Below are 137,247 nucleotides of genomic sequence, written 5' to 3' on the forward strand. Positions count from 1 at the left end.
GGAGGGAGTCAGAACAGAATGAGATTGTGACCTAGGAGGGGCGTTGGAGGGGGTGGAAGGATAAGGGAGTGGCAGTGGGGGTCAGGGAGGGGAGGGCCCCCCGGGGTCCACCCTCCTGTGGCTCTGACCCAGTTAGCACTTCCCACGCACGGACCAGTTGGTCAAGGTTGGGGAAGAGCCCCGATGAGCTGCAAACAGAAACACAACCCCCGGGTGTTTTCTGGAGAAACAGCAGAGCGACGCGGAACGGGGGGTGGGCAAGGAAAGGAGCCGCCGGGGCAATTTTGGGAAACAACCGTGATTTGGCTGCTGTCGCCCCGGGCGGCTCTCCCGGCGGGCGTTTGCTGGTCGCAGGCCTGGAGAGCGAGGTCGGGGTTCTGCCGGAGGACCCTTCCCGGTGTGCTCACCTGGCCGAACTTGAGCGCTGGACTCGTCTCCTGTAAGGACATCGATCTCACCGCCTGGACTCCGCTCTCGTGGCCTCATGTAACCTGATCACCCCCAAAGGTCCCTTCTCCTCACACCACCCCGGGGGTTCCGCTGCCAGCGTATGGACAGGCGGGGGGCACGAACGTTTGCCTCACCGCGTCCCCTGCAGCTGAAGGCGAGGGGATGCCAGCTCCGCCTCCAAGGGCTTCCAGGGCCGAGTCTGTGACAGTTGGAGCATGATAATTAATGGATTCTAATGCACGCAATAAACAAGAATCCACGATCCCCCTGGCTGGCATAGCTCAGCGGATTGAGCGCGGGCTGCGAACCAAAGTGTCGCAGGTTCGATTCCCAGCCAGGGCACATGCCTGGGTTGCAGGCCACGGCCCCCCGCAACCGCACATTGATGTTTCTCTCTCTCTCTCTCTCTCTCTCTCCCTTTCCTCTCTAAAAATAAATAAATAAATCTTAAAAAAAAAAAGAATCCACGATCCTTACTGATGTACCTAAACAACCGAACGTGCAAACAAGCGAGGAACAGTGAAGGCCCTTCCCTACAAGCGGCGTTACCAGGAGGGAACGTAGACTTCTAAGGCGTGGGTGGGCGCCCCGCACCACTGCCGCCAGTTCAGGCCAGGGTCCTCGCGCCTGGGAATCAGCGCAAAATGTTTACACGGTCTCCAAGCACCTCCCCGCCCCAGATACTCAGTAATTACGAGGGAAACCTGGGGCGCACGCCTCCAGGGCGGGCCAGCTGGGCAGTGTCCTGAGGCGTCCACCTGCCCGAGACACACAGGAAAGAAACCGTGGTGGAAATGCAGAAGGGAGGCCGGAACTAGAATCCCGCCTGACGACAGCACTGTGTGTGGACAGAAACACAGAAACATACTCGAGCCTCTCCGTCCCCAGCCCGGAAGACTACCTGCGCCCGGGCTCCTGTCTCTCTAGGTCCCCTGGTCGTGGGGCGTGCACACCTGAGGGGGGCGGTGTGCTCTGCCCCCAATGCTGCAGCCCTCACGCCTCCACCACGCAGCCCGCAGTCCCCCCTCTAAATAACTTATTTTTAGGTCTTAAAACTTACTGGTGCAGGGGGTTGAGAAGTGGGGACTGTCTGCCCCACCCATCCCTCGGTCCACTCGCTTACAAAGTTCTGCAGAGCTCACCTCCTGGGCCGCCTTCCGCAGGCGCCCTCCCCGGCGACAGCCCACAGCCTGGTAGGCAGGGCTGGTGCCTCCCCAGGCTCCCTGTGAGCTGGGTTCGTGCCCCTCTGACCCGCGTGCTTTCAGCTGCCTGGCTGCTCTGCCTCCAGGGGAGCTTGGGGCCTCTCCTCCGCACAAGTTCTCACCCGACTGTTCGCTTCCCACCTGCCCCAGTGCCTGGCGCCCAAGCGCTCGCCCAGCAGACGCGCAGGCGCACGAGACTCTTTTCTTTTTCTTTTTTTGATGGACACAATTTGGATGCCATTTTTTAAAAAAGATTTTATTTATTTATTACTACAGAGAGGGGGAGGGAGAGAGAAAGAGAGGGAGAGAAAGACTGACGTGTGAGAATCCATCTGTTACCTCTCGTCCTTGCCCTGGGACAGAAATTGCAACCCAGGCACGTGCCTTGACTGGGAATCGAACCGGCGACCTTCCGGTTCACAGGCCAACACTCAATCCACTGGGCCACACCAGCCAGGGCTTGGTTGACCTTAAACTGTGAAATACGTGGGAGCATCACTTGAAGGAGTCCGTCCAGAATCTCGGGCTTGGTCTGGGAGCCTGCGCTGAACTTCTCTCTCCCCGCCAGGGGCCGAGAATGTCTTTCCCCTTGGCAGCGCTGACGGAGGGGCCTTCCCTCCGGGAAACCTGCCCTTCCTGCAAGCTTGCTGCTTACCGCTCAGGGTTGGGGTTTTTTCCTTCTCTCTTGCTCCCTTGGAGTTTCAATCTCTGGAACTCGGTACTGCAACGACGCCAGATGATTTCTGCAGAATCTGTTTGGCAGTGGGAGGGAGGGGCCCGAGAGTTTCCATATTGAGCCTGTCATGTTGACAGAGGAAGAAAGTTTCTGTATTCGCTTTTAACTAAAAAACAAAGCCAAGCTGTTAGATTTTCAGGGCATGGATGAGACTGTAAGCGTTCACTCAGGTCTAGCATTTACACTCATACAATGTCACCCCTGGCAGCAGCTTCCCTTAGGGAGACGGAGAAGCACTGCATGATGGTAGCAGAGCTGCCTCCGGCACTCTTTGCTGCAGTCCACACAGGTGGGCGTGAGCCCCCCCCGCCCCCATGCATGAGCTCAGGTGTGAGAAGACTGGGGTGTGGGAGCTGCTCTGGCTTAGAAGCCCCTCGCCCTTGGCAACCAGTCTGCCTTCTGGTAGTTACCTGAGTGCATTATTAGATCTCTGCACGCAGTGAAAAGAGCCTAAAGGTACGGCCTCCTGACAAGTGTCTGGAGGGTATTCATGCCTGTCAAACCAGAAGGAGTTTCCCATTCAGAGGGCGTTTGTGATACAATGTTATTTTATAGCAGTTCACCATCCACCTTCATCAGCTTTCTAGGACAAGGTAGGAAGCCAACCGGAAGCGCTATTTGTCAGGTGGAGGGAAAGAATGGGTTTGGTAAACCTGCACTCAGAGTCAAGACCTTGCAGTATTTGGTGCCCAAGCTCAGACGGGTTTCCCATGGGCGTTGGGTCAAAACGGTGTGGAGACTCTTGTCCTAGAGAAATTTAGTTTCTGGTGGTTTACAACTGAGATACTTGTCTTTCCTGAAGTACTATGTAGCTACAAAGTATCTGCGAGATTAATTCATCTTTGGGAATTTGTTTTAAGTCTGGGTGTGTTCATGTGCTCTGCAATGGGGACAGTTATTTGAGATTGCTTGCCCAGCACACACACGCACACACACACACGCACACACTCACAATTTTTTGCAGTGATTACATGCAGCTGAATCAAATGAAGGTGTTTCTAGCCATTTTTTGGCTTCTATGTTTTAGATGAGTATTACATTAGTTATTACACAAGGAATGTTTTTTAAACACTTTATTATGAAAAGCGTTAAACATAGAAGTTGAAAAGTTTTAAAGTAAAATTCTCTTGTTCACCAAGATTCTACCATTAGGTTTGCTGGGGATCATCGTGCTCTGTTTTCTGAAACCCCTTGGGATGTTTCCGCCACTCGCCCTGCAAACTGATGTGCTGCGTTTGGAGCTGCTTGCCTGTGACCCATTCCGTCCAGGTCCAATGTTGGAGAAAGACTGACTTTCAAAAGTAAAGTTTAGCCCTGGCTGGTGTAGCTCAGTGGATTGAGCGTGGGCTGTGAACCAAAGTGTTGCAGGTTCGATTCCCAGTCAGGGCACATGCCTGGGTTGCAGGCCATGACCCCCAGCAACCACACATTGATGTTTCTCTCTCTCTCCTCCCTCCCTTCCCTCTCTAAAAATAAATAAATATTTAAATTAAAAAAGTAAAGTTTAAACATTTAAACTTTTCCTTTAACGTTTTATTAAAAACTGAATTTGTTGGGTGACGTGGGTTAATAAAATTATGCAGGTTTCAAGTGCACATTTGTATCACGTGTTGCACTGTAGGCTGGCCACCCAAAGTCACATCTCCTTCCGTCACCATGCATTTGACCCCTTCACCTTTTTCTATGTCCCCCGCCCCTCTGTCCCTCTGGTACTGACCATACTGCCGTCTGTGTCTGAGTTTTCCGTTTGTTCACTCGTTGCTACTATTAACATATGATTACACTGTTTCCTCACCCGCTCATCCAGGAACCCATCTCCCGCAGGGAATGTCGCGATTGTTACTAGGATTGCCACTGGAGTGTTATTAACTGGGGTGAGCGACTCCATTTCATGCCTCTCCATGCTGCGCATTTTCTCATGCCGTGTCTCTAAACATAACTCTTACATTGTAACTTCCATTATTAGCACCCTTCCCTACTCCCTACGGCTTCAGAAAAACGCCTTCTGGCCCTCGCACACCTTTCCCGCTCATCGAGCGAGAGTGAGCGCCTTTTTTATTGAACAGTCCAGTCGCCACAGGTGCCACTTCCAGTCACCAACCACACAAGCCGCCGGACACCTGGGAGCCTCTGTCAGCCTTCCTTCTGCCTGGAACGGCCCTTTCCTTTCCCCGTCACCGCACACGCACTGTCATGGAAGCAACGTTTGCAGCCTGTGTGTATCTGAAGATCCAGGTACATTCAGCCCCTGCCCCGCCCCCAGCTGCGGAGAACCCAGACCCGCCTTCTTCGGACACAGGGTCCCAAGTAGCCCTCAGCCTTTCCAAGTCACCGTCTCGTCCCCAATGCCCTTTACTCCCGTCACTTATGAGTGTCTCCTTTGGTGACATCCTTGCTGCTCAGAAATGAACACTCTGGCTCTTATTTCAACCTGCTGTCCATCAGTAGGCGAGTGGATAAAAAAGCTGCGGTACACTCACACAATGGAATACTACTCAGCCGTAAAAAAAAAAAAAAGGATATTTTACTCTTTGCGACAGCATGGATGGACCTGGAGGACATTGTGCTAGGCCGGTCACGGACGGCAGGAACTATTATATGATTTCACTCACGTGTGGAATCTAATGAGCAAACTGAGCTGACAAGCAGCATGGACACCAGACTCCCAGAGAGCAGGACGGCAGCTGTGGAGGAGGGGGGGTGCCGGGGTGGAGGGGTTGAGCGAAAATGGGAAGAAAAGAAACTCGTGAACACGGACAACAGTGTGGTGGTGGCCGTGGAAGTGGGCGCACGAGGCATAAATGGTGATGGATGGAGACTTGGTTTGGGGCGGTGAACACACAGTAAGTACAGTGTACACATGGTGCGCCGTGCAATTGTGCACCCGGAGCCTGTATAACTTTTGTTAACCGGTGTCACCCCAGCAAACTCAATAAAAAGGAAGAAATGAACTCCGTTAAGCGAGTCTCAGGGCAGCACTGAGAGGCGGACTGGGTGCACCGGGGCCCGCGCACCTGCCCCGCCGCGTCCACCTGCCCGACCGCACACCCCGGCAGAGCGCATGCGCGGCCTGCGGTCGCGCGCCCACGCTCGGCGCCGACGCCGCCCGGGCGCGCGCTCCCGCCCCTCCTCAGTCCGCGCCGCTGACACTCCCGCTCCGGCTCCTCGCCCCACTGTCCCAACACAGAAACTAAAGTCGGTCCCTGCTCCGCACGCGCGGCCTACTCGCTCCCGCTGCCCACCGGAGAGCCGCCGGCCGTAAGGCACGCCGCCGGCTGCTGAAAAGCGCTTGCGACGGACAGACCCTGGGGCCAAAGTACGGCCGCGGCCGCTCCGTGTCCACGTCAAACGTTTGGGTCTGTGGAGCCGAGCAGGGTGGCCGCCCGCCCGTCTCCCTGCCCTACTCGGCCTCGGCCTCTCAAAGAAGGCGCGGAGGCGCGGCGGCCTCCGAGGGGCGGGCCGCTGAGGCGCCTTCCGGCCGCCCTCCTCCCGACGTGCACCGCGGCGGCGGCGGCGGCGGCGGAGCGGCGGCCATGTTGCAGTAGTTTGTTGTTTTCCTGCGGAGGAGCAGGGCTGAGTGGCCGCGACCCGCTGCCTCGCTCGCCGCGTCCCCCGTCTGGGCCCGCCGCCCGCTGCCCCCCAGCCGGCGCGGCGCGGCCGAAGCCGGGCGGAGCAGCAGCATGGCGGCCGCGCTAGGAGCGGGCGGAGGAGCCGGCGCCGCAGGTACGTGAGCGGCAGCCGGGCCCTGCCCGCCGCGCCCCGGCCGCGTCCCCGTGCGCTGCCGCGGGCCCCCGCCGAAGCATCCGCTCGGAGCGCAGGGCCCGTGAGCGGTGGTGGCTGGGGGCGGGCCGCCGGGACCCGGGGCGGGCGGGGGTGGTCGCCGCCGGGTGGGGCTTCGCTGACGCGTCGGGGTGGCAGTGCAGCCCAGAATGAAAGGCCCGCCGTCGGGAGGGGACCCGGTGACACGGCGGCGTTCCCGAGAGGTCATCTCAGCCGGCCGCGCTTCCACGTGAGTCCACGCTGGTCTGGTGGAGACCTGTGAGCGGCTCACGGCGGCGTTTCACGTGACGCGGAGCGGGGACACACAGGTGCCGAGAACGGGGCCGCGTCCCCGGGCAGTCGGCCTCGGTCGCCGAGCGGAAGTGGTTTTGACGGGACACCCGACTCGCGCGGCTCAGAAAGTCACCTTCTGGCGGAGGCGCGTCGTGTGGACGGAGGCCGTTCCCCCCCTTTCCTAAGCGCGGAGGACTGCTCGAGAGGGACTTCTCGCTGAGTCTCGAGGCCGACACGGGACGCGCGGAGGCGAGTGTCCGCGAGTGTCCGCGGGCAGCGGTCGTCCTGGGAACCGGGAGACCCCCCCCCCCCACCCCGCCCCCGGGTGTCCGGCCCGGGGCCTGCCGTGGCCTGGTCACCGGCCCGGAGCTCGGGCCGGAGCGAGTGCCGAAGCCTCTGCGCGGACACCGCCGCCCAAACGTCGCTTGGTGGCCGGGTGGGCCGTGGGCCACTTGCTTGTCAGGTCGCTGCTCCCCGAGTTGGGTCTGTCGGGCTTCTCGAGTTCCACCGTGAAGCCCGGGGGTTGCCTGCCTCGCTCGGGGAGCTCTGGGCCGGGCGGGGGGCGGTCGTCGTGCTGCGTTTATATCTGTTTTTGTGTTGTTTTTGTTCTCAGGTTTTGGTCTGGGAGCCCCTGGGTCAGCACGGCTTTATTTTTTCTTTTTTGGAGGGCGGGGAGGGACGCGAGGGGGAGCGAGGGCCTCAGGCGGCCCGCGGGCGGCCGCCCGGTCCGGGGCAGGGCGCGCGTTCCTGTGGCTTTACGGTGTTCTTCACTGGTTGGTGGCCTGTGGGGCGCTTTCGCGTGGACGGCGGGGTTTCCCAAAGGCCAGGGCCAGCGGCTTCGGGATGTGGGGCTCGGACGCGGCCTCCCGGTCTCACGCTGCCGGACGTGAGACACGGGGAGCAGAGCTCTCTGGTGTCCGCGGGAAGCCCGAGCCCGGGCGGCGTGGGCTCCTTTAGGTTCCCCGCGTTCTTCCGGCCGCAGGCCCCGCCGACGCCCGGCCCCAGCCGCTCGCTCGAGCTTTCGTTCTGGGTCCAGTACGTCCACCGCCCGCTCCGTCCGTCTGTCTCCCGGCCCCCTGCTTTGCTTCCGACGCTCCCTTCAGTGTGTGCTGCTGTTCGGCCGTTGCCCTGTTTTCATCCTGGCCCACCCCGGGGGTCGGTCCCCCCGAGGGCCGCCGTGCCCCCTGGGGCCTGCGCCCAGGCCCCGCTGTCCCGGCGGGACATCTGGGCGGGCGGCGTCTCCCAGCGGCCCCTCCGCAGCTGAGTGGCCTCGGACAGTGGCCTGGAGCCCGGTGGCCCCGCGGTCCTTGCTCACTGGTGGGCAGGCCCCAGGGCTTCCGGCCCGGAGGCTTCCGGTCTTGGAGCTCCCGTGTCCACGCCGGCAGCGGGGCTGGGGCTTGCCTCTCCGCTGGGCCTTCCGGCCCGGTCAGTGCCGTAGAAAGGGCGGCGCCGGAAGTCTGCGGCCGCGAGCTAGCCCGCGGCTTGGCGGAAGGATACCTCCTCGCGTGGGCGCATGCGCGGAGAGTTACAGCCGGTGGTCGTAGCCGCTGTGGTGAGGCCCTCCAGAAGAGTGGTGCCGCTGGTCTTCTCCGTTGGCCGTGCAGGAGATGCCCCGCTTCCCAGACACTTTTAAAATATGCTTTTAAAGGGCTTCACGTATTTATTTTTACAGAGGGGGAGGGCGGGAGAGAGAGGGAGAGAAACATGGATCGCTTGCCTGTCGCGCGCCCCCCAACGGGGGCCGGGGCCGTGGCGGTGGCCGCAACCCAGGCCTGTGCCCGGACTGGGACAACGCCCGCCCCGCCCAGCCGCCCCAGCCAGGGTGGGACTTTTACATGTTTCTGATAATCTTGAGACGGAAAAGATAGCCTCAGTGTGGTAACGTATTTCTTTTCCAGTCTCTGGTGAAATTATATCTTTTTTCCATGCATTGTATTTATTTTTTGCTTATTTATTTTTTTCTGTTGAGCGGTTGATCTTTTTCTTATTTTTAAAGAGTTCTTTCTTTATGTTTTCTACAGATTGCGCTTGTTTTTAGACAGGGGAAGGGAGCGGGTAAGGGAGAGAAACATCAGCGCGCGGTCGCTTCTCTCGTGCGCTCCACCGGGGCCCTGGCCGGGAGCCCAGGCGTGTGTCCCAGCGGGAGTGGAACCCGCGGCCCTGACTTGGCAGCCGGCGCTCAGTCCCCTGAGCCACACCAGCCGGGGCTCTTTCTATGTTCCTCGCAATTTTTTTCGTAGTGACGTTGCCATGCTCAAAGCTTCTCTATCCTGTAATATTCTGCGTTTCTTTGTTTTTACTTTTCAAACATTTTTTAGCTTTTATTCACGTGGGATTTTATTTTGGCATGGTGTGACTTTGGGACCTCTGACGGTTCTGATACGATTTACTGAATTCTCCATGTTCTCCACCTTTATAATAAATTCCCATTCGTAGTTTTAAAAAATTGTTGCTTCGTTGTGTATGTGTTAAATAAACAGAATTTTCTTTTAGGGAAGTTTTTGATTAGCCCTGTGCACTTTTTAAAAAGTGAACTTCAAAATTGTTATTTATCTTCTATAAAAAATTCTGAAATTTTTATTAGGATCACATTCGGGTTTATTAACGTAATTTGGAGATGATCAGTATTTTTCCCCAGTGGGCTCCTCCATCAGCAGTAAGAATGTGTCAGGTGGTTTTTCTTGGCCTGTCAGTCACCTGCCGGGGGCTCACGGCCGGCCTGCTCGGGGCTGCGGGCTCACGGGACAGAGCACCAGACTCGCCCCCAGGGGGACTGCCGTTGCCGCAGCTTTCCTTTCACGCTCCTTTCGTTTTCTGTTCTTTAAGTTCCTAGATGTTTCATACTCGTTTTCATGGTCAGGTATGGTGCAGCTTTGTTTCTCCTGTTCTCAAATCTGTTACTGATCTATAGAAAAGTTTATTTTTTGTAATTGAATTATAGACAACTGGCTTATTAGAATTTTGTTTTAATAGTTTGGTGCTTTAGAGTTTCTAGTCACAGTCCTATCTGCAGTCTCTTCTAATATTTCTATCATTCCTTTTTCTTGCACTCCTTGTCCTGGAAGCATTCGTTGTCCAGCCCTCCGATGTAATGTCGAATAATGGTGATGGCAGGCGTCTTTGTCTTGCCGTTGTCTCCTGAGTTTAATGAGTATTCTTTTAATATTTTGCTGTTGAGTATGGTATTTCTGTGGTTTTCTGATACTTTTGGTTAGCTAAGAAAGTTTTTATTTTTATCCTCACCTGAGGACATTTTTTTCCTATTAGAGAGGGGAAGGGAGAAAGAGAAACACTGATACCTGAGAGAAGTGTCAGTTGGTTGCCTCCCATACACGCCCTGACTGGGAATCGAACCTGTGACCTTTTGGTTATGGGATGATGCTCTGACCAACTGAGCCACACTAGTCAGGGCCAAGAAAGTTTGTTTTTTTTAGTTGGGATTTTTAATTTTAGCAGATGCGCTGTCTGCATTTATTGGGGTGCTTTATGAGGCCCCCTTCTTTTACCTTTGGATGCAGTGCAGCAGATTCATAGATTTCCAGTGCTGAACCAGCCCTGCATTCTTGGATCTGAGACCTTGTTCTCCATTTTATTGTTGTTCCTGTGTCGTTGATTTCATATCAGGATTCACTCATGATTGGACGAGACTTTTGTACTTGTCTTCCTTTGTACTTGTGTGCGCACATGCTGTCCTGTTCTTCAGGAGGTAGGGTGGCTTCCTGGCATGAGTTGTGGTGCTTTCTGGGACAGTGCCCTGCCTTCAGGTCCGCCCTGGAGGGGTCGGCTGATGGCCCCCTGCCGCAGCTCCTGCTGCCTCTGGCAGTCTTTCTGTCTCCATTGTGCTGAGCGTTTGGTGGACATGCTCCCTAGTCTGGAAATGCTTCAGTTCTGGGAATTTTCCTCATTATTGTTTTTCTGCCTTTCATTTTCTCTGTTTTCGGCTTTTGAAACTCATTACTGGATTTTGATGCCTCATTTATGTAAAAAGCTTAAGGCTGGTGCGGCAGTTCCTTGAGATTGTTTTGGAAGTGTAGGTACCTTGGTAGGTCGTAAGGTCGGGTAAAAGACAGGACAGCAAAGACGGGAGAAGGGCAGGGATCGGGGCTGCGGCCTGGGGAGGCACCCGCGGCTGCTCTCCGGGGGCTGAGTGGGGCCCCAGCCCCGGAGGCCTGCCCTCGCCAAGGCCCTGGTGAGAGCCTTCCTCCTCTCTGGCCCGGGCCGTTCACCTGCAGCCCATCCACTGCGGCAAACGTGGGCACATTGTTCTAGACCTTTCGATGTTTTCCTCCTGTTTTTGAGAGAAAGTGGAACTCTATACTTATATGAATTCTATTTTAAAAACGTTGGCAAATAAGTGGATTAACAAAAGGAACCTAAGGGAAAGAGCACTCGTCCTGCAGGCCACCAGACCGCAGCTGCACGCCAGAGCGACTCCGCCCACGAGATTCAGCAGGTGCCCCTTCCATGTGGCAGTCCCCTGTGCACCGGGGGGTCCTAGCGCCTTTCAGTGTAGGAAATCAGAGGCTGTGTTACCGAGGCTGCTTCCTAAATCAGTTCAGGAGCTCTGCAGAGCCGAGACTCTGGGTAGACCTGAGTCGGAACCTGGGTTTGCTGTGTAACTGCGGTTTGCACCTCCGTGAAAGGAGGACTTGGGATGGGTTAAATGAGAAAGACCAGTGTGAAAGTGCCACCTTGTTGAAGGAAGATGGAGCCCATGTCCCCATGTCCAGTGTTGCTGGCGTTATTTGGGTTTTATCTGTCAGCCATGGCCCTCGTGCGCCCGTCACCCCCCGGGCTGCAGGTGCGGAGCCCCGGGAAGTGTGGGTCCCAGCTCTGCACGGTGAGCGCAGCGGCCACTGCAGGCTCCTCTGTGACCGTGCCTGGGAGGGGGGGAGAGATTGGTAGGGGGGCCTGCTCCCGTCTTCGGCGTTTCTCCCACCTAACAGTTCAGCAGCTGACCTTCAGTATTTCAGAAGGGTTTGTTTTCAAAACGGAGAGCCTAGACTCATGTGCAAAGAAACCTCTAGACTCTCAGTCACGATGGGAACACCCAGTGGGCCGGGCTCAGACTTTGCCCTTTGCAGGCTGCCCAGGAGGGCAGGGAGCTCGGGGTCAGCCTGGCAGCTTCCCGTGGAGGCAGAGCCCTGCCACCCTCAGGGCCCTCCGGGACTGGTCTCCCGGCACAGGAAGAGGTGGCTCTGCTGCCGCGCAGACAGGGGCCCGGCATGCAGCAGCATAAACCACGCTCGTGCTGCTCGAGGTCTGTCCAGGGCCCTGTGCGAGGTTTGAAAACAATGCCTGGAAATTATTTTTTCAGCAGCATGGTATGTGGGTGAGATCGTCTGAAAGTTTTGCTTGGCCACTCAGAATTGAGCGTTGCACTGTAGGGCCGATGTGCTCACTTCCCAAGAGCTTGGTTGTTACCCTGCCCCTTTTTCCTAGTTAGTACTTAGATAAAGGCTCTGGGTGTCCTCTCCAGTGAAATAGGGAATTTTGACCCTGGTAGCGATTCAGAACACACGAGCATCCTGTGAGGCCCGCGGAGGACGGCCGAGAACCTCGCACCGCAGCGGTGGGTGTCAGCCGGTGTGCTGGCCGAGGGTTCAAGGCACGCGGCACCTGCCTGTTCCCTCAGTCAGGCGCAGGGACCTCTTCCCCTTCGGACTGTCAAACTGAAACATGACAGCAGCCGGCACAGTAGCTGTCTGTCCGGAGTGGGTGCCCTGGTTGAACTGTACCTGTGTATGTAGGTCACGTGATAGAGTTGCACCTTATTGGTCATGTTGCATAATAAGGTTACTCCTTGGTCCCAGAAGTCCTTATACACAAATATAGGCACCTGCCTGGCTTTCTAAAAAGTCATTTTGGAGCAAAAAGGGTAGGCTGCCGTTACTATTATTTTGGTGAATCAAGACTAAACTTACTTTTGTCAGATCGGCCAAAAATACTCTTTTCTGGTGTGCGCAGAACTTCAGGACCGCAATCACTTCGCGTGTGCCAGGAGAGGAGAGAGGTGGAAGCGCTGGAGGAGAGCGCAGACCGGCCGACGGGGTGCAGGCCCGGAGCAGGCTCCGCGTGTGCCCTGCCGTCTGTGCCGCCCCTCTGCCCGCGAGGCCTGGACGCAGCTGGGGACGCCGGGCGGTTGAGCTGGCACGCCGCGTTCCAGTCACATGTGCGCACACGGGCAGTGGCCCGGGGTCAGTTTGCTGACCCTTGGACTAGGCAATTGCTAGAACCCTGTTGCAAGTTAATATTCTGTAAGATCCTAATGCAAGTTCCAGGTTCCTCAAGAAAATGAACAAATCGTGAGAAATCCAGGAGAAAGAGTTGGGTTCATTTTAGATTCTTAATTGACACCCTTATTAAAACAACATTTAGTGCAAGGGCATGGGAGAGTCTGCAGACAAGGGTGCCGGCCGCTCTGTGCTGCTGAGCTAGCCTTCCCGGGTCTTCGGGGGCACACCGCCCTTCCTCGAACCCCTGGCTCACCCGGGCAGTGTGTTCCGGCACTTCTGCTCTGTGGGAGGGGTGGAGAGGGCCTGTCGGTGCGCTGGAGGGCAGCGGACGGGGGTGGGGGGGCTGCTGCAGGTGTCCTCAGAGTGGGGGGCGGCCGGGGCTCTCGTCCGAGTTTGTTTCCGAGTTCCACGTCACAGCCCTCCCCCCGTCTGTTTTACCTTCTGCACCCCGGGTGGGGGAGAATGCACACTCTTGTTCTTGCCTCAGTGGGGGGGTCTTGCGATGGCTGCATGCACATGGCTGCCCTCACCACCACTGCTGTTCACTTCTTCTGGGAAACCTCTTCCTGCCCGGTGCTGGAGCGGTATCTCACTGAGTTATGTCTACGGTTTTTCCCTGTTTACTGGGCGTCAGGAAGCGAGATGGCTTTCTTTTTCAGAGAAGCGGTGTCCGCTCGCCCTTTCACCAGCACCTGGTCCCCCCTGCTTCTGTGGGTTTTCCCCTGAGCTCGGGCTCCAGTCCTTTGCCTTTGAGGCCCTGGCTCCCAGGAGCTGCTCCGGCCTTCATTACCTCCTCTGGGGTCACCTTCCGGCCAGTGCGCGCACCTGCACGGGGTCAGCCAGCTCCCATGCTGAGAAACACCCCCCACCGCCCTCTGTCGGGGGGAGTCCCCTTCCGCATTTGCTGGCAGGGTGGGCCACCCCTGCATGAGGCAGCCACCCTCCTCACCTCCCTCTTCTGTACCCCCTGCTTTGGCATTCCCAGTAAAGTGGGTCACGTCCGTGTGCACTGGGGTCAGTGTGTCTCTTCCTGGTAGAGTGTGACCTCCTCTGGGGAGAGGTTTCTGTCACCTCGTGCACCCCGGGGGCTGAGGGTGTGCGCCGACGCCTGGGATGTGTGAGGCCCAGGCAGCACCTGCTGGGTAATGAAGACTGCGGGGTTCGTGACCTCAGTTCTAGTCGCAGCTCTCGTTGCTTGCCTTGCATTCCCTTGTTTTAGGATTGTGTCATAGCCACTGCTTTTGGACATGTTCTGTGTGTGTGGGCGGGGGCGGGGGTCTCTCTCTATGGAGAAGTGTGTATTTGAATTGTTTTGGCAAGATCCCGGCTTCTCGTTTTGATTTTCGTGGGACTGACCTCCCTTCAGGAAGTATCTATGTGCCGAGACAGCAGTGAAGCCCCCTCTGGAGCGTGCACCCGGAGGGACAGGGCTGGGCCGGGCCCCGCGATCCCCAGCCCTAGCTGTCTGCTAGACTTACTGGGTGGCTCTAAACGACAGACAGACAAAAAAGAGCCTGCTCAGTCAGATCGGGGTGGGGCCAAGGGTTGTATACTTTTGAGCAATGTTTGTACGTGATTGCTGTGAGCTGGCCTGGCATACGGATTTCCTGGCCTCAGCGGAACTGGGTGTCATAATTTATTAGCCGTGTCTGCCGAGGGTGATTGTGACTAAGTACTAACTTCTTCACTGAGTATCAGTGTGACAAAAGCTGTGAGCAAAACTCTGTGTTGGTGTTTTCCTACATGGGATCCTCCTGTGTCAGGACGTGTGGGATCTGGTGGGGGAAGAAAAAGTAACACGGAGATCCTTTAGAAAGTGTGAGAAATGCGGCTTTGACCGCAAGTCCAGCAGGAGGCAGAATGGAGAGCGGTGAAGATAAGTGTTTGATTCTGTTTGTTTTTCTCACAGGTTTGGTGACTTGTCAGAACAGTCCAGAGGCATATTTTGTTTGACCCGCAGATTTAAAAAAGAGTTGAACTAATTGCTTAAATTTAACAGGAAAAAGTTTACGGTCACAGATTTCCCTCCAAGGATCAGTTTTGCTGCATCCTGTGTCTGAAAGTATTTTCTTATTTCCCTAGTTATTTCTTGTTTGGCCTGTTGGTTGATGAAGTGTTTGCTGTTTAATGTGAATATGAATGTTCCAGCTTTTGTTTCATTATTGATTTTTTTTTGTTTGTTTTGTCCCCCGCCCCAAGACTATGCTTTGTACGATGGGGACCTTTGAAGTTGGTTGAGAACCGCTTTACGGCCAGGCGTGCACACTGCAGCGTGGTCTGGTGTGCCTCGTTGGGGTTGGCCGTCTCTGTCAGTCTGTTCTCACATTCACGGGTCCTCCTGCCCGTTTGTCTACCGGAGGGCCCGCTGTTGAGGTTTTCATCGCAGTTCCTTTTCAGTTCCAGAATTTCTCTTTGTTTTTTTTTAATGATCTGTTTATTTAGATCAGGGGTGTCAAACTCATTTCCACCAGCAGCCAAATCAGCTTCACAGTTGCCTTCCAAGGGCCGAATGTAGTTTTAGGACTGTGTCAGTGTAACTGCCCCTTAGCTGGAGGCGAGGAGCTCGGCCCTGCCGCCGGGCAGAGACAAGGTTCCAGGACGGATAAAACCAGGTGGAGGGCCGGGTTTGGGCTGCGGGCCTTGTGTGTGCCACCCGTGGTTTAGATCGTCTGTCTGATGCTCCATTGTCGTCATGCCTCCCTCTAGCTCTTTAATCATGGTTTCTTTAGAACTTGTCCTCTGCGGTTTTCATCTCTGTAGTGCACCTGAATCTCATAATTTCTCGAGTGATTCTTTTCTATTTGATGCAGGCCTTTAGGGTCAGTTCCAGAGACCTTCAACAGTCACCCCATTAGCGGGAACTGACCAGTTTCCTGGGCGGCGGGCGGTGCGGCTCCTGCGCTCTCGCCTGCTGGGAGTGCAGCTTGGCAAGCACGCCGACGTCCTCCATCCTTGGGGCTTCAGAGAGCACCCGCAGCCCCAGCTGGGGACGAGAGGGTGGCCCCCCTCCCTGCACAGTCTGGCCTGGCCGCCCTCAGGGGGGCTCTCTGGGGTGGGCTCTCTGGGCGCTGCCGCTTCCGAGGCCTCCAAGCTGCACGCGTGTGTGTCTGAGGTGCACACCTTTGATTCCGAGTCTCTGATTTTAGGGTAATGAAAGTAAATTTAGAAATGGCATGAGGTATGCTGTGTGTGCAAAATACGTAGTGTGGAGAAAATGTAAAATATTTGTGTTTTTGTACTGATTACATACTACCATGATTTTTTTGGATATCCTAGGTTAAATAATACATTTTAAAATTTTAATTGTTAAAGTTTCATGCTTTTTACTTTTTAAATGTGACTACTAGAGAATTCTTTTGCTTTTTTTTAAGTCCTCACCTGAAGGTATGTTTACTGATTTTGGGGTGGGGGGTGGAGAGAAGAGCATCACTGTGAGAGAGAGACACTGGTTAGTTGCTTCCCATATGCGCCGTGACTGGGGATTGAACCTGCAGCCTGTGTGTGCCCTGACTGGGGAGCCTACAGCCTACTGGCGTATGGACGATGCTCCAACCAACTGAGCCACCCGGCCAGGGTGCTGCTAAAGAATTTTAAAGTCTAATCGATCCTGGAACAACTTGGGTTTGAACCTCACAGGTCCACTTATATACAGATATGTTTCAGTAAATACGTAGTTGGCAGCCTATGTCCTCAGGTTCTGGTCTGCAGACTCAGCCAGCCACAGACGGAAAGCAGTTCTCTGACCCGTGGTTGGGAGACAGCAGGGGCAGAGGGTGGGCTGTGTGTGCTGTGCTGGGCCGTCTCCCACGGGGGCCTGAGCCTCCCTGGATTTCGGTGTCCGCAGGGTTTCTGGATCTGTCTCCATGGGCTTGGGGGGGGTAACTGTTGAGTTTTGTCAGAGGCTACCGTTACACTCGGATTTTCACCCGCATGGCGGGGGTGGGTTTTGGCACCCCAGGTGCTCTGTGTGCGTGTGGCTTGTGTCGTGCCCCTGTTGTCTCACAGCTCCTACGTCATCCTCACACTTCCTAGCGAGGGTCTTCCTCCTCCCTGACTCATTTGGAAACAGCATAACGATTAGAGAGAGGGTCACAGCTGTCAGCCAGATCAGCAGTTCTTTTCTTTTTGGTAGCTGTAGCAGAAATATAACTGGGTTCTCTCAGCGGTCTCTCATGCCTAGTACTGTTCAGTAAATTGATTTTCTTCGGGTAGCTATGTACTTTAAAGTTTTCGAATGTTAAAAATGGCAAAAGTATTTATAAGAGTTATGCGTGGACAGTGTCATACCAGAAATCCCCCAGAGAAAGGTGGCGTCGGTGTCGAGGGTGTGGGGTGGGCTCTGTTTTGGGAAGACTGACTCTGGCGGCCTCTCTCGCAGATGATGACTTCGACCAGTTCGACAAGCCCGGAGCGGAGCGGTCCTGGAGGAGGAGGGCTGCGGACGAGGACTGGGACAGGTACGCCCCCTGCAGGCTCACGTCCACGCTGATGTGTCTCCTTCTGCCATGTGACTCTGCAGAGGTCCTCTCTGCACACAGTGTGGCGGCCGCCCTGCGTTCTTCCTGAGTGGGCTGGGGCGCGAGGGCGGGTGCTCGGGGAGCGGCTGTGCCGTGCGCAGGGCGGCCAGCGGGCACTGGCTGTCTCATCTCGCTGTCTCTGCATTGACAGGCCGGGCTTGGCGGGCACTCAGCATTGTCGGAGTTCTCTGCCGGGCTTCTTGTTGTCCACGTCCTTCCCAGTATTTGGTGGACGCCAAAGCTTTTGCCATTCTGACGTGCACTCAGTGGCGTCTCGCTACCATTTAAGTGTGCATTGCCCTGGTTCCTAGTGAAGATGAGGATGTGCTGTGTCTGTTTAGGTGCACGTGTGTGCACGTGTGCATGCCCACACACACACATGCACTCAGAGTGTGCAGACAGCCCCCGGGAGTGGCGGGTGTCAGTTCAGGCAGCAGTGAGTTTTGGCGAGGGGCTCGAGCAGGGGTGGACGGGGGTGGACTGGCAGAGTCTATGGGCCAGAGCCGGGGCGGTGGCGTTGTCAGGTGGGGAGGATTCCCCTGCACACACGTCTCACTAAGTCACAAGCTGTGTGGAAAGTGGGAAAGGGACCTTGGCCTGCGATGGGGAAGTCTGCTCTGAAGGCTAGCAGCCCTGACCACAGAGTAGCCCGTCTCCACACCGGAAGTGGGCGTCCCCCCGCGTCGGGGCAGCTTCTCCCAGCCCTCGCCCAGTCCACTGCTCCCAGGGTGTCTCCCTGGCCTGGAAGGCCGACGCAGAGCCCAGAGCCCAGGAAGCAGCGCTGGCAGCCTTGTGTCCGAGATGGACGCGAGCCCAGTGACCGCGCAGTGTATCTCCGCCGTCTGCTCCTCGGGTGCTCTCCTCTGTCCGTGCTCTTTCATACCTGGGTGGGTTTTGGGGGTGTCTCTTCTTTTTATTGATTTTAGGGATTCTCTGCAGTCGGGGAAATGTATGTGCTGATAGAGATCCCCTCCGAGTGTGGCCTGTGTCCCCTTGCGCAGCACACAGCCCCTCAGCAGGTCTCTGTCAGTAACATGAGCGAGTGTCCCGTCCTCTGCACGGCGTCGTGTGCCCTCACTGACGTGTGAGAGTGTGTGTCTGCGAGGAGAGCGCAGAAGCTCTGGCCGGCGCCTGGTCCGCTTGGAGTCCCTGTCCTGGGACAGTGCCCGCTGCCCCCTTTCAGAGCGTGGCCGTGCCGCGGAAGGCTGTGGACGCCGACACGCAGACGCCGACACACAGATGCTGACACGCGGACGGCCCTCAGTCACTCTGACTCACGTGCCTCTCCCCTTCAGCGGTGTTTCGTCACGTTTCCATTGCTTCAGAGTTTGCATTTTGTTGAGTGTTGATGCTCTCAGTAGTTTTGGTTTTTAACTTTCCTGTTTAATGGAAAACTAAGCTTAGAGGTCTGCCAGAGCCACCTCCTGTAGCAAAGCCTCTCGGACTTACAGGACCTGTGTTCCCTGTGTATTTGAAAACAAGTTTTCATTGTTAATAAAGGAAAGTATAGCAAACACAACATGCAAGTACCCAAGCCCGAAAGCCCTGGGCAGATTCCCCAGCCACCCACAAACTTCCCGGTGTATCATCATGACACGCCGTTGTGTCTCTCTTTCTCCCCAGTGAACTGGAAGACGACTTACTCGGAGAAGATTTGCTCTCTGGCAAAAAGGTAAGAAATACGGGTCTTCCTGAAATTGGTGAACGGTAGTAATTTAATTACACTTAGAATATAGGAATACTCATGCACCTCTGCCTGGGATGCATTACTAGAAAGTTGGGTGTAGATTAAAATTTGGTAAACTGAATTATTTTTTAAGCGCACTAAGAGCTGTTAGTAAATTCTCTGATGATGTACACCTCAGGCAGTGCATCCTTTAGTAGTTCCTGCACCATCCACAGCGTTTCAGCAGGTACTGAGTTTGAGAAAGTGACAGCCATGCAGCCACGACCTGCCTTGAAGGCACCTAGCATTCGGGGCTAGTGCTGGGCACACTGGGTCTGGAACTCACTGTTTGGGAGTGTTTGCAGATGAGCTGGTAGGGAAATGTGCTCAGACATGCAGACAGTCTGGTGTTTATGATGAGGGTCTGAAACCTAGTGTGAGTTCCTCCCAACCTTTCTGATTAACTGGAAACTTGAAGGCTGTTATCATTAATGTGTATCTGTTTGTATATTGTGTGTGTATCACTCTGCCAAAATAGTTTGAACATAATAAAACATATGTTAAAAATAGAAATAAAAAGCCAAAGATTAAAGTGAAATAATAATTTTTCATTTTATTATTAACAGTGTGAAAAAACACTTGCAATTCTCATTACATATTGATAGCTGTTTTATTTTTTAATTAATTAATTAAATTATTTCAAGAGAGGGAGAGAAACGTGAGTTGGCTGCCTCTCGCAGCACGCCCCCAACTGGAGCCCCTGCCCACAGCCCAGGCACGTGCCCTGATTAGGAATCAAACCGGTGACCCTTTTGGTTCTCAGGCTGGCACTCAGTCCACTGAGCTACACCAGCCGGGGCTAGGTAGTTCTTGTTTGAATTGAAGTATAATTGACACGCTAGTTCTTTATACTTAGTATTTTGAAGTTGTAAGGTTGTGGTGGCTTCTTACTGTCAACATTTATACTCAAGCTTACACTTTCAGGTGATCGGGCCACATCATTTGTCAGATTTTTTATTTATCCATTTATTTATTTTTAGAGAGGGAAGGGAGGGAGAAAGAGAGAGAGAGAAACATCAATGTGCGGTTGCGGGGGGCCGTGGCTTGCAACCCAGGCATGTGCCCTGACTGGGAATCAAACCTGCGACACTTAGGTTCGAAGCCTGCACTCAATCCGCTGAGCTACGCCAGCCAGGGCCATTTGTCAGATTTGATTAGGTTTTCCTTGTAATCTCATCTGTAGTCTAGTTGCTGAGGAACTCGTACTAGGAGAAGCACAGGCGTGCCACTTTCTTGTAACTTGCTGTGCTGCACTATCAGCACTGTCTCTGGGAGGTGAGTGTGTCGTGGGGTCCTTTTGAAGTCACTTTCCTGCCTCTGTCCTGTTTCTTACTGCACCCTGGCCGGCAAGTGCCTTAGGATTGGCCGTCCCTGACCTTTTCTCCCTCGAGGGGCTCTGCCAGCACCTGTGACTCTGAATAAGAATTACTTTAGTTACCTGCAGACCCATTTGGTCTCACGGAAGTCGGGGGATACAGCAGGCTGGGAGGTCAAAAGCCACCAGGGAGCCCCCCCGCCCCTGCATGCCCTGGCGTGCGGATGCCACCCGTGTGGGGTGCTAAGGGCACCAGGGCCGTCCTGCCTGCTCGCGGTCGGAGAGGCGGCTCCCCAGCCCCGTGCTCTCTGCCAGTCTCTTCCGCCGTGGGCGGCGCGGCGGCTTGTTTAGTTTTAACAGCGGCTGGCATTCCTCTCTCCGTCCCCTCCTTTCTGACGTGAAATAGATACCTTGTACCTTGTAAGAGTTAGAGTTCAGTAATACAAAAACAAGTGATGAAGAAATAGGGGTGAACCCTCATGACCGAGGTTTTGCCCTGTTTTCTTTCCTCCTACAGTTTATTGATTTCAGACACGGGAAGAGGGCGGGAGGGCGAGAGAGAAGGAGAAACATCTATCATTTTCCTCCCGTCCACACGGCAGCCGGGGATCAAACCCACAGCCCTTTAGTCCATGCTCCAACCAACTGAGCCACCTGACTAGGACTCCTTTTATTCTTTTTCCTGTGCTTAAAAATATGCGTAAAACATTGTTTCTTTTAAATGTATCCTTGTATCAATGCTTGTTGTCCCTAAATGTTACTTTAAAGTACTTTATAATGGCTACATATTATTTCCTTGTTTGTGTACACTGTGGTATACCTAGTTGTTTATATGTGTATTGGGGTTGTTTCCGGCTAATTGCTTATGACTTTTGGGGGGCGAAACACCTTCTCAATGGAAAATTTAAAGCCTGTGCAGAAGAAGAGGGGACAGTGTCACAGGACCTCATGCACTTGTCACCTGCGTCAGCAAGGTTTAGTCGAAGGCCTCATCTTCACCCCCCACCCCCCACCCCCGCGTTATCCCCACGCGAGCCTCAGATGGTACAGTGACGCTCCGGTACGTGAGCAGGCACGGTGATGGCGTTCACTGCGCAGGTGTTGCCGAGATCGGAGAGTCTTTCCTCGGGCGGGTGGTTTCCATGAAGCGGAGTCTCTGGCCTGAGGGCACACGGGTTTTAGCTGCCTGGCTCCTGTTGCCAGGCTGCCTCCCAGGAAGATTTCCCGCTCCCGGCACCCGTGTGTGGGTGTCTTTCACCTTCTCGTTCCCAGCTTCGATGTCACCTAAAAACAGTCTTTGTGGTGTGGCAGATGGAAAACGATGTCTGGTTGGTTTGCTCTCTGTCTGATTGCTGACGAGGTTGGCCGCTGGGCCAGGCACCTCCTAGCCTGTTCATTGCAGGTCTGCAAGCAGACCCCAGGTGGCGGGGGCACTGGCGGCCCGACCGCCGCCTTTTCCCCACTCGGGTTCCCACGAAAGATATAGAGATGTAACTTTGTCGTCTGGAGAGAGATTCTGGGCCGCAGGCGGCCCAGAGCGAGTGATGGCTTCTCCTTCCACTCAAATCCACGTGCTGCGTGTAGCAAGCATGTCAGATGGACAGGGACAGCTTGAGGACAGGTCTCTCTGTGTCAAGAAGGGAGGGACTGGGGTCGAGTTTTACATTGCATGCGGGACAGAAATGGAGAGATTGCGGAGGCCTGCTGTGGCAGGCTGGCCTGACCCGGTGGGAGCTGGTGGAAGAGCGCGGAGGTGGGGGTGGTAGGCTCCTGCCCGGCTGGGCCTCCGCCTGGCGCTCCTTATGAAGATAAATCTTACAAAGATTTCCTTCTGCGGCGGCTGGCCCTGGACCCGGGTTCTTCCGGGCTCGGACACCTGCTGCCCCGTGCATGCACCCCTGCTGCCCCAGGAGGCTCCTGCATTCCTGGGAGTCCTGGGGACCCCCTGGAGAGAACCGTCCTTTCTCTTCCTTGCCGCCCCCCCCCGCCCACCGTGGGAGGTGTGGCTAACTGTTTGGTGAGCCTGGGAGAAGGGCTTCACCAGCGCGCCTGGCCGCTGCCTCTTACTCTGTCGGGCTCTGTGTGCCCTGCTTTCTGGCAGACCATCCTGAGCAGAACCTGCCCTGGCTTCTCCCTCACCCCAGTTCTTTGGGAGGCAGTGGGAAGTGAGTTTGGGGCCCCAGGATTGAGTCTGGTTGTCCGTGCCAGCCCTATCAGTACAGTGGACACGGGGACTGTTGTCTGCCCTGTCTGTGAACTCATCAGGTTCAGAAATGACACGGCTGAATCTGCAGAGCTCAGAATTTCTGACGCTTACTGCTGTGGGGTCCATGACCAAGCGTATTCCTGTTTTTGCTTGGCGAATAATTTGTTGGTGCACCGATTTTTGGCAAAGAAAAGTTCAGCTGAAAAACTCGAGGAAGCAGCCTCTGACTGAATGAAATTTGGCTTTCACTGAGGGTTAATTTATACAGAGTTCCTGAAAGCGGTTTCGTGAGCTAACGGATTGGGCAGCCAGACCTCACGTCGCCCGTGGCAGACCCCGTTCACACCTGCTGGTGCGGTCCTGCCGCTCAGAGCCGGCCCAGCCGGGAGGCCAGTGTGCAGGCAGCTGGGCGAGCCTCGTTGGGGCTGTTGAGCACTTTGCTTCGTTCCCCCCAGCGCCAGCCTCCCTCCGAGTGAGCGAGCCACCGCGTCTGTGTCTGGTCTGACTCTAGTGTCCGCGAGTAGGTGGGGCCCTTGGGGCCGGTCAGAACTGCACTGAGACTGACGTGGTTTTGCTCTGGTTGGGGGACTCGTTGGCCGTCATACAACCCGCACACCGAAAGGCTGAGGGTTCGATGCCCCGTCAAGGCGCAGGCCTGGGCTGCGGGTTCAGTGTCCGCTCAGGGAGCACTCTGATTGGACAGCTGATGGAAGTTCCTCTCTCTCTCCTCCTTCCTCTCTCTCAGGTGACTCAGCATATACTCTGGTGAGGATGGAAAAAGTTATGATAGGTTTTTGGTTTTCATCAAAAATACTGTAATGGAGACTATACAGACGGGTATGAAGGAGCCTGTTTTTATAAGCTATAAAGATGCCAGGAAAAGGCTGCTTTGTTTCCTTCATCTTCAAGCAGCAAACCAAGTCTTCCCCCGCCCCAGTGTTTGTGTGGGAGCAGGGCCTTGATTGTCTTTTAGAGGGGCAGTGGTAATTTGTCCATCCCATAGAAATAGTGTCACGTAGGGAAGGGAAGTGTGACCTGGCCCCTTCTCCCTGTCCAAGATACCGGTGAGTATTTTACTTAAAACCTGGACCTAGAGAAAGCTCACCAGTGGGCGGAGTCGCCGGGCTGCCTCTGTTAGGGACGCCTGAGGGCGTGGGGCGTCGGGAGCGGGGCCAGCACCCGAGCAGGCACGAGTGTCCCCACACGCCCCTGGTTGGAGCCTTTGTGCAGTCTGTTGCCATTTCCGGGTGGTGACCCAGCTGTCTAAAGTCTGTTCGCTTCCAGAGTTCTCCTCTTCTTTCTCTTTAAAAAGTCTTTAGATTTTGGGTACTAAAATTGTTAAATTTAGTGAAGTCTTAAGAATACCATTTTGTTTGTGTAGGTGCATGGCAAACATTTTTGTGGGATGTCATCAAAAACTTACCCCTCCCCCCTTTTTGGTTAGAATTAGAATAAGTATGATCATTATGCTTGTTGCTTCTGTACTTACTTGACTTTGCATCTAAAAACTAGCCTGGGGTGGCTAGCCAGTGCGCTCTGTGTAGGATTTCTTGATTTTGTCGCTGCTTGTAGCAACCGTGAAAACTTCCTGAATGGCAAATGTTTTCATAGCAAGGTTGGAAACAATCCAGTCAACATGATTTTGCACTTTTGTAACACGTCTTTTTATGGAAGTGACATGCATTAATGAGATTTCTTATTTTAATTAGAACCAATCTGATTTGTCAGATGAAGAGCTGAACGATGATCTTTTACAGAGTGATAATGAAGACGAAGAAAATTTCAGGTACTCACTGTTAACTTCTTAGAAGTGTTCTTTCTTTAGCTGAGGTGATAAGGACTGTTTGAAATCCGAGACTCTACTAGGGACAGCTTCGTGTGGTGTGACCTGCAGCCTCGGGCCGCACTGTGAGTGGAACACCAGCGCGGCTCCGGTAGGAGAGCCCCGCACGGCCTCCTGCTCAGAGCGGCCATGAGACCCTTGCTGGCCGCGCGCTCAACGGCCTGGCCTGTGGCGGTGACCGGAGGGCGCAGAGGAGCCCCTCTGCCCGCTGCGCTCCCAAGCTGGGCGCCGCCGCCGCCCCCCATCCGGACTTGTGCTCCCTGGGTGTGAGTCACACCTGGCTGTTTGCCGTCTGGGAATTGCCACTGCGGACATGCCTTCGGTTTCTACTTCAGACTCCAGCCGGACGTCTGAATACAATTGCTGTGGTCCGCCTGGGCTGCCGTGACGACACCGCAGCCTGGGCGGCTCGTAAACGGCAGGCTTCACCTCTCGAGGTGCGGGGCTGCTCAGGTTCTGGTGAGGACCCACTTCCTCGTGCTCAGGGGGCACCTTCTCACCGGGCTCACACGGGACAGCAGGGCTGAGGGGCCCTCTGGGGTTCCTTTGACGATAGGGGCACTGATCCCATCATGGAGCTCCACCCTCACACCTGCAGCACCTCCAGAAGCCTCCGCCTCCAGACACCATCACACCGTGGGCTGCCCTCGAAACACACTTGTCCAGTTTTTAAGCCACATGTCTGTGAGGTGCATTTAATGTTTTGTTATTATTAGGTGCTTAATGTGTAGGACTTAGATTTATCTGCAAAATCTTGCATTTTAGGTGTTATCTTACATCTTATTGTTGGTATTCACTTTTTAAAAAAAATTATTTTCGGAGAGAAGGGAAGGAAGGGAGAGAGGGAAACATCAGTGTCTGGTTGCCTCTCACACACCCTCTATTGGGGACCCAGCCCACAGCCCAGGCCTGTGCCCTGACTGGGAACTGAACCACCACACTTTGGTTCTCAGGCTGGTGCTCAGTCCACTGGGTCGCACCAGCCAGGTGGTATTTGGCTTTTGTGACTTAATAGGTAGAATATGATTTTTTTTTGCAGTTTTAAAATCCCCTGTATGTTACTCAGAAATAATGAAGTAATGTTTTTTGTATTTGTGACTACAGTAAACTTTATGTATTTGAATATTGAACGGTAGTTTTACTTCCATTTTCAATATTTTTATATAGGAGTTTATAATTTGCACCATAGATTAAAAAAAATTCCATCTATGGTTTTCTGTTTAAAGAGCAATGCTCCTACTTTTTCCTTTGAAATATTAGAAAGCAGATGCTAGCCCTGGCTGGTGTAGCTCAGTGGATTGAGCACGGGCTGCGAACCAAAGTGTCGCAGGTTCGATTTCCAGTCAGGGCACATGCCTGGGTTGCAGGCCATGACTCCCAGCAACCGCACATTGATGTTTCTCTCTCTCCCTCTCTCTATCTCTCTCCCTTCCCTCTCTAAAAATAAATAAATAAAATCTTATTAAAAAAAAAAAAGAAAGCAGATGCCATCTTTTCCATTCTGGTGGTTAGAGTGAAATACACTCTATTTGCTTTCTGCTTTCAGTCCTGAGCTTCTGCTGGTCAGACCTGCTTTCTGGTCTGGTCGGTCTGCTGCTCTTGGTCAGAGAACCTGCAGCTGCTGATCGGGCGGGTGCTGTCTCGTCGGGGCGTGTGATGCCGGCTCGGCTCTGAGCATGGGCTCTGGCTCGGCCATTGGTGGAGTCCGTGTGTATTCACAAGAGCTGAAATAGCTCTCCCCCCTTCAAGGTTCATCGTCTACCACTGCGTTGACATGCGGACTCAGTTCCGAGCTCCACTCTGACTGGCTCCTCTCTCTGGGTGTCTGTCCTCTGTAGTTCTCAGGGCGTCACCGTCAGTCTGAAAACCACCTCTGGCATGGTCACATCCTACGAGCTGTCCGACCACACGCACGGCCAGGCCGGAGAGCAGGAGTCCGAGTATGAGCAAGGAGAGGACGACCTGGGCTACCCCAAGGCCGACGGGTCTGCGCTGTATGCTCACGAGTACCCGGAGGAAGGCCAGTACGAGGGCCAGGAGGCCGAGCTGGCCGAAGACCACATGGAGTACGTGGAGGAGCCCGAGGAGGAGCCGCTGTACAACGACGAGGTGCTGGACATCGAGATCAATGAGCCTCTGGACGAGTTCACGGTGAGTCCTCCCCTTTGTCCGCCTCGGACTGCGGGCTGCCTGCCGCCGGTTCCGGATGGGTTAGAGTTAGAGATCTCGTCCCTCCCTCGGGAGGGAGTGAAATTAGACCCGATTATCACTGTCTGCCAGTTTCTTTATCTGAGCTATGACAAAGTTTGTGTTGACAGCTTGTTCGGCTGCAGGCGATGCTCCTTTGTCACTCTGGAAGGCCGCAGGAACGGTGACCTTGAAGAGTGCGCCCCCGAGGAAGCGAGCGGCTTTGTGTGGCCGAGACACTCTGTCGATTGTTAGCAGTACTTAATGCGGAGCTTTCATCCAGCTTTAGACAGGATCTGATAAAGTCCTTCGCAGGTGAAAAGATTATTGACCTGCTAAAGACATCTTGGCGGTGCTAATATCCCACAGTGATTGATGTCCTGCTCATTCACCCTTCCTACACTGGAGACCTGTCCAAACTCGAATAGAGAGATGGGAGGTCGCGTCAGGGGGCGGCCAAGGGGTTTGCTGTCTGTGATCGGGAGGTGAGATTGTGCTGATCTGCATTTCAGAGAGGTGGTTTCCATAGTGGTGCTCTTTTCTGAAGTATCAATGGACAAAAAGACACTAGTGATGGGCTGTTCCTCTGTCTGTAGCAATTCATCATGGAAAGAGATCTTGTCCCTGCTTTTATTTTTATTAGTATTTATTTTATGCCGAATTTACTCCCAGGCCCTCAGTTTTTCTTTCTTCAGTTTCTCCCGGGATGTCTTTGTCTTCCGTGCAGCTTCCTCTTCTGGGTTAGCGCAAGTGCTCCTTCTTGGGGGGACCATCTCCGGGCGGTGGGCGAGCGGTGTGCAGGCGGGCCCGCCCGAGAGCGCGGCGAGTGCTGGGCTGCATCCTGGCACTCTGTCCCCCCGGATGTGCTCGGAGAATCTACACCGGAACCCTCCAGTGCAGCACCGCTCTCTGCACTTTCAAGCATGTGCAGCACAAACTCAGCACTCGTGTTGGGCCACCAACCCTGTGCCCACCCCCCAGCGGGGCCCGGGCACACCTACCAACTCCACCCTTGTATCGGTGGGCTGGGACACAGTGCTTCTTTAAAGTGGCATCTTTCAGATACTTGGTGGCTTTTTGAGTATGCACACCTTTGACAGCCTCAGCAGTTCCACAAGTGTTCTTAAGGTGAACATGGATATTTGAACATCTTGATTGGCATGCTTTTGTGGGGTTTTCCGCGTCCAGTGAAGAGTGAACCATCTTCAGGGGTCACCTCTGGTTGCTTTTGGGAAGAGGAAGAAAAAGTGTGGTTTGTCTTTAAAAACAAGCATTCAGTGAGCTTCACGAGGGAGGAGCGTGCCTCCACAGCTGCAGTGGGGCGTTGGGGTGTTCAGAGTGCAGGGCTTGTGCTGGAGGGCTTATGCTGGGGTGCGTGTCACGGGGGCGGTGGGGGTGGGGCGCGGAGCCCCAGGCCGGGGCCTCTGCCCTCGCGCCTTGTGTTCTCCTTCCGGGGAAGCTCCCGTTGGAGAAGAAAGTCAAAAACTGTGGGGTTTTGACCACTGAGGTACATATTCGAGAATGTATGTAATTTCTCAAGGGCTGTGGACGTGGTCCTCAGACTGTCCAGATTGTGCTGGAGTGTCTCAGTAGTCGTTTCTAGGTTTGGTTCTTTCTGAATGCTTTCCCTGAGGCAGACGCCGTGCGGGGCGTGTGGGGGTTTCGGCCGGCAGAGTCCCGCAGAAGGCGTGCCGGGTGCTCGCTCTCTGACAGCCCCGCGGCGGCTGCTCGGCCGTCCTCAGGAGTGCGGGCAGGCGCTCTCTGGGTCCCTGGTGTGGCTTTTGTGCACCCTCTTGTGTGGGGGGTGCCCCTTAGAGTGCTTCCTGAAAACCAAGCCCGGATCTTTTAAAACTGTGCCTAGTTATTCCCTAGTTGCGGCGTCTTATTCTTGCCACTGCCCATCAGCTGTGTGTCGGTGGGGCAGACTCCAGCGGTGGAGTGAGGCCTGTGGCGGGGGCCACCGGGTGTTCCCTCCGGCAGCACCCAAAGGTGGGAAGGTCCCTGCGTCCTGGACCTTTTGCTGGTCCTGTCCTTGAGAGTGAGGTGGGATTTGACGTACAGATCTGTACTTAGGAAGGAGATTATTCGTCAGGAGATTCTTGCTTTAAGCAGTCAGTTTGTTTAGGGCCTTCAAAACCAACGCGTGAGCCCTGGCTGGGGGGCTCGTCCGTTGGAGCCTTGTTCCGTAACCGAAAGGTGGTGGGTTCAGTCCCCAGTCTGGGCGTGGACGGGAGGCAGCCAGTTGGTGTTTCTTTCTCTCTTTCATTCTTCCCTCTAAAAACAGTGAAAGGGTGTTCTTGGGTGAGGGAAAAAAATTAACAATGAGATTTCACAAAACCTTGTTCTGTGAAAACAGTTTCTGGCTGACGGTGCACGCGCAGGGTAGCAGATCGGGCGTCCCAGGGAGAGTCCCGCGGTGCCGGCCGAGTTCCAGTGCCGTCGGCTGGACTCTGGGGAGCACCGAGCAGCCACGTGTGCTCCGCTCTCGGCGACTCGTGGGTGCCGACGGGTGGTGTCTGACTGTCGCGTCCTCCTCGGACGTTTTGGAGGTCTGCTCGCTGTGGAACCACGGCTGCCCCTCTGTGCTGCCAGGTCGGTCGGATGCCTCGGCCTGCCCGCCCTCTGTCACCGGCCCTGTAACCACGCAGTTCACTTCAGCGGGGGCCGGGGGTGCAGCTCCTCCCTGGGGTCAGATCTTCTTGTCACTTGTTAGTGACACTTGCAGGGGCCCTTCTTCTCCCTGGGATCGGTCCCTTCCTCCTGTGCGCCCTCTAGGCGTCCTGCCTGCTGGTGTCTCACGCAGACCTCCCCGTGTCTCATGTGGGGTGGGGTGGGGTGGGGAGCTTGCTTCTTGTCCGTGGTGCTCAGGACGCTCTTGCGTTGGGCCCTGCCGCCTTCCTCTGTCGCCTCCTGCTGCTGTCAGGGGGGTCTGGGGCACGCACGACCCGGCCTTGCTGCTCCCTGGGCCACGGGGTCGCCTTCTCTTCCGGCTCCTTCCTTACCACTCTCTCCATCCGAGCGAGCGGCCCTCAGGGCCCTGGGGTTTGCGGCAGAGCCGGCACCTGGCGTGCGCCGGGACGACGAGCAGCGCTGGGAAAGCCCCGACGCCCGGGTGAGCAGTTGGGGCAGGAAGGCACTGCCCGCGCCCTTCTGGGGCTGCGTCTGCTCCCCTGGTCGGAGCTGGGGCGGGGGGCTCCCGAGGTGCGGTGGTGGCGTGTCCAGTCCCACACAGACTCCCCAGAGGGCCCTCCGCGCGGCCGTACCGTTGTCCTCCTCTCCCCCACCCGTGTGAGGGTCTCAGTTCCCCGGCACTCGGTGTTGTTAGCCTTCCCCGTCTGCTGTCCGTAGTCTACACAGAACGTCTGTGCACACATGTACACACGTGTTCACAAAGTCTGTGTGCTTTCTGTGTAGCTCATAGTACCCGTATGTTCTAAGTCCATTGCAGACACACAGAATTAATATTTTCTCTAAGCCTGTGGCTTGGGTTTTAATTTTCTTAAAGGTATTTTTTCATAAGCAGAAAATTTTAATTTTTGTGAACACTAATTTTATGACCCAAGAAATCTTTGCCTACCCCAAAGTTGCAAATATAAATTCTCTGTTTTCTCCTGGAAGCTTTATCCTATTAACTGTTTCTGGCTTAGGCCCATGCTCTGTCTCAATTAAGGAGTGTCTGTGTGGCATGGGATTCATCATTCTCGGTGCGTTTGTTAGCTGTTGCACTGCTATCTGTCGGAAAGGCTTTCCCTCCCCCCGTGAGCCTCTGGCCTTACTGCTTGTGCTGAGGGTCAGTTGGCCGTGTGAACCTGCGTCTCTCTCCGGGGCCTCCCGCCTACTGCCAGTGCGCCACTGCCCTCATCGCTGTGGCATGGCCTCGGGTGGTGTGAGGCCGCCAGCCGGGCTCTGCTCCTGAGGGCTGTCTGGTCTTTTCCAGGGCCTTTGAATTTCCACGGTAGCCCTGTCATGGACTTGCCGGCGTCTACGCCACCTCCGGTCAGATTGTGATGAAGACTGCGTTGTGTCGTAGATCACACTGGGGAGAGCCCAACAGTCATGCTGCCCATTAGTAAACCCACTTCCATCTTTCATTGCCAACCTTCCTTTTCTTTCTTCTGCCTTACTGGCCTCACATTTGAGGCCTCTGTTCGGACTTGGCCTTGATAGTAGGGAAGACGTTCAGTATTTGGGCGACGCGGAGGACCTGTGCCCCAACCCCCACCGTGTTCAAGAGTCATCTGTGTGTGTTTCAGAGAGACGACTCTCAGCTCACGCAGCCCTCTTCTGATCCCTTAGGTGGAGATACAGATGCTGAGTAAACCACCTTAGTTCTGGTGCTGTCGTGTTGTCCACTCAGCTTGTTTGGAGAGTCCTTGAACCGTCCTTACTGCTAACGGTTGGATGAGAGACGGCTGTTGTGATGGAGTTTGCTTTATCAGTCATCAGTTTTTTCCTCCTCGGTGGCCTTTCTGCTCAGAGCGGGGACTGCACCAGCCTGTGGGCATCACCCGAGCTGCTCCCGGTGCAGAAGGAAGCTCAGGCCCCGCCCCGGCCCTGCGGCGCTGGAGTCTGCGCTGTGGCAGGAGGCGGCGCCCGTGGTGGGAGCCCGGTGCCAGTGCTGGAGCAGTGCGAGTGTGTGGGGGGGGCTTTGTGCGTCACTAGGCCCAAACGAAAGCTGTAGTTCACGTTCATCGTTTCATTTGCAGGGTTTGCGCTCCTGAAGGGGTGTCTCTGCTTGTAGGAGGTATAGCAACAAGTGTGTGCATTTGCAGCCGGCCCTCTCACGCAGCAGCTGCCGGGAGAGGGTGCAGCGACAGCGTCGTGCCGTGTCGTGTGCGTCTGCGAGTGCAGCAGTTCCATTTTCCCTCTGTCGTGAGTGCGGGACACTTAAACATGACGGACTGTGAAAATAGGCAGTTTTTAACTCTGTGAGAAGCATTTCCATGAACCGGCACTCAGCAGGCGTCTGTCCAGCTGTCTGACCCAGTACGGGGCGGGAGGCGACAGGCGTCGGGAGGACGCGGGGGAGCTGGCGGTGGGGAAGGGGCAGGCGGTGGGGAAGGGGCAGTCGCTGTGGCACTGGAGCAGGGCTTTTGGCGGAGCAGTGGCGCGGGGCGTGGGCCGGTGCCGGTGAGCAGTAGGGGCTGCGCGGTGAGGCTGGGCGGCTGGCCCCGGGGTGGCAGCAGACCCAGTGCCGGGTGGGCCTGGGGTTGGAGGGCGGCGAAGGGGAGACCTCCAGCGGTTCCCTGTGTGGTGGGCAGCAGTGCCCTGTCATCTGGTGTGTGTGACACGGTGGCGAGGTGAGCCGCGTGCCAGCGAGGGAGCCCCCGGAGCCCCGTGTTCACTGCGCTGACATATCTCACTCGGCTCCAGTCTGGGTCGGGCGCCCAGCCGGCGGGGGGTTGGGGACTCACGCGCGTTCCCTCTGAAGTGTGATCAGCAACCCGTGGGAATGTAATCTTTTTTTTTTTTACGATAGGTTAGTTTTTAATGTTTGAGATAATTTTGTTTTAGAATCAGCTCAGTGTTGCACATGGCCTTATATTAGGACATTATGAGGTGCCTTTACATCTTAAACGTAAAGAACTTACGTTCTTCCATTTTCAATTCAAGAGGAGGTGAGCTCACTGTCTTTCCCCTTTGTTGTGTGTGTCTGCTGTGTAGGGGAGCATGGAGACTTTGGAACTACAGAAGGAAATAAAAGAAGAATCAGATGAAGAAGATGATGAGGATGAAGAATCTGGACGATTACGTTTCAAAACTGAAAGGAAAGAAGGAACAATTATTAGGCTCTCGGATGTAACTCGAGAGAGAAGGAACATTCCAGAAACTTTGGGTAACTATTTTGTCTGTCTCTCATCTTTCCTCACTCCCATTCCAGCTTCTTCCGTAGCACTATTATGGGAAGACCAGCTGGCGTTCTTGAGCATCACAGAGGCCATCAGAGGGTGGTGTCCGTGTGGGCTTGGCGCCGGGCTGTGGTGCTGTCCCAGTCATTCTGCGACAGTGCAAGGCGGCCCGTGTGTGGGTGCGATCGACTGACCCACATCCTGCGCAAACCCTGCCATTCAGGATTGGCAGCAGGCTGCTGCTGGTCGCCAGAGCGCCTCTTCCAGGGCTGGCCCCTGCCCCAGGGCTGGCCCCTGCCCCAGGGCTTCTCCCAGCGTCCGCGGCAGAGAACAGAGCCGTGGTGTTCAGGCACGAGTGAGCACTGAGGCACCTGGAAGGCTCGTTAGCACGGGTTTCTGGACCCCCTCCCAGGTCTTCTGCTTCAGAAGCGGATGGCGGGGCCCAGTGCAGGCGCACTGCTGCTGCGCCCCGGTGGTGCTGCTCCCCGCTGCAGCTGCGGTCTGAGGGCCTCAGGGTGTGGTGTCCTGTTCTGAGGCGGAGGGGCCCGGGGAGGAGGCCGGAGGGCTGCGCCACCCTCTGGTCTTGGTCCCAATGACAACCAAGAAACTGACCCTCGATCACTACCTTTGTCACTTCTTAAAACCATTATCTGCACCCATTTTTGGTTAAGAACACGAGCACATAGCTGCGAGTGGTGGTGTGGTTCCCCGAGAGGACGCTGGGCCTGGAGATGCGCCCCAAGCAGCGGCGAGCCGGTCAGGCCGCGTGCTGTGGCGCTGAGCCCCACGGGGAGCTCGCTCTGGAGGCCCGGCGTTCCCCACGCCTTCCCCGGACAGCTTCTTCCTTCTCCACCTCGGCCCAGGGTTTTCCCGGGCTTTCCTCAAGTTAGGTGTCAAGTTGCCAGTCCAGGACTGTAGAAGTTTCTAAGAAAGAGGATTTGAACTTGGTCTTGGGAAAGGGCGATGACGAGAAGGTCTTACGACGTGAGAGGACAGCAGAAGTGTCCTTCAGCTGAGCAGGAGGAGCGCTGGTGTCGCAGGGCAGGCCCGCTGGGGCGCGCGCCTCAGGCCGGGGCTGGGGGGGCGGGGGTGTTTCCACTGTCTCGTCAGCCGGGCGAGGTGCTGCTGCATCATCGGGGGAGCTGATGCACCCAGTTGTCGAAACTGGGGCAGCCACACATTCTGAGCCGAGAAGTCACTAGACGGTCCCCAGTAAGCACCTCTCTCTCTGCGGCCAGCTCCCTGGAGGCTGTGCTGGATTTCCGGGGTCGCCCTTCCCTGACCCTTGCTGCCTCTGTGCGGCCCCTGGCCGTCTCATCCCTGCCTGCCTCCCCTGGCCCGGGCGTGGACAGCGGCGAGCTCGAGTGTGCAGCCTTTCACTCGCCCCCCCCCCCCCCCGCCCCCCGTCCAGCTGCCGTGCAGAACCAGACTGCCGTTTGCTCCTTCTGTCCTGCCGAGCGGACTGTGTGCTCTGTGAGTGCTGACTCGTCACGTGCTAGTCCCACTGGGACGTGGCTGTCGGTGCGGGAATACGTTTTCCTTAAGCGCACTTCAGAAAGGGACAGTGCAGCGCAAAACTTCGTTGCGCTGACCTGCATCTCTTTACTTCAGAATCTGGACGAGGTTCAGAAAACACTTAAAGGGAAATTAACATTTCAGCTGAAGTTACAAACGTAATTTCCATCCTGTCATATTTTGGTGACCCTTTGTGACAGCTTGTCTCAATTGGAGGAAAGCATTCTTACTTGCTGATTAAAGATGTCATTTGAAACCATTTTATTACTGGGGAGAGTGAAATTAATCCTGACACTTAGAACCGCTGGAAGAGGAATCGCCGATGCACTGCAGAAACAGTGCGTGCGAGCCAGCCCTGCAGCCGAGATGAGGGTGGGAGCCCGCGCTTGTCAAGAAGAAATTAAATTTTCCTTCCAGTGGGGCCTCGATTCATTGGGAGCGGGGGTTACCGTAGAAACCATTTCAAGGAAATGAAACGGGACTTAGAGATTTTGGAAGAGTTTGGAGCCGACTGTGGAGTCCGAGGGAGGAGACAGTGGTGACGTTCGTACCGCCCCCATGCTGCGGAGGGGGGCGCGAGGCTGCCTCCCGGGGGGCGCGAGGCTGCCTCCCGGTGTGCGCGCATCCCGCAAGGTGGTGCTCGCATCCCGCAAGGTGGCGCTCGCAGCCCAGCACTCAATAAAGGAGCCGAGTCGGGTCCGCCAGCCTTTCTCTTCGGAATTTAGGGTGACGTGCCCCTGAGGCTTCCTGAGGGCAGGGTCCCTGTGTTTCAGATCCCTAACTCGGTTAGGCGGGGGGGTGGGCTACTGGTGCCCCACACAGGTGGGTGGGTGCCAGTGGGCTGTTTCTCAGGTGACTGAGCTCTCCTTTGATGTGGCTCTTTGTCAGAGGGTGTGCATTTTAGTCTTTCTTCACATGCTAAAGATTTAAAAAAAATTTTTTCACAAAACTAAAAATTTGAAACGGTAATAGTAAATGCTTTCTGTTGTGTATAAAATTCACTCTAATTGTTTGACTTCGGGGTGATTGCATTAATAGTTTTGTTTCAAATGCAGGAGAGTCCGGAATTTGTTTTGTTGCATAAACTCTCTGAGTTGCTGTACCCCTGTGCACCAGGAGTGCATGTACCAGGGCCACTGGGACAGCCGTGTGTGGCGGGGGGGCCAGGCAGCCGGGCCCTGAGCAGTGCTGGCGGCCATCAGGGTGTACGAACATGGCGGCCCCTGCCCCGCAGCCGAATCGCATGCTCACCTTAGCTGTCCTCTGTGTACCAATGTCAGCGGTCCCTAGTGAAGGCGCCTCCCGGTGCATTCCCACAAGAGACGCTGGTGTTCCACGGGCAGAGTGTGCCCTCACTGAGCAGGTCTCACCAGTGGCCCCGGGGTCCTGCCCGCTCCCGTGGTGCAGTTGTCTGTTGTGGGGGCCACGCCGCTGTGCCGGGTTCCGCTGTCCCGGGCATCTTCCCCGCGTGGTCCCTGACAGCCTCCTTCCCGCTCTCCACGTGTTTCTGACGTGTGTACCTCTTTTCCAACAGAGCTCTCAGCGGAGGCCAAAGCCGCACTGCTTGAGTTTGAAGAAAGAGAGCGCCAGCACAAGCAGGGCCGCTACGGCTCCCGGCGGGGCGGACGGAGAGGCGGTGCCCTGATGTGCCGTGGCGTGGGGGACCAGCGGAGAGAGAACAGCGAGCGGGGCCGCGTGAAGGACCACCGCCCTGCACTGCTCCCCACGCAGCCTCCCGTCGTGGTAAGGTCACAGTCACGCTGCGAGGCTAAAGCCGGGGCAGACGGGAGTGGGCTCTTGTGGGCGTGGAGCTCTGTGCCTGGAAGTGAGGGTTAGTCGTCGGAGTAACGGCTGCAGGCTCCTTACAGTCCAGCAGTTTCATCTGTGGTCTTCCACGTTCTGTCCGCTGGGATCTGTGAGGCAGACACAGCCATTCCGCTCGCAGCTGCGTGGGAAGACAGCTGCAGTACGACCTTCTGGAGGGGCGACTGCAGAGGAGGCTTGCGGCGCGGGCCCCGTGGCTCGTGTCTGGTCCTCAGCGCGGTGCTGGGCTTGCCGTGGGCAGTTCTGCTGGGGCGGACGGAATCTCTTTCGTTGGGAACCCACACGAGGTCTTTCGGCCGCCATGCCGCCTCCTCGCCCTGAGACCCATCACACGCTCACTGCACAGGCGAACAGCTGCTCTGCCCAGCGCCTGGTGCCTGTCGGTGTGAGCTCACTCTGAGTTGGAGCTGTCTTGTACAACTCGTTGCTATGAACTCTGCTCCAACTTGTAGCTTTTATGCTTTAGTCCGTGTAAATCCGTACCACGTCAGTCGTCTTCACTTTGCTTCTAAATATTGATTCCTGCGATTCTGTCTTTTTTGGTGGTTTTTAGACGCACTCTCCAAGACTGATTCCTCCAGCACAGCCTCAGCCCCCGCCGCCCCCGCCCCCGCCCCAGCAGCAGCCCATCCGGAGCCTGTTCCAGCAGCAGCCCCTGCAGCCGCTGCTGCCCCTGCAGCCCCCGCACCACCCCTCGCCGCCGCAGGGCATGCACGTGCCGCCCCAGATGGAGGCCCCCCGGGTGATGATGACCCCTCCGCCCGTGACTCCTCAGCAGCCCAAGAACATCCACATAAACCCCCACTTCAAAGGGGCGGTGGTGACACCTGTGCAAGGTACGTGTCTCCTCTGCTGCTGTGAAGTCACGGCTCCTGTGGCCAAAGGCCAGTGTGGCGTCTGGGCGCCTTCCCCGGCACTGCAGCGCCTGCTGCTTCCCGGGCCCGCCGTTCCCTGAAAAGGGTCTGTCTTCGCGTAGGGCTGGGTGGGAAGCCCTGGGCCGAGAGGGCAGCAGAGGTGTGGGGAGAGTGCGGTGCGTGTCCACGATGCCTTGGGAGGGGTGTTTGTGGAGTGTGTCCGCCCGGGTCCCACTCAGGGCTCCCCGTGAGTCCCCGTGCTGGCTGGGGGTACAGACCCACCTTCACCCATGAGTTCTCAGTGACACCCCCCCCTCACCGTGAGGTCGGAGAGGCGGGGAACAGGCAGCTCACGTGGAGCACCTGGGCGGGGGCAGCCATGAGGGCCAAGAAGGCGTCTGCCCCTCCCCCCCACCCCCAAGCGGGGGCACCAGAGCTGGGGAGGAAAACAGCATCGTCCTTGGGACAGCTAGGTCTCCGTCAGAGCAAGACGGGAACGGGCTGAGGTGCTGGGGCCCGAGCATGGGTGCTGGGGGCCACAGACTTAGGATGGCAGAGGTGTGGTTGAGAGATTTCAGAACTTGGGAGGAAGCCCGAGTGCAGGAGTGTGGAGGGGTCGGCAGCCTGGAAGCCTCGTGAGGCTGTGCCGTGGAGTGCAGGACTGTGGTGCAGAGGGCCCCGCGGTTCCCCAGGCCGTGGGCCGGCAGAAGGTGCGGTGACAATTTTGGGAGGGCCGACAGCGTGGGCACACCTTGTCCCGGTGGCACAGGCCCCCTCTTTGAGGACGAGCGTTCCATCGGGTGGTGATGGGCCAGCTCGGGTGCGAGTGCTGTGTGTCCTTCCGATGCTCGCTGCTCCGGCTGCTGCGAGGACCCGCAGCTGATCCAGTCCGATAAGTACATGAGACAACAGAAGATGAAAATGTCCGATGTCAGACATCCAGAGTTCAAGGCTCGGCCGGCTGGTCTGTTCACAGCACGAGTTTTATTTAAGTTCTCTGAGAGGCAGGCACGGCTTCCCGCCTGCAGACCCGGCCCCGAGGGGCAGGCTGCAGACGTCCCGGGGGGCCGATGGAGGCCCTCCCCCAGCCGGGCTGGGCCGGGCCTTGCCCGCCCCCTCGCACCTGCCCTCAGGCGCGCCTGTCAGCCATGGGAGTTCACTGTGGAAATGTGGGCTCCTGCCCGAGCTGTTGTGTGAAGACGGAAGCCCTGCTCACCGCTCTCCCTCGATGGAGACTTCATGGGTTGCATGCTGTGCACGTCGTGGGCATTTCACACTGAACACACCGCGTGGACTTGCAGGGGCTGCTGGTCAGGGTGTGTGTGGCGTGTGGGTAACGCCAGGTGTCTCTCCACAGTGCCGTTGCTGCCCGTGCCGAGCCAGCCGAGACCTGCCGTGGGACCTCAGCGATTCCCGGTGAGTAGCAGTGGCTCTCCTGCGCAGGGGCTGAGCACACACTGCTGGGGGCACCAGTGCCACACAAGGGGGGGTAGGGGGGTGGGCGGTGTCCCGCTGAACCGAAGTTGAAGGTTGTGTAAACACTGACTTTGAGTTTTGCAGTGGAAAGTGTTTGTTAAAAGCTTTAGGTCAGTGGATTTTTGAGAATGGAGTTAGTTTTAACTGTAAAATGGTTGAGTCAGAGTCATCAGTGGCATGCCTTGCACCTTGCACAGCATGAGTTTGGGTTTTATCATTGCCTGACGTTAGCGAGGGGCCTCGCTTCGGTGGAGAGCGCGCAGTGGGCCCGTGGGTGTGGGTACGCCGCTCTGGGGAGTGCTGGCGAGGTCCCACCTTGCTTTCAAAGGGACCTCAGGGGTCTCAATGGCAGTTGATTTTGTATTTTAAAAGGAAGGTTTTGTCTTTTAAATATTCGTTTTTATAACATATCTTAACTAGAAGGAAAATATCTATTAAATACTTGTATCTGTGTAAGTAAATTTGGTTTATTTGCGTTTTGGGTTCGATTTGTAGTTGGTTCATGGTTTTAGTGAATTGATGAGGACGTGTTCTTCTTAAAAACAATGCTGGAAAACACAGGCCGAGCATAAAATTTTAACGTGGTTTGCATGTAAAACGAACGTGGTTCTGCGTTGGCTAGCCAACCTGACCTTCGTGAACTGCCTAGATGTGGCCCCAGCTTTGACGCCTCGGGAGATGTGTTCGTAGACGGAGTTCAGCAGACAGTTTTAATGACGGATCTAGATGTACAGTGAGATGATTATTCAAAAATGAAATCAGGATTGGGTTTAAGATTTGGAGTTTTTTAGGAACTTCTTCGATTTGTAGTAATTTTTTTTTAAGGATTTATTTATTTTTAGAGCGGGAATGGAGGGAGAGAGGGGGAGAGAGAGAAACATCAATGTGCGGTTGCTGGAGGTCATGGCCTGCAACCCAGGCATGTGCCCTGACTGGGAATCGAACCTGCGATGCTTTGGTTTGCAGCCCGCACTCAATCCACTGAGCTATGCAGCCAGGGCGATTTGTAGTAATTTTTTAAAAAGATTTATTTATTTTAAACAGAGGATAAGGGAGGGAGAAAGAGAAGGAGAGAAACATCAATGTACGGTTGCCTCTCCACACACCCCCTACTTGGGATCTGACCTGGCCTGCAGCCCAGGCATGTGCCCTGACCGGGCATTGAACCAGCCACCTTTTGTTGTGCAGGCCAGCACTCAATCCACTGAGCCACACCAGCCAGGGCTGTAATAATTTTTTATGAATTACAGTATGGTTTCTAAAACTGCTTTTTATAGATTTCATTCCCTTATATTAGCTAATCTTTTCTTTAAATTACTCAAATTTTAAAAACTGTGTTTTAAAAGTCAGGTGATACTTCATACAGTTCCCTATTCAGACTGTTGGTCTTAGTAGGTACACTTAATGAATCGCTGCCTCCCAGGCCAAGCCCGTGAGCGCTCAGGCGTCGGACCGCTGCCCCGGTGCGGCCGCGCGGCAGCCAGCGCCTGGAGAGCCCTGGCTGTTGTAGTGTGCGCTGGTCCCCGGGGCCGTGAGCATCTGCGTGAGGTTGTTACTGGACCTCAAAAACGGGCACTATAGGAAAAAATTGACACGACAAAGCAATTGTAGTTGAAGAAAAACATACAGTAATGTTGTATGTAATTGAGATTTCTGCAAAAATGTGTTTACTAACGTAAGAGCAGAACACCGTTTGCCATTTTCATCCCCTGTGTTTCCCCGTCGGGCGGACGTGACGGCCACACTGGAGGCCGCGGGCTGGACTCGCTGCGGGAGGGCAGTGACAGGGTGCTGTGCGGAGACTGAGCGGCGGCCGCCGCAGGGCTCAGGGCTGCTCTGGGCAGTCGCTGCGGGGCGTGGCATCAGGCGGTGTCGTTTCTGAGCCGGGCGCGTGCACAGATGACAGGAGACCGTTGCACCGCACATGCCTCGTGTGGCGTGGTGACCTGAGGGCGCTTCTTCAGTGCTGGTGTGCGCGGCTCTTAAGTGCGCGGCTGCTCTTTAGCCCCAGGTGCCGGGTCTTCGCTGGTCCCAGGGGCTCGGGGGTGTGGAAACACAGTGCTCCGCCTGTTTCCGTGGCCAGTCTCCTCAGGGGGGACGACTGGGCGTGGGGCCGGCACCACCAACGTGCCGCAGAAGCGTTGCATCTTTAAATCGTCCCTCAGAGTGCTGTCGAGACAGGGGGCTCACACCAGGTCACCCTCTGTCATCTTCCTCGTGCGAAGTCTTTCTTGAGTCTGAACGGCGGGATTGAACGGCTGCCGCCGCGGTGAGTGCAGCGTTGTGAGTATTAGCAGGTCCCTCCTGCGTGCCGAGTACTCTGCACAGTGCCGGTCCCCAGACCCTGGAGAGGGCCCCGAGGGGCAGGGAGCCCCGCCGTAGCCCCCAGGACCGTTTCCCCTGAGCAGTGCTGCAGGAGGAGGGGGACGGGGGCTTGTGCTCTCCAGAGCCCCTTGGGGATGGCCTCCTGCTGGCTGGGGCCTGTGGGCTGGGTCCTGGTCCTTGGGTCCACGTGCCCCAAACTGACTCTTGCTCTGTGAAACGTGCGCGCGCACACAGACACACACTGATAAAGCAGGTCAGGAGGCCGATGTCTGAGTTTTACGGAACTCTGGGCAGCCAGAGCGAGGTCCCCAGAGTCCCGTTTGTCTCGGCCTGAGCCCTGCAGTGAGTCCCCTCGCTCCTGGGACAGGGGTGCTCTTGTTGGCAGCTTCACCTCGTTCCGTGAGCACCGGGGTCCCGTCCGCAGAGAAGCTTCCGGGGAGTCCCAGTCACCCCGTGCCTGGGGGGCAGATGAGCAGCTGACCAAGCGCACACAGGAGTACGGCAGTGAGCGCCCCTGCTCCTCACTGGGACCCCCCCCCCCACCAGGGAGCAGTGCAGAGAAGCTGTGCAGTGCTCTCCCCCCCCAGTGAGCAGTGCAGAGAGGGTGTGCAGTGCTTCCCCCCCCCCAGTGAGCGGTGCAGAGAGGCTGTGCAGTGCTCCCCCCCCAGTGAGCGGTGCAGAGAGGCTGTGCAGTGCTCCCGCCCCCCCAGTGAGCAGTGCAGAGAGGGTGTGCAGTGCTCGCTCACCGGTTGTGCTCAAGGACACACGCGTGGACTCCTGCATCCGGCGCGGCAGGGAGCAGCTCCCCCCGGCCGGGGAGCAGAAGCCGCAGGCAGGGAGCGCAGGGCCTCTGGGTTCCCACATGGGGCAGGCGGCGGGGACCAGCTGTCAGCGGTGCTACGGTGCTTTCGTACACGCCGTTTTGTCTGACAGTCTTACAAGAACCTAAGAGGTTCTCCTTGCAGAACTAGTGTGCTTGGAGATCGGGCTAGGTGATGATACCGGCCCTTGATAAACTGCGAGTCCCAGGGACAAGCCGGCCTGACCGGAGAGGGCGCGGTGTCGTCTGTGACTGGGTTCTGTTCCCAGTGCCCAGTGCTGCTCCCAGAGGCCCCTTCTGGGTTCTGTTCTCAGCGCAAAGCCCCTTCTTTCTGTCGGCTTTCTGGTTACGTATTTGTCCGCAGGAGGTGTTTTGTTTTTAAAGTTTACCCATTCAAGAAGTGGCGCCGAGATCTGCATTCACAACATCCGACAGTGTCGCCTGGAGAGGTCGCCGACCTGGGGGCCCCCGTGCCCCGCACCGCTGGCTTGAGTGCAGCAGCCCTCCCCGTGGGAAAGGGTCTTGACCTGGGTGTTTCCAGACCCATCCAGCCATTGACCTCGCTTTGCTGTGTTGGGAAATGCTGGTGTTTCAACAGCGGCCAGCTAAGTACTAAGTAGTTTGGCTGCTGAGTAATTTCATCGTGATCTTTGTTTAAATTAAAACTAAAAATCATGTTAAAAAAAGACTTTTCTGTTTAAATCCATCTCCTCACCCGCTGCATCTCTCCTGGGGCAGACCCAGAGAGGGAGGTTCCCACTGGCGTCTCCCGTGTCGGCCCGGCGCTCACGGGGTCTGAGCAGTCCGTGCGCTCACACGCGTGTCGGAGGCCGCGCCCGGGACCAGGTGGCGGGGACCGACGGCTCCTGAACGCGTTCCAGGTGGCCTTCCGTGCAAATTGCGTTTGCCGAGACTGCTGCATCCAACCCGTCCTTTCTGACGGCGGGCCGTGCAGCTGTGCGCCCGGCCCCCTTCGTCTCGGACACGGTCTCTCTTCTGAACCCGCCCTGCTGTTACGACTTGCCCTCCGTGTTGCCTGTGGATAGCACCGACAGTGGGGACGGGACAACGCGACAGGCGTTTTATCAGATCGAGGGGTGGTAGCAGGGAACTCGGGGAGGCCCTTTGGCGGTGGAGGCGTCGGTCTTGCACGGAGAGAGTGCAATTTAAAGGAGAGGTGACACGATCACCCACCACCTCCACTTGCAGGCGGCTTCCTGACCGGTTGTGATGATGACCGTGCTTTACCACGCCGTCACACTGAACGGTGTCAGTGCGTCCCCATCTGCAGCAGGACGAGGAGCAGCCGCACACTGTGCGGCACTGACGGAACTCGGAGCTCGCTCACCGCAGCGCCCCGTCGGCTGGCCTTGTGTCCCCTCGCACACGCTGGGTGGGTGGGGGTGGGGTGGGTCACTCGGAGGCCAGGAGTGGGCCTGTGGGAGTCACGAAACCGGGTCCTGTTCAGTCCCTGAGCAGTTCACTTGCACCGTGACACGTTTGGTGGTCTGTTTTGTGTGCTCTGGCTAAGGAAGACCGTGCGTTGAAGTGAGAGCCTTCCAGAAACCCTGCCGGGGCAGACCCGTAGCGCCCTGCAGAGCAGCTGACACCGAGTGCAGCCTGCCCCCTGGGAGTCAGGAGCTCGCCCGGTGAAGTGCCAACAACACGGGCTACCAAAGCCTCAGACCTGTCGGCTCTAGTGACGTGCCCTGTGAAGCACACCGGCTGCTTCTTACTGTGTGTTTTCCCAGAGTTTTTGGAGACCCGTAGTTCTGTTGAGATACACATTTTTAAGTGAACTTTGACAGAGGCCCTGTTCTGTTACACAGCATCTGAAAGCGCCTCTTCCGAAAGATCAGGCTGCTTTGATCTGAGAAACGTGGTCCTGGTGCACAAGTCTGTGGGTTCAGCAGGTGTGTGCCGGTGTGTCAGCGCAGGTAAGAGGGGGCCGCACCATCCCCCACAAGCCTCACTGTGGCCCTTTCACTGTCAGCCCCTCCCCCCGCCCGCAGCCTCTGCCCCGGGCTCTGGGCCCAGGGCTTTGTCACACGCGTGGACCGTGGGGCGTGTGCCCTGCTCGCCCTGTGGCTCCGCCGGGCGCAGTGCGCTTGGGACTCGCTCGCCCGCGGGGCTGCCCCTGTCAGTGGTGTGCCCTTTTCACCGGGAAGCATTACTGCGTCTGTGGGCGCGCCTGTCTGTCCGTCCCCCGCGTGGACACTGGGGTCGCTTCTGGCCTGGGGCTGCTGCCAGTGAAGCCGCTGCGAGCATCTGGGTCTCCTGGTCTGGTGGGCAGGGGTGTCTGCAGGGGTCGGTGGGCTGGGGGCCATCTGTTGGGGACCTCGTGGAGGGCATGACAGCCCGCGGACTGTGCCCCAGCTGACAGAGCCGCTGCCGCCTTTGTGGTCAGTGCCGGTGAACAGGCTCCTGCCCCAGAGGGTGGATGCCAGAGGTCAGTGGCAGTGAATCCTGAGCGGGCGCCACACCCAGGCTCTGCACAGGCCTGTGTTCCGCCTGGGCCGGCGCCCTCTGCTCCCCCGCGCAGACTGTGGGACCGAGTCCGGGAGGTGCAGTCACTGAGGACCGCCTCCCGGGTGCAGTTTGTAGGACTGGGACCAGGACGGCCTCGTCTCTCCGTGGTGCTGCGCCCTTCCCTTCTCTCCGAGCGCTGACCAGCCACTCAGCGAACTGGGCAGCAGTCGGGGGTCTGTGGTCGAGTCGTCTCTGTGTCCGACTGTGACCATCACGGGATGGTGAAGGAGGAACGTTTGCTGTGTGGGGGCCGTCACTGGGCAGGCCGTCGCGGAGGCACGGGGGGCGGGGTGAGCTGCGGGAGCAGAGGCCCTTCTGTGAAGTGGCGGGAGTGAGCTGGCGTCGGCGCGTGCCAGAAGCAGCGCTTGGAGCTGCGTGAGGACGCTGTGGCTCACAGCGCGGTTGGGCCTCGCCCCCAGGTGCCCGCCGTCGTCTTCCCGCCACACGGGGAGGGCCCGTGGGCTTCCCGCCCCCGAGGGAACCGTTGCCTGGTGCCGGGTGCGGCTTCTCCAGGGCGCACGCAGCGTCTGTGCGTGTACAAGTGCCTGCCAGGAAAGTGTGGGAGCTGCCGCCTGAGGGAGGTTAGTCTGAGGAGACGCTGGAATAAGAGGATTAGCATTTTCACGGAGGACTGCGATTTCCATCATCAGGGGTCACTGCTGGTCTTTATTCTTTCCATTTAACCCATTTAATCAGAATTAACTGAGAGGCCTTCTTAAGTGTCTGTGGTTTCCTATATAGTTCTTTGCATTCTAAGTGAGATTAAGAAATGAAAACATGTAGAGGAAGGTTGTAATTTATTGAAAGATTCACGAGGCTTCAATGATATTGTTAAGGTATTTAATTAGTCTTATTAAAATAGACCAACTGACCCTTTTAGGGGAGCTGATAAGTCGTATAATAGCTGTTAGAGCCTCTTTATTCTCTGCATTATATGATTGACTTTGTGCTAAGCAATTTATGCAAAGTTTCCCTCTTTTTTTTGTAAGGGGAGTTATCAGTTCTTCCTCAATAGGATTAGTGGAGATAACATCATGTAATTAGCAAGAGATGCAAAAAAGTGAAAGTACAATTTCTGTAAGAATTATGTGAAAGAGAATGATAATTTCTTACCTTGGATTTTTTAAAGGAGATAAAGAAAAGCAAAACAGCAATTATTTGAAAGGATTAAAGTGGCCTTTTACGATAGGTAGAATCACATTAGTACTGAAGTTTCTGTTAACTGAGGTATTCATAATGCATTAACAGTCTTAAACTAATTCTGCATTTGATAGAGGGAGTCGGTCATTTATTACCCTTTACACCCGTGAAAAGGTGGCCGTTACGTAACGAGTGGTCCCCCCAAGAGGGCCTCTTGGGCCAAGTGCGTCAGGCTGGGGAATCACGGTGTCTTCGGCGTCGTGTGAAGACAGGTGGGTCCCAGCAGAAGCAGGGGCCACTGGCAAAAGAGCCCTCGATGCACCCAGAGTCTGCACGTGTGGTTCACACCTTGCGCTCTTTGTCGACTGTGGAGCGCTGGGTCACGTGCCTTCCACCCTGTAACCGGGATCGGGCCTCTCTTTAAAGGCAGAGGCACTCGCTCGGCCGGGCTTGCCGCTGGCCCGTGTGGGGCCGCACTGCCGTGCGTGGCTTTGCCCCCTGGGGTGTGTAGAGACTGCGTGTCACAGAAACCTTGGGGAGCGGTGACTCTGAACACCAGGCTTCTTCATTGTTGTGTGAAAGTGGGAGTGTTCTGGCTTGGTACGGCCGTTCTGTGACATTATCAGGGACCCTGTTTTTTTCTGCCAGATCGCAGGGGAAAGAGGAGGCCGGCGGTCGGGGCAGAAGGTGAGGCCGTCTCGTCCTGTCAGCCAGAGCCAGGCCCAGGCTCCCTGCTGCAGCTGCGGTGTGGGGCCTCTAGCCAGGCACAGTGCTGTCCTCCTCCCACCCGAGAGCAGGGGGAGGGGTGTCCGTGTTCACCACGCAGCAGAGCTGTGAGTGCCACCCCTCTGCGGGGGGTGTCCTTCTCTTTCAAAACGGCGGCGCTTTCGGGGTCTGACAGCTTAAAGTGTTCGCACCGGCCTCTGTGCCACACTGGCTTCTGCCCGCAAGTCCTTGAGTTCCGCTGTCCCCCTCGGCAGGCGCTCCTGGGTCCGACAGGGCCACCCTCTCCGAGCTTGGACTTGCCCTTTCTCTGCCCTGCAGACTTCTGTGTCTCCCTGCTGGTCTGTCTTTCCTGTTAGGATGGACTCTGTCGAATGACACTGTGTGTGGGCGGGTGAACGGTCACTCCCAGGCACTGCCTGCTGAGACAGGTGCAGTGTGTCAGGTGTGTGAGTCGTGGTTCGACTGTGGCCAGTGGGGCGGCCACCTGCTCCCAGCCCTGCTTGGTGGCACCGCCCTGCGTCCTGTGCTCTCCTCCTGGCTCCCTCCTTCAGAGCGCACCTGGTCCCCAGAAGGGGGCGCAGGCCGCCAGGGGAGGGAGGCGCTCTGCATCCCCACTCCCTCTGTGGCTTTGCAGGGGTGCCAGCTCAGCAACCTTGGTCCCAGAGGCGAGTCAGAGAGACAGGCTAGGTGCCTGCTGGCCCCAGGTCCCAGTGCACTGGGCGTGGGCCAGGGCTCCCCAGCCCTGGACCCTGCGGGCTGTTCACCTGGCCTCCCTTCTTTCACGTCCTCCCAAAGCTCCTCCCCACCACTGTGCTCTGTGGGGTGTTGGTGTTCTCGATTGTGGTGCGGGGCCTGGCCGAGCGTGGCAGTGTGCTGGTGAGAGACACCGATGGGCCGGCGCCTGGGGCACCCAGAGGTGGGAGTGGGGCTGGGGTGAGCGTCCCCTTGTCCATGCAGGCTTCCGGCTTGAGTGCAGAGAAAGGTTGCAGGAAGGGGCCTGTGCTGACACGTGACTGTCAGAAGTGGTGTGTCACTCTTAGGGTGGGATGCTGCCTTCACAGTGCCCTGTAAAATGACCGTGCCCAGTGAGCGTCCAGTCCACTACGGTGGTCGTGTTCCTCCACCTGCTCCCAGGAGAGAGGGACTGCCCACTCTCCCTGCTCCACAGGTGCGGGGCCCAAGGCCCAGAGGGGGCTGCCACGGGCTCAGGGCTGTGCCAGAGAGTGGGCCTGGGGCACTTGTTCAGTGGCTGTGGGAGCTGATGGGTGCCTTCTGGGTGCCAGGCCAGCCAGGAATCAGAGGCTGGCCCTGGGTACGTGCGACCGCTGACATCTGCGTGCCCATGTGCGCAGCACGTGCGTTAGTGAGAGACAGGATGGGGGCAAGATATGCGATCCCAGTGTATTTTCCCTTTAATACCAAAAAATGTCCTCCGAAGTTCAGAATATTTAAAGTAGTTTCCCAGGAAATCTGAAAGTGCATAGAGACCCAAGAAGTAATGTGCCCAGTTCTCAGGCAGCTTGAATTTCTTACTGAAAACTGACCCCCCCCCCCCCAGTCTGTCTCTCCGAGTCCTCGTCACTCGGCAGGCCCCTCTTCCAGGAGAGGGCGAGGGAGTCGAGGAGAGAGCGCTCGGCTCAGCCCCACCTGTGGCAGAGCCAGACTCGGCACCTGGCAGACCTTCTGCTTACGGAGGGGCAGGGGCCACCTTCGCAGTCCTGTCCAGCCTCCCTGCAGTAAGGAGACCTGGCGTGGGAGGGCGGGGCACCAGCTCTGCGGGAGGGAGCGGGGAGGGAGCGGGGCGAGGTGCAGAGCCCAGAGTGGCAGCCGCCTGGAGAGCAGGGCGAGCCCTGGGCTGCTGTGGGAAGATGCAGGTTATGAGTAGGGGCTCAGTAAGGGAAGCAGCGAGGACCAGCGGGGCCTCTTGTGTTAAGTAATGAAGAGAACCACGTTTATCAGTGGAGAGAGAAAGGCGGGAGCCTCTTGCAAGCGTCTTCTAATTGTGAGCAAGACCACAACTCGTTAACCAGACGTGAGCAGTGGAGCTGTGGCTGGCGGTGTGGCAGCCCGGTCAGTACTTTCAGCCTGGGGGTGGGTGTGCCACTCGGCCTCCGGGGAGAGGTCCGACCGGACGCAGGAGTGGAGCCGTGTCTCAGGGTGCCCTGCGATGATGCTGGGGGCGTGGAGAGACAGACCCAGTGCTCCCCAGGCCCGGCCCGTGGACCGCCCCCATGGCAGCGGAAGCACGTCCCCCACGGCTGCTGCAGAGGGGCTTCCCATGCGCCGCCGCGCTGCGCTGCGGGACCGGCCGTCTCCTGTGCGGGCGAGCACCCACCAGCTGGGGCGGCCGCAGTGAGGCCGGAGGGGCCAGCCCTCACTGAGAGCACAGCTGAGGCTGAAAGTGTCGCTCGCCATTTGTCTCCAGGCAGGTGTCACTCTGTACTGATTTGCAAGTGAAAAACTCATGGAAACTACCTAGTTTTTCTTTTCTAACAGATTTACATTTCAGTGGTTCTTGTGCCTTTACCTCGGTAGCAGGCTGGTAGCAGGCTGCGGGGCGCTCCCTCGCGGCCTCTCGGAAGCATGCACTTGATCTGTAGGTTTGCAGTTCTCCCTGTGAGTGGTTGTAGTGACTCTCATCCTGTCCCTTCTGTGCTCCCCTGTTTGAAACTCTCTCCTGGCGCCCCTCGCCCAGAAGAGGGACAGTCAAGTGTTCTTGAGACAGTCTGAAGTCGTTTGAAACAGCGGTGTCAGTGGAGGAGGTTTTGCTGCGGGTGAGTGTTGCTGACTCGTGGTCAGGTGGCGTGTTCGGAGGCTGGGCGGCCAGTCAGACCTTGCGAACCGGAGGACGGGCGGGTTTAACTTCTTTTTCCCTGCCCCTTATTTGTTATCATCAGAACCTTTTGAAGGTGATTTGAAAACATGTTTTGAGATACATGTATATATGAGAAAAAAGGTACGTGGAACTAAAGATAGGATAATGTTATATTTTACAAACAAATAAATCCTGAGACAGTTAATACGTGTTCTGTCTCAGTTACCTGGTGAAGTACGTGTGCAAATGCAGCCTAGTTGATTGACTTCAAACCAGAAATGGGCCTGTTTTTAAAGCCAGGGGCAAGAACGTGGCAGTGGCAGAAAGAAGGCAGGGTCCCTAGCACCTAGTGCCCAGTTGCTGAGGAGCAGCGTGCGAGGGCCACGCGACGGGAGTGTGTGCTCCAGCACGGGGTTGCCGTGGTGGAGACATGGAAGGTGAAGACTGTCTGGGCGGGAGTGTCGTGTCGGTCAGGCCCCGGCCACCGTGAGGGAGCGTGTCCCTGTGCTGGGCCAGAGGAGCTTTCTAAGGAAGCAGTGTGACTGCACACCCTAGTCTCACTCACACACCCTCCACCTCTCAGTTCCTGGCCTTACCCAGCGTGTTCATTGATGCCTTCGGTCCAGCTGCCAGGCACGGGCGAGGGGAGATTGCCGCGCTCCCACCTGCGGGAGCGCGCAGGGACTGAGCGCGCAGTCTCCACGGCCTTTCTGGTCCGCACACGTCACCCGGTGCCTGAGGCTGTTTGTGTGAACGTTCGTGCTCGGACGAAATTTCTTCATCGTCATAGCCACGGGTCTTACTGGGTTGTGTTCACGCTCGTGTTCCTTTTGCACCACTCTTACAATGCCGTGAGCAGAGCACACCCTTAGAGTGGGCAGGCGAGTGCAGTTTGCACAAGTGTGTGCAACGTTACACACTGATGTCCCAGTTAGAGGGACAGCTCATTGTATTAGTAATAAAAGGACAGAAAATGCATTAGAATTTTATGAGAACAGAGTATGGTTTTTAAAGGTTGAGAAATAATGGCTGAGTTTCAAAGAATGAGGTGTTATTAAGTGAAACTTATTTCGATGATGTGAAATTAATGAATTCTCTCTGGAGAAGGGAAAATAACTGTGAGGCTTTCACCTGCGTACAAAAACGTGAGGCTTTCTTAAGCAAATGTGTGTTTTTAAATCTTTGAATTCTTGAAAGGCTAACTGGAAAACGAAATGATTTTAGTTCTATCTGTAGAGACCACTAGTATTACTAAAAGAATGTTAATCTGTAAGAGTTTGAATTTTCCTATCCAGTGCAATTCAACTGTGTAATATTCCTTTTGTAGTAATGTGGTTCCTTAAACATTTCACGTTTTTCTGTTTTGTCAATTTTTGTTTTAGTATAAATTTTTTTTCAGTGAGACCCAACTATATGCTGTCTGTAAGAGAATCATTTTTTAAAAGATTTTATTTACTTATTTTTAGAGAGAGGGGAAGGAGGGGAGAAAGAGAGGGAGAAATATATCAGTGTGTGGTTGCCTCTTGAGCGCCCCCTACTGGGGACCTGGCCCACAACCCAGATCTGTGCCCTGACTGGGAATCGAACTAGTGACCCTTTGGTTCGTAGGCCAGTGCTCAGTCCACTGAGCCACACCAGCCAGGACTCAATTTCTTCTTTTAAAGTAAAGCAGGTTCACAGCTGTAGCTTTTGGTTGTGTTGTCAAGGTAGCAAAGAATAACATGTTTGAGATCAATGTCAGGAACATCAAAACTAGAAATTTCCCTTTTCGGGTTAATGTGCAAGAAGGTCAATAATTGCATAGATTTCAGTAAGCTTAGTAATCTTGAGGTGCTGTGGACATAGAAAACGTGGAGTTAATTTTTAGAGGCTGCACTTTTTGACGTGTGACTCTCATGGCGGAGTCACTGGGTGATGCGTGCACATACCTGTGGAGGGGGCGTGGAGGTGAGTCATGTGATGTTCTCAGGGGAGAACTGGGAATCCTGCGGGTCATTTTCCTGCCTTTCATCTTCCTTCCCTGCTGTGCCGCAGGGCCCTCCGGAGTTCCCGCAGCACACCCCTGGACCCGTTCCCAGCAACTTCAGCCAGCCCCCACGGCTCCCGCTTCAGGACCAGTGGAGAGCGCCACCCCCGCCCCAGGAGCGAGACCCCTTCTTCTTAGGAGGTAAAGGATGGCGCGGAGTGGTGACCAAAGCTGGGGAGGCGAGGTGCCAGACACACTTGTTTCAACTGAAGTTAGCTCCCACTAGGGGATTTTGTTGAGAGTATCGGATTTTTGTGCCCTGGCACTTCCTCCTGCCATTTCTAGTGCTAAAGCTGGACAGGACTGGTATCTGAAGTGTGAACCCCTCCGACACAGGAGGAAAGCAGTTAGAGAAGATGACCGGTGAAGCCGTTGAGAAGTGGAGGGAGGACCTAGGGCTCTTTTCAGACACTCGCGCCTTCTGTGCAGCCGGGGGCTGACGTCCCGGTGCCTTTCAGTTTCAGGTGACCCTCGCTTCCCGAGCCATCTCTTTCTGGAGCAGCGAAGCCCCCCGCCGCCACCGCCGCCGCCCACGCTTCTCAGCAACAGCCACCCTGTGCCCGCGCCCAGTCCTTTGCCGTTCACTCAGCCCGGACCAGCGTTCAGTCAGCAAGGACAGCAGCCCGTGTTCCCCAGAGACAGGCCTGTGAGGCCCACCCTGCAGCCCCCAGGCCCCGTGGGCCTGCTTCACTTCAGCCAGCCGGGGTCCGCGGCCGCGCGGCCTTTCATTCCCCCGCGGCAGCCCTTCCTGCCGGGCCCCGGGCAGCCGTTCCTGCCCGCCCACGCCCAGCCCGGCCTGCAGGTATGCGGGGCCGGGGTCCTCGCGGGGCGGGGGAGCACTGCAGCTGTGCGTCTCAAGTTTCCAAAGACGGGGTATCATGTTTTTACTCTAGCCTGCTGAACACATGGGTTATTCAGAGAGTAAGGCTGTTGATTTCACATGCACTGTTGACTGCAGCCATCTCTGTTGATGGTATTGTTTATTTCTTTATTAGTCACAGGAGAAATGGAAAAGTGTCAGTTTGGGGGAAATGAAAAAATTCAGTTTAAGATTTTAAAATTGTATTAGTGGCTGCACGGCTAACATAATTAGGACATGTTTTGATAACACTTCTGCCCGCCCCTGGGAGAAGTCGTGCGCGGTGTACGGGAGGGGTGAAGCTCTGTCAGACGGCGTGCCTGCAGTCCGAGGGGGAGGCTTCTCCCGGAGGGAGGGGTGCCGTCCAGCCCTCCTTGTGGGAGGGGTTGAGTGCCCCCTGCTGATGGGCTGTGCCCCCGGCTGCCTCGGCCCCTGACCCCTGCTCACGGAACATGCAGCCCTTGCACTTGCCGCGCACTGTCACACTGAGAGTGGCGGTGAGCTGCAGCCAGCTGTGTGGGGCACGCAGGGCGTGTCCCGTGACAAGAGGAGAGCGACGGCTGCTCGGAGTGTGAACGCAGAGCAGAGTGGCCTGTCGTCGCTGAAACTGGCACAGTGACGGCATCCTCACGGCAGAGGGACTCCAGGGGGACAAGGACGTAGAGAGGAGACTAGATAAGCCCGACGCCTGGAACAGTCACCACTGACACCGGGTGCTCGTGTTTCCCCGTCTGTCCAGGGCACCCGTCCACAACCTGCTGCTCTGCGGTGGCCGGCGGGTGGGGTCCTGTCAGCTGGGGACCACGTGCACCTGTGGCGATGGGGATCCTGGGAGTCGGGGCGGCCCCTGTCACTGCACCACGTGCACCTGCTGCCCAGGCTGCTTTTACAGCAGGACTGTGTCCACACGTTCTTAGAGACATTGCTGCAGGAGACCCCCTAGAGGTTGTTTGCGTCCTTAGTAAATAGCTTCCTTAGGGCACAGCCTTGGAACTTTGGGGTTAAAGCAACTAAGGTCAAATAGAATACTGCCTTCAGCAGAGCACCTGACATGAATTAGTGGCACTTGAAGTTTCTTTCTGGCGTTGGGGTGTTTAAAGGAATGGCTAAATTGCAATGTCACAAGTATATGCATTTGTGAACTGTTGTTTCTCTTTCTTTTGGCACCAAAGGGACCCCTGCATCCCCCACTGCCCCCTCCACACCAGCCACCACCGCAACCCCAGCAGCAGCCCCCTCTGCAGCCACCCCCGCAGCACCCGCCGCCCCCCCAGCCGCAGCACCAGCCTCCTCACCAGCCTCAGCCACACCAGCACCACCACCACCTGTCCGTTCCCCCTCCGCCTCTGATGCCTGTGGCGCAGCCCCAGTTCAGGCCTCACGTGCAGACGGCACCGCCCCAGCAGAACAGCGGTCGGACGCAGTGCCCCCAGCGGCAGGGGCTGCGGCATGTGAGTGTCTGCTTGTCTCCGGCCGTCTGCCAGTGATGTCTCTCAGGGCACTGAACTGGGGGGGCGGAGCTCGTGGACTGGAGCAGTCTCCAGCTCTGAGTTAATTAATGAAACAAATGTAGTGCATTGTTCTGCAGTGCCTGCATGTTTAAAGCCTGTTTAAAACCTGCTTAGGAAATTGGTCGTCTTGTCTACAGAAATTGATAGCCTCTCTGGTGCCTCGGAGACTCTGTCCGTGTGGTGTGCTTCTGCATCTCCCTTTTGTGTACCTCCGTACTCCTGTAGTGGTGAAAGTCATATTTAACAGACATGTAACTTCAGAAAACAGTGCCGGGTAATGGTCACCCCTCTTTGCCATTGCCAGTGGTTACTTTTTTTATCCTCACTTCAGGATACAATTATTGCTTTTAGAGAGAATGGAAAAGAGAAAGAGCAACATCAGTTGGTTGCTTCTCGTACGCACCCTGACTGGGGCTTGAACCCACAACCCAGTTATGTGCCCTGACTGGGAATTGAACCTGCAACCTTTTGGTGCACTGGACGACGCTCTTAACCAACAGAGCCACCTGACAGGCACTAGTGCCTTGCTCTTTGACTCACAGATGGTCTCCGTCTCCCTGGGCTCTGAGTGGGTCAGTAAAGGAGCTTGGGGGCAGGTGTTGAAAGTCCTCCATTGCCGGGCACCCCTGCAGGCCCTGGGGTCCCCGGTTTACCCTGGGAGAGTGCCAGCACCTGACCTGTGAGGCTGCTGCACTCACGGGGCCTGCTGGCAAGTGCGGGGTCGGTCACGACCAGAAACACACTGGGCACTGCTGCTTCCAAAATAAGAGACAGTAGTCACTGTCCCTGCCTTATTTTCCATGAAATAATCCTTTTATAAAGAACCCATCTAATGGTTAGCCTTCTGGGCTGTCAGGTGCCATAGGTTTTCCTTGTAGTGCTGTCCTTTGTGACTTGGAGCTTCAAGCATGTCACTTAGTTCCTTTTAATCTCAAATTTTCTCATACCTGCATCTTTCTTTCTTAAAGTAACATTGAGGCTAAAGTGGGATGACATAAGAAAGGACCCCCAGGTCAGGGGAGATGGTGGTCCGTCCCTGGGTCTCACTTGGTTGAAGCGATGGCAGACCGCATACCCGGCCTTGTCTCCTGACGGGTTGGCCCTGTGAGGGGTTGGAGAGTTCAGGTCCCCCACGCCCCGTCTGTGAGCTCCCCCCAGGTGCTGGGTCTCTGTTAAGCATCCCAGGGGTGGCTGTGGCCGGTGGTTCAGTGGGTCGGAGCGTCTTCCTGTTCACCAAAAGTCTACCAGTGTGATCCCCGGGTAGGTCACGTGCAGGAGGTAACCAACCCATGTTTCTCCCTCACATTAATGTTTCTCTGTTTCTCTCTCTCATCCCCCTTTCCTCTTCCTCACAATACACATATCCTCGGGGGAGAATTAAAAAAAGTCCCAAGGATGAACGTGACCACGTGTTTCCTCTCGGATAAAACTCACGGGCATCTCTCTCCTCCAGGGAGTTGCTTTTCTAAGGACACTGACCTCATGCTTGGTGCTCGTCCCACCCCCCGCACTGCAGGGGACCCAGTGCTGGTGCTGCTTCTCTGCAGACAGGGTCCTCTGTGCCCAGGCTTAGGCCCCACCTGCAGCTCCCTGGTGTGAGCTCCACCCAGGAGAGCCTGTCTGCCTGTGGGGAGTGCCCCCTTGGCGGTCCTGGTGCTCCACTGCGGGGCGCGCTTCTCTGCTCGGGGCGGGGGCAGACAGTGCTGACGAACAGGAGGTGTGTCTGCCCTGAGAGAGAACGCACTCACTGGCTAGAATGGTTTTCAGGCGCCTGTGTCTAGTAACGAGCCTGTCTGTGGTCCTTCTCCCAAGTTTCCCGTGGTAATTGGGATTTCTTTCTCGTTGCAATAGAATACGACGTCTCAGAATGTCACCAAACGGCCGTTGCAGCAGCTGCAGCCAACTGCTCCCAGAAACAGTAACTTGCGCGAGTTACCCATCGCGCCCTCGCACGTCATGGAGATGAGCAGCAGCCGCTGCGCCTCCACGCCGGCCTCTCACGGGAAGCCGGCCAGCAGCACGCCGCCCCCCGCGAGGCCCGGGCCGGGGCCCAGGAGCACGCAGGGGAAGGTGGATGTGAAGGCCAAGCCCGGAAGCCCTGGGGGGCAGCAGCCCAAGGAAGAGGCCAAAGCGGAGCCAGAGGTAGGCGCTGTCGTCAGAGAGGTGCTGGGCTCCGACGGGAAGCCGCACGGCTCACAAGCGCGTGCCTCCTGCTGAGCTCCGACCCCCGAGGGCCGCTCGCCAGGTCTTTGCCCCGCGTCTCTGCTGGGCCTTCCTCTCGGCCTCCTGGCCGTCCCGCAGACGTGCACTCCGACCTCCCCGGCGCCGGCACAGCGGCGTCCCGCACGGACACGGCTGGAGCTGTGCGCCACAGAGGCTGTACGCTAGGGCTCAGCGGGCTGGTCCCCGGGCCCAGGCCGGGTGGGGCGCAGACTGGAGAGGGCGGACGCTTCTCGTCACACTCAGCCATGTTTCCAGCCCCCATGCAGCTAGGGATGGTGCGTAGATCACGGGTGTGGCTGTGTCCTGTGGCACTGTGTGACAGGACCCGGTGCTGGGCCGGGATGGGCCGCGGGCTGTACTTAGCTGACCCTGATACACGCCGTTGGTGCTCTGTGACTCTCGCTCGGTTCCCATGGTGCACGACGAGGGGACGAGACTGCTTGGACTTTCGGCCTTCTAACAGGAGTCTTGCAGGGGTGGGGGGTGGGCATTCTTAATTGTTGCATTGTTACTGATTTTTAAATACGTGTAAATGTAAGATTGAATGGTACATACAGGTCAGTACGACGTGGTTTCCACTTGAGATCTTACTTGCACCTTGAATGAGTTTCTGCCACTTGCTAATGTTTTGGTAGGGCTGGTGCAGCATTAGTAGTGCTGGTCGTGAACTTTGTGATGGGCTCTTGTTCAGTATCAGTGGGGTATGGCTGAGACGGACCCATTGAGGCCACTGGTTGTGGGGCCTCTTTTCTAACCCAGAAAAGAAGTGGCTATGCTTGTCTGAGGCTTCTGGGCAGTCGAGGTTCAGTCCCGGGCTGCTTCCCAGACGCACAGAGACAAGCCACGGGCAGCATCTCGCACTGTGGGTGCTGACGCAGCGTAGCATGGGGGAGAGACGCCCTCGGGGCGACCCGCCCCTGCCAGCACTGTGGCCCTGAGCAAGTCACTTCACTGCTCACAGCCTTGACCTTCCTCACCGTGGGGCGTGTGTGCCTGGGACGAGATACCGTGAAGTTCTCTTGGACTGGAGTAAGTCAGCGTCGGGTGTGACCTCCATACAGAAGGGCGGTGGCGTGAGGAGCCCCCTTTGGTGGAGGCACAGCGAGTCACGGTGTGTTACTTGTGGGAAGGCCAAGCAGCACGGGCTCCACCTGCCGGCCAGTCGAGTCCGGAGGGGGTGGGCTTTCCTAGGAGCTGGGGTGGCCGCACGTTCCTGACCAGACGTGTGTGTGAACACGGAGTCGAGCCCTTCCTAGAAGAAGGGTGGCCTCTGGCTTTAAAACAACATATGAAACAACAATGTAGATGTGTAGACTTGATTGGGGCAGCTTATAAAAAGATACCTTTGCTGAAAATTGCATCCTTTCAGTTTACGTAGCTGTCGTTCATACTGTAAGCCGAGTGGGTTCGGAAAAACTGAGTCAGTGCGCTTCACTCCATGACAGCAGGGTCTAAACACCGGGGCAGCAGTGCCACGGCGGGCGGCCCCCCGTGCCGCCAGCTCAGCGGGGCCCCTCGGTGGGGCCGCCCCCACGGGGGCCGCCTGGCCTCCCTGCGCACAGGGACTCGCGGGGGCCGAGCCTGCGCTCTGTCTTCAGCTGCCTGCTTTCAGCCTTCTGTGCACGGGGAACGGACCGGGAGTAAACTTGTTTACTTCTCACACGTATTCGGTGTTTCTTACAGCTGATTTTCTTACGTCCACACAATTGGTGATGATACAATGAAAGACACACCTGTTCACCAGCCTTCCCACTGTGTTGTGGGATGCGCTGGAACCCCTCCTGGGGGCTGGGGCACGCCTCTGCTCCCCAGCAGGCTGCTCCCCCCGCCACACCCAGCACCCCGGCCCTGCGCCGTGTGACCGCTGCTCTCCTGTCACACCTGCCTGGGGCCCTCACCTGCCTTCAGATGTGCTGTTCCGTGTCTGCCCTTGACCTTGCAGTTAGATGATCGACCTGGTCAGAAGTGCTTCTAAAATGACAAGCAGGCCCCTGCGAGGGCCCGGCTCTGTCCTGTAGGTCAAGGGCATGGGCTTTGGGGGCCTCAGCAGGGTCTTCAGCTACATTTTGGTTTTAATTCCCAATTCTTAACATTTATTAATATCTGAGCTCTAGGTAGATTAAACCTTATTACATTCATTTGTGAAGGGTCTGTGAATCCAGGGTAGCTGTGACTGCATTTAAAGAAAATTACTGTGATTTTTAACAAATGCTTAACTTTTAATAAACTTTCCTGGTTTCACGGTTTTGATGAAAGAAAGTTACCAGACTTTCTGAGATTTTGGGGGCAGACTGTAGAATGGCCGGGCTGACTACTAAGCTTTCCTTACGTACCATTAATATTCCAGCGCTGCCATTGGCAGCATTTTGATTCTGAGGAGTGTGTGAGTTCAAGGTCAGAGAGATTGACTTGTGCTGTTCATTACAGCCAATTATTCTGTGACAAATGAGTTTGAGATCAGACTGAAATTCTGTACGAAAAATCAATAGTTCTAATCAGGCCCTTTCAGGTCATTTATACCCACCTTTTGTTGGCCCGTCAGAGCAGAGCCAGACAAAGCCTGTGTGACAGCGTGGCCCCTGCTGTGGCCACTGCCACTCGGAGCGTATTTTGATATCTTAAACGAGTGGTTTAATTGGATTCAGACATGTAAATGAATGGAAATACACATCCTTTCACTTTGTAATATTCTGATAAGATTTTCCAAATTAGCTTTAGCTGCGTAATTTTTTTCCCTCCCCAGGGGAAGGAGTTATACCTAAAGTCTGTAAGCAGATTTTGAATAGTGTCTTTCAAATTTTGAAGGAAGGGTTTGTGAATTTTGCTCTTCTGGAGTTGGTAGAGATGACAGGAGTGGCTGCCTGGCCCGGCGCTGCCCAGTAAACAGCGTGCGTTCTGTCTTCCAGTTCCCCGAGGAAGACGAGGAGACGAGGCTGTACCGCCTGAAGATCGAGGAGCAGAAGCGCCTGCGGGAGGAGATCCTGAAGCAGAAGGAGCTGCGCCGGCAGCAGCAGGCCGGGGCCCGGAAGAAGGAGCTGTTGGAGAGGCTGGCGCAGCAGCAGCAGCTCTGCGCCCCCGCGGCCCCTCCGGAGCGGGAGGAGCAGCCGGTGGCACCGTCCCCGTTGCCCACCAACGGGAACCCCTTGCTGCCCTTCCCTGGCGCACCGGTCCGGCAGAGCGTGAAAAACAGACTTCTCGTGAAGAGCCAGGATGCCGCTCCTCCAAACCTTCAGCCCAAAACCCCCAACTTCGTGCCGTCTGGTGCTAGCATGCCGTACCCGGGACAGGCGGTGAGACCACTGAAGCACTTGAGACACAAAGTCCTGCAGGTGCAGCCTGCGGACGGGGACGCGCCGCCCTCAGCACAGACTGCCCGAGGGACGTCCCTCCAGGGCCGGCCCCCGGACGCCAAGCCCAGCGCCAAGAGGACTGTCATGCACCGGGCCAACAGCGGTGGCGGGGACGGGCCACACATCAGCTCCAAAGTCAGGGTGATTAAGTTGTCAGGCGGGGTAAGTGGAGAGGTCACCACGCCTCCGGGGTCTCTGCACCCTTCCCTGGGAGCACCGTCCTTCCCGGAGAGGGCGTGCAGTGGAGGGGGGGCAGGGTGCCCCGCGCAGCCCCGAGGACGGCGGGCCTGCCCTCTGGCTGGACTCTGCTCCCCTGGGGCCCAGGCGTCTGTGGGTCTCAGTGGACGGCCACGTGGGGACCCCTGGCTCAGACCGTTCTCAGCGTCAGCTCCTTTCTGGAGACAGTGTGTGGTGGTCGCCCAGCCTGTTGTGAGCGTAAAGTTTCCTCTACCACAGAGCGAGTCATTTGTTGTGTGCAGCTTTCGGTGCAGTGAGCCCTGGGGCACGAAGGGAGAGCACACTGGTCTTCCCACTTGCCGTCCGCGGACAGCTCGCCCCGGGTCTGTGTCCTGGAGCCCTTTCCGCAAGCAAGGCGGGGTCGTGGCCGCTTCCAGGACGGGCCTATAGGCATGTGCTTGTGGCAGGCGGTCCCATCAGGGGGCAGGAGTGGGGTGCGTGCTCCTTACAGAAGGGGGCTCTCTTGCTGTGGCCACAAGGACTCCTGAAGCGTGTGCTGGACCACCCACGTGAGCATCCGCTGTCACAGCGCTCCCAGCGTGTGCACTCGTCTGTGAGCTGGGGCGGAAGCGGAAGCCGGCCGGTGGTGGTGGTGACCGGACAGACTGCAGACGGCAGCCCCGGCGGGGCTGGGGGGGCGCTGGCCGGGAGCACCCCCGGAGCGCCGCTTACTGGGTGCGGTGCGCGGCGCTCTGCCTGCGGGCCCGGGGACCGAGAGGGCACCGCGTCTTGCCGTGTGGGAGGGGCTCCCGCGGGTAATGCACACCCACGTTTTTGGCCCAAGCTTTCAGGAAAAAAATCTTTTAACTTTTAGATTCAATTTTTACTTATTTATATTTAGAAACAAAACCGGTTATCATGTTCCAGAGTATTATTTTGCATATGGATGTCGTTATTGCTTTCTGGACTCACACATGTAACACGGAAGCATAAATGAAAGAATTAAAAACACTTATATAGATACAGAACTAGTATTAACCGTGTATAACATGCATTCTTGTTTTTCCCTTAGAAATTTGGGCAAGAAAGTGTGCATTGTACACAACAGAAGAGGATAGTTTTTCACGTGCTGTAAAAAAATTTGTGATTGGGTAGTATGGATTGGAAATTCCACATTCAGTAAGACCCATAATTGTGTTTCACTTCAACCTGCTGCTTCTCAGTGCCACTCATTGCGATTCGAAATACTGATTAGAGTGACTCGTAGGTGGCCTGTGTCCCCCAAATTATTTTACCGTTGTGCACGTGCTGTCTTTAGACAAGGAGGCGGGCTTCGTCTCCAGGGTCTATGGCCTTTGGCTTTTGACTTTGTTTTCAGCTCACTTTGTCAGTGTCTCGCCTTTCCTCTGGAGTTGTGAAGGGGGCCTGGGGTCCAGGTCGGGAGTGGCCCTTCCCACGGCCCCCGAGGTCGGTGAGACGTGAGAGCCAAGTGTGGGGGGGCACTGGCGGGCCAGGTGTGGGTGCGGCTTGTCTGTCCAGGCGCAGCTGTCAGACCAGCCCGCGCCTTCCCTCTGGGGGAAACGTGTCCCTGACTGAGGCTCCTACCGTCTTTACCTGCAGTGGGGAAGAGTGTCGTTTACATCAGGCGGCATCCTGAGGCCGTGCTGTGTGACTTCACAGAGCACAGGGCAACAGCAGAGGAAGCTGACACGGAAACGGGTGTCTGCCAGACGCGGAGTGGCTCTGGAGCTGTGTCTGTTCCTAAGCGTGGTGAGCTGGCCAGCAGGTCTGGGGTCGGCATGCGGATCGATCCCACCAGGTCCTCCAGCAGCGTGGCGGCCGCTCGGACCGTCCGAGGATAGGCGGCCCCCTTGTGCTCCTCTGGACTAGCATAAGCAGCGTCTCTCCATGCCGGGCAGGGGGCGGGGTGGGCAGGACCTGTGTTTCAGAGAACATAGTCATGGTGGTGCTCATTCCAGGTGATTCAAAAGGAAGCCGTTCAGTTAGGAGTTTTCTGTGCACAGTTCTTCCGCCACTTATTCCTGTCCCCTCTGGTCCCTCGCTTCCCCGTGGGCTGTGGCGCTAAGGCCCTGGGCCTGGGCAGTGTGGGGCGGGGCCGGCAGTGGCAGGGAGGCTCTGCTGGGCCTGGCGTTGGGGAGGGCCGCGGGTGTGTTGCGCCTGCGCAGAGAGCTCTGTGTGTCTCGGGTTCGTGCTGAGAGTGGTCGGTTGCTAACATAATTAATTCCCTTGTCAGGCCGTTTTTTGTGTTTTACTGTGGCGTCTGTGTGCCCTGTTTGCGCAATGACACACTGCACTGTCTTTATGAGGTTCCCAGAAAGATCGGCCCGGAGTTCACTGGGCGGGGGCGGGGGGGGGCGCCCCCCGCAGTTCTGAGGTTGCTGATCACAGTGCCCTCTGCATCGGCAGCCTCCCGGGGCAGGGGCAGGGGACAGAGCCGGGCCCTGCTCCTGCTGGGGGTCCAGTCAGGGCAGCTGTCCTCTGGGCTCTGACTTCTGCATACAGGCTGGAGGGGCCTCGCGGCTTCCTCGGGGTCCTCTCGCCGTGCTGCGCCCGGGAGGTGACAGTGCGGCGGTCCCGGGGCCTGTCCTGTCTGCCCCGCTGCGCTCCTTAGCACCGAAGGAGTGACCTCTGGGTTTGGTGTGATGGGGCGCTCCGAAAGTGAGGCCGCCTGAGTCCCGGGCAGGGCTTGGAGTCCGCCCTCGCGCTGCCCGTCGGCGTCGATGCGTTGTCTTACCCTCCTCGTCCCTCCTCTGGGTCGCAGCGAGCGCGTCACAAAGGACGTCCTGTGGCTCCTTTCTTGGTGTCGGCTCTCACAGTCACGGGACCGTGGTCCTCTGCGTTCCCAGCTCCTAGCCGCTCTTCCCTCCCTTCGCGGGCTCCCTTTTGGGTCCCGCCTGTTGTGTGCCCCCGGGAACCCCTGTTCACGGGGCGTGGCTGAAGCCGGGCGGCCCGGGGAGACGGTGGCTTTGGAGGGGGAAGCGCTGGGGTGGCTGTCTGTTGTTAGTCGTCCTCGGGCCCCAGCAGTGCCCTCGCTTTTCCGACCCCGGCTCCAGCCTGAACGAGGTTCCTCGGGTTGCGGGGAGGGATGGGGAAGCGCAGCCCCCTCCCACGGAAGGCTCTTCTTCACAGGTGCCCGCCCTGCTTCCAGAGGGCTCCCGAGGCCCTTCTAGAAGTCCCTGTTGCGGTTCCCACGCCGTCTCGTGTCCTGGCCACTGTGCGCCCAGGCTCCCGTGCGCTCACAGCGTCCACGGGAGGGCCGCTCCCTCCCGCTGGCTGGTGAGGGTGGGGGTGGGGGTGGGCGACTCCGGGCTGTGGTGCTGGGAGCCCGGGTCACCTGGCTGCTGCCCCGCGGCGGAGTGAGGCTTCTGAGCCCTGTGCTCCTGGCCGTGGTTGGTGACAGCTATTGTTGCCGCTGCTTCTCCCCTAGTGTGACTTTTTTCTCAATGAAGGCTAACACTCTGTTTCCGGTGAGAGTACAGAGCTGCCCGAGCTGATTCAGAAAACTTCTGGGGGCGCTTCTAGACAAGGGTGATTGAGCCCCGTGGTGCTGGCCAGCCCTGACGGCTGTGAGCGACCGGAGAGCCCGCTGGGGAGGGTTCAGGGGGACGAAAGAGTGGCGTGGCTGGGGCCGAACAGGGGGTGGCGGGTTTCCGTCATCCCTGCACCCACTCCCGGAGCGTGGCAGGAGCTTTCTTGGTGGACATCGTTGACACGCTGGCGCGCGTGCCCCAGGCGGGGGTGGTTGGCTGCCGAGAGCGGGTGCACGCTGCAGACGAGAAGCGTTCTCGCCCCACGCTGCGGCTGTCCTCGGGGCCTCGGCCCGGGGGCCTGGGTGAGAGCGCGTCCTTCAGAGACAGCGCGGGGTCTCCGTGTGTTCGCGTGCGGGGCCTCGCACGGCACGCCTGTCGTCTGCTGTCCCAATTCTGAGTACGCTGCGGAAGGTGACAGGGTGAGGCCGGGCTCGGGGGTGGCGCGGGGGAGCCTGTGTGTGCGGTGAGTGCGGAGGCCCCGAGAGCGCAGTGCCGTCAGGGCCCTGGGCCCGTTGGGGGAATTCACGGGGGGCTGCCCAGGACCCCAGCCACTGTCCTTCTGTGAGTCCTGACAATGTTATCTGTCTTCTCAGTGTGAGTATCAAGTGTCTGTCATGGCACAGAAATTAATTTAATGTCACCTGAAGACATGCAATTAATCTTTCGGAGGTTTTCATAATACCTTTACAGAAAGAGTTGCCAGTTTGGCGGATTTGGACTTTGGGGTTTAGAAAAAGATAAGGAAAATTAATTTTTCATCAGGGTTAATACGAGCTAGCAGGGCCACAAAGGCTGAGAAAACGGTTGGGGAATTTGTCAAAGTGTTGTCAGTCTAGAATAATGCTGCCGCGCGTCTGATGGGTGTAATCAAGAGTTGAGATTTCTATAGAGAGGGATTAATCAATGTGCTCACCAGTGAATGCAAGTCAGCGATATCTCTTCTTCACGGGCTTTAAGAATGAAAATAAGATTTGATCTGTCAAATTGCAAGATGCCCTGGTGGTATCAATAGGACTTTTTATCTGTACATTTAAGCCATTTGTTATAAATAAATTTGTCCTGCTAATGTTGGTGGCCACAAACTGCATTTTTGTAAAGATGAAGCTGATAAAAAGTATTCCCTAATCTTTCTTAACTCAGGTAGTACCTTTATACTTAAGGAAAACTACTCCAAAGGCACATTTTATAAAAGATAGTCATTTGTGAAAAAGCCAACAAAAATAACGCATTTTCAGACTATAAGATGCACACCCCCATGTGGGAGGAGAGGGGAATGTGTCTTGTAGTTTGAGTGTAGCTTGTCTGGCTCGCGGGGGGGCGGGGGGGGTGGCTTGTGTTGTTTACATCATTAAATATTTTACCACATTTTTTGCTTCAAATTTCCCCCCTATTTTCCATCTCTAAGACCCAGGTGCATCTTATGGTCCGAAAAATTCAGTAGTTCCAGTTTAGTCAATGTGTTCTTTTCTTGTCTGTTTCGGAGGGTGTGACAGACATTTAGAGTGGCACCCAAGTGCTCCGCCATGGGATGAGTTTAGAAGTGACCTCTGCTGCCCAGAGGAGGGCGTTTCAGAGTGGACTCGGGGCTTTTGGGCCGGAGTGTGACCTGCCATCCACAGATGGCCATTGGTCTCCTGGCCTTCGGGAAACAGGGTTCCGAAGTTCCTGACCTGAATGGACGATGTTCTTGGATTCGCGTCTCCCGGCGCTCTGGCTCTGTGCCCGAGTTCTAGAAGACCCCTGAGAGACGTGTGTGCTGCTGGGGGTGGGGGTCTCTCTGTCTGAGTGGGGGCGGCAGTCTGGTCCCGGCCACACCGCATGAGGAACAGCTTCTGACTCTTTCCTCGTGTGGGCTGCAGCAGCTCTGGAATTCATCATTTCTCCCAAGAATTGGCTTTTCCTTGTGCCAATTCGAAAAGTAAGAATTGTTCTTTCAGTTTGGGGGGGGGGGGCAGGACTTTGTTTTTGTTAGAAAATGAGATAATTTGTTACTTACATAGTTAAGCCTTGAGTGCTCCACATGGGTTTCAGAAAGATGCAAAAGCACATTATTATACTTGTGTTTCATTTAATTCAGCTGAATGATGGGGAGACCTTCTGTTTCCAGGGGACAGCAGGCCCAGCTCTTCCAGGGTGACCAGGGCCTGGGGCTTTCATTTGTAAAGTGAGGGTGACGGTGTTTGCCCTGTGGAGGGCTGGAGGGCAGACAGCGTCCTGCAGACCCTGGAACCCTTCGGTCACAGTGCAGGCGTGAGGCAGACGTTAGCTCCTCCGCCCCTCCCCTGAGTGACTGTGAAATTCTCTCCTAGCTGGAGGTGAGGACCCCAGCAAGGCCTTGGAGGCACCTGCTGTGGAGTTCTGTGGGTCGTTTTCAGCTCTGGAAGGCACACAGCTTTGGCAGCCCCAAAAGCGTGGAGAGGCGCTTTGTGATACTTGTATTTCTGAACTTTATTTTATTTTTTAGAAATATATTTTATTGATTATGCTATTACAGTTGTATATTTTCTCTCCCCTTTGTTCTCCTCTACCCTGTACCCCCCCAATCCCCCATCCGGTTCGCGTCCATGGGTCATGCGTATAACTTCTCTGGCTTCTCCATTTCCCATACTATTCTTAACCTCTCCCTGTGTATTTTGTACCTGCCATCTATGATACTTAGTCCCTGAACCTTCTTCCCCATTCTCCCCCTCTCCTCCCCCGCTGATAACCCTCCATGTGATCTCCATTTCTGTACTTCTGTTCTTGTTCTAGTTGTTTTTTAGGTTCAGTTGTTGGTAGTTGTGAGTTTGTTGTCATTTTATTGTTCATAGTTTTTATCTTCTTTTTCTTAGATAAGTCCCTTTAACATTTCATATAATAAGGGCTTGGTGATAATGAACTTCTTTAACTTGACCTTGTCTGAGAAGCACTTTATCTGCCCTTCCATTCTAAATGAAAGCTTTGCTGGATAGAGCAATCTTGGATGTACGTCCTTGACTTTCATGACTTAGAATACTTCTTTCCAGCCCCTTCTTGCCTGCAAGGTTTCTTTTGAGAAACCAGCTGATCATCTTATGGGCACTCCTTTGTAGGTAACTGTCTCCTTTTCTTGTGCTGCTTTTAAAATTTTCTCCTTATCTTTAATCTTGGCTAATGTACTTACGTGCCTCGGTGTGTTCCTCCTTGGGTCCAACCTCTTTGGGACTCTCTGGGCTTCCTGGACTTCCTGGAAGTCTGTTTCCTTTGCCAGATTGGGGTAGTTGTTCATTATGTTTTCAAGTAAGTTTTCAATTCCTTTCTCTTCCTCTTCTCGGACCCCTGTGATTTGGATGTTGGAATGTTTAAAGTTGTCCCATAGGTTCCTAATCCTCTCCTCTTTTTTTTTTTTTTTAATTCTTGTTTCTTCATTCTGTTCTGGTTGAATGTTTATTTCTTCCTTCTGGTCCAAACTGTTGACTTGAGTCCCAGTTTCCTTCCCTTCACTGTTGATTCCCTGTACATTTTCCTTTAATTCACTTTCCATAATCTCACTTCTTCCTCTATTTTACAACTGTACTCCACCAATTCTGTGAGCATCCTGATCAACAGTGTTTTGGACCCTGTATCTGATAGGTTGGCTGTCTCTGCGTCGCCTAGTTGCATTTTTTTCTGGAACCTTGATGTGTTCTTTCATTTGGGCCATTTTTTTTTTTTTTTTGTCTTGGCGAACCTGTTACATAGTGAGGGTCAGAGCCTTAGGTGTTCACCAGGGCGGGACAACCCAGGTGCTGGGTTGTGACACTGTCTGTGGGGGCGGGGTCCCAGAGGGAACAGTGCCGCTTGCTCAGCTCTCTGCCGGCTTTCAGTCACTGCCCCACTTGCCGCAAGCCAGGGGGGCCCTCCTGGTGCTGATTCCTGGGTGGGTTTGTGCACGTTCTAGGACCCCGTGGGTCTCTCCAACGGACTCTCCTGTGAGGCTGGGAGTTTCTCCTGCCACCTCAACCCTCACAGGTGTTTTCAGTCAGAGGTTTGGAGGCTTTATTTCCCGCACTGGAGCTCTGGGTTGTGTGATCTGTCTCGTTCCCCAGTTGTTCCTCCCGGTTTATCTGTGCGTGAACATGGGACCGCCCTGTCCTCCAGCCGCCTCCTGGCCACGAGTCCTCTCCACCCGGCTGTCTGTCTCCACCCTCCTACTGGTCTGGATGGATGTTTCTTCTTCAGCTTCTTGGTTGTCGGACTTCCATACAGTTTGATTTTCTGGCAGTTCTGGTTGTTTTTTGTTTTTAAATCTGTTGTTGTCCTTGTTTTGGTTGTGTGAGGAGGCAGAGTGTGTCTGCCTACGCCTCCGTCTTGGCCAGAAGTTCTCTTACCCTGTATTTCTGAACTCTAAATGGGGTTCACACCTGTATGAAAGAGTAAGCTTTTCTTGAAAGGAAAATGAAAAGTTAGAACTTCATTTTTTTAGGACTCATATCTGACATGAATACAGTCAGATGTAAATGATCACAGTTATTCAAAGTAATAATGAAGAAGATTTTTCTTTGGGGTGCTCATTGACTAAGTATCTGTGTTCTCAGTTCCCAGTTTGAAAGGCGTTGGTGTTGTGCACTTGTCACCCAAGTATCGGCACTCACCGAGTACCTTCAGGCGGGCCAACAGCGACCCCTGGGGCTGGTGCAGGCCCTTCTGGGCACGCTGCAGCTGGTTTTCCCGGGCGCCTGCCTTCCGGCTTGGGTCACGCAGGCGCTCCCTCCCGTCCGCAAGGTCTGTGCGGGCCCCTTCCTTCAGGCCGCCCTGGCCCGCCAACGGGCCTGACTCCGCGGGGCAGCGTGGGCCTCGGCTGTGCCCGGAGGCCGGCCTTCGTGGTCTCGGCCTGACGTGTAGCAGGCGTGACTGTGCCGTCGGCACTGCCGTGCCCTCGGGCGTGAGGTCGGTGTCGCTCAAGAAGCCGGACAGCTGCAGCGGCTAAGGAGAGCAGGGTTCGTGAGTGGGAGTGGAAGGGAAAGTGGGGCCAACCGAGGGAGGTTAGGACTCACTCGGTTGCGCCCGGTTGTTCTTTAGATCGGGGTTTTTAAACGCAGAAGCCTGCGGTCGGGGCGTCAGCGCTGGATGGCCTGCAGCTGGTGGCTGGGGGAAGCTGCATCCTGGCATGCCAGTCAAGCCGACCCCAGACCCTGGTCTTCCTGGGCAGGGCCCGCGGGCAGCTCCCCACGGTGCCGTCTTCTCGCCTGGTGATTTTCATCCCTCCTAGGCCTGCCTCGGTGTAGCGTTGGGCCCGGGCACGCCGAGGCCCTGCCGGCACGCACGGAGCCCCTCCGTGTTCAGTGTGCTCTGCGTGCTGGTGTTCGGACAGCCGAACAGCCCTGCGCTGCCCGAGTGTCCGCTGGGGTGTGGCTTGGTGGACAGAGCAGACTTACTGGGGTCTGAACACCTGGGTCTCTGTAGACGTTTAACAAGATAGCACGGGTGCCAGGTGGCCTTGAACCCTCGCCTCCCTCGCCTTGTCAGGCGAGCTTCCAGGGAGCCCCTTAACATGGGAGACCCCCCAGAGAGTTGAGGGTGCAGGCACGGCCAGGTCGTGACTCATATGGGTGGGGAGCCGAGCTGTGGGGGGCGCCTCGGGGGCCCAAGCTGTGACATGTCAGCCCACGGGAGGGAGAGAAGTTTTCAGAACCGCGTGACTTAACACGTATGTCGTGCGTTTATGAATCTTGTGCGGACATAGTTTCAGCAGGAGTTTAGATGAATTACTGTGGGATGGATCACTGGCTCTTAAGGAAGATGGGGACATGTTGTACATACCCTTAAAAATGTTTTTGGCGTAGAAAATTTCACAGCCATTGAATAATTGTGCTCTTAGCATAGGTCGTCACCGCCCACCCGGGGAGCCTGCCGCACCTCGGAGAAAAGGCCTTGGGGAGAAGTTCCGGGGCGCCCGCCAGCAGCCTGCTCATGTGGACCACCACCCCGTGGGGGGCCCGCCTTCCCGGGGCTCCGTCTTCACGGGGTGGGGGGGCTCCTCCACCGGTGGGGTGCCTCTCAGCCAGAGCATGTGTGGGGACAGCAGTGACACGCATCACTGAGGCAGCCACCGGACGCCGAGGGGCTGCCTGGCTCTGGCGTCCCCGGCCCCTTCTGGACAGTGCGGTGGCTGACGAGCCTCAGAGCGGCTGCGCCTGGGTCCCGCCTCCGAGCTTCCCATCCGGTGGCTCCCGGTCAGCGCCCAGGGTCACGGGTGCGGAAAGCCGCACGGTGACGGGGGTGCGCGCTTGTCCAGGTAGTTGGGGTAGGAATGGGCTTGGGAGGCAGCGCTCGGCCCTGCACCCGCGGGTGTGAAGGGGGCGCCAGCAGCCCCCAGTCCTGTTCGGCTGTCCGGATGAGCACTGCCCGTCCCGGCAGGGTGGTCCTAGTCTGCTCTCAGGGAACGAGCTCAGCCCAACTGACCCTTTTTCTAGCATTGACCCAGCCTTCCTGTCCTGGGATCTGTCTTCCGTGGCCGTGGAGTGCGGTCCGTTCTCCGTGTTGCCGAGTCAGTTTGCGGAGATGCCGGCGCGGTTTCTCTTCGGCGTGTCCACGGGGTGTGTTCTTTTGTGGCTGTCTCTTCCCCTGTGTCTGTTTCTGCTCCGGGGTCAGGGCAGCCTCGGCCTCGGGGATGAGGGGACGCGAGTGCTGCTCTGCGTCCTGGAAGGGCGTGTGAAGACGGGCGGCCTTCTTCCCCGGGGCAGTCGGTGGGGTGAGCCGCTGCGTCCGCTCGGGCCGGACCTTCCTCTCCGGGCACCTGGGTCTCTTCCTGAGTTGGTTTGGGCGCCTTGCGTCTTCTGTGGAATGTGGTGGTTTTCTAGATTGTCTGGTGTGTTGGCATGAAGTTGTTCATGATACCCCTTTTAATTTTTGTAGCACCGGTTCTGATCATCTCTGCCCTCTTCCTGATCTCAGTCATGGTGAAGTTCCGTTTTCTTGATCAGTTTAGTGAAAGGGTTATTCATTTCGTTGGTCTCAAAAACCCAACTTTTGGTTTCATTGATTTTTCTCTTTTTCCTGTTTACTATGTCATTGTCTTTCGCTGTGCTCTGTTTATTTCCTTCTATTTTTTTCTCCTAGCTTCTTCAGATAAAAGCTCACGTACTGATTTTACATGTTTTTTCCTTTCTGATATAACTGCTGTAGTTGCATCCCCAGGGTTTTGATACGTTGTATTTTCATTTAGTTCAGAGTATTTGTTCGTTCACAGCCTGGTTTCCTAGGGCTTGACCCTGCCACCACGCAGCTTAGCAGTCAGTCAGCCCTTGGGAGGACTTGGGTCGGGTCCCTGGGTCCCTCGGCTGGCGGTCCATGCAGGTCCGAGCCGCACGCGCAGCCCCCAGGCTCCTCCCTCCTGCCGCCCGGAGGCCCCGCACGGGGCGGGGGCGGGGGGGGGGGGGGCGCTGAGCCAGGCCCTCGGTGGTTCTCCCATTGCCAGGACTTCCTCACTCTCGTTCTCATATTTCGGGCCGCAGGCTGTCAGCTCTGTGGGCCTTCCCGAGCCCCCTGGGGGCCCCGCCCCGCTGCCCTGCGTGCCCTGCACTCACCATTCCGTGTCCTGTGTCCTGAGGTGCTCGTGCCGGACAGTTTTGTGCATCTACATGCTCGGGAGGGGGCGGCTTTGCCTGTCTCCCCGTGCTTCCAGGGCCACAAGCCTCCCTTCTGGGTGGCTGTTCCATCCCATTTTTTTCTTAGGTCCCATTAGTTGGGGCAGTTTTTCAATAATCTTACTGCTCCAGTCCCTGTTCCTTCCCTGTGTTTCGTTGAACTGTCTCCGAGAGAGGCGTTCAGGGGGAGACAGGCAGACTCCATGGGCTCCTTCTGTGCCCGGTCGGTCACCAGGCTCCTCCCGGAAAGCGCTGCGGAGCAGGCAGTCTACGCGGGGAAGGGTTCCCAGCCCCGATCGCCGTGTCCCTGGGTGCGTCTGCGCAGAGCGTGGTGCTCGCGAGTCTGCACAGGCTGTCCGCCTCCGAGTGTCCGTCTCTGTCGAGACGACGTAGCTTAGCTGGGCAGGGTCTGGCTGTCTGGTGCCCACGCGTTCTTCCTTGGCCCTCTGTGCCGGCCCGACACTGCTGGGGCCTGGGGGGCACAGCCCGAGGGTCCGTGTGCTGCCCTCGGCGTCCTGATGTCCGCAGTGCAGCTTGATGTGCGCTGCTTCCTGCACACGTGGTGGTGTTTACGGTCACGAGCTGAGGGAGCATTAGTGAGATGCAGAAGGCGAGGTTTCTGGTACTTGGGACGCTTTTACCAGAATACACGAGTTCCCCTTCTGAAATCATGTGGCTGCGGGTGGCACCTGTGCCTTAGCAGAGGGGGTGACGGCACTCACCGGCCTGTAAGCCCTGTGCCCCCAGTCCGAGAGTCCGCGCGCTCCCTGCTGTGTCTGAGGAAGGGCGGGCCGGACACGCGCCTGGGCTCACCACTACAGCCAGGGGTGCGAGAACGTGGGGGCCCGCCCGCCACAGGGTGGAGCCGCCGGGGAGGGTCAGAACCAGTGCGCACGCATGCTCTTGTGGTGTGAACACGCACGCTCCTCGGGCAAATGGAAAATGCACACAAAGTATGAAGTGTGTTCAAGTTCAGCGCTGTCCCGTGAACTAAGCAGCACTGACTTGAGTCACAGACCTCCCGGGTGGGCAGTCCACGGGCTCAGTGTTTTCGTTTTGAGGGGTTACTCAAACCCAGACACCGTCAGGCGAGATGCGTCCTGGTGGCTCCAGTGCCGAGGCAGGTTCCGTGTTCTGGGGTTGGACGACTTGCCTCGCGGTTGAAGGCTCACTGGTGCGGCGGGCGGGGTGCCGGGCCGCGCAGACACTGACCAGTCTGCTGCCTTGTTCCTTTCAGCAGGGAGGAGAGAGCGATGGCTTTTTTCACCCGGACGGCCAGCCCCCGAGGCCCCCCCAGCCCCCCGAAGTGAGACAGCAGCCTGCCCGCAAGGTGACACTGACCAAAGGGGCCCTCCCGCAGCCCCAGCACCTGCCGGGCGGGGCCCACGTGCACTCGGCCGGCCCTCCGGGCATCAGGAGCACCCAGGGGATCCACCCGGCCAAGAAGGTGCGCCTGCGCCCCCTTGGCGCCGTGGCCCGCGAGGCTGGCAGGTCTGACGGGAGGGAGTGCCTGGCGCACGGGCGTGCCCACACCAGGGGACGAGGGACCCCAGTTTCCTTGGCTCTCCTGCTGCTTGCAGAAGCACGCCTCCTGTCGTGACTTCCTAGTGGCTCGGCCCCGGGACGGCGCCCGCCACGAGGGTGCGGCGGCTGCCTGCTGCTCAGAGCCGGGCCCTGGGGACAGCCCAGCCCGGCACGCTCTCCCCACCTGCTGGCTCTGCAGACTCCACGGGCGGCCTGTCTCCTCCTCAGCACCCCAGCTGGCAGGTGGGGGTCCGGGGCCTTGTGGGCAAAGCGCCCTGCCCAGCAGAATGGCTCCGACCATGACTGTTGAGTCCGTCCCTCGCCCGGTGGGCAGCAGGGCCGTGGGCAACAGGGCGCTGTGTTCTCCGACCCCTCCTGCTGGGGCGGGTGTTCTCCATCTGTGAGCTGGCTTGCGGCCCCTCTCCGAGGGCTGAGGAGCCTTGTCCCCTGTGTCCCACGGGTGGAGGGCCTGCCTCTGCCCCTGGAGAGGGGCCCCTGCGCAGCCTGCCCAGAGTCGTGCCCCATGCCCTGTCTGAGGAGATGGGCCGGGGGGGTGGGGCAGCAACACCCGCTGGGTTTCTCCTGGAAAGCTCTGGGACCACCTGGTCCAGCCCGCCTGCCTGTGGTGTGCCGGGGCGCTTGAGGAGTAGTGTGGGACGTGGAGACAGCTCTGGGTCTGGACAGTGTCTGTGCTGCGCTGGTGCATCACCCCCTAGCCGGGTGACGATGTGGGCTGAGGGGGGTCTTCCGTTCTTGCAGCAGGAGACAGGTGGGCAGACCCAGCAAGCCGTGTGTGCAGGTGCAGCCGCTGGGGGTGCAGTCAGGGCGCCCCGTGGATGTGCGGCGAGGAGGCCTTGGGGAAGCACGCCGCCCGTGCTGCTCTGCGCCCGGGGCGGGCGCTTCGGCCCTTCTCCCCCGTGGCTCGCGCACACCGATTACCGGAATTCTGTGGCACGCTGAAAAATGCTGGTTTTTGCCAAGCTAACAAAAAATAGGCGTAATTCTGTTCCATTTGCACTGAATGGCTTTTGTTGTGTTGGCTGTTGCCATTTTTTTATTTGACAATCCAAGGGGGGTCCACCTGGTACTGCACGTGTTGAACACCCTCGAGGTACCCTGGGGAGGGACAGTCGCTGTCTTGAACGAAGCTCCACCCACGCCCCTCGTCCTGACCTCCATTTTCCTCCGGTGATGTCGGCGCTCTAAGCTTGGTGCTCTGGCAGAGGATATCGTCGCCAGTCTGTAACTTGCAGTTCCAGCTCAGGGAGGTGGTTCAGCGTCCACGTGCGCTGGGTCGGCGACGCGGTGGCTTGCGGGGCCTGCGTGGTGGCAGTGGCGGCACCCCCTGCGGTGCAGGCCTGGAGTGTGGAGGGAGAACCTCGGGCTCTGGGGCCGTGAGGGCCGACCTGACTCCTGAGGGTGCCACTTACAGCACGTTCCTGGGCCCCGGGGTCCTCTGCTCACACCCAGCACGGTGGGAGCGCAGAAGGGGCGTCGCGGTCCGGCTGCGCCGCAGGCCGGCCCTTCCTTTCAGTCGGCTGGGTGGCGGTGTCTCCTGCAGATGTTCAGTTCTCCTCTGAGAGTGGGCAGAAACCGTAGGAAATGCGTAGCTCGTGGTCCATTCTAATGGATTCTGAGTTATTTGCTCATTTTTATGTCTTAGCAGTTGTGCAGAAAAACGCAAAACTTCCCAACTGACCAGTCGCTCTTGTCATTGGCAGGTCCTCATGCACGGGAGAGGCCGGGGCGCGGCGGGGCCGATGGGCCGCGGGCGCCCGATGCCCAACAAGCAGAACCTGCGGGTGGTGGAGTGCAAGCCGCAGCCCTGCGTCGTGTCCGTGGAAGGCCTGTCGTCGTCCACCACCGACGCCCAGCTGAGGGGCCTGCTCACGTCGGTGGGGCCCATCCAGGTAGGCCGCGCGGCTCGCGGTGTCTGGGCGCTCTGTCCCGTGATTTCTCATCTTGGTGCGTGCAGAGTGTGGGTCACTGCATGTGAAGGTGGTGCATTTCAGAAGAGAGGTACTCCTGTGTTCACCTGCTGTCGGGACTTCGGCCTCAGAGGTCACTTGGAAATATTCAGATGCTCACTTACAAACTTTATGGAATAATTATTCCATCAGAACAAATGATGCTTTGAAATCCTTAAGTTACCCCAGAGTTTGCACAGGCACTCGTGTAAGTAGTGTTTTTCTGCCCCACGCTTGTTTTGTCTGCAGTAATGTAGAACTTGCGAAGTGTGCAGCCTCCTTGGCCTGAATTCCCAGAAACAGCCTCCCACGCTGACGGCTGTGGGGCGTGGGTTCGGCTTTACAAACATGGAACAACAACACGGACGGCGTTCCGGCCCCTCGGTTTGAAAACTGGCTAAAACTCCGAGAGCTTCGGGGTTGCTGCCGGGCTGTGGGGGGGACGGACTGTGCTCGGGGGCCTGTCGGCTGGGGCGCCTGCAGGCGCCCACCGGGCGTTCCCGCAGTGCTCCTTCGTCTCGGCCTTCCCGCCGGGCGTCACCCGCCCTCCCCGCCAGCCCACGTCCCGGCGCAGAGCATGTTGTGCGCATGACTGAGGGAGACACGAATCTGCAGGAGCGCCAGCGCCTCCTCTCAGGGCGTGCTGTGGCCGCGGCGTCGTGAGCGAAGGGAGCATGTCCAGGGGAGGGGAGCAGGCCCGGGCAGCTCCTCCCCAGTGCGTGTCAGGTCTCCTGTGCTGCGGAGCGTTCCCGAGAGCGGGGAGCAGTGTGCGTGAGCGCCGTGGAGACGCTCTGCCTCTCCCAGGGCGGCGGCAGGGTCCGCCGTGTTGCACACTGTGATGACAAGGTGACTCAGGACGCTGGCTTCTGTTGAAGAGTGCACCGTCCGTGGGCGGGGTGGGCAGCTTCCTTGTCATCAGAAGCACCGAGCCCAGGGAGTCTGCAGCGGTTCCCAGACAGGCCCCAGGCTTTGGGACTCCTGGGCAGAAAAAGAGCGGACCCGGGAGGGCACGCAAGTGTGGCTGTCCTGCTCTGAGACTCAGGCCCGCTGTGGCTGTGGATTTGGGGTCAGATCACAGGTCAGCAGGGAGCCTAGGCGTGGAAGTCCTGAGGACCGGGGCTTCCTGTGAGGGCTGGTGTTGCAGCCCACTGTCCTGCTGCCTGCGTTGGGGCGGGGGGTGGCGGGGGGCTCGGGTCGCCCTCGGTGGTTCTCCAGCACGCCCTCGAGTGGGTGCTGCATCCCGACCCTTGGCCAGTGCCAGCGGCGTCCATCGTGTTGACGGAGGCTGGGGGTGGTCACCGCGAATAGCAGCACTGCCACCCAGCCTTACTGTGGCCGTCTTAGAATCGGAACTCTGCATTTTGGAGTTCTGCCTCTCTGGGATGACCCCCCCAGCCCCCGCCTTTCTGTCCGCTGTTCCAAGGAAGGAAGGCCCGCGGGCGTCGTGTTAGCGGTCGAGGTCTGAGGGGGGGCACGCACCTGAAGGCCACCAGAGCCGTTCTGCGATGGCTCCTCCTCATGGCGGGGGGGGGGGGGGACGTTCTCAGGTGCCTCGGTCACCCCTGGAGCGAGGCACAAGGGGTTCCCCGGCCCTGTGAAGTCCCCGAGGACCGCTCCTGCTGGACCGTGCACACCCCAGGGCCGAGCCCTGCGCGCCGCGCTGCTGCCAGCCTCGCTGCCGGGCGGGGTCTGAGTGGGGAGCTGTTGCTAAACCTTCAGTCGCAGATGCTGAGCTTCTCACGCCCACGTGACACCGGTGTGACCAGCCTCTGCGGCAGTGCTGGAGTGGCGAGCACAGATTTTAAAAAAGGTCCTTACTACACTGTCGTGTTGCAGTGACGGTGTACATGTGAATAGGCTGGAAAGGGATGGGGTGCAGAGGCCTCCCCCTGGCTGCTGCAGCCGAGCCCTTGGGCTGTGGCGCCACCTCGCGCCCACGTGGTGCAACAGCAGCAGTGGCCGTGCACTGGGAGGACGCTGCTCCCCGGGCCCTTGGGTTCCAGAGTGGCAGTGCGCACTCTCTCTGCCGCCCCAGCCGCAGGGCCCTCGAAGCGGCACCTTGCCCGCAGATTGTGTCTCCACTTGAACTACGCTCACACACCTCCCCGGAGAGCCCGCCTCAAAGGCCTTTGTGTCTGCAGATGCTCGTTCACACAGGGAGGATGAGTACCGTTTCCAGCCAGGGGGAGGAGTGGCAGGAGGGGGTACACGGCGGTTCCAGGGCTCCAGGTGAGAGGGCGCAGTGAGAGTGGGAACCTGGCTGTCACCTGCAGGCACACGGAAGGGGGAGTGAGGGCAGGGCTTGCGGAGGCCCAGGGCTCTCCAGGGACAGGGCCCATCCCTCATGCAGGCGCTGGCCCTCCCCGCCTGCTCTGTCCAGAAGGCGGGGCCAGGTCAGCCCCAGGAGCAGGGCAGTCACCACTTCCGAAGCCCCTTCCTTCGTGGTCTTTGTTTCCCTGTTGGCTGAGCGGTACCCGACGTGCTGAGAAAAGCTTGTCACCTGTGACGGCTGAGACGCCCTGGCAGAGAGACAAGAGGCCGTTTCCTCCCGAGAGTGCAGAGCTCCTCCTCACTTCGGGGTCCCCTCGACCCCCACGCAGTAATAGCCGGTGCTTAGGTGCCACCTGTCTGTGCCCAGTTCTGTGATTGTCACCGTGTCTCTGCCAGTGTCCACCTCCCTTTCCCGGCGGTCCTGCAGCTGCTGCAGGCCACCGGGCTGCCAGCCTGAGAAAGCATCCCAGTCCGCGCAGACGGGCCCCCTTGAGCGCTGGGGAGGGAGGGTCCCATTGGAGAGTCTGAGCAGAGGGCGCCCGGGCCGGCGAGAGCACCTCCGGCCCTGAGCCTGGCTCCGCGCGAGCGGGAAGGGCCGGCGAGTGACGCGGAGGACACGGGTGTCTCCAGGGAAAGCAGCCTGCCCCCAGGCACCCAGGGCCTCTGGGGAGGAGGACAGGGAGGCCAGACGCCCCCAGGCCTGCGGACGGTCTGGGCGGGCCGCGGGCCCCGGAGTGCTCGCGCAGGCAGGTCGGCGGAGGCTGTCCCCCAGTGTCCCCGGGCAGTTAGGAGACAGGGCGAGGACACAGGGCTCTGAGGAAGGGCCCGTCTTTGGGGAAGGCGGGGTGGCCCGGCGTGGGCGTGGGCGTGGGGCGCTCAGACGCACACGGCAGCTGTGTCGGAGAGGACCGGACCGCTGCTGGTGGCTTGCTGCGGCTGGGTCGGGACTGCGTCTGCGTTCGTCGTCACAGCTGGAGAAGGGGAGTGGTTTTTGGGATTGTGCAGAGGAGCCACGATCGATCTGGCGACATCGGTGTGGCATGGGGCTGCCCAGGACTCTGCCGCAAAGGCTCCCCATTACTGCTCAGGCCCCTTTGGGACAGCCCTTGCTGCTCCTGGTGCCTCCTTGCCAGCAGGAGAGACCCCCGAGTCAGGTCCTGGGCCTGTCCCCTCAAGGGGCCACTCCGACACAGTTCCACTGTTGTGTTGAAACAGGTGAGACTGTCGTTGGCTCTAGGTGGGGACTGCCTGAGGGTGTGAAGGGCTGCCAGCCAGAGGGAAGCGAGCCCAGTGGGTCTGCCCGCACGGACTCGCAGTCCTGGCCGGGAGCGTGTGTCCCGGCAGGGAGGGGGCCGGGCAGTGGGCAGCGAGGGCAGCTCTCCGTGAGCAGGTGTCCTGGGCAGTGTGGCCCCGCAGCCCCACCTGCGTGGGCTGCTGAAGAGCCAACGTGAGGGTTCTCGCCGTGTGTGCGGTTTACAGTGGGGCGGGTGCTCGTCCTTGGGGCCGTCTGAGGCTGCCCTGTCGCCAAGGGCTGACCAGGGAGCCAGGTGAGTGGGAGGTGGGGACAGAGGGGCTTCGAACCCCAGGGGGAACGCGGGCCTGCCTGTTGCCAGGGCCTTCCAGAGCGGCGGCGGCGAGCCAGCCTTGCCGCTGCTGGCGCCGCATGTCCTCTCCTGTGCTGCTTTCTGAGGACGGTGCACGTCGCTTTGATAAGTTGAAAGGGGACAGTTTTTGCAATTCATTGTCATATCTAGAAAATAGGGTTTGTTTGTTTATTTTGAAAAGGCACCAAAATGCAAACAAGAGGGACCAGGCAGGAAGCAGACTTGGGATGGTGTTCTGGCCCCGACCGCCCGCACGCCCCCTTGCAGAGGCGTGTTCCTGTGTCACGCGGCAGACGGTGCGGACGCCGCCCTCTGCCCTCATTCCACGCTGGGGCGTCGCCCCGGGAGGGGCACCCACTGCGGCCGGGAGGCGTTTTCCTGTCGGAGAGGAGCCTGGCATTTCAAACCCAAGACACCGCGGACGGTCGCTCGATGGGCAGGCCTGCGAGCCGGGGGCGCTCTCAGGGTGCCTGCCCTGGGCTCAGAGGCGGCGCTGAGGGCAGACTGCCCGCTGCCCTGGCCAGGCCTGAACGCCAGGCCTGGGGAGCGCGTGTGCTCTCGGGGCGTGGCTCCCCAACGGACGCTGTTCGAGGGATCCAAGTGTCCGTTTGAACTTGAATTTTGTGTTAAGTCCAATGTTTGCACATGTGCTTCTTTACCACACAACGTGACGCTACCATGTCTGTGTTCTCTCTAGAGTTTACAGATGCTTCCCCAGCAGCGGAAAGCCATCGCTAAGTTTAAGGAGCCAGCCCACGCGCTAGCGTTCCAGCAGAAGTTCCACAGGTAGCCGTGGCCTCCGCGGTCAGTCGCAGGGGCTTGGGTGCAGGGGGCTGCTCCTCTGCCGGCTGCTCTGGGTCAGACGTGCTGCTGCTCTGCATGCCGGTGCATGGGCCCGTCCCGGGGGAAGCACACAAGGACGCGCAGTGGGCACTGCTGTCTTCCTGAGGGGGGTGGGGGGCGGGTGGCATTGCTGTTGGCCTGTGCTCCCCTGGAACCGGTGCTCCTGCCTGGGCCCCCACCCCCACCCCCAGAGCCCTCTCGGCCCCGGGGAGCCGGCCCTGGCCTGCAGCGCTGACGGCGGCGGTCTCTCTCGTCCCCGCAGGCACATGATAGACCTGTCCCACATAAACGTGGCCCTGATTGTCGAGTGACTCCCGGCAGGGAGGCCGACCGCACACGCAAGCTGAGGAGTTTCTTCGAGGGAGCTGCCGCGCCCGCCGCTCGAGCCGCAGTCTCCGCCCCGCCTGCCGACCGTCCGGAGCGCCGGGCAGCCCAGCGCTGCTTCCGGGGGAGCTGGACTTGTGGGACGCGGCGGGCCGCAGTTCGGTGTCAGATGGCTTCAGACTCTGTCGTCACCCCGAGAACTCGAGTCCTTGTTTTCTTTTGTGTTCGAAGTGCTCACAATGCATGTAGACATTGTTCTTCGTGACCTCACTGTCTGGCCGACCGAGCGCTCCCCGTGACTCAGGGTTAGGGAGGGAGGTCAGCGGCAGGTTCTCTGAGCTTTTCACAGCGAAGAACACTTGATAATGGTTGCACTTATCTTCAGTGCAGGCTAGGCCGTTGTCTTTCCCGGGAGCCCCCGGAGGCTCTCGGACCGCAGGCGGAAATACGGGTGGCCGTGACTGCCAGCTGCGTGTCCTGGGGAGCGGGGCGGGGGTGCCCTGTGCGGCTCAGTCTGCTTGTTGTACAGGGTCTGGACGTGCCCGCTGCACATTCTGAGTTCCTCAGGGGCCTGCCCGCCCCATTTAACTTCCCAGATAAGGCGAGGACCCAGCGGTCACTGCCGTGCTGCCCTGAGTGCAGAGGAGCTGTGTGTGCTCCTCTGGCCGCCGCCCTTGGGGCGTCCGCTGCCTGGTGGGGGGCACAGTGCACCTGCCGGGCAGGGAAGGGCAGCCCAGAGCTTGACCGGGCCTGGGTGGTGGTTTTCTCTTTTTCTAAATGCAGCGCAAAGTGGCAGGACCCCAGCACTGGCTCTTGGCATGCACCGTTCTTTGGAGAGCTGGTTATTGCTTTGATTAACCTTTCTTCTTCTCCTTCTCTTCCTCCTCCTTCTTCTTCTTCTTTTTCTTCTTCTTTTTTGAAGGCCTTCTGAGTGGGCGGGGCACTGTCCTCCAGCAGACCTGAGAGCAAGGCGGCCTGGCCCTGGCCCGACTCTCTCCGTGGCGTGTGCTGTGAGTGGGCTGCGTCACAGGGATGGCGAGACCCGGGTGAGGTCGGTGTGTCCCCCCTGTGACTCCGCCTGGGCGATTCTGCGGAGGCCCCATTAAGGGGACCCGAGTTCTCGTAGTGGCCTTAGGAAGCCGCACTCTGGGCCGGCGCTGACAAAGTGCCTTACTGTGCCCTTGCTCGCGGAGGGGTCCGGGCGGGACCGGACCTCCCGGGGCCCCGAGCCCGGAGCCACAGTGCCAGGGCGGACCCGGACTTCCTAGCTATGCTTCGTACCCGAGACGCCACGTCCAAGTTACTCACAGAGTTAGTGCAAATAGAAGCTTGTTGCCCCTGGCCATCTCCGGTCAGCCCGGCGGGCACCCGTGAGGGGACCCGGAGGCCTGTGTGGCTGGGCCCCTGTGGGAGTGGAGGGTGCCAGACGCAGGTAGTGGGAGTTAGTGCCATCCCATCTGCACAGTTGATGTGTTACTCTGCTTTTTCAAAGTCAGTGGCCAGCACTGGAGGGGAGTCCCCAAACCCTGGGAGACCCATGTCACCTTCATTCTCGGGCGGCCTTGTGTGCTGAGAGCAACCCTGGGCCGTGGGGGTGCTGGCCGTCCCCGGAGACGTCAGTGCAGCCAAGTGTAGGTCTCGTAGGGTCCCCTGGACGGTCTGTAGCTTGGGCGCCTGCCACCCTCGCTCCAGAGGGCCCTGGCGGCCCCTGCCCGGGGACGCCGCGGGGTTTCCCACACGGCGGTCCCTCGTGCCCGCCAGCCGCTGGCGTGGGCTCGCCGCACCCTCCCCCAAGTACCTGCAGGTGTGTTCGCCTGTGAACGTGGTGGAGTCAGCTCGGCCCGCGGGGCTGAGAGGCGGTGGGGTGGCCGGAGCTCTAGTTCTGAGCGACCCAGACCTCTTCCCCACGCTGGGTGCCGGCAGGGGCTCAGGCCCGCAGGCTTGGTGCCGAGGACGCGTGGGGCACTGGTGTGAGCCAAGCCAGCTGTCGCCACTTTCTGGAGTGGTCCCCGTGTGCTCTGGCCCCAGGACCAGAGCCCGCCCGTGCTCTGTGAAGAGCAGGTGCAGAGGCTCCACGTGGGCCCCTCGCTCCCCGCCGGCTCCCGGCCTCGGGGTGCCCGGGGGTGCCCGGGCCGCGCATGCCTGTCTGTGCGCACAGGCCGGCTTTCTCTTGACGCACGGCCCCTGCGGTGCAGACCCCAGGGTGCAGTGGGCTTTCCCTAGAGCACTGGTGGGCACGCCTCTGTGCCACTCCGCGCCCGCTGCCAGACCCGGGGGCACCGCTGCGCTTCCTGGGAGGGGACTGCAGAGAAGGAAACAGGGAGTAGAAAGTCACGACCCTTCCGTTCTCGGCGCGCTTCCCTGGGGAAGCCGGGCACCAGAGCTGAGCCCTCTGGGAAGATCTGTTGCAACCATTATCTCTGTTCTTTCTCTATCGTGCGTGTGCAGGGGTCGCGGGAGCGCCCCGCAGACTGTAAATACGGCCCTTTGAAGATCCAAGTGTCCCTGGATATGCTTTCAACTCAGCAGCGCCTTAGCTGTTTGCTAGTCCTTCTGTGTTGTCTCATGGGAGTTTCATGGATCTAGTTCCACAACTGTTGACGTGTTCGTGTGTGTATTCGATTTTTATAAAGATGGGAGTAAGTCAATACATTTATCCTGACCTGTGTATTATTTGTTCACAAATTCCAGAAGCTGAAAGCCAGTAACTGTGAGTGTATCTCGTAAGGTAAACCCAGCAGGCGATTTGTGGGGCCGAGAGGTGCTTTCCTTTCGCATTACCTTGTGTTGAGTTTGTGCTTGTAACGACTCTGCCCAGCTGCCTGGGCGTCACCTTGCGGTGCTGTTGGTCTGGCCACCTTTGTTCAATCCGTATACTGGTGTTCTTCTAAAGGGGGAATCTGGTCTCTTTTTCCGGAAGAAATGTTGAGGGTCCCTGTTCCTGAACAGGCAGCATCCAGTAGGGGCCTGTGGCCTCGGCCCTGGGGAGGGAGGCGGGCGGGGTGGGCTTCCTCACAAGTGTTTCCCACTGGGCTGTCCTCTGGTGATTGTAAAGGTCCTGGGGAACAACTGTTCACGCTTGGTTCTGTAGCGTTTCTGAACTGTGGCAGCTTAGGTCCTGCACCCAGAGGTCCTTTCTCCCAACAGCGTTTTGCGTAATTCTGCCAACAGAAGATCTTGTTGCTGGGGGCCGGGGGTGGCGAGGGGGCAGGAGGAAGGGCCGGGGGGAGGGGGGACTCGCAGAGTGGGCCACTGTGACGAGGGTGTGCCGCAGAGCGGCGTGTGGGCGCCGGGCGCCCGGCGTCTCGGGAAGTGTCTGCTGGACGCTCCCACCGGAGGGCGAGCGGGTGGGCAGCGCCAGGGTCGCCGGGAGCGCTCGGCTGCCCTGGGCCCGCAGGGGTGGCGGCTCGTGCGGGGCGGTGAGTGAGCCCCGCTGGGGGGGCGCGTCTCCGGCAGCTGTCGCTTCTCCTCCTGTGTCCTTCCGTTCCCTTCTGTTTTGTTCCTTGTTTCTGTTCAGCTGAAGGTAAGCTCCACGCGCCCTAGACCAGCAGACTGACGCCCCCCCACCCCCCCGAGGACAGTGAGGTCCGGAGCGAGGCCGGCGTGCTGGGCCGCCGGGGCGCCCCTCCTGGGCCGGGCCTAGCGCCCCCCAGGCCAGCCGCACTCAGCCCCCACCTCAGGTAGAGCCCCAACCCCACGGGGAGAGCGCACCTCGGTGTTGTGGGTTCCTGACACACTGTCCAGGGACGGACTCTGGCAGGGGTTCACTGACGGGCGGGGGGGGGGGGGACGGGCGACGACGGGGGGCCAGAGACCCAGGAAGGTGGCCACACAGATCGAAAGGGGGGAGCTGAGGTCCTTCGAAAGTTTGTTTATTTATTTATTTATTTAGTGAGCATCTCAGGTAACCTTTTCACCTGTTTTTAAAATTTGTGAATGGAGTGTTATTTTGGACACTTCCAGATAACTCGACAAAGGCATGTAGCCTTGATGTACTACTGAATCCTAAGGATTTTTGTGTAAGGTTTTTTGCAACCTGTTTGATTTCCACCCCCCGAGGGCTGTGGTTCTGCGTCCTGGAACCGCAGCCAGACCCACCGATTCATATTGGATCCCAGGTACACCTTCTGGTGGCGGGCAGTGGCCCGCCTTGCCCAGGGAGTGCTTAGAGACCTCGCCCGCTCCCTGGGTCGTGTTCCGGCAGGGAGCCCGCTCAGTGAGAAGGCTTTTTCCTTCGACTTGGAACCGACTAGCCTGTGAACAGGGCCCCGTGTCGGTGTTCGTTCTTGTTTTACTAGTTTTCAAAGGTTTGTAGAAAAAGGCAGGCCCTTAAAGAACATCACGCAGTTCTCAAGTTTTCACGTTGCAGAGTGGGCAGGCAGATGCGCTGTTCCCGTAGGTCCCGTAGGTAGTTAGTAATGTCGTGCGCTCTGGAAGGCTGGCCTCGCCTCCTTTCAGCCCGGCTGTCTTGTAGCCTGCTCTCCGGCGGAAGGGGCGCGCAGTGGACGCCGCGTGGGAAGGACGGAGCCGCCAGCCGCCCCCCGCCCCGCGGCCGGCGCGCGCACTGCCGACGGAAGAGCAGTTGGCCCTGCGGCATGACCACCCCGCTTTGCTTTCCACAGGCGCGGCCCGGCGTGCTTTCTTCTGGGAGGACTCGGACGCCAAAGCTCTAATTCCACCGTTTGATTTCCAGGTTCCACAGCACCGAAGCCCCGGGCCGGCCTCCGCTGCTGCTCTGGGCGGGGCCAGGGCCTTGGGCCTCCCAGGCCCCCTTCCCCTTGCCCCCTTGGACTCTCCCCGCCCCCCACCCCTCCCTGCTCTCTCCTGCCCCGCCCCGCCCCCGCCCCCTTGGTGTGGCCGGGCGGCCCCGCCCCTCTGCGCAGCGCCGGCGTGCGGAGGAGCCCTGGGGGCTCCGGAACGGAGTGCGGTGCGCACCTCGCGCCTGGATCGCCGCTCAGCCTCGCTTTGACAGGTCTGCCCCCTGCCTTGTCCCTCCAGGTCTGTGGTCGAGAGAATAACGCTTGGGTTCTGTTACTTTGCAGTGCGACCCCGGAGGCCACGGCGGTGGCGTGGCGGCGGCAGCGGCACTAACCCTCTGTTTTGCCCTCCACTTGCAGGACCTCTTGTGCGTGGGTTCAGTGTTAGTAGTAACGCCCTATTGTTCTGCTGGGAGTTGCCCGCCCGCCCATGCGACCTCTGTCCCTGCTCTGGCTGACTGTGACCCTTCCCAACCTAGCGCGCGCCGCAGGCGGGCGCGAAGCTGCGGGCGCGGCGAGCGCTCAGAGCCGCCAGCTGACAGCGTCCTTCCTCTGGGTCGACCGACTTGGCGTGTCCCAGTGAGCGGGCCGCGTGCCTGTCGGGCCCGCGTCCGCCGCTGGCCCTGCGGCGGCCGCCTCGGGAGTAGGCGTGGGGAGCAGGAGTGACGCATTGGGCCGTGTTGTTGTGTACCCTTGTGCGACGCCGTGCGGAAATGTGTTTCGAGCTGTACTGTAATTGGAACGATGTGTTAATAAAATGCCTTGAAGCCTGTGCTCTCGTTCTGGAGCTCTTTTTTCCTCTCGCCACTCGGGTTCGGCCCGCCCGCCTCCTGCCCACGAGGACAGACGGCACAGCCCCGGGGGTTGAGGTGGCCTTGTCCGCACCGCACAGGGGGCCGTGCGGGTCCGCACTGACCTGGAAGCAGGGGGTTGCGTTCTCTTTCTCAATTTTTAAAGCATTGTACACAATTTTTATTTTTATTTTTAAATTTTACTCATTTATAGGGAGGGGAAGGGAGGGAGAAAGAGAGGGAGAGAAACATCCATGTGTGGTTGCCTCTCCAGCGCCCCCTACTGGGGACCTGGCCCACAAGCCAGGCCTGTGCCCTGACTGGGAATCGAACCGGCGACCCTTTGCACAGGCCAGTGTTCAATCCACCGTGTGGTGTTCAAGCCACACCAGCCAGGGCTGGTTTTTAGCATTTTTCGAAGAAAACGTGTGCCCTGACCCTACACCCGGAGGCAGCCCCCCACACCCGTGTGTGTGGCGTGCGGGGTGCGCTCTCCGCTGCCCCAGTCACTGCCAAGCCACCGCCCGTGCGTGGAATGGGCTCCCGCGGCGGAGCGCTCCGGGAGGCGTGGCTGAAGGGAAGGCCCGGGGGACTGGTGTCTCCGCTCACACGCACGTGCACGCGCACCCTCGCCCTGCGGAGACCGGCCTCGCTCCCCGGCCGGGTCCTGCGTGGCAACCACGTCAAGACCCGGGGGGGGGGGGCGGCTCCCCGCCCCAGCTCTGGTCTGCACGAAGGGGCTTCTCGCGAGAGCGGCAGAGCGGCGCGGGGGCGCGTTCCCCTTGTCGCTGAGCTGGGCGGGCGCCGGGAACTGAGACGCGCCGTCTCTCCTGGGACCAGAGAGCCCTGTGGCCCCTTCCGAGGGGGCGTTCGCCGCAAGGTCGCCACTGGAAGTTGACGTGGGTGGCCCGTGACAGGGCTGAGGCCCAGGGCCCCCGTGCGGGTTGCCTGCCTGGCACGTGTTCTAATTCTGGGGCGGGGGGCGGGGCCCACGGGCCCCAGGGCAGCTGAGGGGCCAGCGCCCTCCAGACACCACACACTGCCTCCAGGACAGAAACGCCACTTGGGAGTGTCCCTGCCCTGAGGCTGAGGGGAGACCGAGGCGGCAGAGAGCAGGTCGGGCGGGAAGCGGCTCCCGTGTCCGCTGGGAGTGCTGGGTGCGCCTCGGTGGGAGGCTGGAACCGACCCAGAGCCTGCCAGGGCCTCGAGGTGGCCGCCTGCCGCGCTCCTCCGCTGGGGCCGGCGCTCCGGGGTCAGGCTTCTCGTCCAGACCGTCCGGAGCCCGGACAGAGGGCGGCCCGCGGCATCCCAGGGCCGGGCGGGGGCGGGCGTCTGGATTCGGGAGCAGGTGCACGCTGGCAGGGGGGGGGGGCAGGGCCCAGGGCCCATGCTGGCCCCGTGGCCCAAGCGGTGTCTGTGTGTGTGGGTGCTTCCTGTGTCCTCGGACAGGCCTCGTCCGGACACGCACGTCCCTGGGGAGGGTGGCCCCCACCGGGGCTGGAGGGGACGCGGGCCGTGCTCACCAGGTGCCCTGCACGCGGGAGATCCGGGCAAGTGCTGTGCACAGAGCGTGGCGGGGAGGGCGCTGGCGGGGGGTGGGCCCAGCGGCCCTCAGCACCCTGCTCCCTGAAGTGCTCGGTGGCCACCCCTGGGCGCCGCCTGTGGACTGCCCATGGGTGACATTCTGGTCAGCCCCGAGCCCGGTTGTACCTACCCCTCAGGGGTCCTCGGCCCACGCTGACTGGTCCCCCCACCCCAGAGTCCCCAGGACGCAGGCCTGGTGCTCCGGGCCACACAGAGACCCGTGCGGGTGGACTGGCCTGGGCAGCCTGAGCAGCCCTGACCTCTGAAGGGCCTGGAGGGTGGACGGGGGCCTGAGACAGGCAAGGCCGCGGTGCGTGCTGACCGAGTGCTGGCTGGACACCCGTGCCTGGGCCTGGTGATGTGGGGCAGGACCCCAGACCTGAGAGCAGGCGGGGTGAGAGCAGAGACTGATGGGAGACCCCCAGCCTGGGGTCGGGTGGGCCTGCACCCCCGGCCTGGGAGGGCTGCCGCTCTCGGGGCCACCTTCCTCTCACGCTGTCCCCTGAGACCCCAGACCCCTGGGAGAGCCCGAGGCGGAGCTGCCCAGAACCGCCCTCCTGGGACCATCTACCGGGGTCACCTGCAGCGTGGCCACTGGGCCACTGCCCGCCTGAGGATCACCTCCTCCCTGGTGGCTGGCCCTGGGCGCTTTCCCCCCACTGCCTCTGCTGCCATCATTCTTAGCAAGCGACCCGGCCACGCCTCCTGGGGGCGGGCAGCCCCAGCCTCTGGGAAGCCCCGCGGTCTCGTGGGGTGCTGGGGTCCCAAGGCCACTGGGGGGCGTCCTTGCCGAGGCGGGTGGCCGGCGTGCCGACACTCCCGCTGTTCTGCTGCTGAGAACGCAGGATCCCAGCCGGCGAGAGTTCCCAGGGGGCTGCTGTCCACACGTCCGCGCCCCGCGGGCCCTGTCCGCTCCCCCTTCTGCCCACGTCTGTGCCGGGCACTCTCCCCTTCCTCGGCCGGGCTTGTCCGGCCCAGCCCGCCCCGCAGCGGCACCGAGGCGTCTGCTTCCTCCCCCAAGACTGAGTCCAGCCGCGGTCCCTGGGGAGGTGGAGTGCCGCCGGTCCCTCGCTTTCCCACGAGGACCAGGGGCCCCTCTTCTCCGCCGATTCCTGAGAAAGGGCCCCAGGCAGGTGGAGGTGTGGAGGGACGCTTCCCAGAGCGCGGGTCTCGCAGCCGCCCAGCAGAGGGCGCTCACTCCCCTCGAGGGACAGCCAGGCGGCGCTGCCTGCAAACCGGGGATCCCCGCCCGTTCTTTCACGGCTCCCTCCGCCGCTCTCTGCTTCGCCAGTTCCGGCGTGCTGGCGCTGGTCCGGCGGGTCGGAGCGCGGCAGGGCCGGGCCTGGGGACCGAGCCTGGGGACCGAGCCCCCCTTCCACACTCAGGGCCCGAGCCCGTAGGGCAGGCGTGGCTCGGTCAGGTCAGGACGCCGCGGGCCCCGGGCAGGTCCGAGACCAGAGCCCGGCTCTCAGGGCGCCCTGGCTCAGCCCCGGTGGTCGCCCCTACAGTGAGGGCACGGGGGTGCCTGACGGGCACGGGCTTCTAGGGCGGGAAGACCAGCCTCCTCGGGTGGGCACATCCCGGCCTCTGCCTTCCTCCCAGCCCTGCAGGGCACTGCTCTGAGAGGTGCTGGACCCTCCCCAGGAGCCGGCAGCCCCCTCGGGGGCCGGCCGCTCGCCCCCGCTGCAGGCTGTCCTGTCAGCAGTGCATGCCGTGCTGCGGGGGGGGGGCGGCGGCCACGGCACTGACTGCTGGCCAGGGCCACTGGGGCGGACGTCAGGGGTGGGGGGGACACAGAACAAGGCAACACAAAAACTTCTTACACGTTTTCGAAATACAGGACTGTATTTTTGCTCGGAGCCTCCTAAACTGTCGTGGAGGCGAATGAGGCCGCTCTGTAAGTTCCACCCAGGGAGCGTTGTTGTGAAGGTGCCAGCATATATACACACACACACATACATTGTATGCACGCGTGTGCACCTGTGCGTGCGTGCACACAAACCATGCAACATGCATGCATGAACATACCGACACGTGTCCACACGCACATGGACACCCTGGCCGTCCTCACCACTGCCACCCCCCAGTGCCCCGTGGCCCCCCACAGCAGTCACCACACGCCCCCCCCATCCCTTTCCTTCAAAGCGTGTTCTCAGGGGTGACGTGTACGGCCTGCTCCCCGGGGACAACACTCGCAGACAGCCCTGCGGGCTCCATGTGGCAGCTGCCACTCTTGTCACGGGACCTGGGTGCCCTCGATGGTGGGGTGTGGACGGCACCGCTGCCGCACCTGAGTGGACGGCGGCCTCACAGCACCGCCTGTTGAGGGGAGCCCGGCGCCCAGGGGACACCGGTGCCCACTGCTCTGGCCCTCAGACACAGACACAGACACACCCTCACTTTGTCCAGATGTTACCTGAACGGGGGACCGGTGGTCCCAGGGGCAGCTCAGACCCCTGCAGGCATGGGGCCCCCACGGGGGTGCATGGCTTATTTACATCCAGTGACAAAACCTGGAAGAGACGAGGTGGGCCTCTGTCACCTGCAGGTCCCGCCGCTGCCTGTCCTGCCCTTCTGCACAGCTGTGGGGTGGCCCAGCGGGTAGCCCAGTCTGGGGGCTGCGGGGCTGGGGGCCCCCGGGCAGGGCCTTAGCTCCACAAATTGAAATTATGTCCATTCCTTCAAACAGGGACGGTGTGCTCCTCTCCTAGGAGCACACAGAACATGGGACAAATGTAGCCCTACCACGAAAGTCCCCGAGCCCCCCCCCGTGTGGGGCGTGGCTGGCCCCAGCCTCGCCTCGTCTCATCGAGGCCCAGTCCTGGGGGGGGGGGCGCTGCACACCCCCGTCCCTGCCGCCAGCTTCCCGATGTCTGGAGTGTTGGCTCTGGTCTGGTGACATCTGGTCCCCCCCACTCTGGCACCACCTGCCCGGCCCTGGGGACACTGTCACTGCTGGGCAAGGTCTCGGGCAGCACCCACCCTGCCTCTGCCAACTCCAGGTGTGACTCGGTTTCCCCTTGGTGTTCTCACGCCTGGTACTGAATACTTAGGTTCCTTCTGGCTTCCTCCAGCCCGGCCTCAGGGTCACTCACGGCCCTGGGGAGGAAAGACAGTTCCAGCCCTGGGGGGAGAGAGCAGAGCAGGGGACGGGTGTGGGAGGTGAGGGGTCCAGAGGCCGCCCGTGCTCGCGCCTGGGGGTCTGCACTGGGGAACCATTCGTGGGGTCTTTACCCAGCTCGTGGGGGCGGGGGGCGGGGATAGGCCGCAGGGGGTCCGGCCCTGGAGGGGAGAGGTGTGGTGCCTGGTGGGGTCTGGAGGAGGTGCCCTCCCGCTCCGCGTCTCATCCCTGACGGAGCCCTGGGTCTCTGGCACCGCCCCCCAAGAGCCGGGGGTGGGGGGCAGGCATGTGAAATCGGCTCGGTCTCCTAATCCAAGCACGTGGCAGGCAGCCACGGAATTCGGCTGTGGTGACATGGCCAGAGGCGGGCTGAGAGCGCCCGTCTCACAGTGGGCCTGCACATCGGGTAAAGCAGCCAGTGGCCCTGCAGGGCCCAGTGGCCCTGTGGTCCATTAGGTTCTTTTTCTTCCGGAAGCATCTCCCTTGGAGAGAGAGAGAGCAGAGAGGCGGGCCCCTCCTGAGGCTGGACCCCAGAGCTGCGCTGGGACCTGCGGGGGTGTCAGATCGGGGTCCCAGGCTCTTTCGGGCGTGGCCAGGAGGAAGGGGCTCCGATGGCCGGCCAGCTGCCCCACCCCCCCTGGAGGGCCACAGTCCTGGCACCGGCTCCGGCCACGCCCTGCCCTGCAGCCGGGCCACAGGGCACTTTCCCAACCCCTGGGCCGGGCTGACCTCCCAGCTGCCTCTCCATTGTTGGCCCTCCGGCACTGCCGGCCCCGGGCCAGGGCCACAGACACCCCAGACATGGCTGCGTGGCAGCCGGGACCCCACTGGGGCCGGCCCGTGGGGACAGGGTCATGAAGCCGGAGCACCTGTGCCTCCGGGACCTGCAGCGAAGGGAGCTCTCTCTGTGAGTGCGAGTATCCTTCAGTGGCTCGCCGGGATGCAGGGGGGCCCCAGGACGACCCCTGCCTCCCCCCGGCCCAGTGCTGGTGGGGGGCGGGGGCACAGTGGCCTCTTGGGAAGGGCGTCCATGAGGAAGAGGCACGTAACCCCAGAGAGGCCGCCGAGACCCCCGCCCACGCGCACAAACGCCCTCACAGGCCCTCTGCTCACCTCGAGGTGTGGGGAGTCCTGTCCAGGAAGGAAAGCCACCCAGCTAAGCGAGGGGTCGCAGGCCCCTAGCGCTCCTTCCAGACGCTGCTGGAGCCCGAGGGGCGGGGGGGGGAGCACCGAGAGCCCCCAGCTCTGTAAGGGCCCGGGCGGGCGGGCCCCAGGTCCGGATGAGCCACCCCTGCCGGCCTGCCGCCCAGGGCGGTCGCACTGGCACCCCTGCGCCCCAGAGCTGCGGCCTCCTGATGCCGCCCTCGCTCGCAGCCTTTGCGTCCCCTGCGTGGCCTTTCTTTCTCCTCTTTCTGCCGGCTCGTCTCCGGGAACAAAGCTTCCCTTCGCGGCAGAAAGGCAGGCCGGGCCCGGTGCGGCTGCCATGGCTGGCTGAGGCCACTGGGGGGGCTAAGGGAACGCGGGGCGGCAGGCACTGCCCGCCCTGACTGCTCCCGCCAGGCCTTCGGCGCTGCAGTCCGCGGGTGTCCCGCGGTCCCTGGCCCTCGGTTCTGCGGAAGCAGTTAGGATACTCGCTGGGATCCGGCGTCCGCCCAGGTCCTGGGCAGGGCGCGCCCGTGCCCGCGCTGTCCCGCCGCGACCACCAGAGGGCGCTCGGACTCCACCCAGGCGCGCGCCTACTTCGGCTCCCCAAGGGCGCACGCTCTGGCGACGGGACCCAAGGACCAGGGGCGAACGGAAGCGTGGCCCCCCTGCCCCGGCTGGAGACTCCGCATCTCCCCAGGCACGCCCCGCCACTCCCTGCAGCCTCTCGTGCCTGGCGCTTACCCTGCCAGGGGCAGGACGCGGGGACTCGAGGACAGTAGGCCAAACTCCGGGGCCCTTGGACCTGCGTGGGGTGGGGCCTCCGGGGCCTGGCAGGCAGAGGAGGAGACTGCGTTCTCAGTGGACCCAGAGCTGAGCCCCCCGAAAGCATGCAGAGTGGCAGCTGTGTGAGCACAGGCCCCGCCACACTCAGCAGAGAAGGGGTTCCAGGCAAGACCTTTGGGGTCACCGGACTTTGGGGACACAGGAGCGAGGGGCCCCAGGCTCTGATATCACCCATACCACCCAGTCCTGGGACCGGTGCCCCCCCCCCCGACCGCCCCAGCAGCAGCAGGGCGGCACCGAGAGGTCCCCAGGCAGGGCCGTCCAGGCCCAGCCCCCTGAGCTGATGCTGACCCGTGGAGACCCTTTCCGAGGCGGCCAGTGGGCCCCCCCCCGCCCCCAGGACTGGACTCCTGCGCTCTGGGGCCCGGCGCTGAGGGAGGGGGGCTGGCACCTGCTTGCTGAAAGGTGTCAGCGGGGACTCGGAGGACGTGGGCCTGCAGGGTGACAGACTCTGGGGGCCCTGGGGGTGGGGCTCCCGCTCAGAGACCGGGGGTGGGGGCGGGGTTTGCTGCCTGCAGGCTGCAGGGCTTCCGGAAGAAACCCTGCGTCTGTCCTGGGACCCTGAGCAGGGGAGTCCCCCCACCCCCGCCCACCTCCCTCCCCCAGGGGTGCAGGCCGGTCGGTGCCCAGAGCGCAGGGACACAGGACCCCACCCCGGAGCCAAGCCCTGTGGTGCGGTCGGGGGAGTTATCCTTGGATTTGGGGGCGTCATAGGGCTTCTAATCGGTCCTCGTTTTTCAGATTTCTGAACCTTACTTAAACCAGTCTCCCCAGGTTGGGACCAGAGCCGCCCTCACCCCAGAAACCAGAGACGCCCACTGAGAACTCGAACCCCCCCCCCCAAGACGTCCCAGTGTCCTCGTCAGAGGACCCAGAGCTCATTTCCTTGTGAAAATGTGGGTTTTAAGGTTTTCTTCTGAGTTGGAGAATGCAAAGCTCGGCCGGAAGGGAAAAGGAGGCTCTCTCCGAAGACAGACGGTTTCACGGGGTCGGGAGGATAAAGGCCGAGGGGTCCTCTGACCGGGTTTCGGGTCCGGGGGTCCCCTCTTTTCCAGGTTGGCTCCCGCGTGTTCAGCATGAAGGCCCTCGCCCGGGCCTCCCCGTGTCCCCGCTGGCACAGTGACTCACGCCACCCAGGGGCGGTCCTTCCGAGTCCAGTCCAGCCGGTGCTGTGACAGTGCCCACAGCGCGAGCCCTGGCCCCGCCCACGCTCCGCCTGCAGCCCAGTGCGGTTCGGGCTCGAGAGCTGCCGTGCAGGGGCGGGCCTTCCTGTAAAGGTCCAGGCTGCAAGCATTCTGGACTCTGTGGGCCATGTTTTTGGGTTGCAGCCTCTGGTGCCCCTCCTAAGTGTGCCTCCCCACCCCACCTCACCCGTGGGAGCTCGGCAGCCCCCGCGGACCCTGGGCTCCGGCACAGCTGTGCCGACGGGCACTGGAGGCCCCATCGCACCTACGTCCCAGCAGGCACGAGCCGCCGCCCTCCTGCGGGCCTTCTCCCCAGCCGCTCGAAAATGCAAAGCCAGTCCAAGCCGGCGGGCCGCGCACAGCCAGGCCGAGGGCCGGATCTGGGCCACGGCGTCTGCCCCCGGTCCCCGGACGCGCCTCCCGTGTCAGAGGTGGGGGGACACCGGGGCTCCCGAGGTGTTTTGCAGTTTGCTTGTAAGACATCACTGGGAAGTCCCCTCCCTGGGCTGCTCTTGCGCGACCCCCTGGAGAGGGCCGTTCTCTCCTGAGGGGGGACCCCTTTCCCGAGCCACCAGAAACCCAGGCCGGCCCAGCAGACACTCGGCCGTGTTCTCGCCAAACCTTGCGACCGACCGACTGGGCTCCTCAGCACATCCGCCCGGCATTTCCCATGGGACGGTGAACCGACGGCAAAGGGGGTGTGAGGCGCCTCCTGCCTCCCCCCCTTCCCCCGGCCCGACCCCCAGCCCGACCCCCAGCCTGACCCCCGGCCTGGCCAGCCCCCCCCCCCCCGAGGAGGACTTGCAGCCCCGGGGGGCTCAGCGAGACCATCCTCTCACGGTCCCCGCGCGGCCCCGTGGCAGGAAGTGAGAGCTCGCCGACGGCGGCGTGGGGCGGGAATTCGGCCACGGAACGGACACGCGGAAGTCTCTGTAACTTCTTTCATTGTTCGGACGAGGGAGCAGTTTCCAGCACATTCTGACGCAGGTGTTTGACAGGAGGGACCGGCGCCGGGCCGGCGGACAGAGACTGGGGGCCTCTCGGGGTGGAGCGGGCCCCTCCTCCTGCCCCGGGCGTGGCTTCTCTGCGAGGTGGCTGCCTTCTGCTGCCCGTAAAAAAGAGAATTCTCCAGGCGAGGCTGAAAGCTGGACCGGCCGGTGGGAGGGGGGCTGGGTAAGTAACCAGTGTGCGTGGCCACTGTGCCCGGCCTGCAGGGGGCGCTGCGCAGGGCCTGCTGCCCAGGGCTGGTGGCCAGGACTCTGCCACTGGCACAGGCACCTCAGGGCCTTGCCAGCTCCCCACCCAACGGGCCACCCTGCTGATTACTCAGGTCGGTCGCCGCAGCCAGAGACGCTGCCGTGCCTGGGCTTCTGGTCTACCTCCGACCAGCTTCCATGCACACCGGGGCAATCAGCAGATGGGAACCACCCGACGCCACCAGGGCCCGTTAACCTTGAACCTGCTGACCACCTACCTACGGGACCAGAAAAATCTCCTCCAGGGAAACCGAGGGCCACTCCCCCTGGCCCCGGCACTGTGCACTTGGGGCCCGGCCCCCTGGAGGAGCCACGCCACGCCAGACCCTTGGCACAGAAGCCCCCAGGGACGCAGGCCCGGCCTCCGGAGCAGCTTCTCCAGCAGCTTCTCCCACTCTGCGGCCGTCTCCGGAGCAGCCCACAGAGCCGCCCGAGCAGAGCCCGGCTGCGCAGACGTCAGGGCTGGAAGCTCGAGGCTCGGGTGGCAGCGGCCTCCGGAACGCCAAGGCCGTCCAGGGCAGAGCCCTCTGGGCGGGGCAGCAAGTGTGGAGGGTCTCCTCCCCCAGCCCCAGGGACGCAGGCACCCAAGGACACCGGGCTGGGCCCCGGGGACAAAAGCCCATGCTCAGCAGCCACCCCGGACAGACGAGCGAGACGTGAGGACCGCAGCGTGGCCCTGAGGCCTCAGCGGCCGGGGCGGGGGAGCACAGCTGGACGCGCCCTCCGCCGTGGGCCTCCCCTGGGGCCCGCCGGGGGCCTCGAGGAAAGACAGATCAACATCCCGCCTTCTCCTGGGGGACCCCCCTTAGAGGCCGCCCCAAGACTTGGCAAAGCAGTGAAGGACCCTCCGACAAGGCCGGGGAACTCGGCTCTCCAACCCGGGCAGCTGAGGCCTGGGAGCGAGGTCCACCTACAACGACCAGGAGCCGGAGAGGAAGCCACAGGTGACAGCCCCCGGGCCACCTCCCCCTCCTCCTCCTCCTCCACCTGCGGGCCTAGCCGTCAGGCTGTGCCGGATGGGGGGGTGGCAGACAGTGCCCAGCACAGCGCCCCCACACTGCGGAGTGTGGGAGGACGGTCGCAGGACAAACACAAACAGAGCTGGGGCGTCTCCAGGGACGGACACCAGCCCGTGCGTGGACCAGAACTCACAGCGCAAGCAATGGGCCTAAACTGGGGGGTTGGGGGGGTTGGGGGGTTGGGGGGGGTTGGGGGGCCGGGAACAAACAAAAGGGCTGCGACAGGAGTCCTCGGTTCTTACTTACTGACCAGTCTGTGCGTGGCACGTTTTATTTCTATAAAACTATTACAAAATATTCAAAAATACAGTTTAGTAAATTTACAGCAGTTATTCTGAATTTATTATTAATGCAAAACATCCTTGTTTATCTCTGTACAAACTACAGGCTCCATCCGCGTGGGCTCATCGCTGAGTGCGCTTTTAAAAAATATCATTTTCTAATAAATTCTTTGAAGTTAAAAATAACAGAGATCTTCCAGTTTGTCCAGAAAGGAGGGGGGGGAGGAGGAAGAGGAGGAGGGGAGGAGGAGGAGGGGGGAGGAAGGGAGGGGAGGAGGGGGAGGAGGGGGGAGGAGGAGGGGGGGAGGAAGGGGAGGAGGAGGGGGGAGGAAGGGAGGGGAGGAGGGGAGGAGGGAGGAGGGGGGGAGGAAGGGGAGGAGGAAGAGGAGGAGGAGGAGGAAGGAAAGCGTGTGTGTGTGAGTGTGTAACAGTCTTGACTCCCAGGGACGTGGCCCAAGTGGTGGCGACAACGCAAAGATCACGCCAGAGGAGACGGCGGTGACGCTGGAAATTAGTTAAATTAAAAATAATATATTTTCATATTTTACACTATTTCAAAAATGAAATGTAATTCAGTTAAGTATTGATCTCTCAAAAAAATCTAATTTACAATTCTGTGTATAAAAATAGACTTTGTGGGCCCCCGCGAAGCGCGTCGTAGTTTGCACGGGCTGAGGAGCGGGGGCGGCGGCGGCGGCGGCGGCGGCGGCGGGGAGCGCGGGGCGCGGCTTTCCGGGCGGCGGGGCCGGGGACACGTAGAAAAATAGACTCTGAGCAGGTCGCTGGGCCTCACAAAATAATCTTTCCCCTGTGAGCTCAGTTCACACGACAATAATAAATTATCCGAGAAACAAACTAGTTAAGGCTCTTGAAGGTCCGGTTCATAGTATTTAAAACATCTGTTCATACCCAACAAATAAATAGCCAGGAGACGTGAAGAAAATCGTCGAAAGAATAACCAAAAAATAAAAAATAAAAAATAATAAAAAATAAAAACGAACTAAACACGATGCCAGAACTTCCCCAGGGCCTTGGTTTCCTTATAGTCTACTTTGGGCTGTCCTACTTTATTATTATTATTATTATTATTATTATTATTATTAATTATTATTATTATCATCAACGTCTCATTCCGTGCGCTTTTTCCGTGTGTCTTTTGCTGTATCTTGCTGTTGCCCCCCCCGCCCCCCACCCCGCGCTCCCCGCCCGCCCCGGCCCCGGCCTTCAGCTGGACTTGACCGCCATGCCCAGCGGGTGCAGGGCCTCGCTGTCCAACAGCCAGGTGCCTATTTGGTAGAGCAGCTGAGAGTACCAGTGGACGCCCGGCGCGTCCGCCGGCCCTGGAGCGCCCGGCGCGGGCTGGGGGGCGCGGCCGCCGCCCCCGCCGCCCCCGTCCCCGCCGCGGTCCGTGCGCGCGGGCGCCAGCGCGGCCAGCAGCGCGTGCGCCAGGCGGAAGGGCGCGAAGGCCCGGTGCGCCCAGCTGTGCTCCTCGATGACCGCGTAGCACGACGCCAGCACCCGGTTGATGAGGATGGTGCCCTGCGCCGTGAGCGGCGCGTACGCGCCCGTGGCCTCCTCGCGCAGCGTCACGCTGTGCACGGCGGCCGGCAGGAGCCGGCGGTCCCCGCCGCGCTCGGCCACCACGTACACGCGCTGGCCGGGCCGCACGCGGCTGGCGAAGAGCGCCCGGCGCCCCGGCGCGCCCCCCGGCGGCCGCCCCGCGCCCGAGTCGTTGTGCGGCGCCACGAAGAGCAGGTGCGCGGCGGTGAGCAGCAGGCGCTCGCGCGGCTCCCGCGTCTCGATCACGTAGAAAACCTTCTTGGCGCTGTCGTCGCGGTCCAGGAAGGCGAGGAAATCGCTGTAGAGCAGCCGGCCCTGGTCGTCGGCCGCCAGCACGCGGTCCCCGGGGCGCAGGTCCTTCACCAGCTTGGTGCCGCCCTGCTCCAGGTGCACCGTGGCCGAGCCCGGGAAGCAGCCGCCGGACTTGGCCGCCACTGAGTTCTCTGCGGGGAGGACGAGGAGAGAAGAGCGGACAGGACCGTGAGTCCCGAGGCAGAGGCGCGTGCGGGCAGCGGCGCGCGCTCGGCCTGCCGCGCGCCCAGACGGGGACGCGCGCAGCTCCGGGGAAGAGTTAGGGGACGGTGGGCCGAAGACCTCCCCCCTGGAGCCCCGCCGCCTGGGCGACAAACTTCACACGCAGACACATTCCTTCACGACTCTCTCAGGGTCGGGCTGGCGGTGATAAAGGCCGGCCGGCCCCACTCCTTCCTCCCACCCCACCCCCCGCTCAGTACACACCCGACTTCGCCACGAATTCAGAAGGTATTTGCACTCCACTTGGATTCCTCGGGAAGCCTCCTTGAGCTCACCCGGGCGCCTTCCCGCCCGCTCCCCACCCCCCCCCCCCCGCGCCCGCGCTCCCCACCCCCACCGCGCTCCCGCACCCGGCCGCGCCGCGGGGACCCCTCGCCCGCCTGCCCCCAGCGCGCAGCCAGGGGGCCTCTGGGGTCGGTGTTTTGGGGGACGGGGGCGGGGGTGAAAACAGCTGCAGTAGTTGTAGCAACTGGACAAACATTCCAGAGAGCCGGCCGAGGTGTGAGAACCCGGCGTTTGTGTGGATTTTCCCGTTAAAACCCGACAGAGGGCCCCGCGCTGGGGTTGCGGTGGCGGCGCTGGAAGGGAGACGCTCTCGGAAGAGGGGACACTTCCACGTCCCCTCTCGCCGTTGGGGCTCCCGGCCGCCCCCTCCCTATTTGCTCAGGTGCACCGCCTCCCCCGCCACCCCCCCCGCGTTCACACGCGGGCTCTCCAGAAGCCCGGGCCTCGCAGGCACTATTTGCACAGCCAGGCCCCTCTTGCAGGCTCTCAAGATGTGTATTTGAATTTTAAATGGCGGGACCTGCTCGAGCGCTGGTAGCCGCCGAGTTCTCAAGGCCCCTTGACGACGCGCTTTCTCGAGCCCTCGGTGGCTCTCTGTCCCGAGGACAATGATCGGAGCGGGCGGCGCGCGGGGGGCCGGGAGGAGGGGCGCGGAGGCCCCAGTCTTCTTTGCATTCCAATCTCTGGGATCAGGCTTTTTGCAAATAGAGATCGCGAGAAAGAATCTTCCTGCTGGAATTACAGAGGGTTTTTAATCTTCTCATCGGTTTCTCCGGCATGAAGTGCGGGCCTGGCCGCGGGAGGCCCGCCGGAGCCCCCCGGAATGCGGCCCTGGACGCAGACGAGCCCGAGTCGTCGAGTCGCACGACCCTGCTTGACACGCAGCGCGCTGCGCCCCGCCCGTGTGCGCGGAATGCCAATGAGCGGCTCTGCGCGGCCGGGGTCTGCTCCCCGGCGGGGTCCTGGGGCCGGATTACCGCTGCTCATTTGCGAAGAGACCTCTAGGGACCCCACCCCACCAGGGGCGCCCCCTCCAGGGGGACCCCGCGAACAGGGGTGGCCCCAGGGGGACCGCGCGCGCACGCGCGCGCTCGAGCAGAGTCGCGAGGCGCCGGGCAGGGCGCGCCCAGTCCTGGGGCACCCGTGCGGGGCGGGGGGGGGGGAGCGAGAAGCCCGTCCCTGGCAGAGACGCGCGAAGTGGGGGCGCCTCCTCCCCTTCCTCCAGGACTGGGACCCTTCCCCACCGTCCCCGACGCTCCTTTTCTTTCACTTTTGTGCAAGGAAGCCACTATTTCCTTCATCTACGAAGCGTGTCTTGACACTTTAAAAAGTGTTTTTCTACTCACATCTGCTATTAAAACCCAGTTTCGAAGACCAACAGGCAGGACCGGGGAGGGGGGTGGGGAAGACGCGGTTCCTCCGGAATTCAGCGCGAACTGTTTTGCTAAATGCGCCAACTTATGCTGAGACCGAGACGTGGCACAAACAGTCGCCAAGTTGAGATATTCGCGCGTGTGGGCGTAAAGCCTTCCTTTCAGAGCGATTCCTCGCCAGCGGCCGCGTGCGGCGTTGCAGGCCCGGGGAAGCGGCGCGCGGGTGCGCGCGCGCGCGCGGGGGGGGGGTCTGGCCTGGCCGCAGCTGCAGCCTTCGCTTCCCCGGCCCGGCCTGCGGGCGGCAGGCCGGCCCAGCTGGCTCCTAACGAGCCGGGCAGGGCTTCTGGGCTTGCGGCGTCCAGATGTTGGAAGTGGCGACTGCTGGGTTTATTGCCTCCCACCAGGCCTCTCCCCAAAGGCTTAGCCAGTGAGTTAAGTGAGTTTAGAATCCACAGGCGCGCATGGGGAGGGGCGAGGCCGAGGGGCTTAGGCCCAGGACGGAACCTCTTGTTCTGGGACAGGCAGGGGGGCTGGTGAGCTGTCGGTCCTTAAGCCCTGAATGAGAGGGAGGCCGAGGCCAGACCTGGCTGACCACTCGGGGCTGCGGTCTCTTACCAGGACAGTGGGCCCCCTTTCTTTCCTGAGTCCACCACTTGCAGTGGGGCTCCGGAAACGGGGGTGGGGGGTGGGGATGGCCCAGGAGGCCGCATGCCCTGGGCACCGGAGCTCAGAGGGCCTCGGGCCTCTCCGGTCTTGAGGGGCGAGGGCAGTTCCTGGCCAGGGACGAGCCTCACAGGGGGTGTGGCCGCCAGAAAACACCGTCCCGGTCTTCACCCACCTTCCTCCCTTCCCTGGCCCGCAGCCCCCTCCCCATGTTTTGGCTGTGCCTTCAGTCAGGCCAAGGGGCACGCAGGTGCCACCTCGTGGGCGTGCGGCAGCCCCGGGTACTCACCTGCCTTCACGGAGCAGTGGATGTGGGCCTTGGACTCGTAGTACACCCAGTCGAAGCCGGCCTCCACCGCCAGGCGCGCCAGCATGCCGTACTTGCTGCGGTCGCGGTCGGACGTGGTGATGTCCACGGCGCGGCCCTCGTAGTGCAGCGACTCCTCCGAGTGGTGGCCGTCCTCGTCCCAGCCCTCGGTCACCCGCAGCTTCACGCCGGGCCACTGGTTCATCACGGAGATGGCCAGGGCGTTCAGCTTGTCCTTGCACCTCTGTGGGGAGAGAGGAGAGGAGAGGAGGGTGGGCACGTCGGCACCCGCCCACACCGTGTCTCCCCGGGACAGGGGCCGGCGGAGGGAGAGGTGGGAGGATGGGGCCGGAAGGGGCCCAGTCGGCTCAGAGGAGGTGGCCTTGGGCCGGGGCGGCGGGGGCGGGGGCGGGGGCGTCCTTGCAGGAGGAGCAGCTCCTCGGAGGTGGGAACCCATGGCCCGTCTCCCAGTCCCGACCCAGCAGAGCTCCGACCGGGGCCTGGGGCGTGGAGGAGACTTTTCGGAAACAAGCGAACTCTGTGCGTGCGTGCGTGTGTGTGTGTGTGTGTGTGTGTAGACACAGGCTGCAGAACCCACCTGGGGACCTTTGGCCATGCCTCCCTCCTCCTGCAGAGTGCCCCCCACCGCACCCCCAGCCCTGGCTTCGGCCCCCTTTCCCTGCACCTGTGCGCGGCCCCACCCTCCCCCCGGGCCCACTCCCTCCCCTGGAGGCCAGAGAGAGGCCCAGGGTGCGACTCGGCAGGAACCGGGCAAGACACACTGTGCTCCTCAAAGAGCTAAAAGCCCGGCCTTATCGGCGGACCCTCCCTCCCGCCCTGCGCCTATCTGAGGTGAGAATGAAGCCAAAGGTGGGCAAGGCGGCGGGGAGCCGATAGCCCGGCGGGAGGGGCGGGAGCGGCCGCCGTGAAAGGCGGCGGGGCGAGTGACGACGTTCCGCGCGGGCCGGGCCGGACCACAAACAGGCTTTATCTGGGCGGCCGCATTCCTCGGCCGGCCCCGGCCCCGGCCCCGCAGAACTCCTTCTGCCGGCGTTTCTGTGCTCTGATTGTGTCTCTTGTTTTCCTTAACCTGTTCCCTTCCCCCTCTTGTTTTCTCGGCCCGGCGCGGAGGCACAGAATGGTGTCCGGCAAGTTTGAAGAGCAAACTTCAGAGGGGGAGGGGGGCGGGGAGGGAGGGGGCGGGGCGGGAGGGTGGGGGATGGGGAGCCAGCAGAAAAGCCTGAGGCCTGGGAGCCCCTCGCCGGGGGGAGTCTCCCTCGGGACACCGCCCTTCACCTCCCCCACAACACACCCCCGCAGGGGAGCTGCCGGGGGGACGCACACCGCGGTGCGCGGAGCTGGGGTCTCCGGACAAACGCGCGTCCCAGCGAGGGAAGCATGGAAAACAGCTGAATCCAGTGCGTGCTCGTGGGCTCCCCGCCCCCCCCCCAGAACTCTCTGGACGCCTATCCTGATTAGGGGTGCGGGATCTCAAAGAGGGGGCAGTGAGAACGTTCTGAGGGGGCATCCCCTGGAGAGGTCCGCTCGAGGGGAGGGGGCGGCAGTTTCAAGGTGAGGTCTGCAGGGGGCAGCGCTGGCCTCCCGCAGGCGGCGGGCGCTGGGCTGGAAAGGCGGGCGCATCCAGGACCCTGATAACCGCGTGGGGGGGGCTCATTTCCGAAAGAGTGGAGGGGGGGCGCCCTGGCAGGAGGGGACGGGACGGATTGCGCCGGAGGAAAAGCTCTGTGTACGGGGGCAGCAATAAAACCCAGTGATACGGTTGCAGAGTTAAACATCCAACAAGTGGGGGAGGGGCGGCCGGGGTAACAGGTCAGCGCTGGCAGGTCTCTGGGCCTGACAGCCCTTTGCTTAAAAAAAAAGAAAAAGAAAGAGAAAAGAAAAAAGTCGGAAGGGCAGAGTTTGAGTGAGGTCATCTTGAAGACTGAGCGCGTTTTACATGAAAATCAATCAGTAAACCAGGGTCAGTGCAGAGCCGGGATGTGGAGCCGGCGGCGCAGGCGCACAGCGCCGACACGCACGCTCCCGGAGTCCCGCGCCCCCATCCCACCGCAGCGGCGGTCTCCCGGGGGGCGCTTGGAGCTCTCCGCGGCGACTCCCGGGGCGGCGGGCGCGGGGAGGGCGGGGTGGGGAGGACACACGACCACCCCTACGTCCTGAGCTGCGCCGCTTGGGCCAGAGGTGGACGACCCGGGCGAGGACGCAGGCCCAGGCAGGCCCGAGTCCGCGCCCCGCGCCTCCGCGCCCTCCCCGGCGCCCCCCGGCGCGGCCTGGGCGGGCGGCAGCGAGGACGCGCCGCGCCGGAGCGGGCCATCAGTTCACTGGGTCGTGTGCCGCGAATCAAGCCCGACTCTGTGCAGCCACCGTGAAGGCCGGCGGGGCCGCTCGGCCGCTTTGTGTCGCGGAAGCCGAGCGGCTCTCCGCGCCTGAGCTCCCGCCGCCTCCCCCGTCTGCGCAGACCCTGGGCGCCCAGCGCCCGGGAGGGAGCGGGACCTGCACGGCCCGTGGCCCCAGGGTTTCCCCAGCGCGGAGGAGGAGGGGCGCTTCGACTTCAAAAGAGACCCCCCCCAGCTCCTTCCCCATTCCGGAAAACCAGGCCCCCCCGTCAAAACAGGAAAACACTCCTTAAACCCAACCTGAGCGCGGTGCCCCGGGGCTGCCACGCACCCAGAACCCGACTCATCCTGGCGTCTCAGGCCGATGCCCTCGCGGCCCTCGGGCCAGCCCCTCGCGGCCCCCCGGCCCCTGCGAGTCCCCGGCCGCCGGCACCGGGCCGCGCACCCGCGGCCTGCGGGGACAGGGCGTCTGCCTGCGCTCCCCCCTCGCGGAGTTAATATTAACCAGCAGCTCCTGCGTTCCAGAGCTGCTCTCAAAGTTCCACTGGGGACCATCTTGCCATGGTTGAGGGGCTCGGGCCGCAGTCACGTTGGAGAGACAGAGGCGCACGGAGCGGCGGAGGGACGGCGAGACAGGGGAGGAGGGACACGCACCTGAGCTCGGAGTCCAGGTGGCTGCCCCGAGCGAGGGGCCAGCGCGCGCGCGGGTCCCCGGAGGAGCGCTAACCTCCTCCGGCCTGGGGGGCGGTCCGCGTCACCCCTTCACCCCAGCCCTGCCGCTCGGCGCCGCGGCTTCCCCTGCTCCCCCACCACCGCCCCGCCCCCCCCCCACTCATGGGATCAGAGGAAAAGGAAGCACAGGAAGGGATAAACCAAGGGCACCTTCCAGGCCGCCCCCTCGCCACCCACGATTTTGGGGGACATTGCGGGGGCCTGCGACCCCAACCGGGCCTGGCTCTCCCCACCTCCCCCCACGGTGGCTGCCCCTCCCCCGTCCTTTTGTCCCGGGAACGGGAAGAGCCACTGCCCAAGGAAAAAAAAGTATTTGTTTTCGTTTCTTCGTCTGAGGAAAGTTGACAGAAGGTCAGAAGTTCAAATGCTGCCCGCGCACGCGGCGGCGGCGAGAGTGGCGCGGTGCGGGGCGCTGGGCCGCGGGGCACCCAGGCCCCGGAGGAGCCTGCGCTGCGCCCTGGCACCGGCCTCCGCGCCCGCGCGCAGCGACCTGGGCCGTCGGGGCCCTGCTCCGATCCGGGGCCGACTGGCGCAGGGCGCGTGGAGGGGCGGCCGCAGTCCGCCCTGTGCGCTGAAACCCGAGCCGCGGGATCGATCGGGCCCGCGGTAAGTGGAGCCGAATGCGTCTGCCTGGGCGCGCGGCTCCGCGCTCGCAGCCCCGCGCTCGCAGCCCCGCGGCCAGGCCCGGGCTCCGCTCCGGCGTCGGCAATCCGCACTAGGGGGTGGATGCTGACCCCTCCCGGTCGGCGACCTCTGGTGTCCCCGCCCCCCGCCTGCTCCAACCTCTCCTTCCTGCTCCCCGTCTCCGAGGGACCCCGGGAAGGCCCCCTCCCTCCCGGGGGAGCAGGGTGACCCGGGGTCGGGGCCCCGGTCAGCTGGAGGACTGACTGCCCGCCGGCGGCGACGGGGGCGCGCTGTGCGCCGGAGGCCTGCGCAAAGTTAACCGCGGCTCGCGCCGCTCTGGGCACCGGCGCGCGCGCGGCCACACTCGAGGTCCAGATTTAAGGTGGTCGGGCCAGATGAGAGAGAGAGAGAGCGCGCGAGGGCGAAAGGCCCTCTCCTCCGCTGCCCTCCTCCCCCCTCCTTCCCCGGCTCCCCGGCTCCGCGGCTGCCTGCCCTTGTCCTGGCTGAGCTCCGCACCCAGGCCGGGCTCAGGCTGGGCGCAGAGGGCCCGGAGGTGGCGTCTCGGTCCCGCCACCCCCACCCCTTCGGCCCTCGCGCCCGTTCAGCGCTGCTCCATCAGCTGCGCTGCGGCGGTGCGCTCCTAGCCCTAAAGGTAGGACTTGAATATTTTAATAGGGCAATAAAAAGGATGTTGACCTATATTCGCCAGGAAATCCATTTCTAGCTTCAGCCCTACGTGCGCGGAGTTTCAGACAACCCACCCTGGGCGGGGAGACTGGCAGCCCACGGTCTCCAGCGGCGGCGGGGAGGGAGAGCGGCGCGCGGCTGCTTTGGTTCCTCGCTGCAGCCCCCTCCCGCGTCCCCAGGCGAGCAGGCTGAAAGCTGGACCGCTGCGACGCCAGCAAGTTCCAAGTCCCTCCCCTCAGGTGCCGGGCGGGGAGCAGGAAAGCGCATCCTTAAAGAAATATCGATACACTCGCCCTGATGGGCACCAGTGCCGCCGCCGCCGCCGCCGTGGAGTCGCAGCAGGGCGGTGTGACATGGCCAGGGACCGGCCCCCAGCCTCTGGAGCCCGGTGGTCGGAGCGGCCGCCGGGCTCTTCCCGCGGAGGGCCTCCGGTGCGGCGCGGCGGCAGGTGGGGGGGGGGCGGGGAGTGGGAAAGCACAGCGCAGAGGAGGGAACCCGGGAGCCCAGGCGTCTGATGCCAGAAGCTACCTCTGTCCGGCGACCTGTGCGCCTGTCCTTGTTTATAGGAGGTTTCTTCCCCTTCCCTCCACGTCCGCCGCAAACTTGGGAAGGACAGACGCACGCCCCCGCCCCCGCCCCCCCCCCCCCGCCCGGGTGAAGGTCTCCTCCGGCGACCAGCCAGCGCCGAGGCAGGGCGCGAAGGCCGTCCCCGCCGGAGCGATCAAATCAGGGCGGTCCTCGGGCCGCGTCTCCGGGGGCCTCCCCGCCCCCACCCTGAACTTCTGCGGCTGGACCGCTCACCTGCACTCCCTGCAGGGAGAGGGAGGGGTGGCTGGCGGGCAGGTGGGTGGGGAAGGCCGGGGCGAAGTCGCGGAGCGATCCGCCCGCAGAGCACGCACGCCGGGTCTGGAGCGCCCGGGCCGGCGCCCCGGAGCCCCCTCGCTCGCTCGCTCGCGGCCCCCCGCTCCCCGCCCGGTGACCGGCTTCTACCTGAGTCATCAGCCGGTCGGCTCCAGTGTTCTCCTCATCCTTAAATATTATGTCGGGGTTGTAATTGGGGGTGAGTTCCTTAAACCGCTCCGAGTTCCGCGAGATCTTCCCCTCGTATCGTCCGCTGGCCCCCAGGGTCTTCTCGGCCACGTTGGGGATGAACTGCTTGTAGGCTAAGGGGGTCAGCTTCTTGGGGTGCCGCCTCTTCCCAAAGCCGCGGCCGGGTCCGCACGCCAGCGCCGGGCACAGCAGCAAGGAGGAGACCAACGCGGCCAGCAGACATCTCCCCACCAGCGGCATCGCGTCCCTGGACACCGGCGGCTCCCCCGCCGTCCCCGCGCGGGTCCGTGCGCGCGGGTGCGCGGGCGGCTGTGCGTGCGCTCTCCCTGCCCGGCCGGGCGGCGGGCTGGGCGGCTGGCTGGCTGGCTGGCTGCTGGCTGCTGGATCCCTCGCTCGCTCCCTCGCTCCCTCGCTCGCTCGCTCGCTCGCCCGCCCGCCGCCGCCGCCGCCGCCTCCCGGCTCTTTCTCTTTCTATAGAACCCTGCCCGCCGCCGCCGCCGGCGCGGGGGACTCGCGGCCGATCCCCACCCAGACGGGGGCTGGAGCGGCCGGCTGCTGCTGGTGGCCGCGAGCGCCGCACATCGGAGTCGGGGCGGGAGGCGGCACTCGGAGACAAAAAGCGTCTGATTTTCAATGGTAGCGAGCCGAGGGAGCGTGTGCGCGGGGGCCTGCCTTCGGTACTATATTATAGCTGGCAGGGGCGTATCTGATTGGCCGCGGCAACGCAAGCTGCTTTCTCTTCTGATGTTAACCCTAAAAAAGACCAGAATTTTTTTCCTGTGGCTGCCGGGGCTTTATTTTCACCTGAAGGCTTCGAGTGAAAGGGGGGGGGGAGCCACCTCTGCCAAAGACGGGGGTGGGCGTGGGGGAGGCGGCGGCCGCGGGGACTGCCAGCCAGCACCCCGCTTTCTGCGGGTCTCCCGTCCCCCCTTTGCCGCCTCCGAAGGGGTGGGTGCTTCGGTGAAAAGCAACCGAAGTTTTCAAGGGCCAGCCTAGACGCCCCCCCCCTCCGCGAGCCCTGCCCCCTGAGCCGGCGTGGACCATCCAACAAGTCTGCTCTCCCGCGCTGGAGGGGCAGGGCTGCCCGGGTCCGTGTCAGTGGTTCTGCGCTCCCCGAGACGGGAGCGTGCAGGCCAGGGCCGCCTGCCCGCTGGGCACAGAGGGCCGGTGCGTGTTTCGGGGTGCCCCGCACCCTCGGATGGGAGGGGCGTCCTCCCCGACCACCACGGAGAGCACTGAGGTTCCGGGTGCTTCCAGGGCCCCTGCCGCGTTGCGGCGAGGGCACGGTTTTGGACCCTCTGGCTGTGGTGTGCTGGGGGGCTGGTGCCGAGACCCTGGACGGGGCCCGGAGGGTCTGGGTGCTGCAGCACCCGGCCTGCAGAAATGGTGGGTGCCCGTGGGGAGGTGGGCGGAGGCCCATTGTGCCTGGGGGCAGCGGGGAGTGGGCAAGGCCCTGCCCACACCACCCCCGCGGTCTGCCTATCGATCTGAGCAAAGTGCAGGCCAGGCCCGAGCAGAGAGTGGGGTGCAGGCTCCCTCTGTGGTGGGGGGGCCCTGTGGGGAGCGGCGCTGTAGCCAGAAGGGGCATCTGGACGGACGGACGGACAGACGGACGAGGGCCTGGTGCTCAGAGCTGGCAACCCTGGTGTGCTTACCCCCATGCCTCTTTCAGAGAAAAAGCCCCCCTCAAGCAGAAAAATAAAGTCAGACCCCCCACCCCAACCACACACAGGACATGCCCCTCCTCTCCCACTCTCGCAGGAATGGCTCCGGAGCCAGTCGCGGAGCCGGGGCCCTCGGTGTGGGGTGCAGATGCCGGCGCTGAGACGGCCAGGCCCTGCGCTGTCCCCCCACCATGAGGTGAAGGGCTGCCCCCTGCCCCAGCCCCGCCGTGAGGAGCAGGAGAGGCCAGGTCTGAGGCCCGGGCCGCAGCACAATGGGGCCTGCCCAGCCGCGCAGGCAGGCAGGCAGGCAGGCCCGCCGGCAGACGACGGCTCGGGTGCAGGTGAGGAAGGGGCTGCGGGCAGCCTCGTCGCTGGGCCTGGCCCGAGCCCTCCCCGGGGGGCCCCAGCCCCCCACCCCACCGTCCCCGCGTGTTCTGCCCTAGGAGAGGGGAGTCGCCGTGCTGGGAAGGACACCCACCCTGGGCACAGTGGGCGAGCCGCTCCCGAGGCCTGCCAGGTGCCGGGGCCTCGGGGTCCGGGCCGGGCGCTCCCGGTCCGAGCGGGCGCAGGAAGGGCCCACCTGCCTGGACCTGGGCGGCCGGCCTGCCTGGGGCACAGCGCGCAGAGGTGTGGCGCTGGGGACCCCCGGCCTTTGGCCCTCCCTCCCCTGCCGCAGCCCTGCGTCTGGCCTCGCCCCAGTCCCTTCCCTTCCCCCCACTTTTTTGCTCTCCCTCCCTGTGGCTCTCCCCAGCCACAGGCCGAGGGCCGCAGCGCCAGACCCAACCCTGCAGCCCCAGGCCAGGGACCCGGTGCCGAGGCCAGTGCGCAGAGGTGGAGGGGAGGCACGTGCCCCACACCCCCCCGCAGGTGACCCGGTGCATGCAGGGACCCAGCCCCAGCCACGCCAGCAGCAGCAGTGGCCTGTGTGAGGCGGGGGGAGGTGGGGGGGTGTGCCAGAACCTGGCTTGGGGCGCCCGGCGTGGCGCTGCTCTTGGCCTGGGGTCTGGAAATCCTCGGGAATGAAATGAGGATGCACCAAAGCCTCGCCCTTGACCCCTGTGTCTGAGGACTCCCCCGTCCCCGCCCTCGGGGGTGGCTGGGGGTGGGGAGCCTGGGCAACGCTCCACCGTGGTTTCTATTTATTGCTTTGGCTGCAAGGGCACTGGCCAGGCACCTGGGGAAGGGGGCCCCTTCCTCTCGTCTCCCCACCCCCCCACAATTCCTCGGACGCCAGACACCAGAGCCCCCCCCACTTTCCAGGGGTGCAGGCCGGAGGCTCCAGACCCCACCTCTGCCTGACCGGGCCACACACCCCAGGGCACCCCCGGGGTCCTTCTCTAGTCTGCTGGGCTCTGCCCCACGCCCCGCGGTCCCCACACCCCCGCCCCCCCCATCTCTCACCGGCATCCCTGCTGAGGACAGGTGGCTGCCCACCTCCAGCCCCCACCCCCGGGAGGCGCCGCCCCGGCCCCCGCGGCCCCGCCGGGCCCCACCACTAGATGGCCTCCTGGCTCTGCCGTCAGGCCGGCTCCCGGGCCGGGCCGGGAGTTGGAGCCGGCCGGGTGGGGCGGCCCCCGGGAGCAGGGTTACCGGCCGGGCCGTCCTGTCCTGACCTCGCCCCCCCCCCCAGTCCCTGCGGCCCCTGCATTTCCCGGGGCCAGGTCGGGGCCGCGGGAGCTGGGGCCTCCCCGCCAGGGCTGCAGCGCTCACACCCCCCGCCACCCCCGGGCCCTCTGGACTCCCGGTCTCTGGGGCCCTGCTCCCGGCTCCCGGCTCGAGTCTCCTCCTCCCCAGGCCCCCCTCCCTCGGACGTCTCCCCCCGGGGGTCCATCCACGCCGTCTCTTCCCGTCCAGCCAGGCCTTTCCGTTCCGCTCTGATTCCGTCCAGCCCGGCACGTCGAGTCCCCGCGCCCCGACGTCTCCGTGGGGCCACCCGCCAGGACGCACCCCCTGGGCCGGGGTGGGGGGGTGAGCCTCCTGCTCCAGGGAGCCCCTGGGCAGCTGGTCTCCTTGCCTCCTGGCCCCCGCCATGCCGGGGAGGAGGCGGTGCGGACACGCAGGCCTCTGCTGGCGGGGCAGCCGGGCTTGCGGGGAAGAGCCTTCCTCAGGGGGGGCAGCGCGCAGGGCGGGCACGGCCGGGGGACGGCGGGGAGGCCCCGCACCCCCCCGCCCTGAGTGACCGTCTGAAGCGAAGGCCCAGGTGACCTCCCGCGGCTCCTCCCCCCCCAGGACCTCGGTCCCGGCCCTCGCTGCAGCTGAGTCCACGTGGCAAACCTGCGGGGTGTCCGGGGTGCCCGCCTGAGGGGCGGCGGCACCCCCGGACGGGGATGTGCTTGTCTCCAGGAGTGGGGGCCTTTCTGGTGACCTTTCTCCTTGCCCCTCGGGAGGCTGTGAGCCCCCTGCCCACCCGCCAGCCTTGCCTCCCAGGTCCCCTGTGCCCCCCCAGCTGGCACTCAGAGCAGGTGTGGGCCTCGGGGCTCGGCTCAGGGACAGACAGGGACATGGGGTCCCCACGGGCGCTGCTCTCAGCCTTCATCTCCCCGGCGGCCCGTCCTCCTCCTCCTCCCTGTGCCGCCTGGTCTTCCGTTCACGCCCAGGGCCCAGGACCACCTGCAGCGTGTGCGGCCCTCACAGTGGTCGGGCTGCGTCAGAGCAGTGGCCAGGGAGCGTGGCCGTGCGTGGGACCAGACAGGGGTCCCGCCGTGGGGAGGCGGCCCGCGCCCAGGAGGGCGCCCATCCCGGTGCCCAGCCGCCGAGGCCCAGGTGAGACGCGGCTGCCCTCACCTGCGAAGGGAAGCTCCGTGAGCCCTCCTGGCACCCGGGGAGGGTCGCCCGGGGACCCCACGCAGGGATGGAACCGACAGGCAGGGCCTGGCTGCACCCCCACCCAGCGGTCCTGTCTCCTTCCTGCTCTACGTGTGCGAGTGTGTGAGGCTGGGTACGGGGCCTGTCCGGAAGGCGTCCAGCGTGTCCTAGGAAAGACGGACACATTTGCTGAAGGAGACACAAGACACAAGAAACATCGCACACAGGACAGTGACACCTCAGGCCCCTTCAAAGCAGGCACCTTGGGGCCTCCCACAGTTCTCCCAGTCTCCATCAGCTGCCCTGTCGTAGTTTCCTGAGTCTCATCGTGGTCTGAAATCTCTTCCCTTTCAAAGGCGATTTTAGTTTTGGGGAAAGCTGGGAGTCGCAGGAGCCAAATCCGGGCTGTAGTGGGGCTGAGTCACCTGGGCGATGTGATGTTTCTCCAAAACACTGTGCACGAGACGTGATGCGTGAGCAGGTGCGTTGTTGCGAGGAAGCTGCCCGTCACCAGCTGCCCACAGCTGCGGTCTTCTGCATCATCCTAACAGTTTCCACGGACGAATGTTCAGGCTTCACGCAAAATCGGATGCAGATTCGCTGCTCTGCTCGCTCAGTCACTTTGGATGGGACAGCCACACAGGGCACATGCTCACTCAGCAGCGCCTAGCGCCCCCACTGACGAGTGCAGTGAAGTCGTCATTGTTCACGCATGTGCATTCCAGTCCACGCTCCTCGGCTGCCAGGGGACACCGATGTCGTGCACACTGTTCTGGTTACATGAACCAAGGTTGGGTTTTTTCCGGACAGACCTCGTATGTGAGGGTGTGTGTGTGTGTGTATGAATGTGTATGTGTGTGTGAGTGTGTAACTGTGAGTATTTGTGGTTGTGTGTATATGAGTGTGTGCGTGTGCGTGGTTGTGTGTGTGTGTATGAGCATGGGTGCCTGAGTGTGTGTGTGCCGGGGAGCTGTGCCCTCCAAGGGGTGAGGGTCAAGGCTGCCGCGGGGGCAGGGGCAGGGCCGGGCCCTGGCGGAGGCGCCCGCCCCCGGTCTGCAGCCCTCGGCCGGCCAGGCTGTGGCGACCCAGGCCCTGTGCACCCAGGTGTCCCCTGCTCAGCAGCCAGGGGGGCAGCAAAGGGAGCTCAGACTCAGCCCCCACCCCCACCCCCCACCCGGCGGGGCTGCGGTGCGCACCCTGAGCCCCTGGACGTCTGACCGGGCTCCTCCCGCACCGGCCGGTCCTCCTGTCTGACTCAGATGCCCCGGGCCCTCCAGGGCTGGGCTCTCCCGAAGGACCTGAACCTGCGTGGCGGGGCCGGTGGCTGCCTGCCGGGCCCCCTGCGTGGTGCCGTGGGGGCGGGGGGGGGGAGGACGCACCTCCTCGGGCCTCGGAGACAGATGCCCAGCGCCCGGGGTGCTCACCGGCCCCCTTCTAGCGGGTGGCTGATGCTCCAGACTCGCCCCTCACTCCCCCCGCTCCCCCCCCAGTGAGCGTGCCCCTCCTGGTCCCTTAGGTGCACGCATCAGCTCCTCCGTCCCACACAGGGGGCAACCTCCGCTTCAGCATGGCTTCCCGGGGGCCTCCCGGCACTTGTGAGAGGCCCAGCCCAGTGTGGCATTGGGGGGGTGGCCTGGGGTCCTGCACCCCAGCCCCTGAGACAGGCGGCGCAGCCTCACGCCCTCGCCCCCACCCTCCCTCTAGCAAACACCCCCCCCCGCTGCTGTCCTGAAAGGGGGCAGTGAGCGGCCCCCTCATGCCCCCTCCCTGGCTGCCGGAGTCTCAGTGCGGGACTCGCCACCTTTCAAGGTGCAAATGCGCTTGAGGCCAGAGCAGCTGGGTGTGAAGTGATCGAACTGGTTTTAAACAGAGTGGACCCTGGCCGGGTGGTGCAGTGGGTTGGGGTGTCGTCCCGGGCACTGGAAGGGTCTCCGGTTCAATCCCCAGTCAGGGCACAGGCCCGGGTTGCGGGCCCGGCCCCCTGTTGGGGGCGTGTGAGAGGCACCGGATGGATGTTTCCCTCACACATCAATGTTTCTCTCCTTCTCGTCCTCCCTCCCTTCCTCGCTCTCCCAAAGAAAATACATGAAATCCTTAAAAATGTCGATACACATATCTTTAGGTGAAGATTAAAAGTTAAAAAATTAACGGAGTGGGGCCACCATGGGCCTCTTCTTTAAAAGAGGACAGAAGGGAGAGTCCGTCAAACTGAGTTAATTTAAATAATCTCACTTCCTGTGGAGACTCAGTTTCTGCGTCTGTCAACAGCCAGTGGGGACGCGCCTCCGTGGTGGGCCTGCGTGGGGCAGGCCCCGGCACAGGCGTGTCCCTGACTCTTCTTTTTCTAAGGTTTGTTTATTTATTTTTAGGGAGAGGGGAAGGGAGGGAGAAAGAAGGAAAAAAAAACATCAGTGTGTGGTTGGTTGCCTCTTGTGCTCCCCCTACTGGGGGCCTGGCCCACAACCCAGGCCTGTGCCCTGACTGGGAATTGAACCGGCGACCCTTTGGTTCACAAGCCAGCACTCAACCCACTGGGCCACACCAGCCAGGGCTGTGCCCCTTACTCTTAAGGGTGGCCTCTTAAGCAGTGTCACTGAGCATGACACGCCATGGCACTCTGGCCCCTCACGACATTTTTGTGACGATCTGTGCGGACCTGGAGCCCTGTGTGCCCCATGCCGCGAGGCCTTGAGGTGGAGGCTCTGAGGTGGCCCTCTCCCCGTGGCGGGGGAGGGGAGGGAGCCTGGGTGACGGTCCCTGGGGCCCCCCGGGCGTCCTCTGCCTCTGCACCCGTCGTCCTTGCCGTCGCCCGGCCCCCGACCCCACGCCGGTGGGTTTGTGCGGGGTCCCTTCGAGCTCAGTGCTTCCCGCTCAGAAGCCAGCTGTGCCGCTGCGTCCGGCCCCGGCCTGCCCCCTGCGTGCGCCCCCTGCTCCCTGAGAAGAGGAGCGCGGCCCTGGGTGCCGCATGCGCGTGTGCGAGCTCTCCCTCGCCCTGGGGAGTTTCCACCCCCGTTCTCCTGCACGGCTCTCCGTGGAGGCCGGGTGGGGCGGAAGGGGTGGCGGCTGACGTCCTTGGTGTCAGGGCTGGAAGGACGCTCGTCCCCAGCTCTTACCATGCCCCCCCCGCCCCCGCAGGGCGCCCACGGCAGCGGGCTCGGGAGCAGGTTTCAAACCACGTGCCCACGCGGCCACCCGGCGTTCTCCTCCAGCCGTCGGCGGGGGTGGGCACAAAGGGGTGGCCACCCGAGGCAGCGGCTCCGTACCCCAGGCGGCAGTAAACCGGGTCATTGGGCGAATCCCATGACACGCGGCAGCACGTTTCCACTGTCTAGTCACATGCCGTCCCCGTCAGTTTGCTGCGAGCTTCCACGCGGTCTGCGCTTCTGTAACGCCCGCCCGTTAAAGCGACCGCCGCGGCCGAGGGCTGCTCTGCGGCCTGGCCGGCTCCCGGGGCCCCGTTGGGCGCGGCGCGGCGAGGGGGAGGGACGGCGTCTTCCGAGGACAGCCCCGGAGACCCTGGCGCACCGCGGGTCCCCAGACGCATCCCGGACGCACCTGGTGGCCTCTGTCCCCCTTCAGCGTCGGGGCCTCGGTCCCTCCGACCCCCCCAGACGCTGTGCCCAGGTGCCCTGTCATGGGACAGCTCATCTGCCGGTCACCTTTCCTTGCAGAAATAATCAATGCTAATCGGTAATGGCTTCTGGGCAGAAGTTCAATTCTGCTGTCATCCTTTGGCCGCCAGCATCATAACATCATCCGAGCGGCCCCGCGGGCAGGGCTGCCCGCGTTTCACCGCCGCGGCGTTCGGAGTGTGGAGCGGTGGAGAGGGCCCCGGGGGCGGGCCCCCGGTCGGCGTGCCATACGCCCCCCCCGCCGTGTTATTTGCCCCGACGCACGGAAGTCCGTATGCTCAGAATGTAAACCTCCCGGGTGCCTGGGGCCCACGGTCTCTCTTCGTCCTCCGAGAACTGACAGGTGCCGTGGACGCCACCCCGGCTCAGGGAGGCGGCCCTCCTGCGGAGGGAGGCCATGGATGGAGGCAGGCAGCTGGCCCCGGTCAGCGGCCGGCGGTCCGCCGAGAGCCGGAGGCGCAGAGACACGAGCCCCTCCTGCGCCCACGTCTCCGTGGCCGAGTCCCGCAGCGCACGCGGGCGTGGGAGTGAGTGGCCATGTGGGGACCACTGTCCACCGTCACTTTGGATCCCTCGTCCCCTCACTAGGGCCCTGCACGCTCCCCTGCGGGGTCTGGGCTTCCCTGCGGGTTCGGGCGGGGCAGGGCTCTGTGAGAATGACTGACGGTCGTAGTCAGAGCGGTGGAGGCGGGTCCACACCAGGTGTGACCCTCGGGTGCTCTGTAGGGGCCTTCAGAATGGTGACCGTTGTCTTGAATCTTCTCTCTCTCTCTCTCTCTCTCTCTCTGTCTCGTCTCCTAAGATGGGCTTTGTTAAAAACAACAACAACAAGGAATTTGCTCCTGGTCCGAAGGTTTCCAAGGTATTTGCGATGAAGGAATAAAAGTCCTGCTAAAATATTTATACATCGAAACAACCTCAGAAGCCACACACTCACTCAGGCCTTTCAGCCTGCTGTTCTGAAAGCAGATAAATCATGGGTCAGGGCGCGGAGACGGGGACCCTGTGTGGGCAGAGGGCGCGGGCGCGGCCGCCGGAGAGAGGGCAGCGGCTGGGGGCGGGGGACCTCCCGGGACCCCTCCGAGTTTCTGACTCATCAAAAAAAGAAAGAAAAAGGAAAAAAAGGACAAGAAAAAAAAAAGCGAGCTCGTGAGGCGTCAGCTCTGGACCGCTCTGTGCAGGGTCAGAACGTGGGGAGGAGCCTGGCGTCCGCCCCGACCCCGGGTTCTGTGGGTGCGGGAGTGAGGGGCTGGCGTCCAGGGGCCGGGTCGGGCGAGGGCAGCCCTGGAACACGCACCGCGTGACCCTCGGGCCGGAGGCCAGGCTCCAGCCAGCCTTGGCGTGCAGGGGGCCACGACCCCCTTTATCTTCCGGGTGTGGAGGGGCCGGGGCGGCTCGGTGATGGGCCCCCCCCCCGTCAGTGTCCTTGTACGCCGCCTACCAGCTCGCGTCCCGAACGTGCCGCCGACCCCCTGCTGAGATCGCCCAGCCCGCCCTTTGGCGCCAACACGAGGCCGGCCTGGGGCTCAGTGCGGGGAGGAGGAGGAGGGTCGGGGAGGCCGTTCCCGGCCCTGTGGTGGAAGACCGGGGTGGAAGGCCGGGGTCAGAGGTTGGCCGAGCTCTGTCGGCGGAGCCGGGAGCTCCAGGCCTGGGACTGACACGGGGGGCGGGGGAGGGGCTGGGTCGGAGCACAGGAGCACAGGCCGGAGAGAGGTGTGGGCGGGGCGGCTTCGACCCCAGGCGGGGTCACAGCCTCGGACGTGGCCAGCCTCCGTCCAGGAGGCCCCAGCAACGCGTCGGCAGAACCGCCGCCCTGCGTGCGGCCTGCGCGGAGGGCCCCGGGGCTCAGGCGGGGGCAGCGCGGCCGATTCTGAGACAGCAGCTTCAAGCTCAGTGAACGGAATCAGAGGAAAACGAGTTAAAGATGCGAGTGTTGGGGGGGGGGGTGTAGTTCCCTCGGAGTCCGGCTTCTGCCCCACGGCGTTTCTCACGCGTGTGGCGCCCGGCGAACCGCGTGCCGTCAGGCGGCAGAAGGGCGTGAACCCGGACACGGAAGGACAACGAGAGGACCTTCTCGGGGACGATCGGGTTCGGTTCGCGGACTTGGTCTCTGTGGCCGTGCGGGCTTATGGCCGCGAGTGTGGATCGAGAAAGGCACACGTTTTCACCGAAGACGCCATCTCGGTCCTCGCGACCGCCCCCGACACAGACGCCCTGTGCCCGGGCTCTGAGACACGGAGCTCCCGGGGGCGGGGGGGGGGTACACGAAACCAGGGGTGGGGGCAGGGTGCGGAGGGCTTGGCCTGGACTCTCAGCGTCACGACGGAGCTGGGTGTCTCTCCCGCGTGTCTCGAGGTCACGGTCCCGGGGTCAGACCTGCAGGTGGTTTCACCGGTGCCCTGGGAGCCCGGCCCTGAGCCGTGTGTGCACGGCGTGTGGCGGGCACGGCCGAGTCGCCCACGCGTGACTCAGCATCTCCGCAGCCGGCAGCCCTTGCTCCCCGAGGCAGCGCAAAGGCTGCAGACGGGCGAAACCAAGTCACGGACTCGGCGCTCTGTCGGGCCGGCACGGGCGGCCTCAGAACCGCGGACGTGGGGACCGTCCCCCGTCCCCCCGGGTCGGGGAGGCCGAGCCCTCACGGCGCTCTGCCGCGCCCTCCGCGGGCAGCCGTCTCGCCGTCTCGGCCTGACCCCTGACACTGGTCACCGTCGAGGGTGTCTGTGGTGTGTGTGCACCCCGGAGGCCAGCATGGACGCCCTGGGGGGGGGCGTGCGTGGTGTGGGGGGGTCACCACCTGCCGCGGCGGTGCCCCCCTTGTCCGACGGAAGGAGCGGGGACCTAAGGACTGGGGGGTGTCCCACGGGCCAGCGTCTCCTCTGGACACCTCTCGGGTTAGAATCCTCGTCGCTCTCGGCTGCTGCCTTTCAGAGTCCCCTGTGTCGCGCCGGGCAGCTGGCCCTGGGGGACCTGCCACGGGCGGGCGGTTGGCCGGCCAGTCTGGGCTGGCTTCACTTCACAGCCGTCCCCGCGCTGCGGTCCCTGCGCCAGGCCCCCCGGACGAGAGCTCAGCCTGTGCCGGCTTCTGCTCCTTTCCCTTCTGAAGCGGTTGCTTCCCCCTCGCCCCGGGGCCCCTGGCCGCTCCGGCGAGACCCCTGGCCGCTCTGGTGAGACCCCTGGCCACTCCGGCGAGACCCCTGTGGGTCGGGCGAGGCAGGCAGAACAGGCCCAACCCCACGCCGTGCCTGCAGCCGGTGCGCCCCGGGGGCATCGTGCCCGAGGCAGGATGTGGGGGGCCAGCCTGCCCTTCCCTTGGCATCTGCCTGTCTCCTGCCCAAGATGCACCCCGCAGCTCAGACACACTGGGGAGACGTCGACCTTTGGGATTGGTCCACACTCGTGCCGTGGGCACCGGGTGACTCGGGGAGACTGGACGATGGGGGCTGGTGGGGGACGTCCCCACAGGGCCTTCCTGGCCCCGGCCGCTGGGGTGTGGCCGGCGCACCCCTGGGCGTGTCCACGGCCACCCACACTCCCCTCCCTTCCTGCCCTCTGCTCCAAGCCCCGGTGGCTGCCCCCGCCCCCAGCTCAGCAGGAGCAGGGACGGAGCCCTGGGTGCTCCGTGGTGGGGGCGAGAAGTGTCTCTGAGTCCCCGCTGCCGCCTCGCCCTGAGCGCCCCGGACGGCCTCGCGCCGACCGCGTCAGTGATTAACCGCCGCCTCCCGGTGCCCGCGCCCGGGCTCCTGGGCCAGCGCGGTGGGTTCCAGTCCACCCCTCGGAGCCCGAGAAACTCCGAAGCAGGTAACCTCGCGGGTCCCCTCAACACGGCCCATTTCCGGGCTCCCGGCCCGGCGGAGGCGCGTCCGGGACGACGCAGCACGGCCTGCACGGGCTGCAGGAGGTTCACATCGAGGTCTGGGGCGGCCACGGCCGGTGTGGCTCCGTGGACCGAGTGCCGGCCTGGGAACCAAAGGGTCATGGGTTCGATTCCCAGTCAGGGCGCAGGCCTGGGTTGTGGGCCGGGTACCCAGTAGGGGGTGCGTGCGAGAGGCAACTACACATTGATGTTTCTCTCCCTCCCTCCTCCCTCTCTTCCTCTCTCTACAGAGAGATAAAACCTTAAACAAAAACTAAAAGGGGACGGTTTCCGGTCCCTCCTTGGACAGGAGGCATGTTCTGGGTGAGGTCACCTCACTGTCCCCCTGAGCACCCGCCTCTCTCTTCTCTTGGGCCCTCGCTCCATGCCAGCCCCTGACCCCTTCGGTCCCTGCTCTCTGCTCCTTTCTGCCTGCCCCCGAGGAGACGCCCGTGGGTGACAGGGACATGCTGAACCTCAGACAGAAAGTTCAGGGTTCTTTGTTCGGGGCCTCCACACCAGGGATCGCCCCTGCTCTCCCTGGGGGAGCCGTGCCCAGGCCCCCAGTGGGCCAGCCAGGGGGAGAGAGCTCAGAGCTCAGACCCCACTCTTCCCCCTCCCAGCTGTGTGACTCTGGGCAAGTCGCTTAACCTCTCTGCGCCCTTCCAGCTACTCGGTGGACATTCATCCGTCTCCGTGCCAGTTTCTCCTCGGGTGTGGCCGCAGAGCCCGCCCCTCTGTCCCTGACACGGGACCCCTGGGGCCCCCTCCCCCGGATGGCCCATCGGTGGGTGAGCGTGGCCCAGCTTCCTCGTGGGTGCACCGGTGCGCACGCAGCCGGGGCTGCCCGCGGGGCGCACTCGGCCGAGGCGTGTCAGACGGAGGCCAACGCAGCGGGGCGGGGGGGGGTGGGGGGGGCTCTGCCAGGCCACCGCGTCTGCGCACGGGCGCAGGAGACGCCCCCGCTCCAGAGGCAGCCGGGGCTGTGTGAGGGCCACCTCCCTTCCCCGGGGTGACCTGGGGCCCGGGAGGCCCCCGGGTTCGGGCCCGTCCGTCCGTCCATCCACGGGAGCGGGAGGGCCGCACGGGGGGAGGAGGAGGAGGAGGAGGAGGAGGAGGAGGAGGAGGGAGTCGCTCGCATGACCTCATCCTGCCACCAACTCCTGGGCTCCAAAGCCAGGGCTGACGTCAGTCCCCATTTGCGATCAGCCCCCCCCCCCTGCCCGCGGAGCAGCCCCTTCTGCGGGACCGGCCGCGCTTGGCAGCTGGCCCTGCCGTGGGCACCGTTCCATCGCTGAGAGCATTTCTCGGTGGCCCGCCACGGGGCCGCCCGGCATGTCCCCAGCAAGTGCCACCCCCGCCAAGGGCGATGCCGATGGGCCGGGGGGCCGGGGGGTGCCGGGAGGCTGCGCCCCCATCTTCCCAAAGGCCCGGAGCTGGGTCTCCTCCAGCCGCCAGAGGGGTGGTCTCGTCGGGAAGGGGAGGTCGGAGTCCTGCCCGCGTGGAGCGCGGACCCTGGGGCGGAGGCCGCCTCGGGTGCGGACCGCCGGGGCCCGGGCCATCTGGGCGGGAGCGGCCATGCGGAGTCGCCGGTGGCAAGGACCACGTGACCCAGGTGCCAGGGCAGCGAACCCCGGCTCCCAGCCCCGGCTCCGGTGCTCCGAGGGCATTTCTGCTTCCCGTGGGCCCCTCCCCAGCGGCCCCCCGCGAGCCCCCGACACAGCGAGTGGTTAAACTCGCCCTCCTGCCGCCCTCCTGCCGCCCTCCTGCCCGTGGGGAGAGCGGCCCGCCTGTTGTACACCGGCCCAGGTGTCCGGAGTCCGCCGTCGCCCGCACGCTGCCTGCCATCGCCACGCCAGCAAGGCCACCCACCCACCCATCGCGGGGCGACCAGAGACACCCCACACCCCATCCCAGCGGAGGGGGCCCTGCCCACCTTTCTCTTCAGGTCACCCCAAAACCGGTCCGGTCCCAGGCTCGCATCTCACCTGCTCAAGGTCAGGCGACCCTACAAGAAGGATGGCCACTGTGAGCCCACAGGTGCTGCTGGGCCGTGACGAGTTAAGGCCCTGGGGTGATAGGGGACAGGGTCCTCGCAGGTTTCCATTGCGTCCCGTCGTCGTCTGGGACACTGTCCACCCCGCCCGACCTCGGGGGGGGGGCTCCTTCTTCCCTGGTCGCCCCTCAGAAGGCCGGGGAAGCAGGCCCCGCCCACTGTGGCTCGATTCCGGCGGTATTGACTTTATCACTCACGCTTGATAAATGGGAGCGCTTTTCGTAACGCACGCGAACACGTGCTCTGCCGAGCCCTCGTCTCGGCCCCCGCGTGCACCTCTCACTCCTGACCCAGGTCCCCGGACGCCCATTCCCCACGCTGCTGCGCACCGGGAGGGCTGCCGACGGCGGTTCACACGGGTTTCCGTGGGTGGGCCTTGACGTTGTTGCGATTGAAAAAATGTTAAATGCAGTCCTGGCTGGTGTGGCTCCGCGGCTCCAGTGCCAGCCTGTGAATCACAGGGTCACCGGTTCGATTCCCAGTCAGGGCACAGGCCTGGGTTGCCGGCCAGGTGTCCAGTAAGGGGCGCACGAGAGAGGCAACCACACACTGATGTTTCTCTCCCTCTCTTTCTCCCTCCCTTGCCCTCTCTAAAATAAATAAATAAAATCTTTTTTAAAATGTTAAATGCAAACTTCGGCTTGAAAACGATTCTTCGGTATAGCGTGGAGATAAAATTTGGAAGGCGCGGCCCCACCCGCCCACATGGTTTCCCGGCAGACAGCCCCCCGAGCTGGCCTGGCCGGGGCTCTGGGGCTCTGGGGCTCTGGGCCCGGCCTCTGCCCCGGGGGCCGGCCCCGACTCGGACGGCTTTGCCTCACCCGTCCTCTGAATGGGGCCCCACCTCGGGGCTCACAGGAGGCCCCTCCTCAGCCCCGGGGACTCGGATCTCCTCCTGTGATGGGCCCCCTCATCACTGCTCACTGCCCCTTCCCTCCCCCCGCTCCCCAGGTCCAGGTGCCTGTCCTGGCCGCCTGCACGTGGACCTGTTCACGCAGACTACGCAGCCTCCGAGGCCGCCTGCCCTCTGGTCCCCGCCCACCCAGCACCGTCCGGCAAACATCGCCGCACGTGCAGGCGCAGGGGACGGTTCGCCTGGGCAGAGCCTGGGAGAGGTCGGGGGAGAGCCGTCCTCGGGGGTGGTCTCAGGAGCCAGGGCCGAGGAGGAGGAGCGGAGACCCGGGGGCAGGGAAGCAGGTGGAGGGCGTCCCTGGGGCCTGATGGAGGCCAACGGGTGCCACTCGAGGGCACACGGACCCCCGGGGTGCCCCTCAGCAGGGAGCACTTGCCCACAGCCGCCTCCCTGTGGGCGCAGAGGCCACTCCGGGGTGGCGACAGCCCCTCAGGGTGCAGATCAGGGGACCCACGGGCCGCCGGGCGGCTGGAGTGGCCTGGAGCTGTCCAGCACGGCCGGACGGAGAGACCGCGGCTCGGAGCTGTGTCCTGCCCACCCCGGGGACCGTCGCCTCGGGCTCCGCCGGGCTCTGCTCGCCGTGGCGGACGTCGCCGGAGAGGCTTGTGTTTCCTTCCCCAAACGTCTGCTGACGACACACCCCAGTGGAGCAGCGGAGCCCGGGGGGTTCCGCGGGGAAGCCGGCCACGTCAAGAAGCTGTCAGCCCCTGTTTGTGTCCGTCTCCTGCGGAGGGACCGTGGTGACAACCGAGGAGCGGAGCCAGCCACCGCGCAGCGGAGGGCAGGGCAGGAGGTGGTCCGGCAGATGTCTGCAGGACCCGGAGGGCGCAGGAGCCTCGCGCCGCCTGCGGGGAGTCCGGCGCGGCCGCCTCCACGTGGGGCGCGGAGGAACCGAGGCTGCGGACAGACGGGGGGACATCTCAGGACCTGCCCCTCCTGTGCCCCCTCCCCAGGCCTGCGCCCAGCACAGGCAGCCACTGACACCAGCCTCGGTCCGTGATGGCGTGGACTTCTCCCACAAGGTCAGAGGGGCGTCTCTCCAGGCTGGTGAGGACCCTCGGTGCCTGGAGCGCCCTCCCTTGGGTGGCAGAGCGCCCGGACACGGGACCCACAGATGACGCAGCCGGGCCAAGCCCCTGGTCTGCAGGGAACCGTCTTCCTGCAGCCCCGGTCACAGAGGTGCAGCAGCCTCAGCCCCAGACACGTTCACGGGTCGTCTCGAGTCGAGGGAAGCCCAGAAGACTCGCTGGCTGACGGCCGGCCGGGGGACGGAACACTGATGTTCGTGCTCCAGAAAGGTGACGATGGGATGGGCACGGGGGGATGGGGGTGGGGGGGGTGGGGAGAGGGCAGAGGCCGGGGGTGGGGGTGGGGGTGGGGCGGGGGTGGGGAGACAGACCCGCTGCCTCTCGGGGCGGGAAGACCGCGTCGGCAGAGGGCGGCCGCTACACTGTCAAGGTCAAGCAACACACAAGCTGCAGAGGAGCGCACCGCCGCCCGGGCCTCGGGGGCCCTGAGACGCAGGGCCGGGGGGCGGGGGGCCTCGCTTCCCAGGCTGCCCCCAGGAGAGACTTCCCTCCCTCGTTCCTGTACTTCTTTGTTTTTAACGGAGTGGACAGGGGTGACCTCGGCGAATACAGCGGCGCAGGTTCCAGGGGCACAGCTGCACGGCGCACCACCTGCGTGGCGTGCTGTGTGTCCACCGCCGAGCAGGAGGCCACTTCTCAGGCAGAACGTGGCAGACCCGGCGTGGGCAGGTTCCGCGGTGGAACCAGCACACCGCCGCGTTCCCGGAACGGGACCCGCGCACCCTCCCTCCGGCTCGCGCCAGCGACCCGGGGTGCCGGCGGTGGTCTCGGCCTTCCCCCCGGTGGCCACGGGTCCGGGGTCTGGGTCGCCGGCAGAAGAGCGAGTCGCCGCGGTGGACGTCTGGGAACGAAATGAGTGACTCGCCCCCCCTCCTGCCCCAGGAGCCCGCCCCCCGGGGTTGAGGGGGTCTCGCTCTGCTGTGCCCCGGGCCAGCGGCCAGCCCACCCGGCCACCCAGGTCTTTTTGTGTGACTGTGGTGCTAGGAGCCGTTTTTACATTTTTATTCATTATTATTATTATTATTTTTTAATCCTCGCCCGAGGATACATTTGCTGATTTTACAAAGGGAGGACGGGAGAGACAGAGAGAGAGAAGCATCGATCGGTTGCCCCACCTGTGTGGCTCACCGGGACCCAACCCCACAACCCAGGCACGTGCCCTGACCGGGAATCGAACCCGCCACCTTTGGGGGCCCGGGACGAGGCCCCACCAGCGGAGCCACCCGGCCAGGGCCAGGTTCACACGTGTACGCGGTGGAGAACAGTCGGAACTGAGTGGTGTGATTCCACCACACGTGAACGTGGTGGGCGCTGGGGAGCAGCGGGGAGGGGGTGGTGAGGCTGCAGCCGGTCGGCAGCTGCACTCACCTGGCCCCCGTGGGCCGGGCTGCACCTGCGCAGGGCGGCGGCGAAGTCAGACAGAGGGCCGCCTGGCCAGACGCACAGCCTCTGCCCCGTCAGGACGCCTTTGTCACTGCTTGTCCTCGGTGCACCTTAGGGGTTCACACCAACGTGGTCCCCCCCACGCACACTGGGGTCCATCCATTCATTCACCCACTCATTCACCCACTCACTCACCCACTCATTCACCCACTCACTCACTCAGTCATTCACTCAGTCATTCACTCAGTCATTCACTCAGTCATTCACTCAGTCATTCACTCAGTCACTCACTCATTCACTCAGTCACTCACTCATTCACTCACTCATTCACTCACTCATTCACTCACTCACTCATTCACTCACTCACTCACTCATTCACTCAGTCACTCACTCATTCACTCAGTCACTCACTCATTCACTCAATCACCCATTCATTCATTCACCCACTCATTCACTCACTCACTCACTCACTCATTCACCCACTCATTCATTCACTCACTCACTCACTCACTCAGTCATTCACTCAGTCATTCACTCAGTCATTCACTCATTCACTCATTCATTCACTCACTCACTCACTCATTCACTCACTCATTCACTCACTCATTCACTCACTCACTAATTCACTTGCTCACTCACTCATTCACTTAGTCACTCACTCATTCACTCAATCACCCATTCATTCATTCACTCACTCATTCATTCGTTCATTCACATTAATTCACTCGTTCATTCGCTCACTCACTCATTCACTCATTTGTTCACTCAGTCACTCATTCACTCAATCACCCATTCATTCATTCACTCATTCATTCATTCACATTAATTCACTCATTCATTCATTCACATTAATTCACTCATTCCCTCACTCGCCTGCTCACTCATTCCCTCACTCGCTCGCTCACTCACGCTGCCAGTGTTTACTCGGCTTTCACTCTGGAGGGAACACCCTCCCTGGGACCACTGGGGACGCAGAGGTAAGAAAGGCAGGTGTCCTGCCCTCGGGGACGGAGTATGAACTAGACGTTCGTGTCCCCCGTGACTCAAGACTGGGGCTCTTTCTGCAGCTGCCCCTCAGCCGCAGTGTCCTGCCAGGGGCCCGAGGCCGTGCACCGCGACCTCGAGTGCGACCTCAGTTCCATGTCAGAGTTTTCTCTGTTTCCAAACGGGGACGTCGCCCCTGGGGGCGGAGTGGGTCACGTCCCCGTGAGGACCTCGGGCCCGGGGCGTGCTGGGCAGGCCCCTGGCGGGTCCCAGGCTGTGTCTCACCCGCCGTGGGGCCCCGAGCTCATGGGACCAGCCAGCGGAGCAGCCCCCGGGCCCTGGCGCCCTGCGGTGGCCAGGCGTGACTGGGGTCACCGATATCCCACGGGCCGTTCTCACACAGCCGGGGGAGCAGAGACCGCCGCTGTCCGCTGGGTCCGCGGCGCAGGAGTGATTAGTCTGGTCTTGCAAAGGGAGCTCCTGGGAAGGTGCCCCCTTGGGGCCGCGATCTCATCGGGTCGGAGAGTCCCGAGGCGGCTGCCGGGGCGGGGTGGGGGCCGCCAACCGGGGTGGGGGCTTCGAAAACATGTCGCCCCTCGGCCCGGCGTGTCGCACCTCTGCACACGGGCCAGAGGTCGTGGGGGCAGGCTCCCTCCCTGGACACCAGCCTCCCCAGACGGGGGGGTGTCCTCAGTGATTCTTTTCCACCGAGGAATCCTGGAGGGCCCGTGTACGTGTTTTTAAAGTGAATAACCCGTGTGCACGGAGTCAGCCTGCGTCTTCTCTTTTCGGGGTGGAGGAGACAGTAACCGGGGTTCAGAGCAAGGCAGCGGCCTCGTGTGTGTGTGTGTGTGTGAGGTTTATATCAGCTCGGCGCGGTGCCTGGAGCCTCAGCTCCAGTGGGGGCGGGGGGGGCTGATGGGCCAGAAGGGCCCCTGCCCTTCACCTGCCCCCGGTCCCCAAACTTGCCCCCCCTTTTCTGACTCCACAGGGTGACCGGCCCCCGGCCCCGGAATGCTGTTTCTGCCCTCTCTTCCTCTGCCCCCCCCCCACGGACCCACCGGCACGAACACGGCTTCCTTCACGCCACCATCCGCAGCCGGCCATGTGGTCCGCTCCTCGGAGCCTCAGGAACGCCAGCCCCCCCACCGCCCCCCGCCCCACTGGCAGCGAGGCCGGCATTCCCGGGGTGGCCGCCCCGGGCCAGGGAGGCTGCCGGATGGTGGGGTCCTGCCTCGTGGCGGGCGGTGGGGAGCCCAGGCATCTCACCTGCAGCCTCCCCGCTGTTGGTCCAGTCCGTGAGCGGCTGGCCGCGCCTCTCTCCCCCGACTGTCTCGGTTTCATCCTCTCGTCCTGTCCCCGTCTCCCAGGGCTGCCACGACACCGCACCCGGACGGGGGCTGGACCGCAGCGGTGCCTGTCCTCGGACCCGGGGGCTGGGAGACAAGCCCCAGGGGTGGGCAGGGCTGGGTCCTCCCGAGGCCGCTGTCCTGGGCACGCGTGTGGCCGGCCGTCCTGTCCTCTCGTCCTCACGCGGCCGCCCCTCTGCGAGCGTCCGTGTCCGAGTCTCCTGTTCCTGCGTGGCCAGGGCTCCAGCATGACCTCCCTCTGCCTCAGTCGCCTCTTTAGAGAACAGGCTCCCTCTCTAAATACAACCCCATTCTGGCGTTCCACGGGCCAGACTCCCGCGTGAGGATCTGGGGAAGGACAGAACCCCCCGAAAACACACCCCGGGAAGAAAACGAAAATCGAGGCCACCCCTGGAAGACACTCCGTCGCGGCAGCCAGCAGGAACAGGCGGGCGGAGACGGAAACCTCTCGTCGCTCACGGAAGACTGAGTCTTTGAGAATGGTTAGAAGTGTCAGCTCGGGCGGCCGGGGCGGGCACGTCTAAAACGCCGAAAGGGGAAAACAGAAGAAGGAGACAAAGACCGGGCCGGAGCCCCCGGAAGTCAGTTGGTGTGAGCTGAGCTGGGCCCCACAGCCTTCCAGGGTGCTCTGGCCCCCAGCTGCCCAGGCAGCGGGCGCGCACCCCCGTTACCCAGGAGGAGAGGGGCTCAGAGGCTGCCGCCCCGCCTGGGGTCTGAACAGTGGCGGCCCTGGCTGTGGTGGGCAGGCGTGTCCGAGTGGACTTTGTCCCCGCTCCTGCCGCCGCAGGGCCCTGCCCTTCTGGTCTCCGTGTTTCTGGACGGCGAGCCCGGGGTCCCGGGGCTGAGTCTCACCCTCCAGGCTGGACTCGGACCCGGCACCTTTCTGCCCTGAACGGTCCCCGAGCCCCGAGGAGGGACATGTTTGAAGCGCCACCGCGGCTCTGCTCTGCATCGCTGACGACTGTGCGTGTCTTATTTACAGTTCCTTCGCTCAGGGGGTGTTATTTCCGTCCTGAAAATTCAGCCTTCCTACTAACAACACATGCAGACCCGTGGCCACGTCCTGCCGCCATCGCCAGCGCGGTCGATGGCAGGAGACAGCTGGTCTGGGTGCGCTCCTGTCGCCACCGCTCAGGTGTGCGCGGGGCCCCGCCCAGAGTGCTCTGCCCGGAGCGTCTGACAAATGTCCCGGTAGCTCCCCGGGCCCCCAGTTTGGTCACCGCCACGCGACAACACTTCACGGGCGTCTCCGTCCAGTTTTTGCAGGATGATCATTTGTTTTTACATCCTTACTGGGTGTTTATTGCTTTAGAGAGAGAGAGAGAGAGAGAGAGACATCGATAGGTTGCCTCTCACACCCCCCTTGACCGGGGATCGAACCTGCAGCCTTTGGTGCACGGGACGATGCTCTAACCAACGGAGCCACCCGCCAGCTCTTACAGGATGAGAATGCTGGAGGTTAAAGAAGCCGTGAAGGTCACCGGCGCCCACAGCCCTCGTGGGCGAGATGAGAACTGGGGCTGCGGGAGCTTGGGGAGCGGAACGCCGTGGGCTGGTCAGCCGCGGTCGGCGCCAGAACCCCGAGACCCTTCCCTCAGCCTGAGAGTCCCTCCTCGCCGGCCCTGCCCGGGGAGAGTGCCGGCGGTGCGTTAGGTCTGCGGGCCTCCAGCCGTGGAGTCTGCTGAGTGGACCGTGGCCCCCGTCCCACGTCAAGGGTCGCGGAGCCCAAGGGCGGAAAGGGGACGGCCCGCCTGGCCCGGATCTGCACCAGCCCGGTCCCTCCAGCGGCGACGGCAGCTCCGCCGTGTCCCCAGTGGCCGGCCCGGAGTCCCTCGGGTCCGGTCATCGCCCGGCTGTCCAGGGTGCCGGTGTCTCCTACATGCCCGGGGCTGGGGGTGGCCGGCTGCACCGCGGAGCTGAGCAGGGACGTGCCGCCGGCCCCGAGAACCCAGCGAGGCATTCGGGGGAGCGGCAGGTCCCCCCGTGGCCCCCCGACGCCCCTCGCTCCGGCGGTGCCGTGCAGGCAGGAAGCTACCCCAGAGCCATCATCAGAGAGCACGCGGGAGCCGCCGCCACCGCCGCGGCCCGGAGGGAGGGAGTATCGATCCGGCCCGGCTTCTATTGATTTCCTGTCGCCTCCGTGATTTAATCGTGTTCTGCGTCCTGTCTGTTTGCAGTCGCGCTCCTATTGTCTGCCGAGGGGAGCCGAGGCCTCTCTGCCCCCGAGCGGGTCCCCGCAACTTTGATTTCCACGGGCATTGTTCTCGAGAAATGATTAAACCGCCCCGGGCAGGACGGCGGGGGTGGGGGGCCCAGGTGTGGCGTGGGGCCCAGAGAGCCACGTGGAAACCCGGTGGCAGCCTGTGTCGCAGCCAGGGCGCCGGCCGGCGGGGGTCCGGGCCCAGGGCCCAGGGCCCAGGGCAGGCGTGTCTCCCTCACCCCGCAGCCGCAAGGGGGACACAGGGAAACTTTGACCGCTGTACTTGGTTTTGAAATGGCCTCCATCCCCCCAGGGACTTGTGCCAGCGTTTCAGCCACGAACGGAGCCGTGGACGGCCGATCATGGGGGGCGGGGCAGCGGCTGGCGGCCCGGAGGCCTGGCGGTTTGTGACGGGCGCAGCCCCGGCACCCCCGGCCTCACCCCCGGGTCTCCGCGTGGAGGGAGTGGCGTGTGTTTGTGGGTGGGGCCGAGATTTTTATTTGGCGTCCCCATGGTTTGAGAACTTTCAGATTTTAAAACAGTGTTTGTTTTCCATTCAAACATTTTTGTTGAATGTATGGGGGTGACCCTGGTTAATACGATTATGCAGGTGTCAGGGATACAGTTCTCCAACACGTCGTCCCTGCGCTGTGTCGTGTGTCTCCTTCCGTCGCCGTGTACCCCTTCACCCTCTGCCCCCCCTCCCGCTGCGCCCCCCGGGCCGTCACCACACAGTTGTCTGGGCCTGTGAGTTACGTTTCTGTGCTCAGTGCCCTCACCTTTTCCGCCAGCCCCCACCCCACCCCCCGACAGCGGTCAGTCTGTCCTCCGTGTCTGTGGGTCTGTTTCTATTTTGTTAGTTGTTTTTTTTTTGTTCATTGGAGTCCACGTGTATGCGAAGACGTACGGCATTTGCCTCTGTCTGGCCTGTTTCCCTCGGCATAACGCCCTCCAGGCCCCTCCACGCTGTCGCACAGGGTGGGGTCTCCTTCTTTTTCCCGGCGGAGTAGCATTCCGCTGCGTCAGTGCCCTGTGGTCGTCTCACCCCCTGGTCCGCTGACGGGCACCTGGGCTGCTTGCCGATCTCGGGGACCCTGAGTCACGCTGCAGTGAGCGTGGCGGGGGCGGGGGGCATATATTAGTAAACTAGTGTTTCAGGGTTCCTCAGGTGCATTCCCAGAAGTGGGGTCGCCGGGTCAAAGGCAGTTCTATTGTTAATTTTTTGAGGACCCTCCAGTGTGCACACCCACCAGCAGCGGATGAGGGCTCCCCTTTCCCCACACCCTCGCCAGCTCCTGTTGTTTGTGGAGTCATTAATGACGGCCACTCGGACGGGTGTGCGGTGGTGTCTCGTTGTGGTTTTAATTTGCGTTTCTCCGATGGTTAGTGACGTTGAGTGTCTTTCCACGTGTCTGTGGGCCCTTCTGTGTGTCCTCTTTGGAGACGTGTCATCCAGGTCCTTTGCTCATTCTTTAACTGAGTAGTTCGTTTCTTTGGTGTTGAATTTTATAAGTTCTCTATGAATTTTGGATATTAACCCCTTGGGGGATATATAACTGGCGAATATGTTCTCCCATCCAGTGGGGCGTCCTTTCATTCTGTTGATGGTTTCCTTTGCTCTGCAAACACTTTCCGGTTTGATGAAGTTCCCGTTGTTTATTTTTCCTTTGTCTCCCTTGCCCGGGGAGACGTATCGGAGAACATATTCCTACAAGCAGTGTCTGAGATTTCACTGCCTGGGTTTCCTTCTGGGATGTTTATGGTTTCAAGTCTTACATTTCAGTCCTTATTTTGAGTTTACTCTTGTGTGCGGTGTAGGGAGGTTGGTCTAGTTTCATTGTTTTGCGTGTCTCTGTCCAAAAACACCACACACAAATCAAGACAGTTGAAAAAGTCAAATTTTAAAACAGAAAGCACACGTGCATACAATTAGAAATGGAGAAAGTTAGGAGTCGTGATGGTGCCGGTGAAGTGGCGAGGCGTGAGCCTGAGGACGTTGGGAGGCTGTGGTTCTCTGCTTGTACGTCTGTAGGTTTGGGGGACTTGGGTTCCCCCCTGGGGACGAGAGGACGGGCTCGGTGAGAGCTTTCACACGCACACGGGTCGGTGTCCTCGGAACCCCTGAAAATGCTGTCGAACGTCCTCTTCCAAACCAGAAAACCCAAGTTCTGGGCACAGACGCCTTTTAGTGGCGAGTTGTGTCACACTTTCGGGGAGGAGACAATTTTTTTTTAACAGGATTTATTTCTTAGAACAGTTTTATGCTCACAGCAAAACCCAGAGAAAGGCACCGAGGTTTCCCATACACCCCCTTGCTCCCCACAGCCTCCGCCATCATGACCCCCCACTGATGGTGCCCCGGTTACAGTGGGGGGTGCGTGCACACTGACACCCCATCCTCACCCCAGTGCATACTTTATTTTTTATTTTTATTTCTTTAAAGATTTTACTTATTTTTAAAGAGGGGGAAAGGGAGAAAAAAAGGGACAGAAACATCAATGTGTGGTTGCCTCTCACACGCCCCCTACTGGGGACCTGGCCCACAACCCAGGCATGTGCCCTGACTGGGAATCGAACCAGCGACCCTTTGGTTCACAGACGGGCACTCAGTCCACTGAGCCACCCCAGCCGGGGCCCAAGGGCATAGTTTAAATTAGAGTTCACTCTTGGTGTTGTACGTTTTATGGATTTCGACAAATGGATAATGATGTGTTTCCATCATTACAGTTCATGCAGAGTATTTTTACTGCCTTAAAGATATTCCGTGGCCCGTGCATTCATCCCACCTGACCCCTCAACCCCTGACCTTTCCACTGTCTCCATAGTTTTGCCTTTTCCAGGATGTTGTAGAGCTGGAATCACACAGGAGGCAGCCTCTTCAGATGGGCTTCTTTTACCCACTCACGTGCCTCAAAAGTTCCTTCCCGTCTTCTCACGGCTCAATAGCTGCTTTCTGTTTAGTGCTGAGTCACATTCCCTTGTTGGAAGGACCACAGTGTGTTTATCCATCACCGGCTGAAAGGCATCCCCATTGCTTTGAGGTTTGGGCAATTAAGAACACAGCTGTGGTAAACATTTGCCTGCAGGTTTTCATGTGGAGATGGGCTTTCAGAATCATTTGGGTGGAGACCAAGGAGAGTGACTGCTGAGTCCCGTGGGGAGAGTGGGTTTAGTTTTGTAAGAAACCACAGAGCCGTCGTCCGAGGTGGCTGCACCGTGAGGCATCCCCATCAGCTGTGAGCGGGCGCTCCTGCTGCTCCACCTCCTCGCCTGCACTTGGCGTTGTCGGGGCCTGGATTTTGGCCATTCTCACCGGTGTGTGTTGGTATTTCATTGTTGGTTGGGAAAATATCATTTTCATGTTGTTTTCATGTCTGTTCACTCAGACACCAAGCAAAAAGCCCCCTCCCCCTCATTTGACTGTTAGCATACTTCTTATGTAACTCTTGACAAAGTCGTGTGAAAAATTACAGACCACTTCCACTTATGCACACAGAAGCATTAAATTGTGAATAAAATACTACTTAATGTTAAAAGCATGATCCACCCTGATTTCCAAGAGGATTTTTGTCACGGGTGAGATGATGACTTCATACAGTTTTTTTTTTTTTTTATTTAGTAGCAGGCTTTAAAATATTTTTAAATTGTTGTTCAGTTACAGTTGTCCCTATTTTTCCCCCCTTGCTCTCCCCTGCCCTGCCCAACCCCCTGTCCCACATTCAGTCCTCCCCACTTTGCCCTTGTCCCTGGGTCTCTACACATGCTCCTTGACTTCACCCTTCCCCCTCTTTCCCCGTCATCCCCCTTCCCCTCCCCTCTGGTCACCGGCAGTTTGTTCTTTACGTCCATGTCTTTGGTTCTATTTTGCTTATCTGTTTTGTTGATTAGGTTCCACTTATAGGTGAGGTCACATGGTATTTGTCCCTCGCCACCCGGCTTATTTCACTCAGCATCATGCTCTCCAGCTCCACCCATGCTGTCGCAAAGGGTATAATTTATAACATCGGTAAGCCTAAGGATAGAAACAAAATGTTCAGTTTGACAAATTTCTAAGAGACTCTATTTATGATTTAAAAATGCTTTAGCAGGTGAGGACTAGAATACATCTTTTTTAACTTGGTAAACATTCTGTCTCTTAAACTGAAGCCTAACATCAGACACCAGGGTAAACAGTCCAAAGATCCCTGTCAAACTTAAGAACAAAGCAGGAGAGCTGAGTTTCCTGCTCTAACATTGACCCACACGTTTAGCCAATGCAATAAGACAAGAAAAACGTAAGAAAGGATATCTTCCTCCAGAAGGCGGGGGGGGGACCCCCATAACTTATAGATATTTTCATTGTCCACCTAAAAAAATCTTCAGAGTAAGTTGAAAATATTATTGGAACTATTAAAACAGTTTATTCTAAAGTCCTAGTGACGGTATAAAACCATTAGCCAATACATGCTCTACACGTTGGCAATAATTAGTTTAAAAATTTAAGAGAGGAAAGATGGTATTTATTATGGTATATGGAACATCTTGAAATGAATTCAGGGAAGATACAGCACTCATATGACAAACAACCACAACTTCTTTTCATTTAGCTAAATGGAGAGTTATGCTGCATTGCCAAATGTCAAGACCCAATGTTATAAATACACACTTTTCCCGTAATTAATAACAATAAATAAGTAGGTTCAAGTCAAATCATGTCAGGGGGCTTTTGGAACTTGGCCAAGTGATTCTTTAGTAAAGAAGAAATTGGTGGAAACAAAGCCTTTTAGAAAAGAAAATTAAGGATGTATTTGGTCTGCCAAACTGAATGTATCATGAAGAAATATTACATCAAATAGTAAGAAAATGCTAGAATAACAGGATAAAGCCTGAAACAGAGAAAACATCCCCATATTTTAAAATGATTTAGAATAAGATAAGGTGCCCCTTTCACCAATGCAGGGAAAGAGTGGGTTTTCAGTGACGGGTGCTCGGGCACCAGGTCCCTGTGAGGTTGCTGCTGGGGAGAGAAGACTTAGAACTCCGCTTCCCATCATGCACCAGAGTAGACTTCGTGTTGATTGAATAAATCCATGTGGGAGAAAAGGCCCAGAAAAGGATCAGAGGGGGAGAATGAACCCCACTTTTCTGATCTTAGAATGAGGAAGACCCCAGAAAGGCAAAGATCCGTAGGTTTGACTCTGTTCGATGGAAAATATTTGCAAATCGAAAATAGAATGTCAAGTTAAAAGGCAAAATCTGCTGGGAAAAATACCTATGACAAAGAGTTAAAGTTCTCAAATATAAAATGTTCCTAAGGGTCAGCGAGAAGAAGTTGAACACCGGCAGACAGTTCTCAGAAGGAAGACAAACAGCCAATGAAAATAAGGACGGCGTGCAACCCCCTTAGTCATCGAACAGTTCACAGTGAAATAAAGTCATGTTTGTCAGCCATCACAATGACGGACGAGATAACAAGATAACAGCCAGCCCAGAACCTTCAGGTCCAACTCTGAGTAAATTGGTACAGTTTTCTAGAAGCCATTTTATTACTTTTCTTTTTTTTTAAAGATTTTATTTATTTATTCTTAGAAAGGGTAGGGAGGGGGAGAGAGAGAGAGTGGGAAAGAGAAACATCAATGTGCAGTTGCTGGGGGCCATGGCCTGCAACCCAGCATGTGCCCTGACTGGGAATCGAACCTGCGGCACTTTGGTTCGCAGCTCGCGCTCACTCCACTGAGCTACATCAGCCAGGGCCAAAGTCAAGATTCTTAAGGCTTTAACCATTGGACCCAGCCATAAACCTGTCGTAGGTTTGTCCTGAAGATGTAGTACAAAGCAGCACACAGCCAGTCACTGCTGTTGCAGTGGTGCGTCTAATACCAAGACAGTCGGGACACCGTAACTCGCTGAATCAGGGCGTGGCCCGATGAGGCGAGTCCCCCCCCCCCACCGTGGAGTGGGGTGCCAGTCACGGGTCTGTGGCTCAGCCGTGGAGGTGGAAGAGTTGCACAGCGGAGTGGCGAGCGGCAGAAAGGATGCCGAGTGCGGGCACGTCCTCGGCCCCGTGCTGTGAGAGGCGTCACATTCGCGTTCCACGACACAGCCGTTGTTGCCTAGCTCTGGTCGGGGGACGAGGGCTGTCAGCAGCTCCCTCCCTCCCGTGGCTTCCCAGTGCCTCGCGGTGAGCACGCGCTGCGTTCATAACCCAGCGGGAGGGGACCGCCGTGGGGCCGGAAGGGGGGTTTCTCGGGCCGCCGCGGAGAAAGGACGTCCCGTGAGGAGCTGGTCTCTGCGGGCGTGAGTCGGGGATGCTCTCCTGGCGGCGGAGACGATTTGCGGTGTTTGCTCGGGCCGCTGTGGCGACGTCTGGGTGGGCGGGGGGCTGTTCGCTGGAAGGCTGACCCGGTGTGTGTGTGGGGGGTCCCCTGAGTCATTGCAGGGGTCGCACAGGGGTCGCAAGCAGTCCCCCACCCCGAGGAACGGGGCTCTTGGCTGTGCAGGGCTGGGTGTGGCCAGGCCTGGGGCTCAGGGCAGCTGGTTCTCCAGCTGGGAAGGGGCCTCCTGGGGGCATTTTATGGGGGGCACCGGGACGGCATGGCACCTGCTCTGCCGGTCAGTACCGGAGCCGTGGGCGGCGTGAGGGGCAGGGTGGCTGGTGCTGGCACAGGCGGGCGCCGACCCCCACCCGCGGTGGGTGATGTGGGCACTTGCTGGGCTGCACACCCTGACGGCTGTGCGCTTCCAGTCCCGCACCCAGACCTTCTGCACCAGAGCCAGACTGTCGGAGGGCGGCCACTGTGGAGCGGGGTGTCCCCCATCCCTGGACACCTTGCCGCCCCACCCCCGGACCCACCCCTCCCTGTCTCAGCCAGGCCTCCTCCGGGAGCACGTGTCGGAAGCCGGCCGACCACCCGTTTGGGCCAGAATGCCTGCTCCGGCGCAGCGACAATGCTGGTGCTGGTGACAGTCTCGACCACAACTGTCCCAGGCGAGTGAATCCCCCGAGGGTGACCTTCGAGACAGGCTCAGTGGTTCCCGGATGATCTCATGCAGAGCCGTTGCCAGAGTCCGCTTGCTCTTCCGGTGAGAGTGCAGAGGTGCCGGGAGGTCAAGTGCCCGTACGGAGTCACACCGCCGGTCTGTCCGCGGGAGGCTCGGGAGAGGACCGCCCCGCCCGCTTTCCTGACCGGCGGGCTGCCCCGCGTCCCAGTGTCACAGCGGCCAGCTGGCTGACTCTTCCCGCCTGCCCTGTGCAGTGTCCTTGGGGCCCGGCCCAGCCTGCGTGAGAGTCGGTCCCCCAGCGTCCTGCTCTGCGCCCAGTGTGCTGAGCGTTGACTTCCATCCACACGCAAGCGGGCGGGTCCCTTCTATCGCAGGCCGTTCTCAGACCGGCCGCGGGGGCCGCTGCATCCCCTGGGCTCTCCTCCCGCGCACCGGAGTGTGTTCGTGGCCTTCCCCAGCTGACCGCCCGCCCTGACCTTGGCTTTCGGATTTTGTAGGCAGGCTGGGTACGTTCCGTGTCACTAGTGTTTGCTAGATCTCAGACTCTTCATATTTTTTTTTTTAAAAACGCGCTGTCCTGGGCTGTTGAATGTTAGTGTGTCTTAAAGCTCGTACGAGCCTCACACCTCACTGGCAGGCTCCCACCCGCCCGGAGGCTGCGGACGGGGGACACAGCAGCACCCCCCCCACGGAGAACGAGCCCATCAACCCTGCTCGGGTCCCCCTCCTGCCCGGCTCTGCCCCATCCTGGAGTAGGAGCCGGGCCGTGTCTGTGGCTGTCCGGGACACTCCCAGTTTGTTTGAGGGACACTTCTCAGCTTCTCATCCCCGTAGGATGGACAAACTCGGGTCAGGAGTTTGTGGCCGTCGAAATCTGGACCCGAGGGTCTCCGTGGGGGCCTCTCAGGGCACCCCGGCTGCGCCCCTGGGGGTTGGCTCGCTCCCCTGCGGGCACGTTCTGTCCCCTGCTAACGCGCCCCAGACAGCCGGTGCCACCTCGGCTCCACGCGGAGCCCCGCCCCCGTCGGCACAAATCCCGCCTCTCACGCTGTCTCGCAGGCCTGCGGCCTCCGGGTGCAGCACCCAGGCGGGGCCGACGCCCACACGCGGACCCACCCCCACAGTTCTGGGTTGATGTCGCGTAGACGCTGACGTTCCTCCGCTCGCTGACCGGAATCGCACATTGGGGTGATGTCTAAAGAGGGACTTTGGAATAGTGATTGCATCAGTTGTGCCTTCGCCTCCCGCTGTCCCCTGGTCACTGCACGGTCACTTGGACAGCAGCGCGGCTTCAGGGGCCTTGTTCCTTTCCAGGACCCAGGTCTCCGCGGAAGGTCAGGAAGGTCACCTCGCAGGGTTCCTCCGGGGCTGCCACTCGCCTGCAGCTTCTCAGAGAGCCCCGCCCCCGAGGACAGTCCCAATTGGTCAGACCGGCGATGCTCGGGGAACGGACGGGCCAATCGGATGGGATGAAGGCCCCGGGAGGGGCGTTTGATCTCAGAACTGGGCTCTGTCCTGGTGAACCTCCTGCTCATCTCCCCGGAGCGAGGCTGGGCATCAGCTCTCCCCGAAGGTCCCTCTCTCGGTGTCCCCAGGGAGAGAGGACAGTCCCACCCAGAGATGCCCCCTCCTGGGTGGTGCTGGAGGCCCTGGGAGAGAAAGGGGAGTGGGGACAGTGTGGGGCCTGGGCCCTGCCTAGGGTCTGGAGCAGTGACCCTTGGCTCTGGCCCCCTCCCTCCTGACCCAGCCGACAGCCACTCCGCCCCGGACCTTGTCTTCCTCCTCCATGTCCGGCCACCCTGAGCATCCGTTGGCCCATGGAAGACCCAGGGATGACGCCGCGCATCCGGCTGGTCCCCACCCACGTGGACGGCCTTTCCTTTCTGCGTGCCCCCTCCCCAGTCACTCTGCCCCCTGGTGCCACCCACAGAACCTCTTTGTTCTGCACGGAGCCCGGCGCTGCTGCGCGCTGTGGGCCAGGGACAAAGGGCAGTGGCCTGAGTCACTGCTGACCGGGAGCCCTTCCCCGCCTTTGCCCAGCCTCGGTCCCCACGTCCACGGGCTCTGGGGCCTGAGGTCTGCGTTTCCCTTTGACTCTCCCCCTCCCTCCCTTGCGTCGGTCAGAGCGTGTCCACGCACCCCAAGGTTGTGAGGATGCCCTTCTGGGTCAGGGCACACGCTTGGGTTGCAGGTTCGATCCCCAGTCAGGGTGCGGACGGGAGGCATCCGATCGATGTCTCTCTCTCTCTCCTCCTCTCTCTCCAGTCAAGCAGCACCTCCCCCGGCGAGGACAAAAATAAAAAATAAAGCATGCACGTTCGAGGTGAAGCCATCGGGCAGAAACGCAGCTCCCAGGAGGTCTGTGGTGTGAACCTGTGCTCGGGGCCCCCGGGAGCCCGGCCCTGTATTTCCACCGGGTCACGGTTGGGGGGGACCTTGCAGACCCTGAGGACCGTGAGTCAGGGTTCTCGCTCCGCGGGCTTGCTGGGCGGGGCTCTCCACTCGCGGGACGCCTGGTGCCCGGTGCCATCCGCTGTCCGGGCCCTGCTGAGCCGGCGGCCTTTCAAACAAGCACCTCTTTATTGCCGCTGTCTCCGGGCCACAAAGGCATTTGTTTGTGGTGGGATAATGGGCCTTGGCCGGGGCCCACGGCTCGGCCGGTCCTCGCTCGGTGCCGACTTACGCCCGGGACTCGGCCACCTTGGTGGGTGGGGGTGGCCATCCTGCTGCTTAGGCAATCTCAAATGGCAGCGTTTGACCTTCCAGCCTGCACAACAAAAGGATTTTCATTTTCCAGGCCCGTGCCGGCCGAGTCACACTGCCCGGTGACCTTCAGGCACGGGGACCACTTTCATCCGGGACAACGGAGTCCCGAGTGACTCAGCACCCGGCTCGCCTCTCCGTCCGGTTCAGGACCCATGGGGGCCTGGCATGGGCTGTATCGGAGCAAGAGGGCCTTCAGTCCGAGCAGCCACGCCGCCTGTCTCGCTCACACGTGTCAGGAGGGGCTGGGGGTGCGGGAGAGGCCCCCCCCCAGGAGCTGCCATTTCCGGAACCCCGGGGGATTTGACCTCGCCCGTGTGACCTTTCCCCGGCCGCAGCGGCTCCCAGTCAGTGGCAGGAGAGTGAGGAAAATCTCATCCCCGTGCCACTCGGGGCCGCCGGAATGTCTCGGGGCCCGGAGAAATGTGGCAGGTGCCTGTGAGCACGGACCCGCAGCACAGATGGGGGCTGGGGCCGGGCCGGCCTCTCGGAGGGCCGCGGGGGCTGGGCGCCCTCGGGGTGACCAGCCCCCCGCCTGCTGGAGACAGAACACGTCTCTCTACTGGCACGTTACCCAGGGGAGCGTTGCCCAGAGTCCCCCGAGGAGCCGCCCGGACGGGAGTGATTGGCAGAGGGGGGCCTCCCTTCCCCAGTAACCTAGGTAACCGCCGCTGTCGGGTGGAACAGCGAGCGGACACCTGGCCCAGCTCTGCCGTGATTCTGGGGACAGGGATGGTTTCTTCCTTTGGAGTTCTTGTCTTTCCATCTGTGACGCGGGCGCAGGCGCCAGCCCCTCCCTGAGCGGGGCCCGCCGGGGTCCCCTCGCCTTCAGGACTCGGGCCTGGTCAGCTCTCAGAACTCCGGGAGGGCAGGCCCCCGAGGCCCCCCTGTCAGGCCTGTGACGTCTCCTGCGCCGTGGGGGAGCCACACTGAAGGCGAGCTGGGGGCAGGTGGCAGGTGTCTTCTGCCCGCTTTCCCGATGGGGGGGGGCTGAGATGGCGGAGCCCCCCACCCCCACGACCCGTGCGAGGGGCAGGCTGAGGGGACGGATCGGCGGTCCCCAGTCCCGGCCTTGGGCCCCTGCTGAGGGCAGGGTCTGCTGGGGCAGCAGGAGGGAGAACCGAGCCCCTGGGAGGTGGGGAGGCCCGTTCCCCAGGGCGGCGGCGCCGTGCAGCCTGAAGACTGCAGTGGCCGGAGGGGCGGCCTCCGGGCGTGGGCCAGTGGAGACCCCTGCTTGGGCAGGA

The 137,247-nt window shown here is 60.8% G+C and overlaps 2 protein-coding genes across 3 annotated transcripts; one reads left to right on the forward strand and one right to left on the reverse strand.

The window, feature by feature from the left end:
- The first annotated feature begins 5,897 nt into the window (after window positions 1-5,897).
- RBM33 (RNA binding motif protein 33) lies at window positions 5,898-79,072 on the forward strand. 2 transcript variants are annotated; one of them, XM_045837788.1, is made up of 18 exons: window positions 5,898-6,111; window positions 17,056-17,134; window positions 18,818-18,866; window positions 24,151-24,227; window positions 26,123-26,435; window positions 32,136-32,307; window positions 35,370-35,578; window positions 36,213-36,495; window positions 37,871-37,929; window positions 50,379-50,511; window positions 50,829-51,172; window positions 52,402-52,680; window positions 54,592-54,882; window positions 57,870-58,475; window positions 70,865-71,074; window positions 72,873-73,061; window positions 77,691-77,779; window positions 78,099-79,072. In XM_045837788.1, the coding sequence occupies exons 1-18, from the start codon at window positions 6,069-6,071 to the stop codon at window positions 78,145-78,147; spliced, it is 3,474 nt and encodes a 1,157-aa protein (XP_045693744.1). In that variant the 5' UTR covers window positions 5,898-6,068; the 3' UTR covers window positions 78,148-79,072. The 2 variants fall into 2 exon arrangements, with proteins under 2 accessions (XP_045693744.1, XP_045693746.1); XM_045837790.1 differs by lacking the exon at window positions 70,865-71,074.
- A 16,287-nt stretch (window positions 79,073-95,359) lies between these two features.
- Window positions 95,360-104,914, reverse strand: SHH (sonic hedgehog signaling molecule). The gene is made up of 3 exons (XM_045837817.1): window positions 104,252-104,914; window positions 98,847-99,108; window positions 95,360-96,145 (listed from the first exon to the last, which is right to left on the reverse strand). The coding sequence occupies exons 1-3, from the start codon at window positions 104,549-104,551 to the stop codon at window positions 95,367-95,369; spliced, it is 1,341 nt and encodes a 446-aa protein (XP_045693773.1). The 5' UTR covers window positions 104,552-104,914; the 3' UTR covers window positions 95,360-95,366.
- Between the last annotated feature and the right edge of the window lie 32,333 nt (window positions 104,915-137,247).

This window comes from Phyllostomus hastatus, unplaced genomic scaffold (assembly GCF_019186645.2).
Source record: "Phyllostomus hastatus isolate PE091 unplaced genomic scaffold, TTU_PhHast_1.1 phas_contig_244, whole genome shotgun sequence".
In the NCBI taxonomy this organism is placed as follows: Eukaryota; Metazoa; Chordata; class Mammalia; order Chiroptera; family Phyllostomidae; genus Phyllostomus; species Phyllostomus hastatus.

What these genes read in the sequence shown, in the direction of transcription:
- SHH (XM_045837817.1), bottom strand. Translation starts at nt 104,551, where the DNA reads ATGCCGCTGGTGGGGAGATGTCTGCTGGCCGCGTTGGTCTCCTCCTTG. An exon ending in CCGACCGGCTGATGACTCAG is followed by an intron (nt 99,109 to 104,251) that starts GTAGAAGCCGGT and finishes CTCTCCCCACAG; the next exon opens with AGGTGCAAGGACAAGCTGAA. An exon ending in CCACTGCTCCGTGAAGGCAG is followed by an intron (nt 96,146 to 98,846) that starts GTGAGTACCCGG and finishes TCCTCCCCGCAG; the next exon opens with AGAACTCAGTGGCGGCCAAG.
- RBM33 (XM_045837788.1), top strand. Translation starts at nt 6,069, where the DNA reads ATGGCGGCCGCGCTAGGAGCGGGCGGAGGAGCCGGCGCCGCAG. An exon ending in AGCCTCTGGACGAGTTCACG is followed by an intron (nt 26,436 to 32,135) that starts GTGAGTCCTCCC and finishes TCTGCTGTGTAG; the next exon opens with GGGAGCATGGAGACTTTGGA. An exon ending in TTCCAGCAGAAGTTCCACAG is followed by an intron (nt 77,780 to 78,098) that starts GTAGCCGTGGCC and finishes TCGTCCCCGCAG; the next exon opens with GCACATGATAGACCTGTCCC.